We start from the raw sequence: 109,339 nt of genomic DNA, 5'->3' as shown, positions 1-109,339 counted from the left end.
TGTCAGGGAGGCTCAGCCCGGCACTCATGTGTGTTCTCTTCCAGAGCAGCAACATAAATTATGTGCATAAAGTCAGAGTGCCCAATGGGGTACATCACCACCCTTAGGGGTACAACAGTGGGTACAACGCTCTCTACTTATAGCTACATGTTATAAATCTCTTCTCACTTCTGTTTTATACCCTATATTACTGTATATAAATCCCAGGATTACTATATGAACTGGAGCAAGTCTTGTAGGGCTCATGCCCACTAGTCTTTTTTGTGTTTAAAATGCAAATCCATATGCCAAAGAAACGTGGGATGAAAGACGTTTGACCAGCCGTTGTTAACAGCGCTTTTACTCAGGTTCGGGAGGTCATTGGAGGTCATCCAGGCTTCTCCAAAGCATCCACGTGCAGTAAATGCAAGTGAATGGAGTTTGGAAAACTGCAACTCTGCCGAAGGTGAGTAACATCACAAGTGGATATTTTAAACCATGTTACATGCACTGCATTAGCATTAAAACCCCAATATAATGCACAAAATGAACAGTAGTGATATGAATCCCAAGGATGCTGGCACAGTGCTGGTAACTCCCAGGAGAGAAGTACTTGGCTGGAGAAGCTATCAGAGACACACCACGACTGCCCAAGCTACTTAGTCCTTACTGGTCGTGAGGGACAAAGCTGAAGTGGATGGGTTGGAGAAGATGGAATTGTGAAGGATGAAGCTGAAGACGATAAACATGTAAACACAACAAGACTCTTGAAGCACCAGAAGGTACAGTTGTCAGTGTGGACTGCGCACTGCCACCTATCGTTTGTAGCTGGTAGTGCGGCGGATCAGCACAGATACAGAATTCAAGTAGTGAACAATGAATCTGAAAAATAAATAAAGCGTGCCGTATCTTGCTTGAAAAATCACTGTGCGTGTGTCAGAATGGGACTTACGCCATTGAATGTAATTGCATGAAATTCAGGATCGAATGCAAATAATACTTACAAGTGCCTACGTCTTGCAGGGCGGAACTGGGGTGGGAAGGGGCAGACTAAAGTAGATGATGTACAGTAAGAGTGTGCAGAGGGCGTGCTTACAGAGATGCAGCCGATTTAAGTTTAGGGCATCTTGTCTGTATGTGTTTATTAGCCGTGTCACTTGCTCCAGCTACAGGGCAGGTGTAAGTGATGATTGATAGTGATGACTACACGATGCATGCCACAACATGTGTTTGCAAGTAAGAGAAAGTGGTTAGCACTTCTGCCTCACAGCACTGGGGTCATGAGTTCAATTCCTGACCATGGCCTTATCTCCAAAAACATATTAGTAGGCAAATTGGCTGCTAACAAATTGACCCTAGTCTGTATGTGTGTGTATGTTAGGGAATTTAGACTGTAAGCTCCAATGGGGCAGGGACTGATATGAATGAGTTATTTGTACAGCGCTGCGGAATCAGTGGCGCTATATAATTAAATGGTGATGATGATGAACTATAGAAATGTATTTTATGTACAGTACGCATTAATAGCATCCTGATTTATGCATTTTCTGTAATGGAAAAAACAAAACACATTTTTAACAATGATTGAAGTATTAATATTTGCAAATAGTTTTTTTTTTTGCATGCATGCATTCTAATAGGACTTTATATTGCACATAAGCATTGTGCGCATCCTGCTCTGTGTCCTGTCTGTCTACATACAGCAAGTTACGTAGAGCCAGATTGTACTCACACCCAGATTCAAATGGAAACGTATCTTGAGATCCGCTTGTGTTTGAATAGAGAAACACATGCGTACAAGTTACATACTTTTCTTTTAAACGAAAAATGCGTTCACATTATAATTGAAGATGAATCAGGTCCGTGATGACTCAGTGACCATATGTACACCATACACACGGTGCTACAATGATCTCATGTCATGGGGGAGACAGTACAGTGTGTGTAACTGAGCACGGACACGGAATCCGACTTTACGCAATTATTGGCACACTTACAACTAAGAGAAAAACAGCACCCACCGAAGTGAACCTGGGAGATATTCGGTGATAAGAGAACCAGATAACAGGGATCATGGGATAGAAATCGTCTTTGGGGCTTTTACAGTAAAACGGTGGTGAAATTGTGTATTTTCCTGCTTCCCTGTTTCTGAGGCGGATCTGTGGCTGCTGCTGTATTTCAGATCATTGTAACCTAATAACATAGAATCATGGAGAGGGGAGAATAAGATATGTTTATAGTACGCTTGAAATTAGCTCTCTCAGCAATACACATTTTAGTTCCTGTTTATGAACGTGTCTTAAATCCACAAACGTTTAATCTGTACATACTTCAGTAACTTTTATTACATTGGATTTAGAATAAGTTTATTACTTCCTCTTTAAGACATTCATTTCCCTTTCTCTCGACACGACTGGTTTATTTTATCCGTTTACTAGTATCTATGTATAATGCATTTACATAACAATAAATCCTGTTAAGTGAACTGACGTACATTATATGGTCTGTTTAAGTTAATCATATATTATACAAAATTATAACATTTTAAATACTATATGGCAGTTTGGCATTAATATAACCCTTATCTAACTACAAGTGGGACGAGTCTGTTCCAAACGGAATATACAGGAATATAGCTAATCCCTCACAAAATCAATTTTCTTATTGAAATACAGAGATTTCAACTAGATGGTGCATTACAAATACTGAGTTCCTTATTCTACAAGCAGATGTGTTTGTTCCTATAAGACGTATACCTGGTATCTTAGATTTAGTGCTATTTTCTTTGTTTATGATCATTTCTATCGGATTTCAGAAGACCACAGTTGATTTTAATTATCCACGACTCTCCAGTTTATGGATCTATGTTAGTTACATATATATCAATTTAATTAATTGGTCTTCACTGCATGATTTATAGTAATCTATTATTGATAAATATATTATGACAAATAATCTGTTGAGGTTATATTTATTCCTTGACTTTAATTAATCTATCAATAATCAATATTTGGTAGTTTTTGACATCGATAAGTTTTTTTCACCTAAGATTTCTAAAACATCTTCCTAAAATCTTATTTACATGATATCCACATATTTATTAACTCTGGATTGTAAAATAAATGTTGTTACCACTGCAATATTAAATATTACGCTATTGGAATCTTTGAGCAATTGTAGTGGATTAGTCTTAGATTAATTGATAGCAGGAAGACCTGTAAACTTTTTCAAGGGGGGAATTCAATATCCCCCGAAGTACCGCCGGGATAAAACTATAACTGTTATTACATTAGTTTTAACCCGGCTTTCTGCTCGCAGCTCAGGGGAAAAAAGCCGGCGTTAGAATTACCGTAATAATGGTAATAATGCGCAGGCCACGTTACTTTTAACAGTAACGCGGCCAATTGAATATACCCCTAAGAGTAACACACAGACCATCCATATAGGCTGAAAAAAAAAGTATCTTAACAAAATAAACAAAGTTTGTCTCGGGTGTAAACAAAAAAAATGTTAACCTATTAAACAAAACATTTATTAAATATGGCTGTAATTTGGCCACGATAATATAATATTGATTATTAATGATATATTTCAAAGCTTACTTTCATGTCATTAATTGCAAATTTCTTTATTACAGGAAAAATCAGTAAAATCTATGGAGTAGCTGAATGATTTGCTTGTGAATTCTACTCACTAAGATTATTTTACAAAAGTGTAAATGTGTAACGCAAATGCTATTATGTGATGTCACATGCCTATTTTTGCGCAAATTATTATTATTATTACCATTTATTTATATAGTGCCCCTAATTCTGCAGTTCTGTACGGAGAACTTACTCACATCAGTCCCTGCCCCATTGGGACTTACAGACTAGGGTCAATTTGAAGCAGCCAATTAACCTACCAGTATGTTTTTAGAGTGTGGGAGGAAAACCGGAGCACCCGGAGGAAACACACGCAAACACAGGGAGAACATACAAACTCCACACAGATAAGGCCATGGTTGGGAATTGAACTCATGACCCCAGTGCTGTAAGGCAGAAGTGCTAACCACTGAGCCACCGTGCTGCCCAAAATTCCTCTTTTCCTGAATGCAATTCTTACCATATATTCTTATTCTCTGGACTTTAATAAGTTGATATTCATTAAGGTGAAGTTTCTAAAACATAAATGTGATCATTTTTTATTTTATGCCTATGGATTTGCAGGCCAAGCTGGCTGTGTCTCTAGGGGTGTACAGGTTTTCGATGTTTGATGAGAGATGTTGGCTGGATTTGGGGTTGCTCCTTGCATGTTGGATTGGGTTGGATTTGGTACATGGGTGTACCTACTATTACACATATAAAAGACACATTTGATTTTGCTGGGTAAGATTATTTAATTGAGAAAAAGGGAAGGAGAAGCCACATTTGGGGGAGTTACCTGCTTTCTGGCAGGGCACAGGGCCCTTATCTACCCACAAAAATGACTTTCTATTCCCACCTGTGTCGGAGATCTTGTCCTATACTTTGGATGGAACATATTTAGTCATTTCCAACGGCATAAAATGCATTTCTAGGTTCACTGACCACATAAAAGTGTCACAAATAATAAAAGCAGTCACGGGGGTAAATGTATGAACCTCCGGATTCTTCAACTCCGGCGAGTTCAGCGTTTTCAACGCTTAAATTTAAAGCGGCGCTGCTGAAGACGCTGAACTCGCCGGAGTTGAAGAATCCGGAGGTTCATACATTTACCCCCACGGTGTCCACTGACTGTCATGTTTAGTGTAGGACATAAATGAAGCTTTGCCCAGCAGTATTTTAGGAGGAAATTTAAACATTTATATTAATGAAGGGGGTACTAAAGTGGTAGGAGGTGTTACTTTGAAGTAGGGGAGGGCTGGCAAATTTTAGCCCGGGGGGCAAGACTTGACTCAGCAGGCTATTAGGAACATTTTAAAGGAAAAAAATGCAGGTGGCCAAGTGACCCAGCTCAAGGTATCCGATTGTGGACCGGCCCAGGGAGTAGGTGCACCCCGTCCCCCCAGCCCAATCTGACTCTGCTCTGAAGTTACTTTTTCACTCTTTCCGTCTTATACATCCTCAGGTCGTTCCATTCACTTGTGACACTGGGCGCAGAATGAATTTTTGAGGCAGTTCCTAGGACCAGAAGGCAGTTGTGCACCTCACAAAATACACTTGGTGGGCAACAGGCCCTCTCGTTCCAATAAAGAAGCAGAGCGAGTCTGCATTTCTTATAGTTTGCTGATGAGCCTTAGGGACCTATTTTTTAAAACCTCCCCGATAACTAGATTTTTTATAGCTGCCTAATACAAAAACCTTTTATAAGGCAACGTATTAAAAAAAAATTCACTGGCTTGGCCATACGCGATGGGACTGGAAGCCCGGGCTTCCAGTTCCAGATTCTAAAAAAATAAAAGAAAGAAAAATTAACTTAAAAAGGACAAAATAAAAAAAAAAAAAAAGATAAAACAAACAAAACTGAAAAAATGTTTTATTGAAAAAATATAAAATGTAATTATAAAAAGACCCCCAGCTAACGCCATCCTGAGATGGTGCTAGTTATTAGAGGACAGGAGCGGTACTTGTACCACTGTTGTCCTGGTAAATAGGCTTCCTCAAGCTTTGTATGAGGATGTATCACAGGAGGACCCCAGTGATGACTATCTGCCTGTGATAGTTTTTTCCGGCCCAGGGCTTTGGTAAATAGGGAGAAGCCCTAAATTGTGCGGAAAAAAACCCCCTTTCCACAGGATATAGGGCTTATCTCCCTTTAATAAATAGACCCCTTGGTGTGTTTGACTTAGCAATGAATCCCCTATAGCTAACTAGCTATCCCTTTAATAACAGTATATCTGAAGATGCTCACTTAGAAAGCCGCAGGTCACTGCTTCACACCAGAGAGCTGAGATTTCACCAGACAGGCACAAGGAAAGAAAGGTCTGATTGCAAAACCATATGAGCTAATGTTTCGGTAAGATTTACCAGTAGTTTCACAAGTCCAGTTGTGGGCTGAAACCGTCAGGTGTTCAGAAAGTTTAGGAAACCACAAGGTCATTTTGAAAGAGATCTCCCACATAAAATGCAGAATATCTATATTTAGTTGCTGCCTTAGTCAGAGCAGATTTATGTTTCCTACTAGTGGGAGATAGCACGCATATAGCTGGTGCTAATGAGTTTAAAATGGTAATTTTTCCCTATAAAACCAACCAGCCAACGTGAGCAATAATAACAACATAGCAGCACCCCAATGTGCAAAACTGGAGATATACACAAATAGACTCACAGCTGTAACTGCAACTAGAGGTGCTTCTAATGTTCAGTTAATTAAAGACAATAATTGTGTGTTTATTTTTTAAAGAAAAGCTTTATAGTTATTTTATAGGCTATTACAGAGTATTTGTGTTGATCAGTGGTAAGAATTGCAGAATAAATCCATTCTGGCTCCATTATGTAAAAAAAATAAAATGCCAAAGGGAGTGAATACTTTTATAGCCACTGTATGTTGGGGTCCTTACAAGATGTTATAACTTTGTGCTTCTTGCTGATGCCCTGTACAATGGGGCGAGGGAGAGATTGATAGAGGGTAAAGAAACATTTTTAGATATTTGTCTTAACTGGTCCTTTAATCTGTTTCCAGCCTCCTAAATCTTGCGCTTAGCAGCGTAAATATACTCTCTATACAGATCCAGGTGGTGGCACTTTTGTATACAGTCGGCACTTGTCTATGTCATCTCCTGGTTCCAGGGCATTGGCCGGTAATTGTTTCACCTGGGACAAGACAGAGAGAGCTCTGATCATACAGACAAAACTTACGCATCCGGGGATATCATTACAGAGGTGGTCCAACAGGGGGCAGGTGTTCTATCTCTGATCGCGGTCTTGTATTAGAACACACACACAATACATGTATTAGATGATTTGTATGATCCCCCACATTACAGCATCCGGCATCACCATTCATTTATATATACCTCATTTTAAACATTGATTTTATGAACATATTTTTATCCTCTTCAATATTATTTACTTAGACCTTCTCATCCCTTTGTCTTCCACCTCTTTCAGACAGTTATTAGTTATTTTGTGGAGGTGATGGCTATGAGCGTACACCAACTCCATTTATTATGATAGGTATCCATGGCAGTTGGATATTGATGTAGGACTGTGCAGGATTGGTCTGTTGTCCATCAGGTAGCTTGTCATATTATCTGTTACCTTAGGAAAAATGGACCAAAACTACAGAAACCTGTGTCTATGTACAACAACGTTTAACACACAGAATCATTAATGGCCTGAAATGGTGCTTGTGTGCATGAGTCTCTTTTTCTGGGTTGGGTATGAAATGTCGACATTGAAAATTTTGACATTCAGAATGTTGACACCATACTGTTGGCAGGCAGAATGTCGACACAATTAAAAGGTTGACACTCAGAATGGCAACACATGTTTGATCGACATGGTTAAAATGTCGACATTGTGAATGTCAATGGGTTGTAAATTCAACAGTCACAATGTCGACGTAAAGAATTACATTTAAACCGGCAATAACCCCCCTCACCCCACCCCCAACAACCTAACCCATCCAAGTGCTGCCTTGTTAGGCTGGTACTGGCAAAATCGTGAGGACATACAGCGTGGGGTTTCACCGATTGTAATATTACCAGCAATAGGCTTTACATGACAGAGGCGGGGGTCACAGAGGGAATAGCACTTAATATGTCTTTGTTTTTTCTACTAAATAGTGTTAAAGAGCATCAAAAGCTTAATTTAATTTGGCCATTCAGCTACATTTACCTTATTGACACTTCTACATGTCCACTTTGAGCACTGCATCTAACCAATTAAGTCCCTCCCACTGCGCCAAATTTACTAACTTGTATCCGTCGTCACACCATTTATTAGTATTCATGTGATAGTTCTGAATGTCCTTCACCTGACTGATGCAGGACGCCTTTGTATTATAACTTGCCCCAGCTGTGTGGTGGATGATCCCCCATGGGACGGGGTTCGATAGGTGGACACTGAAGCTTGTCCTCCTTGACCCCCAGGCAGACTTGCTAATGGTATTAGGACATCCTTGGTATTGGAGGAAGGGAAGAAATGAGAGAAGAGTGAGATTTATTATCTCAATGGTAAAGCGCTATGGAATTTGCTGGTGTTATATAAATTTATGTTGACAATGATGATTTATTATACACTGTTCATTCTCTGCTTTCTGGTCTGTTATTATATGTGCTGGGCACCTTCTGTCCAGAAATGCTCAACTATATCTCTGTATTTTATCCCTCCAACATTAAAGTAGTTGTTCACCTTCAGGCAGCTTTATTTCCCAAGCAGAGGTCTATATTTCCTGTCTGCAGATGCTTCAATAGGAATTTGGTTGCTTAACAGTTATACACAGGACACCTCTTGTAATTGTCGTTCCTGCTTCTGATGCAATAACCGCGGTTGCAATAGCTTCTAGCTACCAGGAATCCTGCCAAAACTATCTCTTCCTGCTATTGTGTACAGGAGAGTGATAAACAGTTATAAAATATTATAAATGAATCTTTTATAAGATCAGAGAGGACAACTGATCCTTCGGTGAAAGTCAAATACTTGGATTAAAGTGTTTAAAATTAATAAACATTGATTTAATTGGTTTCATGAGAAAATAAGCGTATGGTACGCTACAGCGTGAAAGGACTAATTACGCAATCACACTATCGAACACTTATAAAAACATTTACACTCACATATATGTTTGTAAATAGTTAACTTTAATAAAGTTCCAGTATTCAAATGCAATAGATTTAATAGTATAATATAATAATGTTAAAACCCCTTTATTGACATCTAAGGCTGAGGATATAGGAAATGTATCATGTTTAGTGTCACACTAATCCACTTTTTACCATCAGAAATCCACTACTATCGGCTAAGCGATCGCACCCTGCGTTCCTTAGTTATGGATGATAAAGGATTAATGCTCAAAATGATATTGTGTTTGTAATGCTAATAGGCTGGTTTGAACCAATATTTCGGCAGGCTCCTGAGGGAAGACACGTAGGCAACAGTTGGAGTGAGTTGCCCCCACCCTTGGAGAGCATGATTTGAAGCGACCTATGACCTGCATTGTACTGGACTGTCCTAAATCCTAAACCAATGGAAAATGCTTTTAATTGTCTTGTTTACTTTATGACATCACCACTGTTTTTTTATGTACCACAAATTGTATATAAACCAGGCACCAAGACCACCATTCAGTCTACTTTGACCACAGGCTTCAGGATTGAATGACTGTTTCCTGGATCCAGAGCGCTGTGTATGTATTGGCTGAACTTTATTCTTCTATTGTGATTTATTACATCTTGCTATTAAATCTCTTTTGTGCGTTGGAACCACAATGATCGCAGCGCGCAATATTTATTTGGTAGCGACAATACGAACATTACACCTCTATAGGGCCTAAGGGTAAATTGCAAACCGTAAATGTGGAAACCTGTAATAGAAAATAGTCTTCATCATATCTCTTGTTTGCGGTAGTCACAGGGCCTGTTTGCGTTGCCTTGGAAGTGAGCGTTTGTAGCATATATAATATATATATCAACCCGAGCGCTGCAAGGGAGCAGGGTGTGATGGTTGATGTGTTGATGTGTGTATGTACATATGTTTGTTTTGTAACGGAAAACAATTTTGGGGTACCTGGGAACACTAGAAAAGCACATTTCTATAAAAATGAAATAAAGTAAATAAAATGAGCTAAAATAATACAACATACAATAAAAAATAATTCTAACAAATAAAATAAGATAGAATCATACCAATTACAGATATAAAATACAACCATATGTTTGTAGCAATGTAACAAGCACAGATAAGGTTTATAAAAGCTAAACAATGTGTTTTATTTTAATAAATATAAGCTAACATTAGCAAAGTCCATATGTCAGGGAACCTATTTAAGTTTCCATTTTGCTGCTGCACAGCATGTTCTAAATAAATGTCCTTGACTTAAGATGGCAAATGATATATATAGTGACTAAGTGAGAGTGTAGAATAGGGTTTTAGTTGGTGCATGAAACCACACCCACTTTCTGATAGGCCACGCTCCTTGCATGGACTGAGAGTCCGGACAGACCAATCAAAACTGGAATTATTTCCAGATATGAACACTCTCTTACTTACCATATGCAATGGCGCAGAGAGCTGCCAGAAGTATTATAAGACGATTCATGATCCACACAGGAATCAACACAGAACAGATATCTGTGAAATTAAACATACAGATGATATTACAGTAAAGTAACGCACATTACCAAGTGTGATATATAATCACTGGGGAATGGGTACAGAATATCTCTATATCGCATACGGTGAGATGTAATGTCATTGATTATAATCTGTGGGTTCTGATGTTATAACTTCAGTGTTCATTAGAAAAACCTGTGAAACTTGTGGTATTAGAAGTCACCTTGGAAATTTTTGACCTATCTAAAAGCGTTTGGCCTCCGTCCAGGGTCGCGGATCTCCTTGATGACCTCAAATATCATTATAATTTACAGTAGGCGATATATTATCCCATACCTAATACAGTACTTATGTTACTGGACACACACCTAGTATCAGATTATTTTTTTTTAATCTTAATATCTACCTCAAATAGATATTAAAGCAGTGATGGGCGACCTCCTGACCTACAATAGGGGCGCACATTACCCTTAATATTAATAAGTTAAAACATTACATTTAATCAAAGAAGTAGACACCTATCTGTAATAACATCAAGCACTTTAAGCAAGTGTTACAATCTATAACAAATCTGACAATAAAGCAGGAAGGAGCTGGGGACTCCTGCCTTTATGGGCTATCCAGCCCCCAGGGATCTCAGCGATCAGTCATCTTCTACTCATTGCGTCCTCGTTGTTCCTACGTGTTCTATTCTAGGCCAATGATTATACTGCAGAGCATCGCATCTCATCATTGATCCTTCCCCGGGCTATTCTGCCCACAGGGATCGCAGAGCACAGTTCTCTACAGTTTATCACTCTCAGTATTTGTTAAGCCAGCATTATATCGCACCTCATCATTGATCTTGAATCTAGCCTTCGCTACCCATCTGGGACCTCAGTGCTCTTACCTGCTGTAGTGTGTTCCACAGTATATCTGAAGGCATACTCCATGGCATCGGGCATCATCATAGATCCTGTCTCTGGATAATCGGTTCCTAGGGATCTTAGCTCTGCTGTATATTGCTGCTCAACACAGACACCTCTCTGAATCGTGGATGGTCTGCTGACTATAGGTCATCTGCTTCTCACAGCATATTGTTCCTGTTGTTATCCTGACTCATCTGCCTCTCTCCAAGACCTGTATACTTATCCTTCTGCAGTCTGGCATAGCTGCACGTGTCCATTGTCTCTGGGTTGCTCCTAAGTCTGCTCTGTGCCCCCTAAAGGACCGTGACCTGTGGTTGGAGAGCAGCCAAGTCCATATTTCCTTGCAATGAATACCTCTTTTTCCATTAGACTCTACACCTCGCGGGGGGTAGTCATTGCCTAGTAGGCTTCGAGACCCATCCTGGACCTGAACAGCTTGACAGTACGTGACAGGTCTTAAAACTATGGCAAATAACGTAAAAACACAGGAGACAGTTTGTTCTAGCAAGTGTACTATCTACAGACATTCCATGACAAGTCACATGTCCACAGGATAAGAAAATGTTAACTTGAGAAAAAAGTGCATGCAATAAGAGGGTGCTACTCACAATTCCGGGTTCTGACCCGGAGTCTTCACTACGCATGAGTGACCATTGGTCACCGCATGGGTCTACAGCCCTGTATCTGAATCATTTTTGAGATGTAAACTGTGGGATAAGTTCATGCAAAATCAGAAAACTGGGCTTTCTGGATGGCATTGGGGATTGAAGGGACCATAAAAAAAAGTGTAAATTCTGAGAAAGTGTCAAACCGGGGAATATTATCTGTCAGTCTGACTGTAGTTTGAATCCCAACTCTTGTAGATACTTACATAGGTTGTGACAGGATGGACCTCCTATGCCTCCCTATTATGCTGCTGGGGCCTGGTTGGGCCTGTCCTGCCACCATCCCTTTCTTTACCCCAAATGTGCCCCCTCTAAACTCAATAGGGGGTGCTCTGCTGCCACCACCAGGCTCCTTCACCGGCACCTGGAACCGCTTCCTTCTGGGTAACTCTTGCCACTAATGCACCCCACTTGCTGGGCACTTGGGCTGGTACCTGTGACCTCTTTTTTTACATGAGTTGCTGTGGATGTTCCCTCTGGTCTCTCATAATGGCCAAAGATGCAGATAGCAGACAGAGCATCGTTATTAGATGCTGGGTCCTAAACCTCAGAACAGCCAGATAACGGATAGATTGGTCTAATCCGTAGGTCACAGGAATTACAGCAGTTGAATAGGTGTCACAGCAGGATCTTGAAGCAGGGAAGTTTGTTTGAAAGGGTCCTTATAAGGACGGTTACACACACTAGTTGAAGGTACTAGTGATATTCCAAAAGTCCAGATGGTATACACCAGTTGAAATACAAAATATAGCTCCTTAGATACAGTTTCTGTCACACATGTTGGCAGGGGGTAAACCCAACCCCTGCTCATACCTGGCAGCACAACATCTGAGATATTACATTCAATGTTTAGCATCAGGATGTAATAGAAACTTGGATTTAACGTAATTTATATTTAACAAAATTTACATCTATCTGTGATTTCCCAAATTACCTGTTGTTCCATTATTCAAGTAGGTTTCCTATTTTTCTAAGACACAGGATACACAGGATGAAAGGATAACGATCCCCCTCCTGTGCATTTAGGCTAAAAAGGTGTGTTGATCACTCTAAGATGAAAAGGCTTAATTAGCATGGGATTGCCTTCACAAAGGTTACAAAAGCAAGTTACCTCCAACATAGCATACTGCCTCAGAAATCAATACATTTACAATATAAAAATCTGTACATTTTGCAATGATATACATTGGTGAACTGCGCCATTAATTGAAATAAACTCCTACAATAAGCCACAGAGGTGTTAATACATTTCCACCATCATTTCTTCCCGGTGTGGGTAAAAGGGCAGCTATTGCAGAAAACAAATTGTAGTGGAGGGATGGATACTGATAACTTTTTAAAAGAGAAAGTTTCCCTGAAAAGTTAAATTAACCAAGAGAATTAGATTAGGGGAGTAATGAAGGAATTAGATGGATTCATGTACAAATATGGTACAGCCTCATGAAATACCTTGTAATACTACAACTTACTAAACTACTGCTAATAGTAATAGACTATAGGAAGCCCAGGCAGCGCATTCCTAAGCACACCAGCTATCGTTATGCAAATCTGGAGAATGAAGAGGAATTGAAAATCAGTTATAGACCATATAATTACGTTCTAAAATAATTAAAGCCGAGAAATGTGTTCCCTATTCTGGTGTTTATGGTTTGCAGAATGCACTTATGCAAAATACTGATGAAAAATGAGGAACATAAGACGGCTGCACCCTCATTTAAAGAATGTTTGTTAAATAGCAGAGGATAATTAACTGTTACAGGAAACTGAGATTCAGAGTTACTGAAACTAAAACTGAGATTTAGAACTGAATTTGCAGTATAAAAAGAGCACCACTAGGTGTATTTATGGAATAATAATAATGATTTTTATTATTATTATTATTATTATTATTAATAAATAAATGTAATCCCCATGCATACCTGATTATGTAGGTGTTCTGGTTCACCTCTCCTGACCCTCAAACACACTCGAGATACTAATGAGTGAAGACTTGGACTCTCTCACAGTGAACACTCACTCTCACACAACTCATTTCACTGACAGAATAGGATAGCAACCTTCCCTGAATCCTCACAGCATCACTGGCTTCTCTCTCTGAATTCCTGAGCCTCCCTGAGCATGTTGATCACTTAAAGAAAATGAAAACGGGCAGCTGATCACAATGGATATTTATTAATTTCATATATTTTTTTTCTTGGTAAATACAAAAGCCGGACAATAGGTTTGGTCCAAAAATAGATTTGATTTAATAAATTTCTATCTTTTATTAAGATTTTACTAGGATTTTGTCCTAAAACACAATTGTATTCCCTTTGCAAAACCTCTCCGTGGCAGAGGCAAAGTCTCATCTGAAATACATTTGCATTTTAGAGGTCAACCTCATTCCCAAGGAGAGGGTCACTTGATCTCTGAGTCAGAGCACTTTCTAAATGCTGGTAGAGGTTTTGGGGGATTGTGCTGTGAACGAGCACCATTAATATGACTTGGACTGGTCTGATCAAAGTGTCACCACAGAATAAGAGTGATCTCAGTTGACTCCCTTAGCTGCTCAGCCAATCACAAATGGTTTCCAATGATAGCTGTATTGTGATTGGCTGGTGGAGAATGGGACTCTGGGGGACTCTCTGCCATGGTCACATATCAATAAAGATTACCGAAATCTCTACTGATGTGGGAAAAAATAATTACCGGTACTGTGCAGTGGCACTGATGTCTGTGGCCCATTTATTTCTAGAGCCCATTTATTTCAATAGACTTCCTACATTTAGTGCAGAAATTCATTGAAATGAATGCTCTGTAGGAATAAATAGGCCTAGAAGTCAATAGGGGAAAAAATAGAGAGAGCACAGCACTGAATACACAATTGGGTGGCTCCGGATAGGTGAGTGAAGGTGATAGCAGGAGCAATGGAATTAGGAGGAGCTCTGATAGGATTGAATAGATGTATTTTCATATGTGTTAAAAAAAAATAATTTTAAACACCAGTGAGTGAGTAACCTTACAAAATACTATTTTCTGTGGTGTAAAATGTAGGAAAATTGAGTGTTAAATCGATCAACTGTAATGCAGTAAGAATTTAAGGGATCGTGAAAAAAGTGTAACATTTTGGAAAAATCAGCCATTGTTAAATGACAATTTGTAGTTTTAGCCCCAACTTTCAATGACACCAACTATTTTTGTGCTGCAGCACTCATACAGGGGTTAATACATTTCTTTCATCCACTGTCACTTTTATTTTATTTTTTGGCTATTTCAGAAAAAATATGTGGTGGCAGGACTCATTTTTATAACTTTTTAAAAGATGATGTTGTTCCTGAAACTTTATATTAACCTTGAGACTTAGAAGACAGGAGCAATGAAGGGAAGAGGAGATAAGACAAGGGGTTAATGTACAATTATTGTGCAAACTGCTAAAAAAAAATAATGAGAGCTAAAACCTTGTAAAACTGCAACTAATACTATTAGTAAACTACTGCTAATAGTAATAGACTATAGAAAATCCAGGTAGCGCGTTTCTAAACACACCAGCTATAGTTGAACATGATACTCAGCGGATGGATTCATGCCAATGCAAATCTGGATAATGAACATGAATCAACAGTAATATAATTAGTGCTGGTAAATGACATATGTCCTCAAGGAATTTATGATAATATTAGCTGAACAGTTAAGATACAAAGTTGTTGAACATCAGAAAAGTTATGTTTTGTTGTTTATACATAAGTAACACATGCCTCTGTATTTTACAATAAGGGAGACAAATTTAACAAACCATAATATCCAGACATGAACGTACATTGTATTATAATAAGATTCTGCTTAAGTGGTTGGGGAAGATTTTGGTGCGGAGGAGGGGAGAAAGCTGCACACATGCCGCATAGTAATGATTCAGCTCATTAATATGCATGCGCACTATAGCTGCACCCCCTCCCCAAACTCCTCCTCCGGGCACACCTATCCCCCCTCCTTAGCGGTCAGCCGAGAGGAGAAACATATGGAGGAAAGAGTTTAAATGTGCTACTCTTTCCTCAATATTTGCCTTGTACATAGACTCGTTTAGGTTTGTATCTTACTCTTGCCACCTCTATGATTGTTATTGCTCCACCACATACAACAGCCTGATAGAAGGGATTTTTAAATTTTTCGTAAATGTGTGAAGAGGTGCCCAGCGAGGGACTTACCTGATTGCCAACATCAGGGTGTTGGTAAGTATTCCCTGTCTTCTGGTCCTACACCAAGCAAATTTATGAAGATTTGCTTTGGTCTAATGAGTGTCCACCATGGGGAGCCAATCCGAGCTCACAGCGGCCAGTTTGCATTTGGTCGCCCCAATAGGCCAATCGCTGGACCGTTGCTCAGTCCCCTCTCAACAGCTTGTATTCACCCATTGCGCTCGGCACCGACAGTTTGACGGCTGAGAGAGAAGAATGAAGAGCTCTGGACAAAAGATCATCGGTTGAGACCAGCAGAGAGAGCTCAGTCAGGAGCGAAGATTGCAGGCTCAACAAATAAGACTCCAGGATCATGCAGGAAGACAGCAACTGAGGCTAGAGGACGGAGATGTGAAGGCATAGGAGACGTCAACATTTATCACACTATTTAGAATTTACTAATTCACTGAAATACTTTTTGTTATGAAAAAGGATTATTTTACATTATAAACTACCTCCTGGACGGGATGCAGGATGTTACATAGGCCTACATGGATGGCATAGCCATTTACAGTAAAGCTTGGGATGAGTATCTGACACACACAGATAAGGAACTAGATAGGATGAAATAGGCTTTGTTGACTATCTGACCGGACAAATGCCAGATGGTTATGCCTAAAGTGCTGCATCTGGTTCCTGGTGTGGAACTGTTAATACAGAGCCTGCTAAGATACAGGACTTAAGGCATTGGCCAAACCCAAGATCAAGAAATAGGCAATGGAACTGCTGCTTACTGCAGGAAACCTGATCTAGACAATATCATAGCCAAACCCCTGAAGTCATGACTAAAGGCAACAGTCTACATGGTGAATTGTTCCCATGATTGTGAGGCCTTCGTTGCCTTGAAAATAGAACTCAACAGAAAACCAGCATTGGCCGTCCATAATGCTAATATGTAGTTTCTGGTGCACACAGAGACTTCTGCCTTCAGCTTGGCTGCTGTGCTCAGTCCAGTAGATGACACATGCTGTGAGCTTCCCGTGGCATTCCTCAGCCACAAGCTCCTGAACCAGGAGGTGAACAATGCCACTGTGGGAAAGGAGCGCCTTGCAATGGTGTGGGCACTCTAGAAACTGTAGCTCTACCTCTATGGCTGAGAGCTCCCTTTACACACTGACCATAATCCGCTGACTATGCTAATGATAAACTATAAGGGCTAGATTTACTAAGCTGCGGGTTTGAAAAAGTGGGGATGTTGCCTATAGCAACCAATCAGATTCTAGATGTCATTTTGTAGAAGGTACTAAATAAATGAAAGCTAGAATCTGATTGGTTGCTATAGGCAACATCCCCACTTTTTCAAACCCGCAGCTTAGTAAATCTAGCCCTAAGACTACAACTTTACCGTACAGCATAAGCTGGGGCGTGCACACAGGAATACGGGTGGCCTTTCTCGCTAGGAGGAATCAGAAAAGTGCTTTTACCAACTAGTAAAACAAGTGGGGGGTGAATACTTATGCAATCAATTATTGTATGTTTTTTTTACTTGTAATTAATAAAAAGTTTAGATTTATTTTATATAACATTATAGAGTATACGTGTTGATCAGTTGTAAGAATTTCAGAATAAATCCATTTTGATTCTATTATGTAAGAAAATACAATATTAAAAATGTGAAAAGGGGGTACAATGGGAGGGGGGGTGAGGAGGGTGAAATTTGGTGGGTGTAAAGGAAAGTTTATAACATATATCCATCCTTTAACCTTGATCGACATGGAGCTACATGGAATAGAAAGCTCTGCTCATTCAGACAGAGCTTTAGCATCAATATCTGGTGATATCATTACCAAGGTGCTCCAACATGGGGACATTTCCACTTTGAATATGCTTCTTTCTCTTTGTGCAAAAACACCAAAACTAAACATTTTTGTATGCTTTATTTTCCACTGCATTTTAATATATAAAAGAATGATTGCAAATGTTGAAAAATAATTTTCTAATTTTAAGATATGATCCACAGACAGGGATAAAAGAGAGAAAGACATAAGGCAGATGCAATGATTACATTCTTCAGTTTTAGTTTTGGATTATCCTTGCAGAACACACTGAATGTGAATCTTACGCCTTAAATCTGCCCCAGGATTTGATGTTGTTATATAAGGCGTTCCCGGGGCAATCAGTGCTGCCCACGTTGCGATGTCCCTTCAGGGTATAATTTGGTTGAATCATTCGTTTGGAAACCCCACAACTGATGAGTCTTTTAGCTGCGTTTAGTGCGGCCTGAGATGGTAGTTTAGCTGGTTGGGGAGGAAGGAATAAATTGTAAGTACAATAGGAGACATAACAAGGCACACGCTGCCATCCAATCATTTATAGTCAGACACACAAATTTATATGCTACCGACCAGAAAGAGATTTACAATGCACGCACAGTGTAGGACAGATGTAGAATTGCTGGACTTCACTTGGCTTTAATATACTCACTTTTGGATGAAAACTTTCCCCCCTAAGATGATCAGTTTACCAATCCTTTTGGCCAGCCACATGTAACCATATTGGATCAATTGTTGTTCACACAATTTTTTAAATAATTCAATATAAAACTATTGGATTGAATTAACGGACTGTGACATTTGCCATCACCATAAGTTCATCATTACTTTCATATCCATAGTACACACACATGTGCAGATCCACCAAGACTAGTAGCACTCAGCAGACACAGTGATAATTTCTTGGTAAATCATGGTGATAAAGGGTTTTCTATCACTGAGATAAGTGAAAAACAGCTCTATCGTCACTTTTTAACAAATAGACCCCAACTGTTGTTACCATGGTATTCCCAAAACAATGTAAACTCTGCAGAATTATCAATCATTTATAGCAGCCTGAAGAAACAAACCAAGGATAAAAGGTAATTACCAGATTGTATCCTATAGCTGGCCACAGTGTTTTATGTTAAAATAAAAACATCTATTGATATTTTGGAGCATCTGGGTGCATTTTTGGATGAGTAATATGGGGGTGCCCAAGTTGTTTTGAAATTAAGAGTAATGTGCATCCCTTTTGGAGGTTGGAGGGCTGTACATGAGGCTCTTGAAGTATATTGCGTTGTCTATCACTGGACTATGGTCAACTGTGATTGCAAAGCTAAGGTCAGACAGTATATTGTACTAATTTATTACTTTCACTACTAGTGTTTTCATCCATGTGGTTTAGTTTCTTCCATGTGGTTTAGATATTAAGGGCTAGATTTACTAAGCTGCGGGTTTGAAAAAGTGGGGATGTTGCCTATAGCAACCAATCAGATTCTAGCTTTCATTTATTTAGTACCTTCTACAAAATGACAGCTAGAATCTGATTGGTTGCCATAGGCAACATCCCCACTTTTTCAAACCCGCAGCTTAGTAAATCTAGCCCTAAGAGTCATGAAAAATAAGGATTTTGAACAAACAAACAATAATGTTATATGGAAACATCCCTTATGTCATAGAGTTTCTCCACTTACTCATATAGTCTCCAATGAAAGAGATCCCAATGGACTTGCTGTTGGAACCTTTGGCATGAGCTCCCACCATTGTCCAGCCACGACCTTCGTATACGCTGCCATCATTGCCGACTAGAAAGCTGTGTGATTATATAAGTATATATTGCATAGTTACTATTGGCCAGTATGTGAAGCTCCTGCCATTTTACCCTACTATTCTGCCCTTCAGCTCTCGTTCCTTTCTCCCTTCCCATTAAACTGTCCCCTCTTTATCCCTATCCATGTCTATTATTTATTAATTTCATTAATTTCTTTGATTACATTCAAGTTTTTTTCATACTTTTTTTAAAAATGAAATAAATTGTATTCCTATATTTTCTTCCTCTCCTTTATCATCCACCTCTTTTATTATTTCCTTAGACCTCTTTATTCTTATCTTTCATTCCTTGCTCCTCTAGTCCTTTAATTTATCCGTAGGCCTCTTCATTCTTACCTTCCTTCCCTTCGTTATATCCGTAGACATCCTTATACTCATCTTCCCTCAACTTGCCTATTTCTTCCCTACCTTTTTCCCTGTCTTTATTTTCCCCTAGGTTTGTCCATTGGCTTCACTAAGATTGGCCAATTGAGGCACATGCCCTTGAATGCATAATTTCCCTAACAAGCAGATTAGCTCCATATTATTGAATTGTATCTTCTGTCTTTAAGGTATTTTTTTTGACAAAGACAAAAAACTCCTAGGGCTAGATTTACTAAGCTGCGGGTTTGAAAAAGTGGGGATGTTGCCTATAGCAACCAATCAGATTCTAGCTTTCATTTATTTAGTACCTTCTACAAAATGACAGCTATAATCTGATTGGTTGCTATAGGCAACAACCCCACTTTTTCAAACCCACAGCATAGTAAATATAGCCACTAGTATGCCAGACTGATCTAGTTCTCAGTTCATATATACTCAACAAACAGGCTCCATACATTTGCAGCACATCACCGGGGTGCTGATTTATTAAGGGGCAAGAAACCAATTGTGGCTCTTTTTGCCGATGATAGGGTCGTTGTGTTTTAATTTCACCCAATACATGAAATGTTTACTGCCAGAGATAACACTACAATCCACCATTGTAATCCCCTCTGGCAGTATGATTCCTCGGCTAAAGCCTTTGAATAGGGGAAACTTCTTTAACCAGTATTGCGACCTGTACCTGGAGTATCGCTCAGCTGCCCTGGTGTTTTCGGTAAATTGCGGCGGTAAGGGAATTGTCCTTATCGCAACAGATTGTTGAATCGGACCCCAAACAACATGTTTCACTTCTAGGTTCAGTGAAAGGTGAATATAACCGATGAATAGCTATTTTATTGTAAAACAACATTTTTTAATATTCAATACAAATAGTGAAAATTTAAAACAAATTCACATACTACCCAACACATGAACATCAAATCTGCTGACACCACAAAGCGGTGATTGGTGTTTGTAAACTGTCACTGATGTGAAGGTATTAAACATTGTGACATTGATGAATGTGTGCAGGACTTAGCATCATGTGATTGACACTTAGAGACAGTAATTAGTCCTTTAGTTGTGCCAATGGACCCATGCATACCAGTGCCATCTCCTGGATGTAACAGGACTGTGCAGGATTTTCCATCAACTAACGTGTTTTATCATCTGATACGTGTTTAAAAGGGACAAAAACTACATAGTCCTGTCCATGTACAACGTGATTTAATGCACAGAACCATTAATGGATTGAAATGTTTCTCGTGTGCATGAGCCCTTATTGGAGAGGGAGTTCATTCTACTATCATTATTTTGGTATGATAAAATGTTACATGCAACCATATCAGCCAATCAGCAGTTGACTTTCATTGAGCTATATGACCAGACTATAACATGAAATAGTCTGGTTATATTATATCTGCAATTTATTAGAATAAAACCTCAGGTATATGTTTAAAGGTAAAATTGCTTTAGGCACTGTTGGTAAATACAGTCATGGCCAAAAGTTTTGAGAATGACACAAATATTGTTTTTCACAAAGTCTGCTGCCTCCGTTTTTATGATGGCAATTTGCATATACTCCAGAATGCCATGAAGAGTGATCATATGAATTGCAATTAATTTCAAAGTCCCTGACAATGAACTTTATCCCAAAAACAACATTTCCACTGCATTTCAACCCTGACACAAAAGGGCCAGCTGACAGGTCTGTGATTCTCCCGTTAACACAGGTGAGAGTGTTGACAAGGACAAGGCTGGAGATCACTCTGTTATGCTGATTGAGTTTGAATAACAGACTGGAAGCTTTAGAAGGGTGGTGCTTGAAATCATTGCGCTTCCTTTGTTAACCATGGTTACCTGCAAGGAAACATGTGCAGTCATCATTGCTTTGCACAAAAGGGCTTCACAAGCAAGGATATTGCTACTAGTAAGATTGCACCTAAATCAACAATTTATCGGATCATTAAGAACTTCAAGGAGAGAGGTTCAATAGTTGTGAAGAAGGCTTCAGGGCGCTCAAGAACGTCCAGCAAGCGCAAGGACCATCTCCTAAAGTTGATTCAGCTGCAGAGCTTGCTCAGGAATGGCAGCAGGCAGGTTTGAGTGCATTTGCATGAACAGTGAGGCGAAGACTTTTGGAGGATGGCCTGGTGTCAAGAAGGCCAGCAAAGAAGCCACTTCTCTCCAGGAAAAATTACAGAGACAGACTGATAGTCTGCAAAAGGTACAGTGATTGGACTGCTGAAGACTGGGGTAAAGTCATTTTCTCTGATGAATCCCCTTTCAGATTGTTTGGGGCATCTGGAAAAATGCTTGTGTCATGTCATGCCAACAGTAAAGCATCCTGAGACCATTCATGTGTGGGGTTGTGTCTCAGCCAGTGGGCTCACTCACAATTTTGCCTAAGAACACAGTCATGAATAAAGAATGGTACCAAAACATCATCCAAAAGCAACTTCTCCCAACCATCCAAGAACAGTTTGGTGACGAACAATGCCTTTTCCAGCATGATGGAGCACCTTGCCAGAAGGCAAAAGTGATAAATAAGTGGCTTGGGGATCAAAACATTGAAATTTTGGGTCAATGGCCAGAAAACTCCCCAGACCTTAATCCCATTCAGAACTTTTGGTCAATCCTCAAGAGTCAGGGGGACAAACAAAAACCGACAAACTCCAACCGACAAACTCCAAGAATGGGCGGCCATCAGTCAGTATGTGGGCCAGAAGATGATTAACAGCATCCCAGGGCAAATTGCATAAGTGCTCAAAAAGAGGGGTTAACACTGCATATATTGACTCTGCATAAACTTAATGTAATTGTCAATAAAAGCCTTTGACACTTATGAAATGCTTGTAATATTACTTCAGTATACCATAGCAACATCTGACTAACGGGTCTAAAAACACTAAAGCAGCAAACTTTGTGAAAACCAATATTTGTGTCATTCTCAAAACTTTTGCCCATGACTGTTCACTCTAAATTAGTATTTGTGTACCCTACGTCATCATGTCTCTCTATCCAACAGATCCTTCTCCATTATTTTGTGGGAACAATTAAACACAAACAAAAGCCAGATCAGATAATCACTTTTAAGTAAGTATAAATGGATATATAAGTTTAAGTATGTATATGTAAGTATAACTCTGTGTTTCTTAATATAAATAAGCCCCTCCCACCGCGCCATACTTATCACTAACTTGTAGCCGACGTCACACCATTTATTACTATTCATGTGGAAGTTCTGAATGCCTTTCACTTGACTGATGCAGGACGCCTTTGTATTACAACTTGCCCCAGCTGTGTGGTGGATGATCACCCATGGGACGGGGTTCGATAGGCGGTCTCTGCAGCTTGTCTTCTTTGCCCCCCAGGCAGACTTGCTTATGATATTAGGGCATCCTGGGTATTGGAGGAAATAGAAGAAATGAGAGATGAGTGAGATTTATTATTCCATGTTCATTCTTTTTCTTTTTATATTTGCTTTCTATGTGCTGTGCGCCTTCTGAATTATTAACCATTTATCTGAATTTTAGAAATCTTTATTTCCTATCTGCAATATCACCTGTGACAGACGCTCCATGTGGCCCCCACAAAGTCCCATAATAGTCATGTCAAAATCTATTGCATTTTGGTACATAGAGTCGGAAGATGACAACTGTCTTCCGGGGTGTACGGTCATCTTCTGGCTGCGCTAACAGGCTCCAGTGAAACCAGAAAAGATATAGGCTCAGCTTCCCATGTGACAAATGGTCATATCTCATCCAATACGTCCACCTTCACATGTGGAGAAATGTCTCAGTGATTCTGTCACTCAGCACTCAGACCATGTGACAGAATGGGGGCGTGTCGTCAGCTGTACATATAACAATAGAAGGATGCACAGCCTGAGCTTTCCCTAAGGCGGGAGTCATAGCAGTGATTATGGAAGCATTGATTCAGTCCCCAAATATGCAGCAAGGAACCCGTATCTCACGCTCACTGCTAAGGGTATAGATCGCTTTGTTTTCCTGGCGTTCATGGCAGCCATGTGACACCATGTGAGAGCTGACATGTTCAATGATATGCGTGGGGTGTAATACTACTCTAGCATCTAACACCCTGAGAACATGGGAGAAGGGCCGCGCATAAAGCCTGAAGTTTGACAGATTTTAGGGATAGGGCTGTTTTTCTAATGCTGATTGTCACAGATATAGAAAACCTCCTTTGGCCATGATTTACTAAGAAAATATACTCAGTTGCCCGACGATACCGGCTGGCAGCGGTAAGAGTAGTATTGTGGCTTCGCCAGGCCAGTCTTGGTGGACCTGCGCCAGTTCACACATATTTTTTAAAAACTTAATTATGTTACTGGTATTCAGATTTGAAATACAATTGCATTATTTAATTAATTAAATAAATAAATAAATAATCTATATTTTTATTGAATAACTCCTGCTTTGCCACATTGAGATGGTGATAGCAGAAGATTGCAATGATACTTCCACATGGAAGATTTCCCCACAGGAACCCAGCAAATCTCTGCTCCAGTAGGGTCTACCGCTGGCAATAGCACGTGCCCTGCTGAATACTGGATGACCACACAAAAATGGCTGCCTCTACTGTGGCTGAGTGGCAAGAGTTATACTTTAAACATCCTGTATCTACTAGTATTCTTACAAGATGTGCGCTTCTCACTCCTCACCTGTGTGCTCACATCCCACCAGTCTATACTCCTTTAGACTTGTCTACATTAATGCTCCCTTATCCACTACCCCCATTCTTGCTCATATTTCTCTTTGTTTTCTTAATTTGTTTTAGTGCTTGCGCAGTCTCTTTCATGCTGTGTTCAGCCAGCTGTTAGGGCTCAGTAATACATACTTCCCAGTATTTAAAGGTACTGGTTTTTAGGATTTTGTACAAAATCATAATTTATTTATATAGCGCCACTAATTCCGCAGCGCTGCACAGAGAACGCACTCACATAAGTCCCTGCCCCAATAAAGCTTACAGTCTATATTTCCTAACATATACAGACTAGGGTCAATTTGATAGCTGCCAATTAACCTACCAGTATGTTTTTGGAGTGTAGCAGGAAACCCACGCAAACACGGGGAGAACATTCCAACTCCACACAGATAAGACCATGGTTGGGAATCGAACTCATGATCCCAGTGCTGTGAGGCAGAAGTGCTAACCAATAAGCCACCGTGCTGCCGAAAATAACCCAAAACCATGACCTGCCAAAAACCCACCCAGTTCCAACCAACCAGCATTTGCATTAAGCAATCCCCCCTTTCTGATAGGCCATGTCCCTTGTGTTCTGACAATCACGACAACCAGGGCCGGACTGGCCATCTGGCACTTCTGGCAAATGCCAGAAGGGCCGATGGCTATATGGGCCGGCCCGACTCCCCCTGTCTTCTTGGTGGCTGGAGGAACCAGCCACCTCTGCTGCGCGCTCCCCAGCTCCCTCCCCCGTTATGCTGTGCAGCCAGTTACACTGGTGAGTTTCCTGTCTTTTTTAATTTTTTTTTTTTTTTTACTGAAGACGGGGGGGGGGGGGGGGGGGGGGGGGGGGTGCCGCGATTCTCGGGGGGGGGGGGGTCGCGGGGGTGCCGCGATTTTCGGGGGGGGGGGGGTGCCGCGATTTTCGGGCGGGGGTGCCCGCGATTTTCAGGGGGGGGGGGGGGTCGCGGGGGTGCCCGCGATTTTCAGGTGGTGAGAGCCAGGGAGTGCTGGGAAAGGGGGTGAGAGCCACGGAGTGCTGGGAAAGGGGGTGAGAGCCAGGGGGTGCTGGGAAAGGGGGGTAAGAGCTAGGGGGTGCTTGGAGAGGGGGTGAGAGAGCCGGAGGGGGTGCTGGGAAAGGGGATGAGCGCCAGGGGGTGCTGGGAGAGGGGGTGAGAGAGCCGAAGGGGGTGCTGGGAAAGGAGGTGAGAGAGCCGAAGGGGGTGCTGGGAAAGGGGGTGAGAGAGCCGAAGGGGGTGCTGGGAGAGGGGGTGAGAGAGCTGAAGGGGGTGCTGGGAGAGGGGGTGAGAGAGCTGAAGGGGGTGCTGGGAGAGGGGGTGAGAGAGTGGAAGGGGGTGCTGGGAAAGGGGGTGAGAGCCAGGGGGTGCTGGGAGAGGGGGTGAGAGAGCCGAAGGGGGTGCTGGGAAAGGGGGTGAGAGCCAGGGGGTGCTGGGAGAGGGGGTGAGAGAGCCCAAGGGGGTGCTGGGAAAGGGGGTGAGAGAGCTAAAGGGGGTGCTGGGAGAGGGGGTGAGAGAGCGGAAGGGGGTGCTGGGAAAGGGGGTGAGAGCCAGGGGGTGCTGGGAGAGGGGGTGAGAGAGCCGAAGGGGGTGCTGGGAAAGGGGGTGAGAGAGCCGAAGGGGGTGCTGGGAAAGGAGGTGAGAGAGCCGAAGGGGGTGAGAGAGCCAGGGTGGTAGGGGGTGCAGGAAGAGGAGTGAGAGAGCCGGGGGGGTAGAGGGTGCAGGAAGACGTGTGAGAGAGCCAGGGGAGTAGGTGGTACAGGAAGATGTGTGAGAGCCAGCGGAGAAGGTGGTGCAGGGGGTTAAGTGAGAGGGACAAAGGAGAAGATGGTGCAGGGGCATAGGTAAAAGAAAGTGTAAAGGGAGAGACATCTTAAGAATGGGAATGTCAGGGATGCAGCCATCATAAAACACAAGTAGTAATGAAGAATGGAAATGCACAGAGCGGACAAGTGTTAAAAAAAATAAAAAATCAAGCCTTCATACTCCATTCACTTATATTTTCTATACCCCCACTCCTAAATTTCTGTTTCGGCCACTGCCCTCTATTCCTGCTCCCGACTGCCTGTGTGAGCTGACAGCTGCTGATCCCTCCTCGCCCAGCGCGCCCACTAGGAGAACAGAACACAGGATGCCATAATCAGGTAAGTTCATATATTTTCTCGTGTGCAATATGTTTTTAACCATCCTTTCTTAAACTGGGGACACTACAGCGTATCCAATAATGTTTAGCACTATGTATTGCTCATTATTGCGCTGTAATGCTTTTTGCATATTTATCTGTACAGAGATTTTTAATTAAGAGGAAAAAACATTGCTTGTCATAAATTTTATCTGTAATTGTGTCAATATATCTATTTTTGTTTGCATTGTAAATGATGTATTAAGCTGCTCTTGGGACTCACACTCAGTATCTGATATGCTGTAGCAATTTTTATTTGTGAATGAGTTTTTATCTGAGCTTTACTAATGATTTTGGGGCACTACTATGCCATAATATGATTTGTGGGCACTTCTGCATGACCAAATATGAATTGAGGGTAATACTATGTGGCATAATATGACCTTGGGGCACTACAATGTGGCATAATATGAACTGGGCACACTACGGTGTGGCATCATATGAACTTCTGCCAAAGGCAAGTCTTTCATTGTTGAATATGATGGGAGCCCAAAGAAGTTGCTGTATCGGGGCCCAAAATTCCTCTTGTCAGCCCTGCCTGTGAGTCAAGGGGGTAGACGCCTCCAGGTAAATAATCTAAATGTTTCCTATCTAATCAAACTGATGGATCACATCCAATTATTTCTCACCCACCTCCTCTATCCCCCTTAATTTATATACTGTGTTATTTAAAATGAATAGAAAAGACGCATATCCAATTACTGTAGTAAAACAAAAATATTTTTCTCTGACATTTTGCTGTAGATGGAAATACTTTTAATGCGGCCGTGTGGATTCAACTGATCATTCAATAGTTATGTTTTTTTTAGATATATGTTAGTTTTATTTCATGTGGAATGATTCATGAAAATTCTGCCATTACTATTTAATTGAGGGAAAAGGGTACCTGTTACCTATATGTGTGTAAGTATTCTGTTCGTTGTTGCTATTTTTTGGGAGATTTGAAAAAAGCAAAAACATTGGATTTCTACAGTGGCGCCTGTATAATTGGTGGTATTGCTGTAGTATGGGGTGGCGTGCTGGTGGCAATGTTGTAGTGTGTTTGGTGCTTAGTATTGCTAATAAGTAGGAGAGGGTATTGCTATAATGTGGGGGTGATGCCGGTTGCTGTAATGTGGGGAGTGATGCCGGTTGATGTAATGTGGGGGGTGATGCCAGTTGCTGTAATGTGGGGGTAATGCTGGACGCTGTAATGTGGGGGTAATGCTGGACGCTGTAATGTGGGGGGTCATGCTGGACGCTGTAATGTGGGGGTGATGCCGGTTGCTGTAATGGGGGGGGTGATGCTGGTTGCTGTAATGTGGGGGTAATGCTGGACGCTGTAATGTGGGGGGTGATGCCGGTTGCTGTAATGTGGGGGGTGATGCTGGATGCTGTAATGTGGGGGGTGATGCCGGTTGCTGTAATGTGGGGGGTGATGCTGGATGCTGTAATGTGGGGGGTGATGCTGGATGCTGTAATGTGGGGGGTGATGCTGGTTGCTGTAATGTGGGGGGTGATGCTGGATGCTGTAATGTGGGGGGTGATGCTGGATGCTGTAATGTGGGGGGTGATGCTGGATGCTGTAATGTGGGGGTGATGCTGGTTGCTGTAATGTGGGGGTGATGCTGTAATGTGGGGGTGATGCTGGATGCTGTAATGTGGGGGGTGATGCTGGATGCTGTAATGTGGGAGTGATGCTGGATGCTGTAATGTGGGGGGTGATGCCGGTTGCTGTAATGTGGGGGGTCATGCTGGACGCTGTAATGTGGGGGGTGATGCTGGATGCTGTAATGTGGGGGGTGATGCTGGATGCTGTAATGTGGGAGTGATGCTGGATGCTGTAATGTGGGGGGTGATGCCGGTTGCTGTAATGTGGGGGGTCATGCTGGACGCTGTAATGTGGGGGGTGATGCTGGATGCTGTAATGTGGGGGGTGATGCTGGATGCTGTAATGTGGGGGTGATGCTGGTTGCTGTAATGTGGGGGTGATGCTGGATGCTGTAATGTGGGGGGTGATGCTGGATGCTGTAATGTGGGGGGTGATGCTGGATGCTGTAATGTGGGGGGTGATGCCGGTTGCTGTAATGTGGGGGGTGATGCTGGATGCTGTAATGTGGGGGTGATGCTGGATGCTGTAATGTGGGAGTGATGCTGGTTGCTGTAATGTGGGGAGTGATGCTGGATGCTGTAATGTGGGGGGTGATGCTGGATGCTGTAATGTGGGGGGTGATGCCGGTTGCTGTAATGTGGGGGGTGATGCTGGATGCTGTAATGTGGGGGGTGATGCTGGATGCTGTAATGTGGGGGGTGATGCTGGATGCTGTAATGTGGGGGGTGATGCCGGTTGCTGTAATGTGGGGATGATTGATGTAGTATGAGTGTGTGTGGGGGGTTATTTATTGCTGTAATTTGGGTACTAATAATGTATTGTCATGGTGTTTATTGATGTAATTGGGGTGCTAATAATGTAATGTTGAGGGTCATTAGGAGAAATAAATACCCCCCCCCCACACACACACACTCATACTACATCATGTTGTACTGCGCCAGCATCAGTGTGCAACAATATAGTGCATGGAGCCTACAACACGTGGGCCTGTGTGCTTTAAATGCCAGGGCTGATTTTTAGTCCCAGTCCGGCCCTGACGACAACCCAACAAAACCAAGTATAAAACATCTCTTACCACATGCAATGGCGCAGAGAGCTGCCAGAAGTATAACAAGACGAGTCATAATCACTGTGAATGTCAACACAGAACAGATATCTGTGAAATAAAACATACAGATGATGTTATAGTACAGTAATGTAAGTGTGATATATAATCACTGGGGAAACAATATCTGTGTAAATAGTGAGCTCTGATGTCAATGTTTATAATCTGTAGGTTCTGATGTCATCATTTCACTGTTTATTAGGAAAACTTTTATTGTCATGATTTTTCACCTCCAAATATAAATTCTTATTGGAACCAAATTTGAATCAGCAGCCACACTAAACCCCCAGAATAATTCCATGCATGAGAGCTACAGATTTGATCCCTCGTCCCAGACTTAGAGGTACCAGGGCTGAGAGGAGATTGAGGGTCCTGCAAGTACATAGAGGGGCAGACACACCACGCTGCCACTAAAGTGTAAAGTGACCAGGCTGACTCTCATGCACAGATAAGGGGTCTCTCTGGATTGTTTAAAGGGGCTGTTTTACCCCCAACGCTGTGTAAACTACTGTATACAAGTTTAGTAGTACATGTAAAATTGCCCAACATCTCTACATAATACTGTTATGTGTATGCCTACTTGTAGTAATTCATTTAAAAATAATGACTCAAATTCTTGTTTGTATAGCTGATAGTGAAATATTTAAAAATAAGGGTGTTATAGTGCTATGCCCTATCAATTATATTTATATCTTTAATTTCAATTATTTGTAGTGATATCGCTGTGCAGGCTTTTTCATGGCAAAGAAAAAGCCTTGTAAAAGCCTGCATGGCGAAACGCGCGTCAACGTCTTTGCCCTGTCAATTGTTCTGCCCTTAAAACATGAACACTGAATAAATGAATGAATTAATGACCTCTTGGATAAGGATTAGAATCTGCCATATAGGCAGCAGTTTAGCTAGCAATGCATGTGTGCTGACTGTATGGATGGGTACTTTGGAAACATTCATTCCTATCAAACATATATTCTTTTAAATAATAATATATGCACAATTTAATAGCTATTCAGTATTGATATAATCCCAGATAGAATCTTGACCTGTTATATAGGCAGGAGATTAAACTACCTAATAGAGCTATTTCAATACATTTGGGATATCAGAATCTACTGATAGCTGAAATATAACAAGCGAAGCAGTAAGCCGAGGGCTTTTAAAATGATGTGTTGGGTCTCTGAGAAGCACTTACCATTAAGGGTTAAGGTTTGTGTTCACACTGCAGAACAATCAATGGGATTCCACTGGGAGGTCTTTCTATAGTGCCATAAATTCTGCTCCTAGGGGATGCTGGGTCCTTTTGGGTCCATTGCTGATACCTCCCACCCGCCCTATTTAGGTTTATAGTTATGTTGTTTAACCATTTTCTTCCTTTATACAGGGGAGGCGCAGTAGGTAGGTGAGCTGCGCAGTCAGTAACTAATGAAGGTGCTACCCTGATTGGCCGCTCGTCACTGCCCCATTCGAAGTAGGGGGCCGTGATGAAGTAACATGACTCTTGACCTTATCTTCGTGGAGGGTCCCTTGGTGTGTTTTCTGTGACATGGAAATGTCAAGTCTAGAAGGGAAGCAGTCACGTTGATGCCAGATTAGCATCGGCCAATATTAAAGAGGTGATTATTGGTTTAGCGTTTGAGCGATTGTCCTCCAAAGGTTTTAGTTGAAGATTAGTTGTTAGCTGACTGCTATGCTCTCACCGCTACCAGTAATGTTTAATATTCCAAAAAAACTGAGGATGATATTATCTCAATATAACTGTCAGTCAGGCCTATATAAGTGACTAATAGTTTGTGCTTTATCTCTACAAATAATTGAGATTAAAGATGTAAATATAATTGATAGGGCACAGCAGTTTAATACTGTAATTTCAATACTGTTTGCACTATTTTTGCACTATAACACCACTATTTGTTTTTAAATATTTCGCTATCATCTATACAAACTGGAGTTTGACTTGTTATTTTTCAATGAATTACTAATACAGTTTTATTAGTTTTATTATTTTAAATTAGTATTTTCAATTTACTCTTCATCCCTGAGTGTCCCGTTGAATACATGCCTTTCTTCTCTTGTGTGTCCCTCAGAATTACAGAATGTGCATGTTAATCTGCAGACATGCATCTAGATATGATATGTACATTTATATGTATAAATCAGAAGTCTGATGTCCTGTATATATCTGTACAGTGTATCATGAGACTCACCTGGAATTAGGATCTCTTCTGATGAATGGATGTCAGACTTCTGATTCTTTTATACAGTATTCTGAGCTGGCACCTAGTGTGACAGAGGAGGGACCTGAGGTAAAATCTATTAACACTTTTGTCCCTGAGACTATTTTTGCCACATTTTGAGCTGGTCACATTCCAACATCAATATCTATCTGTTTATGCAGAAACCACACAAATGTTACCTTGGTTTTTTTGTCCACCTTTCCAAAACTGCAAAAATCAGGATGCTACACATAGGTATTCACAATAAAATCTGCACTTAAAGATGTTAATCCAATGTTTGCACTATATTGAATAAATGCATAAAATATGTAGGACTAATACAGGTAGCCCAACAAGGCATACCATTTTGGAAACTAGACAACCTATCACATCAAATGAGGGTACCCCTAATTTATTTACACTAGGATGGGGGAGATCTAGACTTTATAATGATGCCCTCCTTCACCGTCCCTGGACTTTTTCATTTTCTCTAGTGTTGAGTGTTATTGTCTGGTGGGCACACATGATCACCAGACAATTACTTCTAAGGGGCAACATTGTTTCAAAGAGGATTCTCCCCTCTTTCAAAGACGGTGTCCCTGAGTCTGCAGGTCTCAGTATGGGGAGAGTGGGCACTCTTCAGAATTTTCTGTAGTGCAAGGGACTGAGTGCAATACCCTCTGTTATGTCACTGGTCTCCCTGGCCCCCACCAGCAATACATACGCAATGTTAGTGCAGTACAGGAATGTTGAGTGTTATTTTTACATCTTTAACCCAATGAGTGCTAAAGACAAATGGGAGTCATTCTTATCATTTTATAGGTATATGTGGAGGACGTGTCTCACTCATCTTTAGCACTGAATGTGTTAAAGTGGAAGTGATAATAATTGCAGGAAATAGATTGCACTTATCTATATTTAAACATTCACTTTGAGTAAATATATGTGGTGATATTTGGAAATCTAATTGACCAGACTATGAAAATATGTAAATACAATTGCATCCCTTTACACCATAGATAACGTCTGAAAGTCAAACAGAAGGACCTCATATAGGTAGAGACGTAACCATAGGATCTGAACACATATACCGGCAATCATAAACCCACAATACGAAAACAATCGCTAATACAAAGGGTGCATATGTTGCCCCTTGTCCATCTACAGGGTGCAGCTGGGTATTCAAAGCTCCACTTGCACATCAACTCTCACACCCCTTCATCTACATTGTTTACTGACAATTCTTCGTAGCAAATGGGCATACTAGGCTTTATCCAGACAGTTTCGTTTTCCTTGTCCCCGGTGAGGTTTTCATCAGGATCTTGGTATTTCTTCCTGGGTAAGACATAAAACAGGTGCTTTGATTATCTCTAGTGATGACCACATGGTGTCATTTCTTTGGTGGCATCAATTTTCCAGTTTCTCTTTATTGCCTAAACTGACCTTATCATCTGTCGAATCTCTGAATGCCTAAAAATTAGCAGGATATTTGGGATCTAGCAGAGATGCTATCCGCTTACTGTTTTCATGTCTCTTAGGCTATGGCTGTAGACTCCGGTTCTTTCACAGACTACTCTGCTGCAGTTAGTGGTTCTGATCTCCTCCACTATAACATTAGTATCTTTAGGGTTAACAATAAGGTGTAAAAGATTTTCTAATCTTCTCTTTAAATAATAATTGAGATGAGCAGGTTTCCAAAATGTAATATTTCTATTCTTTATTAATATATATTATGCATAGATACAGGCATTACTGGACGAAGCAGACTTATGCCCAGGGTCTCAAATACCAATTGACAATCTATATATCGAAGTCATTCTTTTTATAGAAAATGTTACCCATTATTACTTAAAACACACCTTCCCAGCTTATATCACTGCTGACACTCCAAGTCATTAATCTTCACTGAAGTGACATGTTCTTGGAGGGGCCTTTTGGAAGGGTCTTCTTGACCTTAGTTTTAGGCAACAATGTCCTTGGCCTTGTCCAGTCATTGTGAGATAATGGAATTTTACTACTAGACTCCTCTGCTGCAGTTAGTGGCTCTGATCTCCTCCACTATAACATTAGTAACTTTAGGGTTAACAATAGGGGAAGGTTGCTCCATTACTGATCTGTTCCCTGGATTGTCAGGGTGTTGTAGCTGGGGTCTAGCCTATTGCAGATCCATCAGCTTTCTGCTCTCCCACAGACTTTATTAAATGGGATACAAAGGCCACAACTCTTATCAAGATGATCACTGACTGGCGGGCGGGCAGCTACAAATCACAGGGAATACGCCATGCCCTCACCACTTGAGGTGTTAGGGATAGTCTCTGACAATTTCTCCTCCTGCCACCACAGTTCACTATTGTTATTAAACTTGCCTTATCCAAGATGGCCAGGAGAGCCTCATAAAAATCCATTATGAAACCTGGAAAATAGGTGCTCCCGGACTGAAACCTTTGCTTGAGTGATTTGTTTACTCAGCTACTGCTTCCTGAACCTGGTCCTTGTGGCATATCTACTACCTGCTTGTGTACCAACCCAGCTTATGTCTGACAACCCGGCTTACATCTTCTACCAATCTATATTCAGGATACTATCAACTTGCTCAGTATACTGAAAATGTCTGCAATTTATTGGCCATAGGACTTCAGCTAATATCCAAAGATTGAGACATGAGGACACGTAGCACTGGGTTTGCAGAATCAGTCTAACAGCTTGTAATTTTTATCGCTGCTATGCCCTGTATAAAGTGTCTTTGAGTTTTTTGTGGGGTCACCATTCCCTTCAGTATCTGGTATGTAGACTTTTTGCGTCTCTTCTCCTTATTTCCTTCTCTCTCCTGCCACAGCTGTTCATAGAAAGGGTCAGCACCATGGCCAGATTTGAGTCTACATTAATGGTTCTGGTCCCATGGACTCTCAGGGAACATCAACTTCCTTTACCAGGGTGGCACTCCCGCTTCACTTGGCTATACTTTGGAGAAAAGTCGAAGTGGCACACTCACGGATCTTAAGTCCAATCTGGGCCCTGGCTTTGGCTTTTGAGTTTACCAGATGGATGAGTTGACACACCATGATCAAATATCCCCGCTCCCATCTGATGGGGATAAACAACATGAAGTCGGTGCAGTCCTAAATATTTTTCTTATTTCCTATTATCATCCCCGGCCCATTGTTTCAAAACTGGGGTTTTCTGCACCTGTAACAAACTGATACAAGCACAAGGTCTATGTTACCCCTCTTCTGTCTTGTCAAGGCATTGCTCCTAAAGGGTTGAGCACCTAGAGGTGGTATCTCAAAGGTGGTTGCTCCATCTTTGGTAACTGCATTGCTATGCTGCTATTATCATTATTATTGTTATGGTAGATTTGTAAGGTGCCACAACGCTCCGCAGCGCCATACAGTAGGGAAAACAGTACATACATAAAACATGCTCCTATGTCTTTTGGCCAAAAAAAACCATTCTGGGTGCGCTCAACCTCATTAAGCAGATTGGCATCTTACTGGGCACAATTTTGTAGCCCTTTGTCTTTCTGTGAAGTGGTGTATGTGCGTACTCTCAGGCACTGACTCAGCAATCTTTATACCAAGCACACAGTAATTGATCAATAGGTGCCATTGCACATGTAGGTTTATAACAAGTGCAAGTTTAACTGTGGGTGTGACACAGGCATGGTAGGGTAGTATAAATACATTTAACTTCTTACTTACTACTTCTCCATTCCTGCACTGCAACTCTCAGCAGCTACACCAATTCCTCTCTCTCATTGCCTTCCAGAGCCTCCCTCTTGGAACTCAGTGTCTTGCTCTTCAAAGTATTAGTTACAATGGAATCCCAGAGTCTTTCACTTGGTACTCAAGCTGATAAGCTCCGGCCATACATGGCTATCACTATCTCTAGCCTCTGCTCCACTACACGGGGCAAAAAGTATGTGGACACCCAAACATATGTGCTTGTTGAACATCTAATTCCAAAACCATGGGCATTGATATTGAATTGGTCCCTGTGAGGACCACACATCCTAGTGGGTTCTTTGAAATTACCTAGGCATTGGTGCAACCAAAATGCAGTTTAGTCGGTACATGGCAATAGAGACATATGGATATACAATCAACGGACAGATGCGATTCTTTGCAGGTACAGGATACACATGTGGTGGAAACGCAAATCCTAGTCACTAATCCATGAACACGTCAAACAGTCAAAAACATAAATTATATCCCTTTCAATATTTCCAGAGTTGGGTTGGTAAAATTATAAAGCTTAACCTTGAGTCTCCTCCACCATGGTGGTTGGGGACCATTGGGGGAGAAGCTTCCTAGGAGTCTAACCCAGGGTACTAGTATATAATGACCTTTTGGGCTAACCATGAAAAGGTTGATAATAGTATATCTGCATATGCTAATTGTTTAACTCAGACCTATTGTTCTCTTTTATCCCCGGTTAAACACTCCACCTGACATATTTAAAAGAATAACTTGTCTAAATTATAGAACAAATAACATAAATATGCATGGTATACAATAACATATGCTAACCAGTGGATAGGAACAACAAATAACAATAGACTGTAAGGCAGCGAGACAATGACAGCTCAGAGTACACAAAAAGGGCAGATGGATCGCAAGTGTCTTTATGCTTCAGTCGCTTGAGTCCAAAGCGTGGTTCCACAGTCCCCCTTTGCTGCTATAACAGCCTCCCCTCTTCTGTGAAGGCTTTCCACTAGATTTCAGAAATGGATTTGCAGCCATTCAACTCATTAGTGAGGTTGGGCACTGATGTTGGATAATAAGGCCTGGCTTGCAGTCAGTATTCCAAGTCATCCCAAAGGTGTTTGATGGGGTTGAGGTCAAGACTATGCAGGCCAGTCAAGTTCTTCCACACCAAATTTGGCAAATCTTTTTCTGATGGGGGTCGCTTTGTGCATGGAGGCATTAGGCCTTCCCCTAACTGTTGGCAAAAAATTGGAAGCACACAATTTTCTAGAATGTCATTGTATGCTGTAACATATGCAGTGTGCTTTACACCATTGGAGTTGACACTTGGCATTCCTCCTGGTGACCTGAGGTTTGCGGGCAGCTGCTCGCTCATGGAAACCCAATCCATGAAGCTCCAAATGAACAGTTTTTTGGGCTGATGTTGCTTCCAGAGGAAGTTTGGAACTTGGTACTGAGTTTTGCAATTGAGGACAGACTTTTACACGTTATGCACTTCAGCACTCAGTAGTATTAGTAATAGCAGCATTTACCAGTGACTTGGGCAGCTCTAGAAAGGCAGCAATTTGACAAATTGACTATCGTTCTGATAATTCCTCATTAAAACTGTGGAAGCAGAACAGGGGAAGGTAGAGGAGTGTAAACGCAGGCCAAGTAAAGGTGTGTTCATGCAATTGTGGCTCATGCAGACCTGCAGAAACACGCATATCCTGTTAAGAGGCGTATTTCACACACCTGCTCCAGGACAAGTGCAAATACAAGACAATGATGATAACTTGGCATAAACCAGAAACATATGCTGCCGATGAGAAGCTGAACGCATCTTCATATATGTACAGCTCTGTGTGTTGGGGTGGAAATGTTATTTTTGTATGCACTTTTTTATTAAGTAATTTACTTCCCATCAGGCCTTGTGTGTAACACAAAAACATGAATTAGTGTACTGAATACATTAAATAATAATGAAATATAAAGACATTGATGCCCACTGGCATAAAATAATAGGTCTCATTTAGAGGTAGACAAACATGATCTCAGAATGTCCGTAGGTAGAAAAACATACTTAAGAAAAGTGTATTTAAGTGTGTATTATCAGCTGGACTATCTGAAAATGTGTCAAAAAACACAGCAGTATTTGTGCCAGATGTACATTAGGCATAGAAAGTGTGTATACTTATGTCACACAATAGTGTAGAAATGCGCTATTAGTAATTGCTAAAGTTGCGTTACCCTATTTGTAAACAATATAATAATGTAATGAAGTGTTATGTACAGAGGATATATTGTCCTAACAGTTGTTAATAAATGTGAAAGTTACATGTTCCATTGAGATGGAAATTAACATAAAAACCCATGGTATGCTGGATGAAATAAAGATGGCTGAAAATGTTTAGTTACACTCTATGCTTTGTAATACTTCCTGGTCTCTGTATTTCGGTGCCAGTCTGTGAAGGGTACATTAGTTTTCAGGCCAAGTGACACTATTTGCTTAAGATAAGATGCGGTTTCTGCTGGGAACACTTTAAACAAAGACATTTCTTCTTGTTTATCGCTTTGGTTCTAAGTGGGGTATAATGTAACTGTTTGTAATAGTATTGGATGTGTCTATAACCAGTTGTGATTATTGTCCTTATCTTTTCCCTGTGATGTTATATTGGATGTGTAATAAGCTGCGTCTACTCATTACTGAGCTAGTCATTCACAAGTATGTGTCGCTAATGAAATAAAAGTCTCTTCACTGCCCTCCAGCCACTAATTCCACCCTCATACTATTTTCCCATTGCCTTTGTATTTACTATTCTTAATGCTACCATTATTGTATTATATTGCATTTTTTACTGCTATACTATAACATTGCTTTGCCATAGTGTTGCCTTACTGTTATTTTACCACTTATTACATTGCTGATTACTCATTACATTTCCACTGCCAGACCTCCCTTGTCACTATCTGGGCTTCTATACTACCTAGACCTAGACACCGTCATGGACCTTGCACCATACTGGACGTTGCCCAAATAGACCTCTGCACCATCTGGACCCTCCAGGACTACTATGCCCCTGCACCATCATGGCCCCACCTAGGCCTCTCTACATCATGGCCTCAGTATCTTGCAGATCTCTGCACCATAGTGATCCCCACTATGACTCTTCTTCACATTTGCTCCATTTGTCTCACACTATCTCCTCCCCTGTAAGCTCTCAAGGGAACAGTCCTCCACCCTATGTCTCACGTCTGTGCCCTGTATCTCACGTCTGTACCCTTTGTCTCATGTCTGTACCCTCTGTCTCACGTCTGTGCCCTGTGTCTCCCATCTGTACCCTCTGTCTCACGTCTGTGCCCTGTATCTCACATCTGTACCCTGTGTCTCACGTCTGTACCCTGTGTCTCACGTCTGTGCCCTGTGTCTCACGTCTGTGCCCTGTGTCTCACGTCTGTACCCTGTGTCTCACGTCTGTACCCTGTGTACCCTCTGTCTCACGTCTGTACCCTGTGTCTCACGTCTGTGCCCTGTGTTTCACGTCTGTGCCCTGTGTCTCACGTCTGTGCCCTGTGTTTCACGTCTGTGCCCTGTGTCTCATGTCTGTACCCTGTGTCTCACGTCTGTGCCCTCTGTCTCACGTCTGTACCCTGTGTCTCACGTCTGTACCCTGTGTCTCACGTCTGTACCCTGTGTTCCCTCTGTCTCACGTCTGTGCCCTGTGTTTCATGTCTGCTCACACTCCATCCACCTACCTGTCCCTATTTTGTTTTATGCAGAATTGTCTCTGTTTGCCATGCGATTTGTTCTGTTAATTGTACACATGCATTCATTATTCTGCTTATCTGTATCCTTCACATTATCTGGAACTGTAGCTCCAATGTTCCTTTCCTCTGGTTTTCTTGACATTACACCACCATTCATTCTGTGTTCTTCTCTTGGATTTTTGTGTCCCGTGTATTATTTTTGTTATTATTTGATGAGGCAATAACTATTGCTTGAAAGAAATTTACTTTACTATTTTTTGTTGTATTTTTTCATTTTATGCCTAAAATACTTTAGTGTCATTGTGTAAGTCCCACCTGACATTGAGATAGTTATCTTGCTGCACATACGCAGCCAACCTGTAGTAATATCCCAGCAAGTGACAGCTCATCTTAAGATAAAATTGCTTCTTTTTGTGATGTATTTGAGTGATTTTGCTTTTCGTGAGATGATGATTTTAGTGTTTGGACAAATACCTGGAGTATAAGAATGTGCTGAGATGTTTTGTGGGTTGAACGTTTTTTCTCAACAGTCCCTTTAGACATGAAAACAGTTATCTACGTACTTGGACTTGAGTTTGGTTATTCTGTTTTGTGCACATTGAGATTTATTCATTAAGTGGCTTCAAAATTATTATTATTATTATTATTAATTTTTATTTATAGGGCGCCACAAAGTATCCGTAGCGCCGTACAGGGACAAACAATGGCACAGTACAAGGTGAAACAGCACAGTACAAGTAACAGTAAGCACTATAACTCTGGGGGCTCAGGCACAGCATGAAAGAGAGGGAGGGAGGGGAAAAGTGAGTATAGGCAGGTAAAATGCAGGCAGAATGCTCTTCAAAAGAGGGAACCTTGTTTCCTATGGAGATAATCTGGTCTGTACACACCAGCAGCTTTCACTGACCACGCTGAATGATGGAACAATGATGGAAAATCATACAGGCTTTATATAATAAACCTATCTATTTGTGAGTTGGAGATTTAATCTAAAATGTATCAATTCTTTTTGAAAATATCGTTGTCGAACCTTTTACATCCCCTCTCTCCTATTCACTATACTAGGACTTGACAGACAGCCAAGACTATTACTTTGTTGCAGTTCGTTGAAACACAATTAACTGCTGCACGTACTGGTCACACACACTGTGATATCACCAGCAATATTGGACACGTGTCCAGATAAGAGATAATAATGCCAGATAATAATCTTATTAAAATTGATGGGACTATCATCCGGCATTATGGGTAAATGTTGATGGAAAATCCGCTATCGACCCCAGTGGCTACGGAAGTGATCCGACCATTGACCATCGTGCGGAACATCCGGATCTCGGCTGATTTTGCTCCGGTGCCGAGCAGGAGGATCATCCACTGGGCGCCCATCTTTCTTCCTACAGAGAGAGGCTGATGAGGTAATATGTTGTTTTTCAAGAGCAGAGAAAAACAAAACATGTTAAAAACATGGTCAGTTCATTTGAAAAAACAAAACAATGCAGCAGACTGTGATAGATAATTGATATAAAATAGGTTTTCTTTAATCTCTGTAACAAAGCAAGTAAGTAGACACCAATTAGTACCCAGATTATCATTTAAATCAAAATTCTTTAAAAAAGCTTCCGCTGAGCACATAAGGACAGACGGAGATTCTGAGCATCTTCTTGTCTTTGTCAAAGCTCTATCAAATCTACGTGAGTGAAATTGGTTGGCTGGATTTAGTCAAATCAGTAGTAAATATGTCTGGATATAAAGAGAACCAGAGGATTCATCTCAAGCTTTAAAACGAGGCCAGCCCTGGATGACTCTGTAGAGGCTGTTTCCCGGACAGCTTGTGCTCATCACATTGCGATGCCCCTTCAGTATATAACTCCTTCTAATTAAATTTTTTGCCACCCCACAAGCGATGAGTCTTTTAGCTGCATTTAGAGCTGCATTGTTGGGAGGGCGATCTGTGGGAATGAGAAATAAGAGAATTAATGAATGACAAAACACTATTTGTTGGAGAACACGACAATAAGGAATGTTTAGAGCTTTATACAGTAGAAAAAGGGGAGATAAGATAAAGAGAATGTAACCCATCACCCCTGTGTTTTTATCCCTCATATCTCCCCCTTATTATATTCTGCTCCCACTTACTGGTGAAGGATCCTATGAAGCTGATACCACTGGAGATGGGGTTGTAGGATTTTGCATGAGCTCCATGAGTTGTCCAACCTCGTCCTTCATAGACTTGTCCATCCTCCCCAATTAGGAAGCTGTGCAGAGAATATTGGGGGGAATATTGTTATATAATTTGCAATACAATGGTACACCTTTTCCTTTTGTTACTTCTCTTTTATACACTAAATAGACAAAAGTATTTGGCCACACCAGTTAATTATTGAATTGAGGTGTTTCAATCAGACCTGTTGCCAGAAGTGTATAAAATCAAGCACCTAGCCATGCAGTCTCCGTTTGCAAACATTTGTGATAGAAAAATAGGTTGTTCTGAAGAACTCAGTGACTACAAGCGTGGAACTGTGATAGGAGGCTATCTTTGCAATACGATGGTTTGTGAAATTTCATCCCTGCTGAATATTCCACAGTCAACTGTAAGTAATATTATTAGAAAGTGGAAGCACTTAGGAACAACAGTATCTCAGCCATGAAGCGGAATAACACGTATAATTACAGAGTTACAATGACTGCTAAGGCGCATGGTGCGTAAAAGTCGCCAACGCTCTGCTGATTCCATAGCTGGAGAGTTAGGAACTTCCACTGGCATTAATGTAAGTACAAAAACTGTGCAGCGGGAGCTTAATGGAATGGGTTTCCATGGCCGAGCAGCTGCATGCAAGCCTCACATCACCAAGACCAATGCCAAGCGTCTGATGGCGTGGTGTAAAGCACCCCGACACTGGACTGTGGAGCAGTGGAAACGTGTACTGTGGAGTGATGAATCACGCTCCTTTATTTGGCAGTCAGATGGGCAAGTCTGGGTTTGGCGGATGCCGGGAGAACGTTACCTGCCTGACTGCATTATGCCAACTGTGAAGTTTGGTGGAGTAGAGATAATGTTATGGGGCTGTTCTTCAGGGTTTGGGCTAGGCCCCTTAACTCCAGTGAAGGACAATCTTAATGCTTCAGCATACCAAGTCATTTTGGAAAATGCTATGATTCCAACTTTGTGACAAGGCCCTTTTCTATTCCAATATGACTGTGCCCAGTGCACAAAGCAAGGACTACAAAGACATGGTTTGATGAGTTTGGTGGTGAGGATCTTGACTGTCCTGCACAGAGCCCTGACCTCAACCCCATCGAACACCTTTGGGATGAACTGGAACGGAGATTGTGAGCCGGGCCTTCTTGTCCAACATCAGTGTCTGACCTCCTAAATGCTCTATGGAATGAATGGGCACAAATTCCCACAGAAACACTCCAACATCTTGTGGAAAACCTTCCAAGAAGAGTGGAAGCTGTTATTGCTGCAAAAGTATATGTATTTGCCTTACAGTCTCTGGTGGTGTACTTGTCAAGAGTCCAAATATTTGTGTCCACATAGTGTATATTGTCTTCATTCCTTTTATATCCCTGGAATTTTATTATCTTGAAGGTAAAGACAGTATTAGGAGTATGTAAGCCTGGATTATATAACTAAAGCGAAAAAATGTATATACTTAACCAAATTCTTATAGGACAGTGGGCAAAAACCTAAAGCTTCATAGATTGGAGTGTTGACCTGCAGTCTCCTAGGTAACAAATGCTTTGCAATCAACCTTCTCCATTCCACCTCACCATTCATTTTGCTATTTTTTTTTAAATTAATCTTTAACATTTCTTCTTCCTTATCACTCTTCTATAAAACGATTTTTAACGAACAATGTACTTGTATTTCTTTGCTATTTTTTATTACGTTAATTCTGCTTTATCACTTTTCATAAACTCCATTTGGGACCTGGCTTTGTTGCTCACTTGTATCCGATGTCGCACCAGCCTCTAGTCTTCATATGATAGGTCTGTATGTTTCTCATTTGTGCGCTGCACGTGGCTCTGGAGTTACAGAATCCCCCTTCTGTGTGGTGGATGACCACGTTCGGTACGGGGGTAGACAGCTTGGATCTGCATGTCGGATTCCTGCCGCCCCATTGCGCCCTGGTTATAATAGTTGGACAGCCTGGGAAAATTAACAGATAAAAAAATCCATAGTAAAAATAATTTGTCGGTTAAACTAAACCAAATTGAATTAAATTATATTGCAAATTATGAAAATACAAAGCAGTGCAAATTCTGCTTTTTGGCCAGTTATTTCCACCTGGTCTGCAGAGTATATGACCTATTGTTCTCAGCCAATTATTTCCGCCTGGTCTGCAGAGTATATGACTTATTGTCCTCATGCCAGTTATTTCCGCCTGGTCTGCAGAGTATATGACCTATTGTTCTCAGCCAATTATTTCCGCCTGGTCTGCAGAGTATATGACTTATTGTCCTCATGCCAGTTATTTCCACCTGGTCTGCAGAGTATATGACCTATTGTTCTCAGCCAATTATTTCCGCCTGGTCTGCAGAGTATATGACCTATTGTTCTCAGCCAATTATTTCCGCCTGGTCTGCAGAGTATATGACCTATTGTCCTCATGCCAGTTATTTCCGCCTGGTCTGCAGAGTATATGACCTATTGTCCTCATGCCAGTTATTTCCGCCTGGTCTGCAGAGTATATGACCTATTGTCCTCATGCCAGTTATTTCCACCTGGTCTGCAGAGTATATGACCTATTGTCCTCATGCCAGTTATTTCCACCTGGTCTGCAGAGTATATGACCTATTGTCCTCATGCCAGTTATTTCCACCTGGTCTGCAGAGTATATGACTTATTGTCCTCATGCCAGTTATTTCCGCCTGGTCTGCAGAGTATATGACCTATTGTCCTCATGCCAGTTATTTCCACCTGGTCTGCAGAGTATATGACCTATTGTTCTCAGCCAGTTATTTCCGCCTGGTCTGCAGAGCATATGATCTATTGTCCTCATGCCAGTTATTTCCGCCTGGTCTGCAGAGTATATGACCTATTGTCCTCATGCCAGTTATTTCCGCCTGGTCTGCAGAGTATATGACTTATTGTCCTCATTTTCACTGATGCCGCTAGAATCTAATAGAGCGAACAAGTTTTGCCAGGAACGGTTTGTGTGAAGGAAAGTGGATACCCGGATCATCAACAGGTGCGAACCTGCTTCTTACATCGGAGCATACACATCGGGAGGAGACAAATAACATTCTAACACCGCCGGGTGGTAAGGGAGACCGTAAGTGAGAAGCCAGTTTGCTAATTCTCCTGATTGTCCAACGAGGTTCTTACCAAGCTCAGAACTCTATCCATTATGACACACAATTAACTCCTTCATTAAATCGATGCCTGTTTGCAAACAGAGAATAGGGCCACTACCACTGGCACAGTTTTGAATATCAATTTGGACATATGAAGTTCATTTATTATGTTGATCAACAGTATCATACTGCAGTACCGATAACAACCATGCTAGGTTAGTGGGGTTCCACTTGTTCTTTTATATGTTATACTTGGTAGAGATATATATATCCTACATAGAGGTTTTTTCAGGTTTTTTTTATGTATTTTGTATGAATAAATTGTCAATTTTATTATTGCCTTAGATACTCATCATTTATTGCTCAATTGATATCAATTGATATACACTTTTTGTAATCTCCATTCAGCGCTGTATGTCCTTTGTATAGCAAATTCTGCTTTGTGACATCATATTACATTTACCAATTTTAGGCCCCTGGGTGCGCCTACCTTTGAACCAATATACAAAAACAAGATTTTGCAGAATGAGGTTATATAAATGAGATAAAGGAGTAGACAATGAGGATTGGTTTCATGGGCATCCCAGATTTAGGATGACACAGAGACTTTTTCTCCCTGGAAACAGACTTGATTTTCTAACAACCTCTGAAGCGGTGGAAATCTGGTCTCATCCCCTAATTGGAAAGGGAAGCATTTGCAACTTTCAGTTGCACTTTTGTGGAAAACTTGTTATGTTACAAAAAATCCCTCTGCCCCTGTGGCTGGAACACTTATAAAGAAGTTATTGTATCACTTTATTTAAATTAATAGCGCAATGCACTAATTTATATCATTGCAAGTGTACTTGTCTTTTTATATTGGTATGTTTTTGTATGGAAATGTATTGATTTCTGAGACAGTATGTCATGTTTGGGTTTTGTAACTTTTATAGAGAAAATCCCAACTAGTCATATGAGTGGAAGGGATGTGTTATTACAACTATCTGGAGACAGGTAATCTTGTGTTAATTAGACCTTTTCATTGCTGAGTGGCCAACACTTCTGCTGAGCCTGAAAACAAGAGGGGGTAATTATACTTGTTGGTAGATTTCCTATGTTTGTAAGACTCACAGATTAATGTGAATTTTGCAATTTAAATTGCGTTAAAAGCAAGATTAGAGAAAATGTTGTGCCCTGATGGTAAACATTTAATATAAAACCACAGACGTTGTGGTGCAGCTAGCAGCAATGTAAAAATGTGTTAAAACCCTCCAAATTGATCTATGTGCAGGCTGCATGAAGCACCTGGATTGGTTAGAGGGCTGGAGACTGGATTACCTCCTGCCAGGGTATCTATGTAAATCTTTATAAAAAGTGCACTGTTTGGCCATGTAAAGTATTATCATTCCATCTGTACCTTTCTGGAGATCACTAGTACCACAAACTAGTGTAACTGTCCTTATTAGGACACATGAGCAAATAAAACATCACTGCTTCAAGATCCTGCTTTGACACCTACTTACATGCGGCAATTCCTGTGACCACGGATTAGACCAATCTAATCCGTTATCCGGCTGTTCTGAAGTTGGAACCCAACATGCCAGTACCAATGCTCTGCCCACCTTGCAGCTCTGGCCAGTGTGATAGGCCAGGTGGAATCATCCACAGCAACCCTGATCTAAAGAAAGAGGTCAGGGTACTAGTCCAGGTGCCCAGCAAGGGGGTACACTAGCAGCAGAAGTTACCCAGAAGAAACCGGTTCTAGGTGCTGGTGAAGGAGCTTAATGGTGGCAGCAGGAAGCCCCTCCTACTGCGTTTAGAGGGGCGCAATTTGGGATAAAGAAAGGGGACGGTGGCAAGGTAAGATCAGCTGGTCCCCAGCAGCATGGGCAGGGAGGCATAGGAGGACTATTCTGTCACAGCCCCTCTCACTTTCATGCTTAATTGAAGACATAATTGAAACTAAACAGCAGTATTTTAAGAGAAAAATGTAAAACTAAATTTATATTAAATTAATGAATGTGTGGTACTGAAGTGGGAGTAGGGTCAACATATCAAGTGATGTTTAACTGTTTCCACTATGTTTCAGGTGTACCCGCAAAACTAGGCATAAATTTGGGGATTGTAGAGACCAGGACGACGGCATACACCTTGGAATATGCTTGGCAGACAAGTAGGCACACTACTGCAAACACAGAAGCAATGCAGGTCTGCGTTTTTTGCAGTTCATAAATAAGCCTGTAACAATAGCGTTTTGTAGTACAATATTTATGCTGTGCACTTATATGACATAATATAAAGGTGTTTCGCACTTACCATTTGCTGCGACGCAGAGGACTGACAGAAGCACAAGCAGACGTATCATGGTGCTAGAACACACAGCCAGGTTACTGGAAGAGGAAGAGAATGGTCATGAAAAGCCCATGCACACAGCCACTTTGCGATACTAACCGGAGAGGAGAGACAGACTGCTGCAGTTTTAAGGTAAATCATCGTCGGGACAACCTCCTATCGGAAACATTGTCCCGGAATAAATTTCTAACAAATTCATTTGAAAAATCATCTGTCATCGTTGCGGTGACAGATAATAATTAATAGACGAAACCCTGTCCTGTTAATAAATAGGCCCCATAGTCAGAAAAACAATGGGGTTTATTTAATAGCAAATAGCTTGGACACAGACAATGATCAATGAAACTCCCTAACTTGCACTAGTTTAATAATGTGGAGAAAAAATATGCTGCAACCCATAGCAACCAATCAGTTTTCAACTTGTTAGTGTGGTCAGACAAATAATCTGTTACTATGGTTATAGGTAGATTTCTATGGTAACTAATAACAACCATCTGAACTTATTTTAAATAGAAGGTTTTGTATTAGATAAGCTCTAAAGAATTACAGAATGTGCATGTTAATCTGCAGACATGCATCTAGATATGATATGTACATTTATATGTATAAATCAGAAGTCTGATGTCCTGTATATATCTGTACAGTGTATCATGAGACTCACCTGGATTATGATCTCTTCTGATGAATGGATGTCAGACTTCTGATTCTTTTATACAGTATTCTGAGCTGGCACCTGGTGTGACAAAGGAGGGACCTCAGGTAACATCTATTAACCCCTTTGCCCCTGAGACTATTTTTGCCACATTTCGGGCTGGTCACATTCCAACATCAATATCAATCTGTTTATGCAGAAACCACAGAAATGTTACCTTGTTTTTCTCAGAAAACACCATTAGTTTGCTTATACATCCTAACATGGCAAAGAAAATCTATCCAAAATGGCCAAATTGTCTCTTTACTTTGTGGTTCTTGCTTTGGCATTAATCCACCTATCCAAAACGGCAAAAAGTAGGATTCTACACCTAGGTTTTCACAATTAAATCTACACTTGAAGATGGTAACGCAATGTTTGCACTATATTGAATATAATGCATAAAATATGTAGGAATAATATGGGTAGCCCAACAAGGCATACCATTTTGGAAACTAGACAACCTATCACATCAAATGAGGGTACCCCTAATTTATTTACACCAGGGTGGGGTAGATCTGGACTTTCTAATGATGCCCTCCTTCCCCATCCCTGGACTTTTTAATTTTCTCTGGTGTTGGGTGATATTGTCTGGTGGTCACACATGATCACCAGACAATAACTTCTAAGTGGCAACATTGTTTGAAAGAGGGTACTCCCCTCTGCTAATGAGGGTGTCCCTGATTCTGTAGGTCTCAGTATGGGGAGAGTGGACACTTTTAGTGCCCTCTCTCCATCCTCTGACTCTTCAGATTTTTCTGCAGTCTAAGGGACTGAGTGCAATGTACTCTGTGATGTCCCCACTGGTCTCCCTGGCCCCCACCAGCAACACCTGCTCAACATTAATGCAGCAGAGGAATGGTGTGTGCTATTTTTACATCTTTAACCCAATGAGTGCTAAAGACGAATGGGAGTCATTCTTATCACTTTAGAGGTATATGTGGAGGACGAGTCCCACTCATCCCTAGCACTGAATGTGTTAAACTGGAAGTGATAATAATTACAGAAAATAGATTGCACTTATCTATATTTAAGCATTCACTTTGAGTAAACATATGTGGAAATATTTGGATATCTAATTGACCAGATTATATTTCCAGCAAACTTCCCTATGACAATAATCAAATAGGATTGTATCCCTTTATTCCATAGATAACGTCTGAAAGTCAAACAGATGGACCTCATACAGATAGAGACGTAACCATAGGATCTGAACACAGATTAACAACATATACTGGCAATCATAAACCCACAATACGAAAACAATCACTAATACAAAGGGTGCATATGTAGCCACTTGTCCATCTACAGGGTGCAGCTGGGTATTCAAAGCTCCACTGCTTGTACATCAACTCTCGCCCTTCATCTACGCTGTTTACTGACAATACTTCGTAGAAAATGGGCATACCAGGCTTTATCCAGACAGTTTGGTTCTCCTTGTCCCCGGTGAGGTTTTCATCAGGATAGTCCCACACTTGGTATTGCTTCCTGGGTAAGACATAAAACAGGTGCTTTGATTATCTCTAGTGATGCCGACAAGGTGCCATTTCTTTGGTGGCTTCATCAATTCTCCAGTCTCTCTGGATTGCCTAAACTGAGCTTATCATCTGTAAAATCTCTGATTGCCTAACAATTAGCAGGATATTTGGGATCTAGCAGAGATGCTATCTGCTTACTGTTTTCATGTTACTTAGGCTATGGCTGTAGATTTTTCTTCTTTCACAGACTACTCTGCTGAAGTTAGTGGCTCTGATCTCCTGCACTATAACATTAGTATCTTTAGGGTTAACAATAGGGGAAGGTTGCTCCATTACTGGTCTGTTCCCTGAATTGTCAGGGTATTCTAGCTGGAGTCTAGCCTATTGCAGATCCATCAGCTTTCTACTTTCCCACAGACTTTATTAAATGGGATACAAAGGCCACAACTCTTGTCAAGATGATCACTTAGTGGCGGGCGGGCAGCTACTAATCACAGGGAATACGCCATGCCCTCACCACTTGAGGTGTTAGGGATAGTCTCTGACAATTTCTCCTCCTGCCACCACAGTTCACTATTGTTATTAAACTTGCCTTATCCAAGATGGCCAGGAGAGCCTCAGAAAAATCCATTATGAAACCTGGAACATAGGTGCTCCCGGCCTGAAACCTTTGCTTGAGTGATTTGTTTACTCAGCTCCTGCTACATGAACCTGGTCCTTGTGACATATCTACTACCTGTCATGGTACAACCCAGTCTATACCCAGACTGGGTTGTGTCTCTGGAGTTGGACTGGTGACTACATGGACAAAGCTGGGTGGCCCGATAATGTTTTTCTGCGTGGAGAGAATGGACTGGTACAGATGGTGATTACACTAGCAGAGGAGAGCAAACAGGAACTGGACTGCTGGACCGGGCTGGATCCAGAATGCTGTAACCGAAATGCTGGAAGTGGAACACTGTAACTAGAATGGATGGAGTCAGAGTCCTGGAATCGGACTGGAGCCAGAATGCAGACTGCACTGTCTGAGCTGGATTAATAGCAAGACTGCAGACTGCTGGAAACCAGGTTGGCATCTGAAATACAAGATTACACTGGCAATAAGTAAGGGCTCCAGGAAGTCTTTTAATAGTTGTTGGGCAGAAGCAGCACTCTGAGTTGCTGAGATGGATCAGTTGACTATATCCAGGATGGCAGCTCACATGGACTGGTTTTGGAGGGTATCTGAAATGGAGGCTGTTATCGCCACAGTGCTCCACAGCACCGTACATTAAGGAAAATACCACATACATAAAACATGTTTATATGTCTTTTGCCCAATAAACCCATTCTGGGTGCGCTCAACTTCATTAAGCAGATTGGCATCTTAATGGGCACAATTTTGTAGCCCTTTGTCTGTGGAGTGGTGTATGTGCGTACTCTCAGGCACTTCCCTCTGGAGATCTTCTTACTGGACACCTAGGTGTAGCTCAGCCATCACCACGCATCCTGGGGGTTCTTTGAAATTACCTAGGCAGATTGGTGCAACCAAAACGCAGTTTATTCCGTAGATGGCAATAGAGACATGTGGATATACAATCACCGGACAGAAGCGATTTTTGCAGGTACAGCATACACGTGACGGAAGTACAGTTCATTGTCACTAATCCATGAACACACCAAACCGTGGTGGTTGGGGACCATTGGGGGAGAAGGTTCCTAGGAATCTAACCCAGGGTACTAGTATATAATGACCTTCTTGGCTAATCATGAAAAGGTTGATAGTAGTATATCTGCATATGCTAAATGCTTAACCCAGATCTATTGTTCTCTTTTATCCCTGGTTAAACACTCAACCTGGCATATTTAAAATAATAACTTGTTTAAATTATAGAACAATTACCATAAATATGCATGATATACAATAACATATGCTCACCAGTGCATAGGATCAACAAATGACAATAAACTGTAAAGCAGCAGAACAATGACAGTTCAGTGTACACAGAAAGGGATGATGGATCGCAAGTGTCTTTATGCTTCAGTCGCACAAGTCCAACAATCACAGTCCCCCTTTGCTGCTATAACAGCCTCCCCTTTTCTATGAAGGCTTTAAACTAGATTTTGGAAATGGATTCGCATCCATTCAGCGCATTAGTGAGGTTGGGCACTGATGTTGGTTAATAAGGTCTGGCGCTCATTCGGTGTTCCAAGTCATTCCAAAGGTGTTTGATGGGATTGAAGCAAAGACGCAGTCAAGATCTTCCAGATCAAATTTGGGAAATCTTTTTCCGATGGTGCTCGCATTGTGCATGGAGGCATTAGGCCTTCCTCAAACTGTTGCCAAAAAATTGGAAGCACACAATTCTCTAGAATGTCATTGTATGCTGTAACATTAAGATTTCCATAAGGTGCCCAGAGCAGACTATGAAAAACAGCTCCAGACCATTATTTCACCTCCACCAAACATTAAAGTAGAAAGTGTTCTCCTGGCCTCAGCTAAACCCACATTCGTCCGTCAGACTGCCGGATGGTGAAGTGTGATTCTTCACTCCAGAGATTGAGTTTCCACAACTCCAGATCAGAATGGCAGTGTGCTTTACACAATTCCAGTCAATGTTTGGCATTTCTCCTGATGATCTGAGGTTTGCGGGCAGCTGCTCGCTCATGGAAACCCAATCCATGAGGCTCCCATTGAACAGTTTTTTGTGGCGATGTTGCTTTCAGAGGAAGTTTGGAACTCGGTACTAAGTTTTGCAACCGAGGACAGATTTTTACACGCTTTGCACTTCAGCACTCAGTGGTAACAGCAATAGCAGCATTTACTGTTGACTTGGGCAGCTCTAGCAGGGCAGCAATTTGACAAATTGACTATCATACTGATAATTCCTCCTTAAAACTGGAGAGGCGGAATAGGGGAGGGTAGAGGAGAGTAAACGTAGGCTGAATAAAACGAGTGTTCATGCAAATGCGGCTCATGCAGACCTGAAGAAACGCGCATATATAATCCTGTTAGGAGGCGTATCTCACACACCTGCTCCAGGGCCAGTGCAAGTACAAGATGATGATGATGACTTGGCATAAACCAGGAAAATATGTTGTCGATGAGAAGCCGATCGCATCTTCATATGTGCACAGCTCTGTGTGTGGGGGCGGAAATTTGCTATTTTTGCATGTGCTTTTTTAAAAAGTAATTTACTTCCCATCAGACCCTGTGTGTATCGTATTTTTTTACATTAGAAAAACATGAATTACTGTACTGAATACATGGAATAACACTGAAATATATAGACATTGCCACTGGCATAAAATAATGGGTCTTATTTAGAGGTGGACGAACATGCGCTCAGAATGTCCATAGGTAGAAAGACACACTAAAAAAGGACATTTAAGTGTGTATTATCAGCTGGACTATCTCCACATGCATCCAAGAAACACAGTAGCATTTGTGCCAGGCGTAAATCAGACATAGAAGGTGTGTATACTTACTGTATGTCCCACAATAGGGTAGAGATGTGGCTTGACAGTGTTATTAGTAGTTGCGTTACCCTATTTGTAAACAATATAATAATGCAATGAAGTGTTATGTACAGAGGATATATTGTCCTAACAGTTGTTAATAAATGTGAAAGTTACATGTTCCATTGAGATGGAAATTAACATAAAAACCCATGGTTTGCTGGATGAAATAAAGACGGCTGAAAATGTTTATTTACACTCTATGCTTTGTAATACTTCCTGGTCTCTATATTTTGGTGCCAGTCTGTGAAGGGTACATTAGTTTTCAGGCCAAGTGACACTATTTGCTTAAGATAAGATGCGGTTTCTGCTGTGAACGCTTTAAACAAAGACATTTCTTCTTGTTTTTCTCTTTGGTTCTAAGTGGGGTATAATGTAACTGTTTGTAATAGTATTGGATGTGTCTATAACCAGTTGTGATTATTGTCCTTATCTTTTCCCTGTGATGTTATATTGGATGTGTAATAAGCTGTGTCTGCTCATTACTGAGCTAGTCATTCACATGTATGTGTCTTTAATGAAATAAAAGTCTTTTCACTGCCCTCCAGCCACTAATTCCACCCTCATACTATTGTCCCATTGCCTTTGTATTTACTGTTCTTAGTGCTACCATTATTGTATTATATTGCGTTTGCACTGCTATACTACAACATTGCTTTACCATAGTGTTGCCTTACTGTTGTTTTACCACTTATTACATTGCTGATTACTGATTACGTTGCCACTACCAGACCTCCCTTGTCACTATCTGGGCTTCTACACTATCTAGACCCAGACACCATCAAGGACCCAGCACCATACTGGACATTGCACAAATAGACCTCTGCATCATCTGAACCCTTGTACCATCATGGCCCCACCTAGGCCTCTCTACATCATGGGCTCAGTATCTTGCAGATCTCTGCACCATAGTGATCCCCACTATGCCTCTTCTTCACATTTGCTCCTTTTGTCTCTCACTATCCCCTTCCCTGTAAGCTCTCAAGGGAATGGTCCTCCACCCTATGTCTCACGTCTGTACACTGTGTCTCCCATCTGTACCCTGTGTCTCGTGTCTGTGCCCTGTGTCTCGTGTCTGTGCCCTGTGTCTCGTGTCTGTGCCCTGAGTCTCATGTCTGTGCCCTGTGTCTCGTGTCTGTACCCTGTGTCTCATGTCTGTACCCTGTGTCTCATGTCTGTACCCTGTGTCTCATGTCTGTGCCCTATATCTCCCATCTGTACCCTGTGTCTCGTGTCTGTGCCCTGTGTCTCGTGTCTGTGCCGTGTCTCGTGTCTGTACCCTGTGTCTTGTGTCTGTGCCCTGTGTCTGTGCCCTGTGTCTCGTGTCTGTACTCTGTGTCTCGTGTATGTACTCTGTGTCTCGTGTCTGTACCCTGTGTCTCGTGTCTGTGCCCTGCGTCTCGTGTCTGTGCCCTATATCTCATGTCTGCCCACTCTCCTCTCTTTCCCTGTTTTGTCTTATGTTGAATTGAATCTGTACGCCATGCGATTTGTTCTGTTAATTGCACACATGCATTTATTATTCTGCTTATCTGTACCCATTGTTCTTATCTGTATTTACTTATGTAACATTGTTGTATGATCTGACATCGTATGTGCGGTGCTGTGGAAGCCTTGTGGTGCCTTATAAATAAAAGATAATATTAGTAGTAGTAAATTAAACAAAGAAACCTGCTTTATAGTGTTTGAGATTCTTGATAAACTATCAAAACATCATTCACTGTAATCATATACAAACACAAATAAAAAATACAAAGTAAATTGAATACAAACATCTGTTGTTTTCTAATTTAACAATCAAATGGAAATCTTCTTTACTGCAAATGGTACTTAATGTCAATGAAGTAATGCTAATAGACTTGTGATTTCATATAATATAATCACAACGTTAATTAATTAAGTACTATTAGCTGGAGAGGTAAATCAGCCAGTCAGATGCGATAGATAGTACTGCTAATAGTCATCATCATCCTCATTGCCTATTCTTGTACAAGCCTTCCAGCACCCACAAGAGATACACCTCCTAAAAGGAGTATCTATATCCACGCCGACTTGTGTCACAATTACATGGATACACCCTTACTGTTCTTGGCCAACACATGTACGAATCTCCCCACACAGCCCCTTCTTCCTCTACAGCAGGCCAGGCCAACCTGTGGCTCTCGGTGTTGAGAAACTACAAGCCCCAGCATGCTTTGCTAGCTGATAGCTAGATGATAGCTGGCAGGGTATGCTGGGATTTGCAGTTTCTCAACACCTGGAGAGCCACAGGTTGTCCAGCCCTGCTCTGTAGGCATAAGTTGATGCAAGTCATCGTTACACTAAAAACTAGACATGAATGGGATGAAGAGTATATAAATAATATATTATTTTATATTTTATAACATAACATATGAACAGACTCAGCCACAATTGAATTAGAAGGTGACTAGGCACAAAGCTCTCCTCCCCCACCAGTTACTATGGAACTTGTGAAGGCCTGAGAAAACCAGGTTTTGGCTTTTTGAGGCAGGCCACATGCTGTGAGCAGTTCCTGTGGAAAGGTAAACTCCGCGCAGAAGAAAGGTTTTTTTTTTTTATCTCATGTAACACAAGGGAATTGAAGCTCACTTGCTGGCTGTTTTTCTACCTGGGAGGACACACATGTCCCAACTGCTGGAATGGAATGGTGGTCTGGAAAGGCCATTTATATTAGAACCTGGCTAGCAGGCAAAATGGAGTTTTGAATGGAAGGTGGTCGAATCTGGACGCATATGTAGTAGAGTATATGAGAATGAATGATAATTTGTCGTTGGTTATATGGAAGTTTGTATACAGATGGTAAATGTGAATGGAATTGTTGTCTGAGTTTAGTGCAAGAGTTATTTGGAGCTTGTGTTGGTTTTAAAAGTTAGACTTTGGTTTGGTTTAAATAGTGTTACATAACTGTATGTCTTGTAATAATGTTGCAATGCTGTGTAGATATAACATAGGTCACGTCATGGTGTTAGTCTGATTCGTAGGTGATTATGTAGTCTAATAAGAACTGGGCCCTGTTGCTATAAAAGTTGCATTGGCAGTAAATTAGGCCATTACAAGCACATGTGATTAAGATGGCTGACGATATGTTGACTCCTGTAATGCTGTACAATTCCTGGAGTTCCTGTTATATTTGGATGGATTGTTGGTTAAAATGGTTTATATGGTAGTATTTGTGACTGTTGCAAAAGATATTTAGAATAGATGTCTTTTGTGTAAAATAGATACTTGTATTGGATTTACAAGTATATTATTAGAGGTTTAAAAAATGAGCCCTGCTCATTGATAGTATTGTTCAGAAAGTGGTCAGGTTGTTAAAAGGTAGTTTGTAATGGAAAACTTTTATATAATGCGGTTTATTGCTGAAGAAATTGAAATAGTTAATATGGTAACATGGAGGTGATCTAGAAGATTCCATGTGAAGGGAATGTAGATAGTGAATAATGGCTGTTGGACTTTGACTGGGATAAAGTGAAATTAAATAATAGGAGACAAACAAATCGCGTCATGGAGACCCCATCTCAGAAATTCCAGGAAAGTTAGTCGGTATGCTTTGGCCTCGCCTATCCTGTTTACGTGTCTCTTTAGTCTTCATTTCCTTATGGCTGTCCTACCTAAGTGACCTGTCGGCCTGCCATATGTAGTTATATGTCCTATGCAGGGGCAAGCTGGGCTGGGGGGAAGTAGGGCATCTGCACCCGGGCCGGTCCGATAGTGGGCCACTGTGGTCTGGGTCACTGGGCCACCTGCATTTTTTCATTTAAAATATGCTGCTGAATCAAGTCTTGCCCCCCTCCCCCCACGGGCTAAAGTTTGCCAGCCCTCCCCTGGTCCTGTGTATTAGTTCCTATCGATGTGCTATTGCTCTTCTATGTCTTTGACTTTATTTCAGTGTATTTATTTTCCCTCTCTCTATATCCTGTCTTTCCTGTAATTCTATGTTTTCTCTACTGGCTCCTATCTAACTTGCGTATCTTGGTTGTGGAGATTTGATCTCCCTATCCCTGGCTCAGAAAAATGTGGGGACACCCTAGTTTGGATCGGGAAAGCCCCCTCTTTCAAATGAGCAAAAAATGGACAGAGCGTTAGGCTCACTCAGTATTGTAATTTACTTCTCCGTAGAAACAATAATTATCCTTATCCGATATTGGCTCAAATATTTCACTTTCTCCCCACAATTATTATTATTATTATCTTTAATTTATTAGGCGCCACAAAGGGTCCGCAGTGCCGTACATGAGACATACAGAAAACAGTGACCCATGACACAAAGTGATACAGAAAGAACAAAATATGAAGAAAAAAAATAATAAATATATACACACAGACACAGGTAACATGGTGCAAATCAAATTATATCTGGGACAATGTGTGAAAGTGATGGTAGAAATCAGCGAGAAGTAGGCCGAAGCTTAAGAAAACAGGGCTAGGGAAGCAGCCAAGAGGTACAGGGGGTGATGGAATAGTAGAAGGAGCACACAAGGAAAGAGGGCCCTGCTCCTGAGAGCTTACATCCTAAAGGGAAGGGGGAGACACAAATAGGGTGGTACTAACTGGGGGAGAGAGCCGGGACAAGGGAGTTAGGAGGAGGACTGATAGACTTGAATAAAGAAATGAGTCTTAAGGGCACGCTTGAAGCCTTTGATAGTACATGCTAACCACAATATAGTCAAAATATAGTTTGCAACCATCGCCAATTGTCTTGCATATTACAAAAACCTCTTAAAAAGGAGGAATAGGTCTAAAAGACAAATATAACATTTATTTAAAAAATACATATATCACCAAAATACTTCAAATCCATAAATATAGCACAATAAAAGGGCACAGCTCATACTCCTAATCAGTTTTAGGCAGTGCAATGCTGAAGACATAAAAAAGAGATTATATTATCCAAACAAAATCCTTGTTCCACCAACTCCTACTTAATAAGGAACCAATTCGCCCCTTAATGTCTCACCGCTCAGGATACATATTCATTGCCATGCTTGAGTCTTGGATTAGCAATTTGACTCCAATTCTAATACAGTAAGAAAAGAGTATCTTATATTCCTGGGTGGTCGCCTTGCTTGTAATCCACAGTATCTCTGATGAGGTGCTCAGGCTGCAGTCTGCCCATCCTTTAGTGTAGTGTATTAATACTCACGCCCGAAGGTCTGTGCACTAGGGACTTTCAATTCTTAGCCAGTCCGAACAGCACTTGTGTCAACAGATTACTCCACAACTGCTCTCGCCTGTCCAGGTGCTCCTACAGCCTCTAGTATCAGTATATATATATATATCTATAATTATACATATAACAAACTACTAATACCCCTACCAATATCGAGGATGACTCAAGACTTGCCCCAGAAGAAGAACAGTGTGTATCAGATCTATCAAAAAGAAATTAAAAGAAAAACTCAGGCGCTACTAGGATAGATGGTGGAATCAAATAAATATCAAGGAATAACTATAATAAAAGCTGCTCACCAAAAACAGATATTGCAGTTTCTTTAGATTAGTTAGATAAATAAAAGATTGGCTGCACTAACTGTAGTACACAATACAACATATGTTACGGAAAAATATACTAAAGAAAAAAACATGTTTTATTAAGGTCCACTACTTCATTGCAATGCTCAAAAACTGTTATCATGTAGCTTACAATAATAGACACCATTTTATTGTTTCAATTTTTATTATGCACATAAACTAAAATAAAACCAATATGTCAATGTATTATAATATGTCCTCAAGATTATGCAGTGACCTCTAGGGGCCTGATTCATTAAGGATCTTAACTTAAGAAACTTCTTATTTCAGTCTCCTGGACAAAACCATGTTACAATGCAAGGGGTGCAAATTAGTTTTCTGTTTTGCACATAAGTTAAATACTGACAGTTTTTTTCATGTAGCACACAAATATCAACTTTACATTTCAGTGTACAAATAAGTTATCAAGTATTTGTGTGCTACATGAAAAAACAGTCAGTATTTAACTTATGTGAAATTAAGTTAAGATCCTTAATGAATCAGCCCCCTAGTTCTTAAATTTGTAACTTAATAGATAATAGATCTTAAATAAAAGATTATTATTATTATTATTATGATTTATTGTTATCTTGTAAATTCCGTCATTTAATTCTGATATGTATGCGATTGTTTTTCTTTTCTTTTTGTTGTTTGGTATGTTTATATCTTAAAAAATTTCAATAAAAATACTGGATTTAAAAAAATAAAATAAAAGAGCTATAAATGTATCCCCTCCACAAACTATATCCCTGTGGTATTATACTATATTATACTTGGTCCATGTGAATGTTTAAATGTGATAAGAATGTTTTTGCTATAATGAATAAGTTATCTTCCTACCACTCACTAATAAAATGGCAATTCAATTTTGTTAGTTTAGTTATATTTAGTCAGCTAACTAAATAATACAGCTGCTTACTGCTTGTAAATCAGATTATTGAAAGAAGTTTACTAAGCAGAAACCAGTATATAAAAGACCATATATTGTATCTAATATAAGTAAAACTATCTAAAAAAACCATTGCTATAGGCTTAATATAGTGTGAGGAAGCCGACATACACATACAAAAAATAAAACAACTACTATCTCAACAGTATCTTTAGGAGGAAGCTGGACAAATAACAGTGTTTATCGCGTAACTGGAACCAAGATATGTTGAGTTGCTTTGGTATGAAGCAATTTTCGACACTGTTTCTGGTATGTTTATCTATCCTCATTGCTAAACAGTCTCTAGATTATGCCAACAATGCAACGGGTACTCAAAACCTCCTAACTCTTCAAGATATTATTTTCAAGTGTAATAAGCCTCTGGTGGGATGTATTTTGTGTGCACAACAATTGCACATTTTTTTGACAAATTGCTGTTTTATTGGCAAACAAGGGCCTGATCCATCAAGGAACGCAAAACGTGCATCAATCAGGCATACGCATGTCCATATTCAAGGTCGAGTGCACAGAGGTAATACATTACGTGATGCAAAAACAATGTAGGAGGAGGCAAGATGTGGTAGATGCAGATCAGGCAGTACAAGAGATGGTTTCATACGAGCAGCTGTGTGTATAGGAGTTAACCACGTTCCTGGATACAAACTAATAAATGGGGTAGTACACTTGGCGCTCTAGGTTAACAGAAAACAAAAATTATATTTATAAATTCTGTAAAATTTCTGAGAATTAAAATAAAAAAATTCTTAGAAATTTCTCATTCCTGCGATACAAGCAATTTAGATTTATTTATAAAACACATACTCATATATATAGACACAAAAACTTGCAAATACACCATGTCTGCGATATTTCCTGTTACTTAAGTGACACCCTTTGATAAAGTCGGAAACCAAGCAACGAAACGCGGCAGTTTTGACATTGACAGTGTTTCTATGAACTTAAGACCTCGACCCCTTAATAATTGAATTAGTGACAGCATATTACTATGGGCGTGGTGGATCAGACATCGATTTTTCTAAAATTGTATCTTTAAAATCTGGAGGAGGATTCGCATCTCCATGCAAGTTTACACTTACTAAAGCTTGACTCTGGTAAAGACAATTGTTTGTTCCTTAGACCTATTTACAACTATAACATTTTTGAACGTTTGGGACTACATGTTCTGGAGGATTCACTAATTTTAAGAAAATAGCGGGACTCATATTTCTATCCTTGCGGTCTACTAATCTGATTATTTTGGAAATATCCGGTTCATTATAAAAGATATATACCTAGCACTTGGAGTCCGAAAATACTTGGAAATTGACTAGAGGAGGTCATTTATATTAACAATTTTTTTTGATAACAGTGCAGTGCACTTTTTTATTTCTCAATATATATGAGTATGTATTGTATAAATAAATGTAGACTGTATGTATTTTTTGGCAGAAATCAGTGGTTTTTAAGAAATTTATTTTAATTTTAACAAATCTTAAAAAAATTCATAATTATTTTTTTTTCTATTATCCTATACTGAGCGCAGTCCTACATTGTTTTTTGTATTTTATGCTCAGGAGTCTTGCAGTCTTCTTAGGACAGCTGCCGCTACAGTTTCGCATTGCAAGCGACTTTAGGCTGTTGTGGTTGATTAGCTATAAGGTTCCTTGATGTATACAGTAGTAACTCAATGTGATGTAAAAATCTAATACATGTTTCATGAGTTAATATTTGCAGTGTTGACCCTTCTCGTGAAAACCTCTGCAATTCACCCTGGCATGCTGTCAATCAACTTCTGGGCCACATACTGACTGATGGCCGCCCATTCTTGCCTAATCAAAGCTTGGAGTTTGTAAGAATTTGTGGGCTTTTGCTTGTCCACCCGTCTCTTGAGATTGTCCACAAGTTCTCAATGGGATTAAGGTCTAGGGAGTTTCCTAGTCATAGACCCAAAATTTGGATGTTTTGATCCCTGACCCACTTAGTTATCACTTTTGCCTTATGGCAAGGTGCTCCATCATGCTGTAAATTCATTGTTTATCACCACACTGTTCTTGGATGGTTGGGAGAAGTTGCTCTTGGAGGATGTTTTGGTACCATTCTTTTATTCATGGCTGTGTTCTTAGGCAAAATTGTCAGGGAGCCCACTCGTTTGGCTGAGAAGCAACCCCACAGATGAATGGTCTCAGGATGCTTTACTGTCGGCATGACACAGGACTGATGGTAGCGCTCACCTTTCCTTCTCCAGACAAGAATTTTTCCAGATGCCCCAAACAACCTGTAAGGGGATTCATTAGAGAAAATGACTTTACCCCAGTCCTCAGCAGTCCAATCCCTGTACCTTTTGCAGAATATCCGTCTGTCCCTGATGGTTTTTCCTAGAGAGAAGTGTCTTCTTTGCTGCCGTTCTTGACACCAGGCCTTCCTCCAAATGTCTTTGGCTCACTGTGCGTGAAGATGCACTCACACCTGCCTGCTGCCATTCCTGAGCAAGCTGATCCCACAGCTGAATCAACTTTAGGAGACAGTCCTGGCTCTTGCTGGACATTCTTGGGTGCCCTTAAGCCTTCTTCACAACTATTGAACCTCTCTCCTTGAAGTTCTTGATGATCCGATAAATGGTTGATTTAGGTGCAATCTTACTAGCAGCAATATCTTTGCCTGTGAAGCTCTTTTTGTGCAAAGCAATGATGACTGCACGTGTTTCCTTGCAGGTAACCATGGTTAACAGAGGAAGAACAATTATTTCAAACACCACCCTCCTTTTAAAGCTTCCAGTCTGTTATTCTAACTCAATCAGCATTACAGAGTGATCTCAAGCCTTGTCCTCGCCAACACTGTCACCTGTGTTAACAAGAGAATCACTGACATGATGTCAGCTGGTCCTTTTGTGGTAAGAATGCAGTGGAAATGTTGTTTTTGGGATAAAGTTCATTGTCATGACAAAGAGGGACTTTGAAATTAATTGCAATTCAACTAATCACTCGTCATGACATTCTGGAGTATATGCAAATTGCCATCATAAAAACTGAGGCAGCAGACTTTGTGAAAAATAATATTTGTGTCATTCTCAAAACCTTTGCCAATGACTGTACATTAATCTCCACTTGCTTTTTTACAAATGAGATTTTAAATTTTTCAAAAACACCACCAGTCCTCTAGACTGTGACCTAGTCAGCCTATTGGATAATCTGGCCACGTATTTAATATCACTATGTATATTCTGTGATGCCAAACATAAGATGTTTGCACTTTATGCATATTGTCAAATCATTTGGTGTAATATTATCTCTGCATGAACCCACATAAATATAAAAAATACATTTCACATGTGTACTGACTAATGTGTGTTCTGAAATCTACGGATATGTTGCAAAAACTTAGATGCTATGGGCAACAACATACGTGGTTATGATGTTATTTTTCTCTTCTATTATGTTAGCTGGAGATGCAGAGGAGGCGAGTGAGGTGGAACAGGAGCCCACGGGTGATGACACCTGTGACTGGGCGGAGGAACAGCTTCCACAGGAAGAAGAATTTGGAGGTAGCGGCCATCGGTCAATGTACCAAAAGTTTGTCTAAAAAAATTATAAAAGCAATATCTGTTTGGAAAACAAAATGGATCAAATTCAAAACACACGGAGACAAAACACACTTCAAACAACCCGGGAGAGATTGACCTATGCCATTGTTTCTTATATTCGAAATCCAACAGTTAACACTCCTGCCCCTCCTTCCCATCTGGCATCAGTTTACCCTCCTGCCCATCTGCCACACATTGCCCCTCCTTCCCATCTGCCACATGTTTACCCTCCTTACCATCTTTATAAAGGTGAAAAAGACGCATCACACTAGAAGAGTTTTGGTCTAAAATGACCCAAAAATATACTATAATACATCAATTACAATATTTGTTTCTTATGTATCTGGGTGCTCTCTAAGTAGTATTTTAAAACCTAAAATAATCAAGAAGAAGAAAGTACTACTGTCTAAGAGTCAATCCTTTTTTTATTTTTCTTAGCACCTTTCACGAGGAATTAATTATTGAACCACATTTGAACCAACACTAGAATGTTATAAAATGTAACTTTTATTATGTGTCAATAAAATAATAAATGAAAAAAAGGGAGGCGGATATAAAATACTAAAATCAATAGAGCGTCTTAGGGGATAATCAGACTGTGACGCAAATATAAGTCTATCAACTTGAATTAAGGAACGCCTCTTTCTAGAGTTAGATTTTATGTACTCCTAACATTCCATATACTTTTATGTCACAGTGTGTTATAGCAACAATATACTGTTATACTGCTCTCAATCCAGCGGTCACTGTATACAGAACACTCTCCACGCAGTGAGTCCCTGCTTGCTTATGAGAGCTGACATGCTCAATAAAATGTGTGGGGTGGGGTATAATACTGCTCAAGCTTTAACACCCTGAGAACATAGAAGACAAGAGCCGCGCATAAAGCCTTTAAGCCTTTGCCTTGAAAAAGCACACAAGCGAAACGCGCGTCGGCGTTCGCTGTGTCTTTCACGCTCTGCTGATGTGATATTTTCAACCCAGTAATAGTTTAGCTAGATATCAATGTACTCATATCAAGTTAGATAGAGCTCAGATTTGGCCAACATACATCATACCGTGGGGGTCAATCACGCTAGTCAATGGGGATATAATGAAAAGAGATAGATCTCCTCAACCCCAGGACAATACACAGCGTAGCTAACGGCATTCATATCTATATGCCAATCACGCCATCTATATTATAGCAACTCCTAAGTGTTAATTAAGCCATCAATTAAACAAACTAGTATATAATATCAGGACATAGGGTTTATATTTTAACTACTACAATGAAATTATACCTGTATCTTGATACACTATAACAATTCAAAGAGCTTGAATCACCAACAGAGTCATTTTATACAATAATTGATATCAGCTTTAGATAGCTAATTAGTGTCTCTATATTCAAGTGAACAAGGTTGTTTATCTTAATGAATCTATAGATACTATAATTTATCACCTTGTTTCACCACAATATAAACATATATGTGATATCATTGATCAAAAACTATACAACAATTGTACTCAATCAGCAGTAAAATTCAATACTATAATATATAATATAGAACTTTTGTATTTACTATAACTCAATAGCGTGATAACACAGCGATTTGCAGTTAGTTCTGCATTTTTTATTTTCACACAGCACATGTTTTTAATATATTTCGCTAGTTGTTAGATATATTATTATATTTTTAACGCATACCAATAAAATGTTATTTTAATTTTAAACACCCCGGAGTGCCCCTTGACATACTTTCTTTCTCTCTGGTGCTACACATTAATTACAAGTATAAGGGAGCACCCTCCAGCTATGATAGGAAAGTTACACTGGAATACATTATAAGCAAGATTGGGGGTTTAATAATATTTATCCATTAACCAACTTAGTGCGGTCATTCTACTTTTAGTTACGGAATAATTACTGACCCAGCCAAATAGATTAACTCAGCTGTGCATGATTAAAGAAATCCTAAAAACATGAACTGTTGATGGCCCTTGAGGACTGGTTTGCCCATCACTGATCTAGGGGCTTGTCCTATTCACCCACAGCGTACAGCAACAGATTTGAAGTTGAAAAAAAACTGCATCTTTTTGGAAGAAAACAAAAGCAAGAGCTCAACTTCAATACTGAAGAAAATATTAATTCCAATTCGACTGTAGAGAGAACCATTGTTGAGACTTTACAAAATCCTTGTGATTTACAAGAACAATAAACTATACAAATATTAGAAGAGCTACAGTCCGAAGCATTATATCTGAGTAATTAATCAAAAAATAAAGATAGAACTACTCTGCTAAAAAAAATTCAGCCCTAATCGTATGATATGCCCTCAAGTAACAATATACATGGATGTAGACTCTAAAGATCTAGATACCGAGATACCGTAATAAAAACACCAAATCAAGGAAGCACTAACATTACAACAGAAGAGAGAAAAGCATTAAAATAAATTAGCAAATGGGATGATGTCATGAAACCTCTGGACAAGGGAGGCCACATAGTGATTTGGCCAACAACAGAATATAGAACAGAGATATATACTGACCCTGCCCTCCTATCTACGTGACACTTTAGGTGCCCTCAGTAAACTACAAAATATCACAGTAAATAATAACACATGGCTGTGTGATGCAATATAGAGACCCTTTATACCAGCATTAAATATCATATAGGCCTACATGCAGTTAAACATTTTTTGGAAATGAAAGTAGAAAATTACCACAATAATTTCATTCCAAAATTGCTAGAATTCATTCTAACAAAGAATAATTTCATTTTTGATGATAAATACTTTTTGCAAGTGAGGGGCACAGCAATGGGGACAACATGTGCCCCCACATATGCTAACATGCATTTGGGGTGGTGGGAGCAGGAGGTAGTTTTTACGAAAAACACACACAGCATATCTTAATGTGGCTAAAATTTATAGACAATATATTTTTGATTTGGGAAGGACAAAAAGAAATCTTTGTTTAATTTATAAATCAACTGAATGTAAACATTGAATTGTTGGCGGAAACGCCAAAAATCTCGTGGTGCGCGCAGTATTACCGTTATTACGGTAATATTGCGAGTAAATACCATTATTACGGTAGTCTTCTCGCTGGATTTCAGCTCACGGCTCAGGGAGCTGAAATCCAGCTTACTATTACCCTAATAACGGTAATAATTTTAACGCCGCGGGGACTTCAAAGAATTGAATATGCCCCTTTAAATCTGAAAATGACTTTTGAGATAAATTCAGAAAAATTCACTTTCTTAGATCTAACGATATTTGTTACAGATGAGAAAGTAATATCAATGGATATGTTTAGAAAAGAAACAGCCATGAATAGCATCCTCCATGCCTCTAGTTCCCAATTTCCCTCAACAATCAAAAGCATTTCAAAAGGACAGTTTTTACGTGCAAATTGGAATTGTGGAGAATCAAAAAGCTATGAAAGAAGAGCAAATGAATTACGTATGAGACTCACCAAAAGAGGCTATAGTCAGAAAATGATCAAAAAAATCATACAATGAAACTAAAGCCATTGAAAGGGATGATTTGGTTTTCCCACAAAGACGAATCAAGCCAGAGGATGAACAAGTCAGATTTACAAGTACCTTCAACAATCCATGGCATGAAATGCAATCTATATTACAAAAATACAGCTATATCTTAAGGCTAAATCCAGACCTTCAACAAATAATTGGTGACAGAATATCCACGAGTTGGAGGAGATCCAATAATCTGCGAGATTTACTTGTACACAGCCATTTTCAAGATAATTCCAAAAAAACAGTGAGGACTAATACAGTTAAGGGATTATTTCCATGTGGAAAGTGTAAAGCATGTAAATTTACCAAAAAAATGAAACAATTTGAGGACAAATTCCGTAAGAGCCACATCATTAATGATTTCATAAATTGTGACACACAAGCTGTGGTTTATTGCCTTACATGTACCTGCAACTTAAGCTACATTGGAATCACAAGCAGACCATTGAAACAGAGACTGCTTGAACATATAGGAAATATCTGAAATGATGTTAAAAAAATGAAACCTCTGCAGGAGTGAAACCCGGTGTTGTCTTCTGCTGCTGTATCCCATCCACTTCAAGGTTCAATGTGCTACTGATTCAGAGATGCTCTGCTGAATACCACTATTGTAAAACATGGTAATTTGAGTTACTGTCATCTTCCTCTCAGCTTGTACCAGTCTGGTAATTCTCCTCCGACCTTTCTCATTAACAATCGTTCCACAGTCAAAGTCACTTAGATAACATTTCTTCCCCGTTCTGGTGTTTGGTCTGAACAACATCTGAACCTCTTGACCATGTCTACATGCTTTTATGCATTGAGTTACTGCCACACGATTAGCTGATTAGATATTAGCATTAATGAGCAGGTAAATCTAATGGCCACTGAGTGTATATATGTTTGTGTTTGTATAAATGACTCAACATATTTTCATTACATTCTGTTATTTTTGCACATATTGTGTTCTCATGAAATATTATCAGTGTTAGAACGTTCCAGAGAAAAGTTTACAAACAAGAGGTTAAGACTTAATAAGACAGTACCCAGTATGTGATTGGGGGAAATTATTTTTACAGGCAGGCTCTGGCCTTGAATGAAATACAAAATAGCATAACATTTACTATGTGCTTAGTTGTAGTGTTGCTGCCATCTGCTGTTATGTGTAGTTATCATATAATATACACACATAAGTAGTGTAATACTGCCATCTGCTGTTTTTTCTGATGGGGTCTTGTTATCAGTATGGAAATACCAGTCTAAACAGAAGTTATTTCAAATATTCAGTGGGCTTAAGGAACAAGTGCCCTGAAGCTTTCCTACTAAGATGTCTTGAACACTTTAGTGCCTTGCCATGAGATGGGCAATCTGGGAATTCCTGCACTTGTTCTTGATGCTTGTACCTGTTTGATAACCTGAAATCGAAGTTAAGTAAATCTGTTTTTCTGCTTACAACACCTCCATGTCTGTTATCATACTCTCACCCATTTTCACCAGCGATAGAGCTTTTTGCCCTTCAATAAATCATCCCCCAAATTTTTATTTTATTGTGTTTGGTATTCGGTTATCACATATAAAAAAAATAGTAGGATTCCGAAAAGAAAGCTATCCACCACCCCTATAATTTTCAGGACATGGTAGAAGTTGATTAATAGCGAACTAGAATAGTTTGCCATCAGCTACCTTTATTTATATTGTGAAATAATATTGCAAAGCAAGAATGGGTGATAATTGCAGATGTGTAAAACAGAAACCCAAAAACTCAAAGCTGTAATTGTAGCTAAAGGTGGTTCTACCAGCTATCAAAACAAGTGGGAGTGAATACTTATGTAATCAATTTTTGAGGTTTTTTTTTTTACTTGTTTACTTATTTGTTTTTAAATAACATTGCAGAGTATTCGTGTTGATCAGTTGTAAGGATTCCAGAATAAATCCATTTTGACTCTATTATGTAAGAAAAGAAAATATGAACAATATGAAATGAGGTACAATGGGGGCATGAGGAGGGAGAAATTTCATGAGTGTAAAGTAAAGTTTTTGTGTGTGCGAGATAACTGGTCCTTTAAATCATTACCAGTCATCTCACATATACCCATCCTTCACCTTAATCTAGACATAGGTGATATCATTGCCAAGGTGCCCCAACATAGGGACGTTTCCACTTTGAATATGCTTCCTTTTTTTGTGTAAAAACACCAAAACGAAACATTTTTGTATGCTTTATTTACCACTGCATTGTAATATATAGCAGAATGATTACAAACTTTCTATTTTTAAGATATGATCCAGACAGGGATAAAAGAGAGAAAGACATAAGGCAGATACTATGATTAAAATCTTCAGCTTTAGTTTTGGATTATCCTTGCAGAACACACTGAATGTGAGTCTTATGCCTTAAATCTGCCCCAGGTTTTGATGTTATTATATAAGGCGTTCCCAGGACAAGCGGTGTTGAACACGTTTCGATGTCCCTTCAGGGTATAATCTGCTCGAATCATTTTTTTGGAAACCCCACAACTGATGAGTCTTTGAGCTGCGTTTATTGCGGCTGGAGATGGTAGATTATCTGGGGGGGGAGAAAATGGAGAGTGTGAGGGGTGGGGGAGGAAGGAATAAATTGTAAGTACAAGAGGAGACATAACAAGCACACGTTACCATCCGATCATTAATAATCAGACACCCACTTTCAAATTTAAATGTGACAATCAAAAAAATATTTGCAATGCACATCCAGTATAAGCAGTTGTAGAATTGTTGGACTTCAGTTGGCTTCAATCTGATCACTTTTGGATGAAAACTTTTCCCCTAAGATGATCAGTTTGCCAATCCTTTTGGCCAGCCACATGTGACTATATTCAGTCAACTGTTACCCACAAAACAATTCAATTCAATATGAAACTGTTGGATTGAATTATCGGACTGTAACATTTGCAAACACCTTAAGATCATCATTTTTTTCATATCCAGAGTACACAATTTAACACAGAAAAATCTACCCTGGCTTACAAACCTCATCAGTCCATTTGTGAGTACATACCCACCAACATTTACTCATCCTAATTATGTCACACATAGCAGCGTCAGTGACTTACTCATTTATCCAGGTCACATATGTACAGATCCACCAAGACTGGTATCACTCACCTGCCATGGCGATATTTTTCTTGGTAAATCATGATGATAAAGGTTTTCTATCACTGAGATAAGTGAAAAATAGCTCTATTGTCACTTTTTAATAAATAGACGCCATTACTTAGCTCCCAGACACAGTCAGTCTGCTACACAGCTCTCAGTATGTCATGTCTTGACTACCATGGCAGTCACAAAACAATGGAAACTCTGCAGAATTGTCAATCATTTATAGCAGTCTGAAGAAACAAACCAAGGAAAATAGGAATTATATTGGGTTGCCCATCACTGGCCCATGGTCAACTGTGATTATAGAACTAAGGTCAGTATATAGTGCTAATTTATTACTTTCACTACTAGTGTTTTCATCCATGTGGTTTAGTTATAAGAGTCGTGAAAAGTGAGGATTTTGAATAAACAAACATTAATGTTATATGGAAACATCCCTTATGTCACTGAGTTTCTCTACTTACTCATATAGTTTCCAATGAAAGAGATCCCAATGGACTTGCTGTTGGAACCTCTAGCATGAGCTCCAACCGTTGTCCAGCCAACACCTTCGTATACGTTGCCATCATTGCCGACTAGAAAGCTGTGTGATTATATAAGTATATACTGCATAGTTACTATTGACCAGTACGTGAAGCTCCTGCCACTTTACCCTATTATTCTGCTCTCGTTCCTTTCTCCCTATAAACTGCCACCCCTTTTATTTCTATCCATGTCTATTATTTATTAATTTCATTCATCTCATTGATTACATTCAAGCTTTTTCAATACTTTCTTTTTTTTTTCAATAAAAATTTACCTATATTTTCTTCCTCTCCTTTATAATTCACCTCCTTTATTATTTTCGTAGACCTCTTTCGTCTTATATTTCATCAGTTTAGCCCCATCCTTTTTACTTTCTTCAACCTTATCTTTCATCCCTTGGTCCTGCACCCCTTTAATGTATCCGTCGACCTCTTCATTCCTATCTTCCTCCCCCATTATTTTCATAGACATCTTAATGATTATCTTCCATCAACATGCCCATTTCTTCCCTACCTTTTTCCCTGTCCTTATTTTCCCATATCTTTGTCCCTTGGCTTCACTAGGATCTGGCAATTGGGGCACCTGCCCTTGAATACATAATTTCCCTAACAAGAATATTAGCTCCACATTATTGAATTGTATCTTCTGTCTAAGGTATTTTTTGGCAAAGACAAAAGACCCCTAGGGGTAAATTAATTAAGCCGCGGGTTTGAAAAAGTAGAGATGTTGCCTATAGCAACCAATTAGATTTTTAGCTGTCATTTTGTAGAATGTACTAAATAAATGATAACTAGAATCTGATTGGTTGATGTAAGCAACATCTCTACTTTTTCAAACCCGCAGCTTGATAAATTTACCCCCTAGTATGCCTGACTGATATAGTTCTTAGTCCATATATACTCAATATCAGGCTGCTGATGTGTTAAAGGGCAAGAGGCCCTGTTGTGGCTCTTTTTGCCGATGATAGGGTTTGTCTTTGTTGTATTTCACCCAATACATGAAATGTTTACTGCCGGAGATAACACTACAATCCACCATTGTAATCCCCTCTGGCAGTATGATTCCTCAGCGAAAGCCTTTGAATAGGGGAAGCCTCTTTAACAAGTATTGCGACCTGTACCTGGAGTATCGCTCATCTGCCCCAGTGATTTTTTTGGGTGAATTGCAGCATTAAGGAAATTGTCCTTCTCGCTACAGATTGTTAAATTGGACCCCAAACAACATGTTTCACTACTAGGTGTAACAGATTCAGTGAAAGGTGAATATAACGGAAAAACTTGTTTTTTTCTATAGCTATTTTTTTGTAAAACAACATTATTAATATTCAATACAAATGAAAATTGAAAGTAAATTCACATGCTGCCCAATACATGAATATCAAATCTGTTGACACCACAAAGAGGCGATTGGTGTTTGTAAACTGTCACTGATGTGAAGGTATTAAACATTGTGACATTTATGAAGCGTGTACAGAAATGAGCAATAAGCAATTAGTGACTGGCACTTTCAGATGTTAATAAGTCTTTTTGTGGATGTGATGGGTATGGGCTCATGCACACCAGCGCCATCTCCTGGTTGCAGCAGGACTTGCCCATTTCCTTCATCTAACCTGTTTTATCATCTGTTACCTGAAGGCAATGGACTACATAGTCCTGTCCATGTACAACGCCATTTAATGCACAGAACCATTAATTGATTGAAATGTTTCTCCTGTGCATGAGCCCTTATTGGAGAGGGAGTAAATTCTACTTACATTATTTTTTGTATGATAAAATGTTAAAATGCAAATTTACAGCAACCCATATCAGCCAATCACCAGTTGACTTTCATTGAGCTATTACAAGATACACAATTAAATTAGTGTGGTTATATTATATCTGCACTTCATTAGAAATGAACCTCAAGGATATGTTTAGAGGTAAAACTGCTTTAGGCCCTGTGGGTAAATACGCCCTAAATTAATAATTGTGCAACCTACGCTATCATGCACCTCTATCCAACAGACCTTTCTCCATTATTTTGTGGGAACAATTAAAAGACAAAGTGGTAAAAATAAAGAAGATGAATAAAACCCAGGTAAAATTAATACAATTTATGTGCTGCCCTGGAACATTTGGCTGTAAAAATGTGTGTAAATAGAGCACAAAATGAATTAAAGAATTGTAATGCCCCCACCACCACCACCTCTTCCCCCCCCCCCCCTTCCCGGTTGCTCAGTTGGAGAATATTAGGGTCGTGCAGTTTTTCCATTTCATATACAAGTGTTTTCATCCTGTCCAGCAATAGGAAACATATACAGAGTTATATACAGATCCTTCGATCCCGCAGTCATCCCCAAGGTTCCAGTGATCCGGCGCTATTATTTTATCTGATGCACAGTTTTAGACAGACAGCAGTGTTGTCAAAGCCCCTCCCCCAGGCAGCAGTGTTGTCAAAGCCCCCTTTCCCTGTGAACGGCCCATTCATGCAAATGGTAAGTTCATGATGGAGGGGCATTGACAACACTGGGTGTTTGAATTGAGCCTCCATTAATAGGTGAGAAGGAAGGTGTGCTGGACTTTTGGTGCTTTCAGTGGAGCCGCCAGATCAGACAATCACATGTAAGTATAACTCAGTGTTTCTAAATATAAACAAGCCCCTCCCACCGCGCCATACTTATCACTAACTTGTATCCGACGTCACACCATTTATTAGCATTCATGTGGTGGTTCTGAATGCCTTTCACTTGATTGATGCAGGACGCCTTTGTATTACAGCTTGGCCCAGTTGTGTGGTGGATGATCACCCATGGGACGGGGTTCTTTATGCGGGGTTTGCAGGTTGACCTCCTTCCCCCCCAGGCAGACTTGCTAATGATATTAGGACATCCTGGATATTGTAGGAAAGAGAAGAAATAAGAGATGAGTAAGATTTATGATTAATTGCTCATTCTCTTTCTTTTTATTCTTGCATTGTATGTGCTGTGCACCTTCTGAAATTTAAACCATTTATTGGAATTTTAGAAATCTTTTTTTACCTATCTGTAATATCATCTGCGAAATCTGCCATCTGCCCCCATAATAGTCATATCAAAATTTTTTGCTTTTTGGTACATGGAGTTGGAAGATGACAACTGTCTTCCGGGGTGTACGGTCATCTTCTGGCTGCGCTAACAGGCTCCAGTGAAACCAGAAAAGATATAGGCGCAGCTTCCCATGTGACAAATGGTCATATCTCATCCAATACGTCCACCTTCACATGTGGAGAAATGGCTCAGTGATTCTGTCACTCAGCACTCAGACCATGTGACAGAATCAGGGCGTGTCGCCACCAGCACATATGACAATAGAAGGATGCACATCCTGAGCTTTCCCTAAGGCGGGAGTCATAGGAGTGATTATGGAAGCATTGATTCAGTCCCCAAATATGCAACACGGAAACCGTATCTCACGCTCACCGCTCAGGGTATGGATCACTCTGTTCTTCTGGCGTTCATGGCAGTCATGTGACACCACTCTTAGAGAGATGACATGTTCAATAATATGTATGGGGTGGGGTCAGGGGCAGGCTGGGCAGGGGGCATCTGCCCCCCGGATGGGTCACATATTGAGCTACCTTGGGCTGGGTCACTGGGCCACCTGCATTTTTTTCCTTTAAAATGTTCCTAGTAGCCTGCTGAGTCGAGTCTTGCCCACTAAGGCTAAAATATGCCAGCCCTTCCCTGGGTGGGGTGTAATACTACTCTAACTTTAACACCCTGAGACAATGGAAGCGCCGTGTATAAAGCCTGAAGTTTGCCAGATTTTAGGGGGTCTATTTTTCAAAAAGTGGCGATAGGGTTGTTTTTCTAATGCTGGTTATCACAGATATAGAAAACCTCATTTAGCCATGATTTACTAAGAAAATATACTCAGCTGCCCGACGATACCGGCTGGCAGCGGTAAGAGTAGTATTGTGGCTTCGCCAGGCCAGTCTTGGTGCATCTACACATTCACCCTGAGATGGAGACAGCAGAAGGAGGATTGCGATGACACTTGTACTTCCCAATGGAAGCTTTTGCCACAGGAACCCAGCAAATCTCTGCTCCAGTAGGGTCTACCGCTGGCAATAGCATGTGCCCTCATGAATACCACACAAAAATGGCTGCCTCTACTGTGAGTGGCTAAGAGTTATACTTTAAACATCCTGTATCTACCAATATTCTTACAAGATGTGCGCTTCTCACTCCTCACCTGTGTGCTCACATCCCGCCAGTCTATAGTCCTTTAGACTTGTCTACATTAATGCTCCCTTATCCACTACACCCATTCTTGCTCATGCTTCTCTTTATTTTCTTAATTTGTTTTAGATCTTGCACAATCTCTTTCATGCTGTGTTCACCCAGCTGTTAGGGCTCAGTAATCCACACTTCCCAGTATTTAAAGGAGCAAAATTGGTACAAAATAACCCCAACCAATGACCTGCCAAAAGCCCACCCAGTTCCAACCAACCAGTATTTTCATTAAGCAATCCCCCCTTTCTGATAGGCCATGTCTCTTGTGTTCTGACAATCAGGACAACACAACAAAACCAGGTATAAAACATCTCTTACCATACGCAATGGCGCAGAGAGCTGCCAGAAGTATAACAAGACGAGTCATAATCACTGTGAATGTCAACACAGAACAGATATCTGTGAAATAAAACATACAGATGATGTTATAGTACAGTAATGTAAGTGTGATATATAATCACTGGGGAAACAATATCTGTATAGTGAGCTCTGATGTCAATGTTTATAATCTGTAGGTTCTGATGTCATCATTTCACTGTTTATTAAGAAAACATTTATTGTCATTACTTTTCACCCCCAACTATAAATTCTTATTGGAACCAAATTTGAATCAGCAGCCACACTAATCCCCCAGAATAATTCCATGCATGAGAGCTACAGATTCGATCCCCCGTCCCAGACTTAGAGGTGCCAGAACTGAAAGGAGATTGAGGGTCCTGCAAGTGGATAGAGGGGCAGACACACCCCGCTGCCACTAAAGTGTAAAGTGACCAGGCTGACTCTCATGCACAGATAAGGGGTCTCTCTGGATTGTTTAAATGGGCTGCTTTACCCCCCAGCGCTGTGTACACTACTGTATACAAGTTTAGTAGTACATGTTAAATTGTCCAACATCTCTACATAATACTGTTATGTGTATGCCTACCTTCCTGCAGCAGGGCTCTGCCACCTACCCAGTAGTCCTGATCCATAGTAAGTGTTCAGGAAGGATTCAGCCACCGCAACCAGCAAAGAGGTGATGCCTCAGTTACACATTACTCAAGAACCGCAAGTGGTTCAAACGTAGTGAAGGAGCCTGGCGGTGCCTGCAATACGCTCCTAAAATTGGGGACATCACTATGGTGTGCAGTTAAGATTCACAAGTGGTGAGTGGCTGGTTTGGCCAAGTGATGCCAGTAGGTGTTGCCAACAACTAGTTGCTGACAACCAACAAAACGAATTAAAGTGTGGCAGAGTAAGCCCAACCCGTCACAGCTCCCTGTTTTCTGCGTGCAATGAACAGAGGTGCGGTCTGAGGGTATGTAACAAGATCCAGAGTTTGAGCCTGTTGGCTAACGCCACCTGCAGATGGCATTAGCTATTGTACCCTATGGGGAGAGCATTTGCGGTAGAGCGATCTTCGAATCCCTCACCGAAACTTACCTGCATCTCCCCTCCGTTACTAGCGTAAAGTCACTTTGCGATAGTAAATGGAGAGGAAAGACAGACTACAGCTGTTTTAAAGCCACTAAAGTCATCCTCCGACAGCCTCCTATCGGAAGTGTTGTACCGGGATGATTTTTTAATTAATTAAAAAAATCATCTGTCATCGTTGTGAAGGCAGATGATAATTAACAGGGCAAAACCCCATTAATTAATAAATGGGCCCATGATCAGAAAAACAAAAAGCTTGGGCACACACGTGCTACCACAACGATCAATGACATATTTGCTTTTATTTTTTAAACAGCACTAGATAAAAAATATAGTAAGAATCTGGTTGCTATGGGTTATACTATATTTCAGAACATTGTCCCATTATTTGAAACTTCCTAAATTGCACTAGTTTAATATTGTGGAGAAATGATATGCTGTAACCCATAGCAACCAATCGGTCTTCAACGTGTTAGTGTGGTCAGACAAATAATCAGTTACTATGGGTTATAGGTAGATTTCTATGGTAACTAATAACAACCAACTGAATTTCTTTTTAAACAAAAGGGTTTTTTTTCAACAAAACTTTAATGAAAGCCATTATCTGTTCTCACTGGGCTGCTTTATTAGATAAAGCTCTAAAGTGCCTCAGAATGACAGAATGTGCATGTTAATCTGCAGACATGCATCTAGATATATGTACATTTATATCTATAAATCAGAAGTCTGATGTCCTGTATATATCTGTACAGTGTATCATGAGACTCACCTGGAATTTGGATCTCTTCTGATGAATGGATGTCAGACTTCTGATTCTTTTATACAGTATTCTGACCTGGCACCTAGTGTGACAAAGGAGGGACCTCATGTAACATCTATTAACACCTTTCCCTCTGAGCCTATTTTTGGCACATTTTGGACTGGTCACATTCCAACATCAATATCAATTTGTTTATGCAAAAACCACACAAATGTTACCTTGTTTTTTTCAGAAGATGTTGAATTCTCAGAAAACATAATTAGTTTGCTTATACATCCTGACATGGCAAAGAAATTCTATCCAAAATGGCAAAATTGAAAATGATAATGCAATTTTTGCACTATATTGAATAAAATGCATTAAGTATGTAGGAATAGAATGGGAAACCCAACAAGGTATACCATTTTGGAAACTAGACAACCTATAGCATCAAATGAGGGTCCCCCTAATTTATTTACACGAGGATGGGGGAGATCTGGACTTCCTAACCGTGCCCTCCTTCCCCATCCCTGGACTTTCTAATTTTCTCACATGTTCACCAGACAGTAACTTTTAAGTGGCAACACTGTTTGAAAGAGGATACTCCCCTCTTTCAAATGAGGGTGTCTCTGAGTCTGCAGGTCTCAGTATGGGGAGAGTGGGCACTTTTAGTGCCCTCACTCCAGGGCCGGACTGGGACTAAAAATCAGCCCTGGCATTTAAAGTACACAAGCCCACCTCAGCTCCAGCAGGAAAGAAGCTGTGTGCCGAAAAGGGCGTGACCACATTGTGTTGTGGGTGTTGCCAACATGGGGCATTGATACATACATTACAATAAAACATTACATTTATCACACCCTCTACAGCCACATCAAGCCATCCCCCAGGCACATTATGACACCCCCAGCCCACTGTACTTATCTATGCTTCTGGTGCTGCTGACATCCATAAGGGTGGGAACCTGTAGAGTGAGCAGGGAAGCTCTTTGTCTTAAGAGATTACCAAATCTTGTGATACTTAGAGCTCCTCGGCTTGCTCTGCAGGCTGTGTCCTGTCCGGGAACTTGGAGCAGCTATTAGCTCCCTTCCCCTAACCAGAGGTGGATTAAGGCTCAGGGAGCCAAGGATATTTAACACAGCAGGGCCCCTATTATGTAACATGGTTATCATTTTAGACAAATACACAGGCACTACTGTTAGAAGCACAAAGCTCTGCCTTCACAAGCAGTACATTGTGAAGCAGGACATACCTACCAACTGTCCTTGTAGTCAGACCAAATCCTGACTAAGGGAGACAGTCACCCAAATTCAGGACTGCCCCATCAGATTCAGGACAGTTGGCAGACTGTCCTGCTCTTTCCTACCTGTCTTAGTCACTTTCACAGTTGGTTTCTTTAGCTCAGTTCCTGCTTGTCTTGATCCTGGAATATTGGCTGCCCTATTTTGGAAAAAAAAATGAGTACATGAGATTTAGAAAACTCCAACCAGTCCCGGTGTTAAAACAATAGCACTCATGTTTTATAATTAGGCCTCCCTCCAGTCCCCACAATAATAATATTCACATTTAATAAGTTGACCTATTTCCCTCCAACCAGCCCCAACATTAAATTTACAATATACCCATTTATTCAAAACATATTTCCCTCCCTCCAAACAGCTTTAAGTTTAATAAATATAGCCATTTCCACAACCATCCCCGGCAATAAATAATTCATATTCACATTTAATAAATAGCCCTCCTCCCCAAAATCAGCCCCATATTCAATTGATAGCCCTAAACCACCCCAGCATTAAAGTTTCCTTCACCTCACCTTAAATATTTAGCCCCCACCTACACTCCACCATTAAATAGCCTACCTCCCACACTACATTAAGATCCTCCCTTCCTTCACATATTATATTAAAATACTGCACGCACACACACACGCACACTGTATTAAAATACTGAGCGCACACACACACGCACACTATATTAAAATACTGCGCCCACACGCAACACTGTATGAAAATACTGCGCCCACATGCACACTGTAAGAACAGGGCCCCACACACGCACACTGTATGAACATGGCCACACACAAGCACACTGTATGAACACACACTATATGAACACACACACACTCACTCACAACATGGCTGGCCACACACTTACCTTGTTATCTCCCTGCGCGCTGCTCGGCGGACAGAGTTTCAGTGATGTGCGGCCAATGCAGGTAATCACATGGGACGCGCATCACGTGACAGCTGCCGCCCCATATGATTACAATCACATGGACGCACATCACTGAAACTCCGTCCGCCCAAGCAGTGCGCAGCTCACTGAGCGCTGCTCGGGCCGGCATGCTGCCAGCTTGATCGGCTCAACTAGCCATCGGCCCTTCTGGTATTTGCCAGAAGTGCCAGATGGCCAGTCCGACCCTGCCTCACAGCATCCCCGACTCTTCAGATTTTTCTGTAGTGTAAGGGATTGAGCGCAATGCGCTCTGTAATGTCATTGTCCTCACTCCCCCCCCCCTTCCCCGGCCTCCACCAGCAACACATTGTCAACGTTAAGTCCCACTCATCCTTAGCAGTGAATGTGTTAAACTGGAAGGAATAATTACAGGAAATAATTTGCACTTAAATATATTTAAGCATTCATTTTGGGTAAACATATATGGTAATATTTGGATATCTAATTAGCCAGATTTTACTTCCAGCATACTTCCCTATGAAAATATGCAAATAGGATTGGATCACTTTACACCATAGATGACGTCTGAAAGTCAAACAGAAGGACCTCATACAGATAGAGACATAACCATAGGATCTGAACACAGATTAACAGCATATACTCACAAAACAAAAACAATCACTAATACAAAGGGTGCATATGTTGCCCCTTGTCCATGTACAGGGTGCAGGAGAGTTTTCAAAGCTCCACTGCTTGTACATGAACTCTCGCACCCCTTCATTTACCCTGTTTTCCGACAATACTTTGTTGCAAATGGGCATACTGGGCTTTATCCAGACAGCTTGGTGCTCCTAGTCACAGTGGGGTTCTTAGCAGGGTAGTCCCACTCTTGTTATTGCTTCAGGGCAAAACATAAAACAGGTGCTTTGACTCACTTTAGCAATGCACACAAAGTGCCTTTTTTGGGGGCTTCATCAATTCTCCAGTCTCTCTGGATTGCCTAAACTGACCTTATCATCTGTCAAATCTATGACTGCCTAACAATTAGCAGGATATTTGGGATCTAGCAGAGACACTCTCTGCTCACTGCTTTTATGTCACTTAGGCTTGAGTATGGCTGTAGGCTCCGGTTCTTTCCCAGACTCCTCTGCTGCGGTTAGTGGCTCAGATCTCCTCCATTATGACATTCATATCTTTAGGGTTAACAATAGGGGAAGGTTGTTCCATCACTGGTCTGTTCCCTGGATACTCAGGTTATTATGGCTGGGATCTAGCCTAGTCAGATCCATCAGCTTTCTGCTCTCCCACAGACTCTATTAACTGTGGGATACAGAGGTCACAACTCTTGTCAAGATGATCATTTGATGGCAGGCAAGCATCTGCATATCACAGGGAATACGCCATGTCTCTGCCAATTTCTCCTCCTGCCATCAGAGGTCCCTATTGTTATTAAACTTGCCTTATCCAAGATGGCCAGTACAGCCTCAGAAAAATCCATCTTTAATTCTGTTTGGGACTATAGATAGGCACTCGCTGACTGAAACCATTGCTTGAGTGATTTGTTTGCTCAGCTCCTGCTACCTGAACCTGGTCCTTGTGACATATCTACTACCTGCTTGTGTACCAACCCTGCTTATGTCTGAAAACCCGGCTTACATCTTCTACCAATCTATATTCAGGATACTATCAATTTGCTCAGTATACTGAAAATGTCTGCAATTCATTGGCAATAGGACTTCAGTTAATACCCCAGAATCGTGACAAGAGGGCACCTAGCACTGGCAACAATGGGTTTGCAGAAACTTTCTCTGTTGGCACTGCCGTTGTACAGGTCCTTGTATAAAGTTTTAATCACCCACATTTGGGTGGTCCTCAGCACTTTGATCACAGTGTTAATCAGACAGGCAATGCTTGTACAGTAGTACTAGCTCCTTCCTCTTCCTCTGTATGTGCAGATTATTCCAAATCCCCTCTAGTTATCTCTCATAGGGTGAGATTCTACGGGCTGTAACATTCTGGAAAGAAATGTTTGTTGTGGGTTTAACTACCCCTGACACCAGCCTAGCAGTTTGGCATTTTTTCTCTCTGCTATGCCCTGTTTAAATTGTTTTGGTTTTTTTTGTGAGGTCACCATTCCCTTCAGTATCTGGTATGTAGACTTTTGGCAGGATTTTCTCCTTACTTCCTCTATCTCCATTGCCTCAGCACCATGGGCAGATATGAGGCTACATTCAAGGTTCTGGTCCCCTGAACTCTAAGGGAACATCAAATGCCTTTACCAGGAGGGCACTCCCGCTTCACTTGGCTTTGGAGGAAAGTTGAAGTGGCACTCACAGTTCTTGAATCTAACCTGAACCCTGTTTTTTGAGGTTACCAGATGGACACACCATGACCAAGTCTCTCTGCTCCCCCGCCTATGATGGGGATAAACAACATGTTTTTTGGATAATTTATTAGCTTTACAATTACAATACTTATCCAAGAAACAGATGGAGCACTAAATCTGGTTATTTTAGGCCCAAAAGCATTGATTTTGCAACAAAATAGCAAAACCAAACAAAACCAAAACCAAAACACGCAATGGCTGTTTTGCAAAACCAAAACCAAAACACGACGATAATCCAGATCCAAAACCGAATACAAAACCAAAACACGGGGGTCAGTGACCATCTCTAGTATAAACCACCATATCCCAGATAGTGAAATGTTCCCCATATTCAAATCATTCAAACCCTAAAACGGGATTTCACTCAGGGGTAAATTTATCAAACTGCGGGTTTGTAAACGTGGAGGTTCTAGCTGTCATTTTATAGAATGTACTAAATAAATGATAACTAGAATCTGAATGGTTGCTATTGGCAACATCTCCACTTTTTCAATCCCGCAATTTAGTAAATATATCCCTCAGTTTATTACTATAGCGAATTTTATCAAGATGTTTATGTATTAAATGCACAGTAGCACTTGCTTATATTAAACAGTTCCTGATGTATCAGTTATCAGGGCCGTCTTTCCCATAGGGCACAATGGGGAGGTGCCCGGGGGCCCTGCAGCCCAGGGGGGCCTGTCGGAGGAAGCCAAAAAAAAAAAAACCTGGAAAAAGAAAAGAAGACAATACTTACCGTGCTGTCAGCTGGCAGTGCAGTGCATGTCGGGCGTGACGTCATCACGCCCGCCTGACATCCATTGCGGAGCGCGACGGAGGAGGAGACCATGGAGGGAGCCGGATCGCCAGCTGACAGCACAGTAAGTATTTTCTTCTTTTCTTTTTCCAGGTTTTTTTTTTTTTTTACTTCCTCCGACGGGCCCCCCTCGGCTGCAGGGCCCATATATATAATCATTTTATTTTATTTTTGTGTATATAGGGGCCCCGGTGCACTGCTGTGCCCGGGGGCCCAAGATGTTCTTAAGAGGGCCCTGTCAGTTATACATAAACCTCTGGTTCTTTAGTACTCATGCTGTAAATGAAAAGCCACTATCAGTAATTGTATGCCAATAGATATAATCTGGCAGCCGGGACTGTTTGCTGTTAGGATTAACTCTTATCACTTTATATAATAAACTACACAATTTCCTAGTGTATATCTTACAATTGGCAGTTGTAACAATGGTGTTGTTGATTTGAAACTACCAATGTATCTTTATCACACATGGATTTGTTCTGTTGTATTAGTGACCTATTACATAGCAAACACCTAGTTGATGGCCGAAGATCTCACAAAGTGAATTTATTACCCTAGTGGGAGTATTTTAACTGTTACAATCAAATAGTTAAATTACCAATTATAGTGTTAACGCTAATAGTTTAACCGTGTAGATACATTATTGTAAGTGGAGGTAAGTTCTGTGTACTAGAATTGACTCGTATCCACACAATTGGTATATTGCACAACATTGTATAATACATCTCACTGTAGACTGTCTGAAATAGCGATCAGTTCATGTAAATGTCCACTGTCTGTTCATTTAGTGCCCACTGACTCCTTGGTATTCTCTAAATCTGCACTAATGGATGTTTAGTAATTCACTTGTCTGTGAATCTTATAATGTAATCTAGTTCAATTGTGAAATGTGAGAGGGTTATAAATGTTGTAAATGTAATACCATTAATACTTCCTTTAAAAACATGGGCTTGTTCTGTTAATACACTTGACAGATAACTGTCTGTTATAGGGTTGTTCTCATCCTGCTCCTGACCTCACCAAGCAAGAATTTTATTCAGTTGTCAGTGGGAATATATCCACTGTTATGTACAGATCATTGTCAAATTGTTATTCTAGTAAATTGGTTAGATTGTTTAATTGAGACATAATAAAAGTTACGTTTTATAATATTCTAGTGCTTGGCTCAGATGTGGATTCAATCATTAATTTCTGGTAAAAGGTGCTAAGATAAGAAACCCAAGGAGCAGGGGCAAACGCAGGATTTGTAGCGGGGGGTTTCAACACCACGCTACCAGTGGGCGTGGCCAGCATGCATGGGGGCGGGGCTATAATTTTAGACAGTGCTTGGCTGCTCTCCAGCTCTTCCTATCCCCATAATATACACTACTGTTAGGTGCACGCAGCTCTCCCTTTTCAAGCAGAGCCGTGTGAAGTGGGGGCAGGGTCCAGCCACCTCAATTATACAGTGCCCCAAGCTTAGAGGGGGTTTCCAGGCACTAGCACCCCCCCCCCTTTGGTTTACCTATGCGGAGTGCCACTTAGACAGTAGTACGTTTCTCCTTACTATCAGCCACATGTTTACCCTCCTGCCCCTGTGGAATCTGCTTCTCGGTTGACCCGTAGGCAGCTAAGCTCTCGTAGCCCATTGAACAAGCGAGGGCGGAACCTTAAACAATTATGTTTCTTTCATGTGTGGCACTATTTTTTCTTTCTGTTCCACTCAATGCACAAAAGGTACTTACATGTAAAGTAAGTTGAAATCACATACGAAGGGTGAATAATCTTGCGAATCTGCAGAACCAGGATGAACGCCATCTTCCTCCTGGCCGGCAGCCTCGCCCTCTTCCACCCTTGGATGGCGATATTTTGAAAAATTTCCGTTATGCATGGTTTTGGCTTCTCTTTTAAAATTACACATTATAGACAAAACACACCTCCAGCTAACAAAACCATTAAAAAAAACATTATGCCAATTTTTTTTTATTTTATATTTTTAAAAAATAAATAAAATAAAGCAGTATAGATAAAGCATGAAATGTCAATTTTGAAACATTAAAAAGAAAATTGATGATGTGTGCAAGTATATCACATAGGCAACACACTCCTAACATTTTAAAACATAAAACCGCATTGCTAATGTATGCTAGTATGTCAAAACATTTAAAACAATATACTGCACTGCAAGTTGTGTGGATTCTTTAGGTGTATTTTATAAGTCACATTAAACGAGGGTCAGTAAGACATGAAACAGTCTCACGTGCGTATGCCATGATTTCGAAAGACAACACTTTTGTTGCTACTTAGATGCACGTGTGAAAGTTTCACCTATCTGCTGTCACTAAGCAGTCAGCAGGTTTTTTTTATTTTATTTTAAAACAAAATTACACAATGGCGTCCACCTGTTATGATCTTATACTGTTGTTTGCTGAGACGAATGGTGTCAGGTGTTCAGCTGTCAATAATTGTCAAGGGGATTTAATCCCTGGGTATGCAAACATCACTGAGTGCTATTAAAACCCTATCTATCAAAACTGTAAAACAAACAAAAACAAAATAATTTTTTTTTTTGCAATTTTGGTTTGTAAAAAACGTTATCTGTGAAAAGTTTGTACAATCCATTACCGAAAATGTAACTACTGTGTGAAATGAAAATTGCTATAATTAACCTTTACAAGCATCTCTTTGATAAGTTTATCGTTATTTATTTTTTAGTAATACAAACAAGAACTGTTGGCCTCATTTCAAGTTAAGAGATAGTCCAGCAAAATGAGGAGAATTTGCAAAGGAATCCAAGATATGACTCAGGCGCTATTAAACTGGGTAAATGATTGACCAAATATATAGACATCCAGCCGCTAGCCAAGAGATTCTGCAATCTCTAAAACAGGAGTGCAAGAAATATTACAAGATATGGAAGCGCTATCAAACATACCATGCCAACATATGGGTAGGCAGCCTCGGAACGGGAGGCATGGCTACTGCATGATGGCGGCATGACCACGTCACAATGGTGGCGTGGCCTCAAGCCCGGGGGCGTGCCTAGTGCTTTTGAAGCCCACCAAAAGCTTCATTGCCGCATGCCCACCACTTGTTCATTGCAGCTCTGCCATGCAGAGCAGCAGTGAACAGAGCCCTCAAATGAGGATGGTTCGGAGGTATGAGCAAATGTGTATACAAAAGAAATTTACTTACCACATCCATAGGCAAACCGAGGGGGGTTTCCTAGTGACTGGAAACCCCCCCCCCCCCCCCCCCCAAGCCTGGGGCACTGTATAATTGAGGTGGTTGGACCCTGCCCCGCTTCACACGGATCTGCTTGAAAAGGGAGTGTTGCGTGCACCTAACAGTAGTGCACGCAGCATTGCCCATGTATATTATGGGGATAGGAAGAGTTGGAGAGCAGCCAAGCACTGTCTAAAATTATAGCCACGCCCCCATGCATGCTGGTCACGCCCACTGGCGGCGTGGTGTGGAAACCCCCCTCTACAAATCCTGCGTTTGCCCTTGACATCAGACTTAGATCGAAAGAGCAAAGTGTGACCCTCCGAGACAATAGCCTCTGACATAAAGATGGTAATTGATTGATAACTGGTGCAAATTATGGTGATGTGGTGATTCAAGGGGTTTAAATGAATTTTGTTTTGCATGCAGGAAAAATGCTGCTTAATTCTGCATTCAGCACACAAATACTGGGCAGCTTTATCTTTACACTATTATATGACTTTAAAGCTGAGCCGCTTTCTAGGTGGATTTGCTTCTAGCTCAATATATGTTCCTATGTAGTATGAGAAAATTAAAAATATAAATAAATGTACACTAAAAGCGCGAGTCTCAAGTTACAGAACATTTGTACTGTGCACTGTCCAGGGCTGGCTTCTGTTGTGAAATGTTGTGAAATGTGTCCGAAGCCTCTTCAGGAGAGTGCACAGAATTATGTAAATGTCCTTTAAATGGACAACAGGTGGGTCAGTAAAAATGAAAAATTATATTTATTTATATCTCCCAACCGTCCCAATTTAAGTGAGACAGTCCTGATCAGGGGGCTGTCCCACCATCCTGATCGGGATATCTTTTGGCAGACAGTTTAGCACGTGAGACAAAGATTTTAGGTAATTTGGCTTGTCATCTCCTTTAGCAGCATGGAAACCTTGTACCAGTTTGGGAACATTCTCAGTGAAGAATCTCTGAGCACACAAATATCAACTTTAAATTTCAGTGTGTGCAAATAAGCTATCAAGTATTTGTGTGCTACATGAAAAAACAGTCAGTATTTAACTTATGTGCAAAACAGAATACTAATTTGCACCCCTTGCATTGTAACATGATTTTGTCCAGGAGAGTTAAATAAGAAGATTCTTAAGTTAAGATCCTTAATGAATCAGGTCCGAGGTGAATAGAACAAGGGTTCATGTACAAATATTGTGCAACCTTGTAAAAAAAACACTTTGTAAAACTACAACTAATGCTATTACTAAACTACTGCTAATAGTAATAGACTATGAAAGCCCAGGCTACGCATTTGTAAGCACACCGGTTAATTAATCATTACTCTCGGCCAGTGGATGGACTAAGGGTTCAGTCCATGTCCATTTCATGCCAAATCAAATCTTAATAAAGAATTTCAATTGAAAATACTGCAATTAGTTCTGGACTCTGACATATGAAATAAAATAAAATAAATGTGTTTCTTGTTCTGGTGTTTACAGATTGGATAATGCACTTATGTAAAATAATGATGACAATAAGGAAGGTGAGATAGCTGCATCCTTATAAGTATAACAGATGCCAATCTGTACGGAAAACACCCAACACATTTTTACATAATCAAATTAATGACTGTATTTACCTTATTAACAGATCATCACTAGATGTGTTTATTTAAATAAGAAAAATAAAAGAGAACAGTTTCTGCAACGTGTCTGCATTCATTCAGGGACAACATTTTGTAGATAACGTTAAACTTGGCAGCCCCAGATGTTATAAGATAGGAATGTTTTGCAGTTATAGTAATGTAATGTGATCCATATTATTACCAATAATCGCCATTGCATATTATAAGCTAAACACACCAATCTAATATATAAAAGAGAAAATTTGTCCTTCTGTCCTTCTGTCTGTCTTTCTATACAAATCCACATTTTTCAAGCGAAGATCATGAAATTTTGCATACGAGTGTATTAAAACATGACGGAGGCAACTAAAATTTTTTTAAATTGAAATTCATTACGGGGTGGGGGTGGCGAGGGGGGTAACACCTAAAAATCTTCGAAAACGACCATAACTCTGGAATGTCTGGAACAATTTACACCAAACCTGGTACACATATGACTTACAGTCTGACAACAAATATTGTGGGGGCAAGACACCCCTAGCACTCCTAAGGGTGGGGGTGGCGAAGGGGGTAACACCTAAAAATCATCGAAAACGACCATAACTCTGGAATGTCTGGAACAATGTCTTGGAACAAGTTCCAAAAAAAAGGGGAAATATATTTTTTCTGGATGCACTGGATTACTTGCTAAAATTCGAGTACATTCCAAGATAGCTATTGCTGTGGCCTCTTCTGGAATTGCTGCAACTTTGCTCCCTGGTGGAAGAACAGCACATTCAGCTTTCAAGTTACCGCTTAATCTGGCCCGAAGTGAAACTCCCGTCTGCAATATCACTAAACGAACAGAAAAAGCTCAGATTCTGCAGCAATGTCAGGTCATTGTATGGGATGAATGCACCATGTCACACAAAAATGCTCAACAGGCCGTCAATCAAACACTTCAATTTTTAAGAGGCAATGATTTACTAATGGGTGGAGTCACTGTTGTATTGGCTGGAGATTTTCGACAAACATTGCCGGTCATTCCAAAAGGAACAATGGCGGATGAAATTAATGCATGCCTTATATCATCACATCTTTGCAGGCATGTTCGCACTTTGCGACTAACCACAAATATGAGAGTTTCTCTGCATGGCAACACAATGGACGGTCAGTTTGCTGATCATTTGTTAAATATTGGGAATGGTTTAATGCCGCTTCATCCAGTAACTGCTCTCTTCAAACTCAGAGAAACACTTTGTAACACAGTTGTGTCTTAAAATTCTTTAAATCCCGGGCAACGCCGGGTATTCTGCTAGTATAGAATGAAAGAAAGGTGAGAATGTTGTTAGAGTTTACAATCTATATGAGGTTCAGGGAAAGTAACATAAGACGTAAGTGTTAGGACTGTGGACAAACCATCTAATATTGTTGGGAGCTGGAAAGGACTAATGTTACATTCTGTAGACAAGGGTTAGAGATTGGGGAGTTAATGAAAATCTCTTCACTATAGGTTGGGATTAGAATTTCTTAAGAGAATATATTGAACATTTGTAGGTATCTTTTTAAATGATCCTAAATACACATTTTACTGCAATCTCGTGATGAAAGCATTAAAGAGTAAAACCCCATACACTGTGACTTCATCCAAACATAAGGAAGAATGAAGCGCTCTTCCACGAGGTCCTCCTGCCCTTCTACCCCTCTAGCTACCCCGCTGGGGGCTCTCACCTCTCATCTAGCTGTACATTGAGCTTCTGAGTTACTGTGCTTTTTGTTAACTGTACTGTGCTGTCTCACCCTGTATCGTGTTTCTGTCTGTCCCTGTTCGGCGCTACGGATACCTAGTGGCGCCCTATAAATAAAAATTAATAATAATAATAATAATAATCTTTATGATTACTCCTTCATTAAACGTTTACATGTTTCTCTTAAAATATTTGTAATCCTAGAGTTATTTATGCCTTAAATGAATCAGTAAATTGAAAAGACATTGGGGCTGTCTTCATTACAAGTCATTTTTTGTGTGTTTGAATATTTTGGTTATGATATGAGTATTGTGTGCATATAAATGTACTTATCAGATTAAATGTGACTGAATGGTACACAAGGCGGCCTATTGAATTTATAGGATGACCTGCGATTGCCAATATATATGTGGGACAAATTTAACATACAAAATATTGAGACAGTGTGAATTGCCATTCAATATTCAGTAATATAGCAGACAATAGCCAAAATCTCATCGCACAGTACATTGTTTAATATAACAATATATATATATATATAAAAATAAATGGTTTAAAAGATTAGTAATAAATAAGCTAATCATACACAATCATATACCTGCTACTATATGTTTATTGGGGTGGGTGGGGCTTTATGACACAGGTTGCAACATGGCCCTGCCCAACTTGCGACAGATAAGTGCTCCCAGATAAATCCCCCGCTCTTTCAGAAGTCTGGGTGGTCTCCCCCTAATGCAGGAGTCTCCTGGACAATTCAAGAGGGCAGGCAACTCTCAAGACATTATTTGTTCTTGCGCATGACCCTTCATTACATTATATTAATACATTTACTACTACCACTGTCATACCACATTATTAATTAGCATACATGTATACATTTGTATACCTAACATAAAAATACTGCTGTGTTTGGAGTTTGAAGCATCTTGAAGATATGTTCAGCGCCGCATACACTCCTAGGTCCGAGATTTTTGTGACAGAATTTTTACTCATATGATCGGAGCACAAAATGCGTCATACTGTAAATCAGGCACTAGGTGTGTCCTAGAATCTGCGTTACAGTCTGCTTTGTTTACGTACAGGTGTTTGTCATTGTATTAAAATACCAAGGGGCCAGACAACAGGCAGAAAACCGCTGGTGTGGCACAGTGTATAGGAATAACCAATAGAAAACAATCACAGTGGCTACAACAATGTGTTTCTGTTATGTAAAGAATGTCATTTGTAGCTTGCAAAACATAAAAGACTCAAACCGATAACATTATGATGTATTCGAGTTCTTAAATGGATTATGTCATCAGTGTCCTTGCAGAGTCTTCACTTTCAGCTGTTTCAAAGTGTTCATTAATGTTGTAATGGGTTTTTATGTATCTTATCTTGACCTCCACAGAAAGTTTAAAAAGATACAGTAAATAAAGGATTAACACTAAAAATAGATATAATTGTATGACTAGTCTTCTCTTCCACTATATAAATCATTTTGGTGTTTGCATGGATTTCCTCCGGGTGCTCCGGTTTCCTCCCACATTCCAAAAACATACTAGTAGGTTAATTGGCTTCTATTAAATTGATCTTGGTCTGTGTATATGTGTATGTATGTTAGGGAAATTAGACTGTAAGCTCCAATCAGGCAGGGACTGATGTGAGTGAGTTTTCTGTACAGCGCTGCAGAATTAGTGGCGCTATGCAAACAGCTGCTGCTGATGATGATGATGATCGCAAAAGCCAGCGTTGATATTAAAGCAGAAATTCTGGGTTAAAATTTACCATATTAACGGCAGCTATGCAGCCAATTGAATTCCCCCTTTGTGTGATAGCTACGCTGATTGTTAACATACAGACGTAATTTGTGCATGTGTTGTGCTACCTGTATTTGCTCGAGCATAACTCACATTGGGGTTTGCACCGTACCACATGCTATTATGCTTAGTTCTATTTGTTATTATATTAATGTGAATTCATGTATCTGCATGCCAACTGTCTGGCACTGCGGAATCTGTGGTGCCTTGTAAACAAAAGATGATGATGATGATTTTTACCACCCTGCGTCTTGTAAGGTTTACCCTCCAACCCACAAAACTAGATGCGTAATGATTTTACCCGGGTGTAAACGTGGACTTGCACATGGAAATGCAGTTAGCACATTTTGCAGACCCGCAAAGTAATTGACTCATTATTCCAAATTTGCTCTTCAATTATTGTCTATATGTCTTAATGCTCTATAAGTTTGTATTTAATGACTTTTATTTATATTTAATGATACCCAGAAATACAAATGAACAGTGAACACGATATATGTTTACTTGTCATATTTGAACGTGAAGACCAAACAAGTCAGTGACCTTTACTCTTTGGCATCCAGGACACATGAATCCCAAATCTGCAAAAAGTGAATAATCGTAGCAAGATCCTGTTAAGATGACTAAACCAGTGTGTTAACAAGAAATTAAGATATCACCATGTGAGTGATAACAGAAAAACAATAGCAACACATGTCTGAATTGTGACATTCAGTAAAATCATATTCAAATTTTACATCCTTATACCAAACTTTTTCATCTCAATGTTTAACTCTCCTTCCTGGTATAATGCTTTGTTCTTGTATTAAACTGCTATTGGGAAATGTGTTATTGTCTGCAGCAGGCCTGGTTCAAACACGTGTGAACCACCTGTGGACAACGCATCTCCCCTTCCAAATGCAAACAATAACATTTATCAGCATTTACAATAATAATTTCAGTGAGTGCCAGGTATGGTCACATTGATGCATATATAATGTGCTATGACTTTATCTGTACAGGCGTGCACTTAGGGGATTGCGGTTCCACAGAATCCCACCATCACCTGTGCTCGTATAAGCAACTGCGTATGTGCAGAATGCCGATGTTGGCTACCACAAAGTGTTCAGCCCCCTTTAAAACTGAGTCAAAGAGAAATGCAAACATCACTATATCTTATACCTTCAAAGAATAAAAATAAATGATGATGGTTAAAAAAAAAAAAAAAAAGTGCCGTGACCCGGATTCGAACCGGGGTTGCTGCGGCCACAACGCAGAGTACTAACCTCTATACGATCACGGCAGACACTGTAGCTTGTGCTGCTACTTGCCTCTGTATGTGAAATCCTGCCACCAAAGCTAGGAGAGGGTGTTTTCAGCAGATTAAACTTATCACTTACATGTGGGCTGGAGGATGCATATTTATATAACCTTACATGACATTGCATAAATACAGAGGACACAAGCCTTGGTTCATACATTTGATTTATTACTAAAAAGGCAAAATAAGTAGTTAAAATAAAGTAAATAATGCAATTTTCTATATATGATCCTCTTTGTATTATTTAGAGTAGATTCAGCATATGATTATTACCAGAAGGGCACATAATAGATATGTTGCTATTATCACATTATGGGGCAGATTCAATTAGCCGTGTTGTTCTTTAGAACAACATTAAGGGCCTGATTCATTAAGGGAAGTTAAATAAAAAAAATTGAGTAAGTAGTCTCCTGGACAAAACCATGTTACAATGCAAGGGGTACAAATTAGTTTTCTATTTTGCACAAAAGTTAAATACTGTCTGTTTCTCATGTAGCACACAAATATCAACTTTAAATTTCAGTGTACAAATAAGCTATCAAGTATTTGTGTGCTACATGAAAAAACAGACAGTATTTAACTAGTGTGCAAAATAGAAAACTAATTTGTACCCCTTGCATTGTAATATGGTTTTGTCCAGGAGACTACTTACTCAATTTTTTTTACTTAACTTCCCTTAATGAATCAGGCCCTAAGTCTACATTAGGTAGACAAAATGCGTTGCTTTGATTTATGTTTTGAACCTAACCACAATCTAACCAGAAGATACAGATAATGAGGATTTGAGTCGTGATATTACGGTGGTCTTCAGTTTGGCTTGGATTCGTTTAAGTTATTTCTTTATTCCCACTTTCATCCTATTCTGTCCGGACGCATTTTATGGTGCACACCAACAGGAAGCCCCATTGGATATAGACAGTCGGCTAGAAAAGAACGCAAGGAGCATGTAAGTGGATGAACATTCAGTACAGTTATTATTATTATTAATTTTTATTTATAGGGTGCCACAAAGTATCCGTAGCGCCGTACAAGGACAAACAATGGCACAGTACAAGGTGAAACAGCACAGTACAAGTAACAGTAAGCACTATAACTCTGGGGGCTCAGGCACAGCATGAAAGAGAGGGAGGGAGGGGAAATGTGAGTACAGGCAGGTAACTATGGCCCAAGAGGGTGGGCACGGATGACAGGTTGAGAGTCACTGAGGGGAGCGGAGAGAAGCGAGAGGAGACAGGGCAGAGGGACTGAGAGGAGGTGAGCTGAGTAGCTGGAGAGCGCAGTTAAAAGTGATGGAAACAGGAGGTAGGAGAGCCCTGCTCAAAGGAGCGAACAATCTAAAGGGAGGGGAAGACAGACACATGGATGAGACAGAGAGACGGGAGAAACGGAGACGGAGTCGAGGAAGGGGGAGAAGGGAAGAAGGGATGAGAAAGAGAGGTAGCCGACCGTGAGTTTTATCAGCAAAAGAACTGTTTTTTGGATGGTTGATATCGGCGGCTAAGATCCGGAGAGTGTGTGGACGTCCAAAATTCACCCAACCTAGAGTCTCCTGCTATTGTCCAGAATACTGATATTTAACATCTGAATAGTGCTCTAGATAGACAACCTCCACCTATAGCGTCCTTCCTATAGAGGACTATTATACTGTGGATAGTGAGGATTATAACAACAAAATAAGAGAAATCCACAGTTTTTGCAAAGCACAAAAGTTATTATCCCTTATACTATATATCAGTTTAAGCCTGGTGCGATAGAATCGGCATCAACAGTGGACACACCGTGATTTGCTTTAAATATATCAAGTGATTTTTAAAACATTGCCCCTATTTTGAGTTTTTTGCCATTAATTGGTTTTTAATGTCATTCAAGTCTGTTCTTATTTTTATTATGTGTGTTTTTTATTAAATGATGTATGTATTTTTTATTGGTTCTTTCTGTATATATATATTCTTACACTAGTAATTTGTTAGTAGTGATCTGTATTTATATAGTTACAGTATATGGTTTAATTCAGATACCTCTGCGCAGGTTACTGTTTTTTCTTATGTTGTACTTATAGCAGCGGATTGACACTTCCTTCTACGAACAGCTGCATTTGGGATCTTTTTACAATTATTATAGTTCTTATGTACAACACTTATTTTTAGCTCCCGAGACAGATTAAAGGTGTAAACGCTGCATGACGCTTTGAAGAGTTGAGTGAGGGGTTGCAATGGTCTGGATGAGGGTCACATTCTGCTGTGGCTGAAGAACTGTTCTGGCTTTGAGTGTGCGGCTCAGGTTGTTACATCAGGGCTTCCGTTTGGCAGATGGGACTTATCATTTTTATCAGTCTCTAGGAAGGGTGTCCTTCAGCTGCCGTATTGTCTGCGAGAGTTATAGAGTGTGTGTTTCTGGGTGGCATTTGAAGAAGCTGCTCTCAGATTACCATATGGTGGTTTTAGATTCTTGCTTGTCACCACACGTTGGCAGCAAAGTAGTTCCCACTTCGTAATGCCGAGTTATACATGAGTCCTATGTAATTGACTGAAGAAACTTGGTAACTATCAGAAAGATGTAAGTATGAAGATATAACCCAGGTGTAAGCTTCATCTTCGTTCTCTGAGTCTGAAGCAGGTTGATGTAGGTAATAAAGTGTCGGGGATGTGGGCTGTTCTACGTCTGACCCGTTTGATTCGCTGCTGATGGTAGCGCCAGTTGAGGGTGTTGATTTTATAGTGTGTGGACTTGTTTGCCAGTTTGTGCCCTGGCTGGACCCTTCCTGAGCTGGTGGGGCTAGGTAAATCACGGCTAGGCCGCAGTAAGTGTTGTGTAGACTGGCGTTCCATGGTGGTGGCCATTTGGCCAAGTACTTTAGCACCATAAAGTACCATTTAGCATTGACCTTGCCTTCGAAGGGACAACTGCCCCCAAATGAAAAAAAGAAGGTAAAAGTCTCTGTTGTGGGACCAGTCTCAAGTCCACACAGATCCATTAACATTTTTCAAATTCTTTATTTTAAGATATTTAAAATGATCTAAAATAAATATCTTGTTATCTCTTCAGCAACATTTTGTTAAATTGAGAAAGTGAAAAAAATAAATGAAACATTAAATTAAAAACATTTAACAATCTCTAGGAATCTGTTACTGGGTTAGGTCTATATGCTGAGAATTACGTTGGCGATAATATTAAGTAATGTCACCTATACATTCTTCTTTATCACACTTATCACTCCTAATCTAATGAGAGTTGTCTCCTGTATGTTTCTGATTTCAATATATATATATATATATACACACACACACACACACGTCAATGATTGTTACATTTATTACAAGTGTCTTTATTAATGTAACTAATTTTGCGGTTTGTGAATCTTCACTATTAACTGTTACAACTTATCTCAAGTGTAAGTTTTTATTGTACCTCTAGTCTAATTTTCATTTATAGTGTATTTATCATCAGAAAGTAATTTTAGTCACTTTTTTTAAATTAGTTTTGTCTAATTACCTCAAATAAGCAGCACGGTGGCAATCAATCTTTTTAATTCACTTTTTCACTTTCTCAATCTATCATTTTAAAAACTTTGCTAAAAAGGAAGCAAGATATATAGTTTAGATCATATTAAATTTGCTAAAATAAAGAAATAGAAATTGTGATTAGTGTGACCCCATAACAGAGACTTTTATTTCCTTCATTTTTTTACTGGTGACATGAAATATTATCATAATCTGGGGGAGTACCCCCACGTATCCAACAAGAATATGATACAACATTAATAATAAATCGTTATGTATGGATAATTTAAGGAGGTCCACAAACGTTTATTTTTATTCCCTATAAATGCCACCAAATGATGCCAGCAAAATTGTGCTCAACTACATTACGCAACCACCAGAAACCTTGACAGTTGCACCGAACATTCAGATTTATGCACTCATACGTTTGAGAGCAATATGGTAAAGTATGAATCATTTGGCCAAAATATTTTACACCATTGCTTGGTAGGCCATTGCCTGTGCTCTTTGCAACACTGAACTTCCAAATGTGCATTGTCAGATGCACGGAACAGTTTATATATTGCAAACCACCGATTATATCCTGCTCTACGGCGCTCTTGTCAGAATGTTTTTGATTAAACTGGATGGGACTACGCACACTGCCATATTGACCAATTGTCACAAACCATGGCATTAGTGGAGCCTATCTGTGCTTGACAGTATAGGGCTGTGATATAGTTAAAACCAGCTTTCTGCAAGAATTGTACTTTAAGTATTATATACATCTATCTATCTATCTATCTATATATATATATATATATATATATATATATATATATATATATATATGCCCGGTTTTGTTGCAGATAATTCAACTTGTGTTAGCAGCAACGATTACTGCAAAAGAAATTCCTTTGTGGAAGCTTCTGACACCACCCTCTGTCTGGCTCATATCTATTCTGTCAGACTTCACTGCCCCTTGTGTCTATTTTGCCCTCTTACTTCACTGGTAACCCTTGACTCACATTTCTGTTCTGCCCCCCTCGTCTCCTCCATGTATTTGTTTACTGGCCCTCATGGACTCCAACATGTGTCTGTGTCCTGCTGCCTCGTTGTCGCTCCATGTGAAACTGAACCCTTATTTTCCACCATGTGTGGTATGTCACTGATGTGAATGAGTTCTCTGTACAGCGCTGCGGAATTAGTGGCGCTATATAAATAAATGATGATGATGTCACTTTGACCGATTTGTCTTCAGGGTCATCGTCCATTGAAACCCGTTGCCACAGCTATTTAGTCTTCCTTGTAACTTATTTCCTATATTTACCTTCTGTATCACTGCCATTGTGTCTCTGAATGACTGCTTTGTGTTTGTCACTAATCTCCATTTGGAGTCTGTGTCACTACCCCCTTTGTCTACCCCATTTATGGCAGTGCACTTCTCTCATCTCTGCATGTGTCTATATCACTGTCCTGATTTTGTCTTCTGTGGCAGTAAACCCTTCAGTCTCCCCCGTGTGTCTCTGTATTACTGCCACCTTGTCTTCCCCATGGGTCACTGTGCCCTTCTCAGTTCCCCATGTGTCTATCGCTGCTTACCAGTTTCCCCATTTAAATTAATCAGCGTGCCCATCTTGTTTTCCCATATGTCCCTTTGCCATTTCACCATCTTCTTCACGCCAGATGCACAATTATTTAAGGACCTTTCAATAATATCTGCTTTGTTTTTCATTATTGTTTTTAAGATGTAAAATGTCCTGGCGGGACAAGTCCAAAGGCTGCATGCCAGCATGTGCTATCCAGAACAGCCAAACTAATACTCATATGCCACAGGAGCCCAGGCATTGCTGTATCTTCTAGAGCTCAGAAGTGCCATGTTGTAGTCGCAAATATGTTTATTTTTGCTTAATATGGTTAATGTAAACAAATTTCTAGTGTAAATGTCTGTTAACTTAAGGCTGTGTCAATTCTAAATACAGTTTCTATGGAGTTTTAATATATGTATTTTATTTTTTACGTATATTAATGTCAATTTTGATAACTACTTTGGATGCAACTGGATCTAAATTCAGAGTTGAATCATTTTTCATTAGGAATTAGATACAGCTGTGTGAAAAATGTGAAACCGATTAGGACCATTACTGTAGATTTTGACCAGATAGTGGACTGTTCCTTAGTCAAATATGGTACAGCAAGAAGAGGGGCTGCCTGGGACCATGGCTCTCAACTTCCACAGTTCTTCAATAGATCTCTATGGAAGAGGTATTGACTGCTGTAAAGTATGTGTGTTCTCCCTGCAGAAATTAGAATGATTCAGCACAAGCTGTCTCTTGGCTTTAAGTGCTGAATGAGTATTGTCTATATTCTGGGCATATTTGGTAAAGGAGAGGTCCACTAAACATGGCTGTATCCCATAACCCCATTACACTTTTGAAAAATGTTGGAGCTTTTTCTAACTCTATGGAATCATCTATCCCATTAGCATCATCTGCTAGGAGGAAGAGCGGGTGATTTGTGTCACAGCGCTCTTCCTCCTGCAATCAGTGATTCAGAGAGCAGGGACAAGATGGAAAGAGAATTGTATACGTGTGTGTGTGTGTGTGTGTGTGTGGTAGGGGGGAGTTGTGGTGGACTATATATACTGCCTCAGGTAATTTAAGGTGATGGAATTCCCAGAACACAAGTAGACATTTATTAACTCACTTCTACCGTCCTCACTGTATTATTTTCATGAGAGGTCTATGTTACATTATCATATTAATAACAATAATTTCTCCGGGTGGGTGGGGGTGGGATGGACAATAACAAGCTGCATTCAAGACCCCCCCCCCCCATTTAATGTTGGTTAGCAAAATTAATTTGCCTCTTCTGTATTATAGAACTAGCAGGAGGCCTTGAAGAACCACTGTATATTGCAGAATCCAGGCAATCTGCCAGTAGAGAGGCCACCTTGGGAAAATATTTTCTTAGCTTATAGTGCAGATTTGATAGGAAAATTTAAAATACATGTGTAGAAGTAACACCTTTGAGAAATAATGTTGTATACTTCACATGCTTGTACTATTCTTTACAGGATAATAAATTAAATACATTCCACACAAAATAATTGAAAGCTGTTTATTAAGAAGATTATTTCCCAAAACTGAACTGATAATAATTCAGTATAGCCTTAGCTAGTGCAACAGCAAAGTTAGGGCGTTCAGCACTTTCCCGAATCCACCTGGGAAGCTCAATTTGAACGGCATCGACTTGACCAGATATTTTAGAGCCATGGGTGCTAACAATATATCCTCCTGAGAAATAGTTACCACCATTGGGCCCTGGATTTGATGGCGAGGGAACACAAACATACTTAACATTCTCCTCTTCAATAAGTTTTCCCAAACTCTGACTCCCTCGAAGCAAGTTGTCAAAAGTTGTATCCAGCTTTCTTTTAGATAAAGCATTTATTGACGTGTCAGATGCGGAAAATTTTCCAGAATCTAAATTTGCCTTGGAGATGAGATAACCAAGCTCAATCCACTGCTCAGCGTGTGCCTGGCCATGAAGATCGACGAGTAGACCTTGTGACATACGAGACTTTGCGGTATGGATAAAACCCATGAATTCATCCCAGGCTTGTTCTGCTTGAGGAACACCAAAGGATGCCTCATCTTTGTCTCGGTTAGGATCCAACTTAGACCTGGACAAGTTGTTAATAATAACATGAGGACAGTAACCAGATGTCAGGCGACATATCTCTTTGGTCAAGGCCAAAGCCACTTCTTGAGTATATAGATCCTTTACTGTTGTAACTGCACAATTAGCAGAGTCTGTGGCTGTTCCTGATGGACAGGAATGTGTGTAGTAGCACTTTCCTGAAGACTTTTCCCAACATCCAGCACTGCGAGTAGGAATTGAGGAGGGTGCTATTGATCCTCCATGTGGAACAGTCAGAATCAGACTCATGTTTCCAACCTGGTATTCTGTGTACTTGTTCTGGCCAAAAATAACCTCTTGAGCTTCACTTGTACTGAGCCAGAAGCATAGCAGGAAACCCAACCACGTCATCCTGGAAGGAAATAATATGCTGTCCTCCTATAAAATAGACATATTTAAGACATTAAATTAATTTATATATTAAAAGGCATGTCCGTGTACTGTGGACTATGAGCATTTAGCTTAAGTAGATCTTATGTGTTATTTAAGCTGTGTTTTAGTAGTGTCCAGGCACCCTATTGTATTTAATCTTCAACCCCTGCTCATGTGGGATGTCTCTTATACTACAAGACTAGAGTTGAACAAAGGAAGGCACTCTAGTCCACTACATTTTAAAACCACTTTTATTGGTAACGTTAATTTTTTTTTATGTATTCACATCTTCACATTTAATAGGTCTATAGCGACAAAATATTTAAAATATAAATAAGAGTAGCGAAAAAGAGAGAGAAATTAAGTGTTCCGTTAAAATAATATCATTCCCTTAGGTGGGACCAGCATGCATAGTCTGGTAAACCAAGGTCTATATCTCTTGTTATCATATCTCACTTTTTCACTAAACAAGAATATCAACTTAAACCTGTATTGTTTATGTAATTGTATATTGTAATTGTAACCTGTATTGGTCGTTCTGTGGGATGTCCTCAGTTTTGAAGTAGGCAATAATAGAACAAACTGTAGCCAATCAGATCACCTGAAATTGTGTGTGCTGATCTCCTGGGAGTCAGTTATCTGCCCACTCATGTGATTGTGTTAAGGAGGACAGGGGTGCTTTTAACAGGGGCAGTTTAAAAATGACTTTAAATTAACTTTTCTCTCCAGCTTAGTTACAAACTCTGCATTGCATGCAAATTAGGAAACGTAGGCACGGGTTCAAATTATGACAAAAATAAAAAAAAAATTTATATATATATATATACCCATTGTTTTAAACAGTTCACAAAGGGAAATTAAAATTTGCTTGTGATTTTTGGGGGGATATTTAGGCTTTTCTGTAAACATGACATGATGGGAATTATAATTTTATAATTTACATGGTAATGTTTAATACAGATGCAACATTTTTCTCACAATTTTACTGTATTTTTGATGCTGCTTTATTAATAAAATTTAAGTTAAAAATAAGCAACAGCAGAAATGGATTAGATTATATTTTTTTGGCCTCAAAACAACTTTTTTTAAACTTTCTTTTCCTTCAAAGCCGTCCTTAATAACAATTTCATTAACAACATTTTAACACTACTTACTATTTAGAATAAGAAAACACCAAAAATGCATTTTAAAAATAAATATAATACTTTTAAATAAAAGCAAATTTTTCACTAATTTCATATTTGATCATATGTTATAAGCCATTCAGTCTACTCCATGTATGTAAAACACAACCATATTGATATATGGTATGACCCCAAACTACAGTCCGTTTTAAACCAAATTCCAGAACATCAGTAGAGGCTACATAATAAAACCTATTATCTCTTACCTACATTTCTATCCCATTTCAACAGAAAACATGTATAAATGAAATTTTCAGGGCCACTTTGCTGCCAAGCCTGAATGTTCCATGTAATACTGTATTTGCGGAACTTGGAAAATTGTAATTCCCATCATGTCATGTTTACAGAATTTGATTATGACATACTTTTTGCATTTTAAATAATCATCATTAATAAATATTAAATTACAAAGCCTGTAAAATAAGAATGGATTCTAGGAATTGTATTTTATAATAAAAAAGAGGAATTTTCTAATGGAGGGACAAATCTTTAAAACATTGAAAAACTTTTAATTTTTTTATTATATTGTCCATTTAAAGAGTGAATTCTGTTTACTGACCTTTCTTTGACGGAGCTTGAGATGGAGCCGGGATCTGCTGCTACAAAAGTGTCAACAACTACTTATGTCTCAGCTGTTATATTCTCTTATCACCTCATTTGTGAAGCTATTTATCTTTTTTTAATGATGGAAGGTCATGTAGTTAATAATTAATGCACTCCGTAGACTAGAAGCAATGCAGCAAGTAGAATACTGAAAACACTGTACTGACAGATGAGTGCATCTTGTTCATTACATTTGCACCAATTCCACTTCAATACATTAAAAGATTTTTCAATTTACTGCTGTAAATTATTATAAATACTACTAGTTTACTATAGTAGTATCTAATTTTATAGATTCGTGATGTTTATCACTATTTATAATACATTTGTCTTGTGCATGTTATACTTTTGTATTTTAATATTTTCTCATAATTGTAAAATTGTAATGAACGGAGAGGTAGGATTCCTTGTGTTAACCTAGATTGGAGCTGGCTGACCAGGGGTGCAGAGTCTAACGGATTCAACAAGAACTCCCGCAAGGCGGGATGGGCTTAGCTGCCGAGAACCAGCAGTTCGCGGTCTCCTGACCTGCCACTAGGTGTAACACATGATACTGGACACAGTAGGAGAGGGATGAATCAACTGACAGCAATCAGAGTAACTGAGTGTGAGTTGGTACACAAATGGTTAATAAAGTAATAGGTACTGGTGGCAGGTGGAGTGTCAGAACAAGCCGGGGTCTGGTGCACAGGCGGACAATGGAGTACAGAGTCAGGAGACAGATGGATAATCAGAAAAGAGCCGGAGTCAGTTACAGAGGAGGGCAATGAGATAGCAGAATCAGGAGGCAGATGGAGTGTCAGAACGGAGCCAGAGTCTGGCACAGAAGTGAACAGAATAGCAACTCGGGGAGCAAGAGCACAGGAACCGAAGAAGGACTGGGAGTCAGACAAGCTGAGACACTTGTTGCTCTGACACTGTTATAGTGTCAGAGTGAGCTTTATATACTTTGCAAAAAGACTATGCCGTCTCCCAGCCAAGATCATGTTACCGCCCGAACCAGGAAGTGCTGAGTTCTACACAGGGGCAGAGGAAATCAGCAGCACAGGAGTGTGGAACAACTAAGTTTGTGACAAAAATGCATTTATACAAGTTTTGAGGCCTTTTCATCAAGCTCAGAATGCTAATGATGGTTCTGAGCCCATTAAAGCTGGTCAGGAAAAAATTCAACAGAGTTAAAGAATTTTGTTTGTATGTTCTAAATTTTGCACATCATGTGCTAAATCTTAACAAACTGCATCATATTTTCTTCATGCAAAGGAGATCCAATTCATCAAGCTCCATCCCTGAGCCATTTTATTGCACTCTGGGTGTAACACTGATAATAGATGGTTCAGAGCAGCATTATCGAAACATTTTTACTGCAAAAGCACATTTATGCCAAAAATATTTTTTAACGATTATTTTTCCCCTACATGCACCCCAAAATATCTATTATGTTTTATATGCAGAGCATAGCATATTTACAGAACAATATCTGTTTTATATCAGAGCAGTATCTATGTGTTGCATGCGCAGAGTGTAGTTTATTTGCAGTGCAAGCAATATGTGAATCATACAATAAAATCTCAACCTGTGATTCATTTATTGAGGTGAGCGGCCAGCAAGTATTACAGAAGATCAAATGCCCCCCAGCCCAGCCCCTGGGTACCAGGGGCAGGCTGGGCTGGGGGGCATTTCCCCCCCGGGCCGCTTCCATAGTTGGCTACCTTGGGCTGGGTCACTGGGCCATCTGCATTTTTTTCCTTTAAAATAGACTGCTGAGTCGGGTCTTGCCCCCCAGGCTGAAATTTGCCAGCCCTCCTCTGCTGGGTACTATTCTCTTAGTGTGGACTCAACACCCAATATTTTATATTCTGATCAGCTAACACTTATACTTCATTAAATGTTTCCAAGAGATCCGACTAGCATTTCACTAACTTTATTTCAGTGCGCAGACATACTGGTGTGCACTTGACAAGCACTCTTCTTAGTTTTCTCGAAGAAAATGGAATTTCTATTCACGTTTGCTGGGGGGCTTTTTCAAAGCACCTACCTTGAAAAAGACACCATTTGTTTGGGTCGAAACGCGTGAGGTGTACATGTTAAGTGAGGCAGGAGCTACTACCGTGACGGATTGTATGGATCGAAATTGATAGTTGTCATTTATCCTGGGATTTGTACAACTTCTACATTATATGCTCACTCTCCACATCTATCTGGGAGGAAAACCTGCACATTATTTTTGCTCATTTGGATTTTAAGCTTTTTATAAGAATTTTCTCGTGTGTAATAAAATCTATACTATTGATTTGAAAAAAACAAAAACTATTGCACTAGATTGTTTTTAATTACTTTCAATCTACATGAGGATGATCAACATAAGAAAACTTCATCTATTAGTTCATCTATATTTCCTTGAATACATCATTGAGAAACTATAAAGACCTAAGATATATGAAAAATGTCAATACTGCATTCAGTAAGTGTGTTACCTGGAGGGGAAATTCACTATGTAATGCGACTCACACTTCTAGAATTTGTGATGAGTGGTTCACAAGCTTATGTCTTGTAAGTTTATTCACGAGAGGGGATTCACAATCTGGATGAATAATTTGGATCACTAAAATACACCAGGATATTTACAATAATTTGAACATCCATTGGTTTATGTAATGTTGCATTTCTGCTTTTTCATGTTTGGACCATATTTTGGAGAATTTGTTGGAGAGCACCAGAGCAACAATTTAAATATAAGTATATTTTCTATATATTTATCTCCTATTGTACACACGAATTCCACAAAGTCGGTGCAGTCCGAAAAAAGTCCTGTAACCGGGAATGGGAGGATGTGATGAGAGTGGAAGAGAGACGTAGATCTTGTGTAGAATGGAGGTGTCGAGTTGGGAGATATTTTGAGACAAGTGAAGAGATGTATGTTGGGGCAATGTTGTTGACAGCCTTGTATGTTGGTAGAAGAATTTTATATTGTATTCGTTGAAAAACAGGCAACCAATGTAGAGACTGACAGAGTGACTCAGTAGAGGAAGAACAGTTTCCAAGGAAATCAATCTAGCTGCTGCAAAACAGATTGTAGGGGTTCAAGTCTGATTTTTGGAAGACAAGTAAGCGAGGAATTGCAATAGTTGATACGGGAGATGAGTGCATGAATGGTTTTTGCATGAGATATGTTTGTGTGAGATATGTACATATTCTGGAAATGTTCTTTAGATGTATGTAACATGATTTAGATATAGAGTCGATGTGGGGAACAAAGGATAGTTGTGAGTTAAGGATGACACCTAGGCAACGAGCTTGCGCGGTGGGATTTATGGTCATGTTATCAACAGAAATAGAAATGTCAGGCAGGAAGCTTCTGTTTTTGGGTTGGAATATTATTAATTCAGTTTTTGAAAGATTGAGTTTGAGTTGGTGAAAAGACATCCAAGATGAAATGGCAGAAAGACAGTAACGCAAGACAACACAGATGGTGAGTGATCAGGAGAGGATAGATAGATTTGTGTAACATTCGCATAGAGATGATACTGAAATTCAAAGGAGCTTATTAGTTTTCCAAGAGAAGTGGTGTAGATAGAGAATAGCAGAGGACCTAGGACTGAGCCTTGTGGTACTCCAACTGATAAAGGAAGATGGATCCAGAGAAATTAACACTGAAAGAGCTATTAGATAAGTAGGATGAGAACCAGACAGTGCCTTCAAGACCTAGGGATTGTAACGTTTGTATGAGGAGATAGTGGTTAACAGTGTCAAAAACAGCAGAGAGATCCAGGAGAATTAGAAGAGAGTAATGGCCTTCAGTTTTCGCTGTGATCAGATCATGGACAACCTTGGTCAGCGCAGTCTCTGTGGAGTGTTGAGAGCGAAAGCCTGACTGAAGAGAATCCAGTAGGTTTGCTGTAAGAAAGTGTGTGAGGCGAGTGTAGGCAATTCTCTCGAGAAGCTTGGATGGGCATGGGAGCTGAGAGATGGGGCAGTAATTTGAGACAGAGTTTGGGTCAGAATTTTCTTTTTTCAAAATAGAAGTAATCACTGCATGCTTGAATAGTGATGGAAAAATACCAGTAGAGAGAGAGATATTACAGATTTTAGATAGAGGTGGAATGAGCACAGGAGACAGGGACCTACCAATTTGTGAGGGTATGGGATCAAGAGAACAGGAGGTAGAGTAGGAAGATAAGAAGAGAGTAGAAACTTCCTCTTCATTTGTGGGATCAAATGAAGAGAGTGTCAGAGGGTGCTACAAAGGACTAGAGCTGATTGCTTTTTTGAGGGAGATGATACCATTTCAAGTCTGATCTTATCTATTTTGTTCTTAAAATAGGAAGCAAGATTCTGGGCACTGATAGTAGTCGGAGGGTTTGGGGTGGGAGGATTGAGAAGAGATTTAAATGTGTTAAAAAGGCATTTGGGGTTAGAAGCCTCAGCATAGATGAGAGATAGGAAGTATGTTTGTTTCACAGTGTCCAGAGCATTTCGATAAAGAGTGGTAGATACCAGTTTAAGTGATGAAATCATTAGAGGTACAAGATTTACGTCAGTGACGTTCTGCTTTACGAGAAAGTTTTTGTAGAGTTTGTGTTACTTCAGTGTGCCACGGTTGGCAACGAAGTCTATGCGGAGTATGTAGTGTTGCTGGAGCCACTTGATCAACGGCAGTTGCTAGGGTACGGTGAAAATGAGGTACTGCCCGATCAGGGGGGGGAAATGTAGAAATTGGGGAGAGAATGTGTTGAAGAGAGATGGAAAACTGTTGAAAATCAATAGATTTAATATTCGTGCGGGTGTGAGGAGGCTTGGGAGAGTTTGACACTGTGGAGGGCAAAGAACTGGAGGTGAGCGAATAGCTAATAAGGTGATAATCCGAGAGGGGGAAGGTTATGTTAAGGAAATCAGAAACTGAGCATTGTCTAGAGAAAATAAGATCAAGACAGTGGCCATCCTGATGAGTAGCGGAATCAATCCACTGGGAGGTCAAGTGAGGAGGTTAGAGAGAATAGTTTGGAAGCAGCATTGGAACATGGATTAGCAATAGGGATGTTGAAATCACCCATGATGATGGTGGGAATGTCAGAGGATAAGAAGTGAGGGAGCCATGCAGAGAAGTCTTCAAGAAAATGCTCCCGCTTCACACGGCTCTGCTTGAAAAGGGGAGAGCTGCGTGCACCTAACAGTAGTGCATACAGCATTGCCCATGTATATTATAGGGATAGGAAGATTTGGAGGGCAGCCAAGCACTGTCTAATATTATAGCTATGCCCCCATACATGCTGGTCACGCCCACTGGTGGCGTGGTGTGGAAACCCCCTTCTACAAATCCTGTGTTTGCCCCTGTAGCAGAGATATCTCCTGCAGCAGGGAAAGTACAGGACAATACCGCAGTCCCCGTAATTGTCAATGGGGACTGCGGTCTGGGCAAATTTATCAAGCTCCAAGAAGCTTAGCTTTTCAGAGCTTGACCCCCATGGCTGACGCCATTTGTAGATGGCGTCAGCCGTTCAATCCTATGGGGAGAGCATCACAAGAGAGAGATGCACTTTATATATAGGAGTTTATATACAAAGGTAAATAAGGAGGGAATCATTTTTCTGCGTCCCCGTTTATACCCGCTGTACGCTGCACAGGGCTCAATGTACATTAAATGTTCATTTCTCTTGAAAATAGCTGTTATATTTGGTTATGTTGACTTTAATATTTTCCGTTATACTGTTTTATATTGTTGTGTTGCTTTTTAAGCAAGACTGAAAATAATTTTATGTCTTTTTGTTTCTGATTTTCATAAGCAAAAAAGCCACCTACAAGGACAGGCAATTTCCACCTCCCCCTCCAAACAATGTGTTAAGTTTGATTTGGGCATTTTTGGGAAAGGGTTGGGTTTATTTGGAAGTCACCGTCGCTTCTTTTCAATTTCAAAGTTGGCAACGCTGCTATGGATCCAGTACAAACAACTTCCTAGATGATAATGCATCTGACCAGTTTAGTGCAATTGTTTTACCTCCAGTAACAAAATAATATTAGCAATCTGACATTTTTGCAAGGTGTCTTCTTTCACCAAACTCAGCTCTTAATCTATTTTCTCATGTTTAAATTCAACATTGTCATAAGACAAAACATATACATAATGTATAAGCAAGTTGGGGGTAGGGGAAGTGGATATAATTTGTATCATAACCATACAAACTTACCTGGAAATAAGTTAAAGTGCTTTGTTACCTATATGTTGTTTTGCATCTCATCCAGCCAGTTTGTCTGTTTTTGTATTGTTCCATTTATCTTTTACTGTTGCCCTGTTTTTTTTTTAGGTTTTTCTTTCCAGAAAATCCCACAAACAATGGTCTGCAGGAACAATACTAACAAATACATTAACAAACATCAGATACTATAGTGGCTGTGTGGGTAAGAGCTATTTTAGTGACTGAATATAGCGAGTGCATGTCAGCAATTAACCCTTTTAGAACTCTGTTTACAGGACAGGGTACTCCATAATATATTTTTATATATATATATATATATATATATATATATATATATATATATATATATATATATATATATATATATATATATTATATATATGCCACTTTACTGTATTAAGGGAGTGTGTTCTGTTCACATTTTGGTACATGTATTGTATATACATTCATTGAGTCTCTCATTGCGTGTGTGAGTGTGCGTGTGTACAGCCTAGGATTATGTAGACATAGATGATACAAAGCACAATAACATTACCATGACCTTAATTTGTTGTGGCCACTACAGAGTTCCACAAAGCATTCCTTCAGGAAAGAAATATAGTACCTTCTAAAGTTCCTTTACCTGTGCTGCTTCATACATGTACTATTACCACCCAGGACAATTCATAAGTTATCTTGGAATTCCTTATAAGCTATAACACCATTTGCAATACCAGATTTTTTTTATTAATTAATGACCTAAATATAAAGCCACTGGAGCCGCCAGCAGTAAAGTCTTACAAATAAATCTAAACAAAAATAATGTGTGCCCCACCCCACTTATATACACCCTAGTGCTGGTCAGCGGAAATTTGGGGGGACAAACAGCATGGGGTCCTCCTGATTCTCCTTCAATCAGCCCTAGGCTTAGCCAGCCGGGGCTGATGACACTATAGCAGAGGAATCCACAACAGGGGGTCCCCGTGCCATGATGCAAAACTGTCCGGGGTTGGATTCCCTAGGCAGTTAGGGTCTGCAAAAAAAATGCAGGCCCTCTCCTGAGAAGTACCCAGCCTTGTGCTGACAGCATTAGGGCTCTTCCCAAGCTCCTGGGTGGTGCGTGTGGGGTAATAAATGTTTTTTTTTTTAAATTAAAAATAAAAACATATATCTATATATATATATATGGTCTTCTACAGGTCCCAGCAAGCTCAGGCTGCCAGGAAAAGTGCTTTTAGTGCTACATACTTGGGGAACCACACGTGCCAGCATGCCCTGACACCCAGGTCCTCTGGACCCTATAGTGCACCAATGCAAAATGTAAATACAAAACACCCCTCGTTCAATCCACAAAAATTTTATTAAAATGTAAAAAAAAAATGTTCATACTTCCAAACTCTGTTCTTCTTTCTCCTGCACGTATAGCCGCAGACATTGACAATTTAATGTCGGCAATCATAAGGTCTGTATTTTATTAGTGTCGGGGAAATTGAAATACCGGCATTTAGCCTGTCGGCATTTTCATGTAGGCAGGATGAGGGTCAGTATTTCTTCCGTCGGAAATATGACTACCACCGTTAGAGAGTGGACTAAATGAATGGATTACTGTTAAAAGTCAAAGTTAAGGGAGAGAACAATATTGTGTAGCTGAATCAATACTGGCAACAGTTAATTCAAAATGGTATTTAGGATAGATAGCATATTATCAGCGTCTGGAACATGAGGAATAAGAAAATCGATTATCAAAGTACTTACATATAGGTCCTGTGGTTCAAAGGTACATTGTCCCTCACTTCCACTTTTTTTTATTCTTTTCTAAAGCCTAAAGTGAACTTTCTGAAATCTTACATCTGAGATTCAACACATTTATTTAATCTTTTAAAGATGATAGAACAATAAGCACATTATGGATCCCTCTCATTGGATGTAGACTGAAAATATCCCAACATACCACATGACAAGGGGATTAAGACCATTAATGATATTTTACTACGTGATAGTGAGGTCTCAGAGAGGCACAGGATTTTTATTTTGGAATCTATTGCACAGTATCTTATCACATAATTATTTTAAGTTTGAGGACACTTATTAATTACAGATATGGGCACAGCCATGGGGACTTGGTTCGCACCAAGCTACAAAAAACCTGTATGTGGGAAAGCTTGAATCAGCCTACATTTGGGTAGGTGGCTTTGGGGAGGACCTAGTCCTCTATGGCCATTATTTTGACAATTGATTTATTATTTGGGGGGGTACTGAGCACAGAGCACTGGAATTTGTTGAATGTATTAATCCTAATAATTATAATTTGAAATGTATGCATAAGTATCATAGAACATCTATTGACTTCCTGGACGTGTCCATTTCGGCCAATCAATACCTTCAGTATATCCACATATACAAAACCAGTTGACAAAAATAAATATTTGCACTACAAGAGTGCCCACCATAAAGTGTGTAAATATAATGTCTCAAAAGGACAATTTTTGCGTATCAAATGCAACTGCTCTTGGTAGAACACCTTCCTAAGTAAAGCATAAGAGATGATGTCGAGCTTTACAGAAAGACGGTATCCACAAAGCTTAGGAATAAAGGATTTTGACAAGAATTGCAGAATGGATAGAGGTTCTACTAAGAGGGGACCCTACAATTATTAAGAGTAATACAAAGAATAGTAATCATATGACATCAAATAGATCAACAAAAACAACTTTTCAATTTTAAAACAAGTTACACTG

The 109,339-nt window shown here is 40.1% G+C and overlaps 3 protein-coding genes, 1 long non-coding RNA gene and 1 other non-coding gene across 6 annotated transcripts; all 5 read right to left on the bottom strand.

Annotated features, from left to right (window-relative positions):
- Positions 1 to 8,025: 8,025 nt before the first annotated feature.
- Positions 8,026 to 91,147, bottom strand: LOC142101940 (uncharacterized). 2 transcript variants are annotated; one of them, XR_012679163.1, is made up of 5 exons: positions 91,057 to 91,147; positions 90,296 to 90,372; positions 83,203 to 83,284; positions 29,497 to 29,577; positions 8,026 to 8,060 (listed from the first exon to the last, which is right to left on the bottom strand). It is a non-coding gene; the product is annotated as an uncharacterized LOC142101940 (long non-coding RNA). The 2 variants fall into 2 exon arrangements; XR_012679162.1 differs by lacking the exons at positions 83,203 to 83,284; positions 90,296 to 90,372; positions 91,057 to 91,147 and adding an exon at positions 31,728 to 31,801.
- Positions 17,918 to 23,964, bottom strand: LOC142101397 (peptidoglycan-recognition protein SC2-like). The gene is made up of 4 exons (XM_075185859.1): positions 23,901 to 23,964; positions 23,125 to 23,326; positions 19,447 to 19,565; positions 17,918 to 18,235 (listed from the first exon to the last, which is right to left on the bottom strand). The coding sequence occupies exons 1-4, from the start codon at positions 23,962 to 23,964 to the stop codon at positions 18,057 to 18,059; spliced, it is 564 nt and encodes a 187-aa protein (XP_075041960.1). The 3' UTR covers positions 17,918 to 18,056.
- On the bottom strand, positions 40,958 to 46,832 carry LOC142101937 (peptidoglycan recognition protein 1-like). The gene is made up of 4 exons (XM_075186388.1): positions 46,784 to 46,832; positions 43,139 to 43,340; positions 41,324 to 41,442; positions 40,958 to 41,136 (listed from the first exon to the last, which is right to left on the bottom strand). Exons 1-4 carry the CDS (start codon positions 46,830 to 46,832, stop codon positions 40,958 to 40,960), a joined length of 549 nt encoding a protein of 182 aa, XP_075042489.1.
- LOC142101934 (peptidoglycan-recognition protein SC2-like) lies at positions 68,238 to 74,374 on the bottom strand. The gene is made up of 4 exons (XM_075186385.1): positions 74,265 to 74,374; positions 72,361 to 72,562; positions 69,634 to 69,752; positions 68,238 to 68,597 (listed from the first exon to the last, which is right to left on the bottom strand). The coding sequence occupies exons 1-4, from the start codon at positions 74,359 to 74,361 to the stop codon at positions 68,419 to 68,421; spliced, it is 597 nt and encodes a 198-aa protein (XP_075042486.1). The 5' UTR covers positions 74,362 to 74,374; the 3' UTR covers positions 68,238 to 68,418.
- TRNAH-GUG (transfer RNA histidin (anticodon GUG)) lies at positions 91,002 to 91,073 on the bottom strand. The gene has a single exon. It is a non-coding gene; the product is annotated as a tRNA-His (tRNA).
- Positions 91,148 to 109,339: the final 18,192 nt, after the last annotated feature.

Source organism: Mixophyes fleayi, chromosome 9 (assembly GCF_038048845.1).
Source record: "Mixophyes fleayi isolate aMixFle1 chromosome 9, aMixFle1.hap1, whole genome shotgun sequence".
Taxonomy (NCBI): Eukaryota; Metazoa; Chordata; class Amphibia; order Anura; family Limnodynastidae; genus Mixophyes; species Mixophyes fleayi.
This window is presented reverse-complemented; position numbering and strand designations above follow the sequence as displayed.

What these genes read in the sequence shown, in the direction of transcription:
- LOC142101397 (XM_075185859.1), bottom strand. Translation starts at nt 23,964, where the DNA reads ATGGTGTCACATGGCTGCCATGAACGCCAGGAAAACAAAGCGATCTAT. An exon ending in CTATACCCTTAGCAGTGAGC is followed by an intron (nt 23,327 to 23,900) that starts GTGAGATACGGG and finishes TCCAATACCCAG; the next exon opens with GATGCCCTAATATCATAAGC. An exon ending in TGGTGTGACGTCGGCTACAA is followed by an intron (nt 19,566 to 23,124) that starts GTTAGTGATAAG and finishes ATAATCACACAG; the next exon opens with CTTTCTAGTCGGCAATGATG.
- LOC142101937 (XM_075186388.1), bottom strand. Translation starts at nt 46,832, where the DNA reads ATGATACGTCTGCTTGTGCTTCTGTCAGTCCTCTGCGTCGCAGCAAAT. An exon ending in TGGTGCGACATCGGATACAA is followed by an intron (nt 41,443 to 43,138) that starts GTGAGCAACAAA and finishes TTCTCTGCACAG; the next exon opens with CTTCCTAATTGGGGAGGATG. An exon ending in CTTCATAGGATCCTTCACCA is followed by an intron (nt 41,137 to 41,323) that starts GTAAGTGGGAGC and finishes TCATTCCCACAG; the next exon opens with ATCGCCCTCCCAACAATGCA.
- LOC142101934 (XM_075186385.1), bottom strand. Translation starts at nt 74,361, where the DNA reads ATGTTTTATTTCACAGATATCTGTTCTGTGTTGACATTCACAGTGATT. An exon ending in TCTCTGCGCCATTGCGTATG is followed by an intron (nt 72,563 to 74,264) that starts GTAAGAGATGTT and finishes TACAATATCCAG; the next exon opens with GATGTCCTAATATCATTAGC. An exon ending in TGGTGTGACGTCGGATACAA is followed by an intron (nt 69,753 to 72,360) that starts GTTAGTGATAAG and finishes ATAATCACACAG; the next exon opens with CTTTCTAGTCGGCAATGATG.